The 138,496-nt window shown below is 50.7% G+C and overlaps 8 protein-coding genes and 1 long non-coding RNA gene across 14 annotated transcripts; 3 read left to right on the top strand and 6 right to left on the bottom strand.

Moving 5' to 3' along the window:
* Positions 1–242: 242 nt before the first annotated feature.
* Positions 243–8,296, bottom strand: RPL11 (ribosomal protein L11). 2 transcript variants are annotated; one of them, XM_005302089.5, is made up of 6 exons: positions 8,151–8,296; positions 6,856–7,006; positions 5,870–5,976; positions 4,604–4,735; positions 3,224–3,334; positions 243–318 (listed from the first exon to the last, which is right to left on the bottom strand). In XM_005302089.5, the coding sequence occupies exons 1-6, from the start codon at positions 8,154–8,156 to the stop codon at positions 289–291; spliced, it is 537 nt and encodes a 178-aa protein (XP_005302146.1). In that variant the 5' UTR covers positions 8,157–8,296; the 3' UTR covers positions 243–288. The 2 variants fall into 2 exon arrangements, with proteins under 2 accessions (XP_005302146.1, XP_065433150.1); XM_065577078.1 differs by having other exon boundaries at positions 8,039–8,151.
* LOC135977254 (uncharacterized) lies at positions 7,472–10,078 on the top strand. Its single transcript, XR_010594649.1, has 3 exons — positions 7,472–7,539; positions 8,709–8,798; positions 9,945–10,078. It is a non-coding gene; the product is annotated as an uncharacterized LOC135977254 (long non-coding RNA).
* LOC122172622 (cyclic GMP-AMP synthase-like) lies at positions 9,657–15,315 on the bottom strand. The gene is made up of 6 exons (XM_065577074.1): positions 14,991–15,315; positions 13,577–13,854; positions 13,113–13,344; positions 12,201–12,455; positions 11,383–11,473; positions 9,657–10,241 (listed from the first exon to the last, which is right to left on the bottom strand). Exons 1-6 carry the CDS (start codon positions 15,304–15,306, stop codon positions 9,785–9,787), a joined length of 1,629 nt encoding a protein of 542 aa, XP_065433146.1. The 5' UTR covers positions 15,307–15,315; the 3' UTR covers positions 9,657–9,784.
* A 4,005-nt stretch (positions 15,316–19,320) lies between these two features.
* Positions 19,321–26,033, bottom strand: LOC101941949 (elongation factor 1-alpha 1-like). 3 transcript variants are annotated; one of them, XM_042844709.2, is made up of 8 exons: positions 25,893–26,033; positions 24,814–24,968; positions 24,108–24,287; positions 23,718–24,014; positions 23,220–23,370; positions 22,879–23,135; positions 20,475–20,709; positions 19,321–19,617 (listed from the first exon to the last, which is right to left on the bottom strand). In XM_042844709.2, the coding sequence occupies exons 2-8, from the start codon at positions 24,955–24,957 to the stop codon at positions 19,496–19,498; spliced, it is 1,386 nt and encodes a 461-aa protein (XP_042700643.1). In that variant the 5' UTR covers positions 24,958–24,968; positions 25,893–26,033; the 3' UTR covers positions 19,321–19,495. The 3 variants fall into 3 exon arrangements, with proteins under 3 accessions (XP_042700643.1, XP_065433152.1, XP_065433151.1); XM_065577080.1 differs by having other exon boundaries at positions 24,814–24,965; positions 25,893–26,031; XM_065577079.1 differs by lacking the exon at positions 25,893–26,033 and adding an exon at positions 25,407–25,473.
* Positions 26,034–33,047: 7,014 nt separating this feature from the next.
* Positions 33,048–37,162, top strand: LOC101942486 (elongation factor 1-alpha, somatic form-like). The gene is made up of 8 exons (XM_005302092.4): positions 33,048–33,181; positions 33,480–33,649; positions 34,077–34,256; positions 34,602–34,898; positions 35,369–35,519; positions 35,888–36,144; positions 36,253–36,487; positions 36,797–37,162. The coding sequence occupies exons 2-8, from the start codon at positions 33,506–33,508 to the stop codon at positions 36,916–36,918; spliced, it is 1,386 nt and encodes a 461-aa protein (XP_005302149.3). The 5' UTR covers positions 33,048–33,181; positions 33,480–33,505; the 3' UTR covers positions 36,919–37,162.
* Positions 37,163–41,277: 4,115 nt separating this feature from the next.
* LOC101942217 (sodium-dependent phosphate transport protein 3-like) lies at positions 41,278–52,351 on the bottom strand. 2 transcript variants are annotated; one of them, XM_024107686.3, is made up of 12 exons: positions 52,153–52,351; positions 50,666–50,823; positions 49,395–49,600; positions 48,810–49,043; positions 48,443–48,530; positions 47,640–47,726; positions 46,620–46,738; positions 45,062–45,223; positions 44,568–44,700; positions 44,335–44,482; positions 43,807–43,897; positions 41,278–43,262 (listed from the first exon to the last, which is right to left on the bottom strand). In XM_024107686.3, the coding sequence occupies exons 1-12, from the start codon at positions 52,272–52,274 to the stop codon at positions 43,131–43,133; spliced, it is 1,680 nt and encodes a 559-aa protein (XP_023963454.2). In that variant the 5' UTR covers positions 52,275–52,351; the 3' UTR covers positions 41,278–43,130. The 2 variants fall into 2 exon arrangements, with proteins under 2 accessions (XP_023963454.2, XP_008169233.2); XM_008171011.4 differs by having other exon boundaries at positions 50,666–50,904; positions 52,153–52,254.
* A 2,615-nt stretch (positions 52,352–54,966) lies between these two features.
* PPT1 (palmitoyl-protein thioesterase 1) lies at positions 54,967–65,433 on the top strand. The gene is made up of 9 exons (XM_005302093.5): positions 54,967–55,124; positions 57,285–57,394; positions 58,905–59,032; positions 59,502–59,572; positions 60,654–60,756; positions 60,861–60,951; positions 61,681–61,779; positions 62,717–62,788; positions 64,938–65,433. The coding sequence occupies exons 1-9, from the start codon at positions 55,013–55,015 to the stop codon at positions 65,058–65,060; spliced, it is 909 nt and encodes a 302-aa protein (XP_005302150.2). The 5' UTR covers positions 54,967–55,012; the 3' UTR covers positions 65,061–65,433.
* A 1,454-nt stretch (positions 65,434–66,887) lies between these two features.
* On the bottom strand, positions 66,888–83,092 carry CAP1 (cyclase associated actin cytoskeleton regulatory protein 1). 2 transcript variants are annotated; one of them, XM_065576940.1, is made up of 13 exons: positions 82,956–83,092; positions 76,260–76,385; positions 75,662–75,762; positions 74,881–74,958; positions 72,839–72,982; positions 72,665–72,750; positions 71,413–71,518; positions 71,114–71,291; positions 70,231–70,421; positions 69,870–69,993; positions 69,681–69,763; positions 69,012–69,155; positions 66,888–68,272 (listed from the first exon to the last, which is right to left on the bottom strand). In XM_065576940.1, exons 2-13 carry the CDS (start codon positions 76,360–76,362, stop codon positions 68,189–68,191), a joined length of 1,422 nt encoding a protein of 473 aa, XP_065433012.1. In that variant the 5' UTR covers positions 76,363–76,385; positions 82,956–83,092; the 3' UTR covers positions 66,888–68,188. The 2 variants fall into 2 exon arrangements, with proteins under 2 accessions (XP_065433012.1, XP_065433011.1); XM_065576939.1 differs by having other exon boundaries at positions 76,260–76,372; positions 82,956–83,089.
* A 10,238-nt stretch (positions 83,093–93,330) lies between these two features.
* Positions 93,331–115,736, bottom strand: MFSD2A (MFSD2 lysolipid transporter A, lysophospholipid). Its single transcript, XM_065577129.1, is given in 15 exon segments — positions 93,331–94,085; positions 95,158–95,334; positions 96,157–96,300; positions 96,715–96,827; positions 97,350–97,433; positions 98,729–98,812; positions 99,608–99,699; positions 99,702–99,728; positions 101,311–101,401; positions 102,015–102,187; positions 102,994–103,072; positions 103,864–103,987; positions 111,224–111,348; positions 113,089–113,214; positions 115,686–115,736. Coding segments are annotated over 15 exon segments (1,536 nt in total). The 5' UTR covers positions 115,728–115,736; the 3' UTR covers positions 93,331–94,030.
* Between the last annotated feature and the right edge of the window lie 22,760 nt (positions 115,737–138,496).

Consider the following 138,496-nt stretch of genomic DNA (forward strand, 5'->3'; position numbering starts at 1 on the left):
TTCCCCTCTTGGCCAGCACAGAAATGGAGGGGAGTTCTCTTCATTCACACCGTGGTTCTACCATCTGCTCCTTATGGACAGGAACTCCCATTCCACGAGCACAGCACTGACTGGCCATCTCTGCTGCACACTGCATCCGCACCCGTGGGGGGGTCTGCTCTCCTCTCCAGTTTGATCGGCTTCAAGTTCCAGCAGCTGATGGTGAGGAGGGGCGAGGAGCCAGCCACAAAATGCACAACAAGTTAAATGTTAGAAAATTTTATTAGCATTTTTGGTAACTGGAACTGCTCATTTGCCAGGAAGGATGATGCCATCGTACTGCAAGAGAGATAAAAGGGAGTGTCAGAAATCAGGGCCAGTCAGAGCTGTGGTTGTGCCAAGGAGGAGACTGGAGTCACCACTTATTTCAGGTCACAGGTGTGACTTAGAGTAAGACTCCAATCATCCAAATTTACAGTCTGCAAAGTGAAAATGGAAACTGACTTTCCATCCTATTTTCTGGTTTTTAGTGTTCCTTTAATAGTGATCTGTCAGATCAGTTTGACCCAAAAGACTTAAGTTGTTAAAATGAAGCTTTTTACAAAAGCTAAGTGCACAAAAAGCTATTCCCAGGAATGCATTTCCAATGAAAGGCTTTAAAAAAACTGGACTGCCTAGAATTCTGTTTGCAAGCCAGACTTGGCAGCAGAGCAAACCAGGAAGTAAAACAATCTCTGAACAAGTGAAAACTAGTCTCTCTGAAGGACTTACTCTTTGCACCTTCACTTTAGCAGCAGGAACGTTGTAGGAGGCTGATCCTGCAAATGCTTACTCCCACAAAATTACTATAAATTTCAATGGAAGGCGGTTTTGCCCAAGCGAAGAGCTCAGGATCTGGTAAGAAGGGGGATTCAATTTCAATAATATGAAGTGTTAATTAGGTGAGGAAGTCCCCTCTCCTCGCTGAGAAAAAGATTTAATCTGACTGGGTTCATAACAGGTCACTGGGCTTTGGGGCACATGTGAGCATCCCAGTGTGCATGTTACAGCTCTTGTAACTGGAAGCTGTAGTCACAGGAGACATGCTCAGAAATGGGCAAGCATGTGGCCTTACAGGTAGCCAGAGAAGGCCACATGCCTCTTAACAGGGGCAGTACACAGAAGATCTTCCAGGGGTCAGGGAAACTCAGGAATGGGTCTCTCCAGAGCAGCTAGAAAAGGGCTAATGAGACCTACATGATGGTGAAAGGAGGTTTGTTCTTCCCCTTTCCAGCTGCAGAAAGGTCTCCATTACCAAATATGTCACATTATTGAACCTTTCTGCATCTTGTTCATTAATAAACCTGTCGTGAGAAAATGGACATGGAAGTGAATTCTAGTGTTGAGGTTTCATTTAGACAGTCCTGGCCTGTGAGTCTGCCCACGGCTTACAGGCAGTCTTTAAAGTACAACTCTGCTGAATAGCTGAACTTGCTTCTACCATGGTCTAGATGCTTCGGGTCAAAGACATTCAAAACATGCCCAATAGTTTGTAAACAAGGTAGGCGGTCTTGTTTGCCCACAGCTCAGTGAGACTGAATCCATTAGAGGACAGCATGTTGTAGGACAGCAGTTCTCAAACTGTGGGTCATGACCTCAAAGTGGGTCATGACCTCATTTTAATGGGGTCCCCAGGGCTGGCTTAGAGTTGCTGTGGCCCAAGGGCTTCAGTCCTGGGTGGCGGGGCTCAGGTTACAGGCACTCTGCCTGGGGCTGAAGATCTTGGGCTTCAGTTTTGGTCCCCTTGCACAGGGCAGTGGGGCTTGGACTTTGCCCCCTCCCTCCCGGGCAGGCTCAGGCTTCAGTCCCCGCTCCTGGGATTGTGTAGTCATTTTGGTTGTCAGAATGGGGTCACACTGCAGTGAAGTTTGAAGTTAAAGGTGACCTGCACAACGACAGAACTGGATTTGGAAGCCTTTCTGCCTCTTTATGGTGGATAAAGACAGCACAAGAGGTTTCTCTTGAGAGGCCTATAGGCTGCTTTACAAGTATCCCGTCTAGATTTCCTGGGTTTGCTAGAGTTCACGCCTCAATGGAACGTTGAAACTCCTATGAAGCTTTGCTCACAAGCGTTTGCCAGGAGTTACTAACAAAGCCCACAATATTTAGACAGCGACTAGAAATCCTGCCTGCTCAATTGGAGACATCAAGCGTAACAGTTCTACTCCCTCAGGAAGGACAGGGAAGACCCAACACTGCTCACGTAAAAAGGCAGCACACTTCTCAAGTAAAAAAAACCAAGCAGTTTTCCCCTTTGCAGGTCACATCTATTACATGAATCCTTGGGCCTAGTCCCTGGAACTAGGGGTCAGGGGTCAATAACTTTCGGCCTAGGCCACCCAACATGTGGAACAGAGTCTACATGCCAGGGGGCCTATCCCAACCACAGAAATGCAAGCGAGAAATTGAACTTCGAACCCCATTTTGCAGAATTTGTTTTAAACAATTAAAAAAGAAGTGAACGGCATTACTCTACTATACACAGACCAGCCAGCAGGACAGATCCTATTCACTGCACAACGCACCTCCTCACCAGCCTTGTATACATATGTCTTTCGCAGCAGCAGTCACAGAAGTTGCTCCTCTGATACGGTAAGAGCCTGGGAAGTGGGACCAGCAGTCCACGGGAATCGGGGTATTGGGACTGACCCAACCGCAGCCCATCTAATTTGCTGTTTCCTTTGACTGTGTCTACTGCTGCAGATTTTCAATCCCCAGGGTCAGATTTGTAGTTGTCTACCTGGGGATCTTGGTGCTCTGCTGCTGCCGTCCCCCTTCTCCCCCCACCACACACCCAGATTGTGGAGATAGCAAAACATCTTAGGGAACAGGGACTAGAAGAACAGTATTCTACTTCTGGAATTCACCAGACTGCTGGTGAAACCAGCACCAAGGACTAGCCTTCAACAATCCCCTGCTTAAATGCTTTATAAGCAGATTTGTTTAGGAGGAGCTTTCTTGCAGTCCAGGCGCAGTTCTTAATGCTTCAGGTTTCCACCACAAAAGGAGGAAAGCTAAGGAGTGAAAACCCTTCACTTCAGAGACGCTTCTGCTCTCTTCCAAATCCCATGCTAATGAGATGCTCACATCACAGCTCAGCGAGCGTGTCACAGATTGGATCAGCAAGAGTCAGCAGGCTGTATTTGAGGTCTCTCACTAGGCCGCTGAATAGCCTGACGGACATGAAAATGGGGTTGGAGCTTACCTTCTGCTGGAACCAACGCATGGCCTCCTCCTTCCCAATTCTGTGCTTGGCTCCAATGGAGCCAGTTTTGCGTTTCTTGTCAGCAATGCTGAAGCCCGGCCTGCCCAGAACCTGGAGTAGACAGACAGCACTTTTTATTATCTGAAGATGCAGTTCAAGAATCTTTTTCAAGCCTCATCATATGGAGAAAAAGAGACTCTCCATCAAAGTGACATTTGTTTTGTTGTCTGCACTAAAAAACATGCAAGACCTTCTAATGGCAACTGTACCTGTAGGCCACTGGTCCCAAAGGGGATCAACAGTTACCACTGTGATGGTATTTGGTAACCTCTGAAGTGACTTGAGATCAGTTCTTAGTGGACAGCAAGTCCCATACGCCATTATGCTGGCACAGTCTCAGCAGAGGAACCAAAGAATTAGCCCTGGAGACTTAGTTACCTTCTCACTCTAAGGACTCATCTTAACTAGGAAAAATGGTGTTTTTAAATATGCCAATATGCTTTAGTTCACTCCCCTACCCCAGTAAACACCTGGCTAAAGTGGTGCTCCCTCTAGGTCCAAGCTGAAGCATATTTGGAGAGTGGTGTAAAAGGAACATGCTGGCACTGCTGCCGCCCTTGTGGTGCCTGTTCTGTAGAAAAGGGGGAACGTCACACTTAAGGTGATGAGGTTTGTGATGGCCTTGTTCTCTGCACTGTGCATCAGCCACGGAGGGACCAGAGCAACTTCCTACTGAGGGAAGAACTGGTCTTTATATATTAGCACATAGGCAATACAATGAAGCCAAGGGGTGAACTCAAGTTTTAGAATACAAAATACACAGCCTAGTGGATACTAGAAGCCAGCCTGCCTAAATTCTCACGGATCCCCAGGCCTGTGGAGCTGCACCTTCAGATGTGCCAGACACTCTTTATTACATTGTTTGAAGAGCAAAGTGGCCATGAAGATCAAGCAAAATTCAGCTCAGCTGTTCCTCTCCAACGTCACCATCTCTAGCACACCAGCAACTTTGTGAGTTTTACTCATCTTCAGACAGGATTAGGCAAACATGTTTCATGTTAAATGCCAGTGGCTCTTCCTACTCTACACCCACCTAAGCAGAGCACCTAGTCTCAATGGAACCCAGAGTAAAACATTCTCTGCTATTGGCCACTAAGTTACGTCCTGGCTGATTTGTCTGAGCCCGAAGAGCGTAGTGTCCTTTTTGTAAGCCGAGAGCTGGACCTAGTTAAAAACCTCACTTATCCACCTCCCTCCCCAGCATATGGGCATTTAAGACAGTTCTGACTCTCCCAGTGGCCCACACCTTTCTGCTCTTCTGGGGCACCTCTCTAGCATTGGGACAAAGCTGGCAGAGATAAGGAAGTAGAGCATACATACCACATAGAAGTCCAGGCCATAGATGCCAATGCTGGGATCGTATTTAATTCCCAGATCAATGTGCTCCTGGATTCCAAAGCCAAAGTTCCCAGTGTCTGAAAAGTTGTTTTTCCTCAACTCATATTCTCGCACCTGAAACCCATTTAGAGCAAGTTACATTCTATGTCTTTCCAAACAAAGTCCTGCTTTTTCCACTGAGTTGCGACAGGATCCACTTGGGAACCAAACAGCTCCTAGTGATGGGTGCTTATACAGAAGATTCGGGCATCTTGACCCATCTGGCAGTCATAGCAACAAAGGTGGTGTCACAGAGGGCTGCCCAGATTGCACACACAGAGCTAAGAATCTTAGCTGCCAGCAAGTGCCTAACGAAGTCTAGAGTCCTAGTAAGCTCCCTGATCACTTTTAAAGCCAGGACACTTCATGCAAACTGCAATGATTAATTACAAAAACTTACAGAAAACAGCAGAAATCCTACATCATAAGAAACTACTAAATGTCTATGTCTGTATTGTTACTCTGTAAATGCACAGTTTAGATCTTTTAACATCTAATAGTGCAGGTGATATGGACAGATACGAACGACATTGTCTACAAAGACTTCACAAACCCATCTGAGACCTTGCACCTTGAGCACTGTCTGAGCTCTCCAAGGATGAAGAGGTACCTGCACCAACTCTGTCCTAACCAATTCAGGGTATGTCTACACTGCAATCAGAGATGCGACTGCAGCACTCGTAGATATACCCAAGCTAGCTAGCTTGAACAACAATAGTAGTCCAGGTGACAAGCCCACTTGGAACCCTGAGCACCAGTACGTACTCTAGCAGGTGCGTTTGTACAGCCCACGCTACTGCATGTTCACTGCTGTTTGAGATACCAGAGCTAGCTTTGTTCTAGCTATGTCTATAGATACTGCAGTCACACCTCTGACTGCAATGCCGACATACCCTTAGAGGAACACACAACTAAATTATTCTTTTAAGGCTAGTTTTTCAAATTCCAGTTTGATACAGCATCACTTAAACAATACGTCCTGAAGTTTAAAAAAAAAATTCTTCTGCAAATCAATAAGTGACTTTCTGCTTCCATGTGCGTTTAAGGGTTTTTTGACAAGGGAGAAACTAATGACCATACATGGGAACAGTGTAAATCAACAACTTTAAAGTGCTGTTAAATGCAGATTATTTTGTTTACACTAATTTCAAGTTCATGCAAGCTTTTAACAAGCCACATATGAACAGCTAGAGCAGTCAAAATTCTCACCTTCAACCCTTTCTCCAGAATCTCCTCTGCTTTGGCCCCACGAACCGTGCAGTGAACAGCAATCTTTTCATTTCTCCTGATTCCAAAGGATCTGACAGTGTATCGAGCTGCGGGAGACAAACCCACACAATCAGTTGCTCTCACGGGGCTATTCCAATGGCTTTCAGTCAGACTGGAACATGTTTCTTGCTTTAGTAAGGCTGAAGCAAAAAAGCTCCAACTTGGTTTTTGACACCACATTTAGGGAGAGGAAAGGGCAATACTAAAAGTTACAATTTAAGGCCTTGGCTACACTTACCGGCAAGTTCGACGGCTGGAAATCGAACTTCTGGGTTCGACTTATCGCGTCTAGTCTGGACGCGATAAGTCGAACCCGGAAGTGCTCGCCGTCGACTGCGGTACTCCAGCTCGCCGAGAGGAGTACCGCGGAGTCGACGGGGGAGCCTGCCTGCCGAGTGTGGACCAAGGTAAGTTTCAACTAATTCGAAATAAGGTACTTCGAACTTCAGCTACGTTATTCACGTAGCTGAAGTTGCGTACCTTAGTTCGAATTAGGGGGGGTAGTGTAGACCAAGCCTAATAGAGAATTGTATGCAGTGGTAGAGAATTGCATGCAGTGGTAGAAGGGGGAAGATTGCCAGTTTTGGAGATTTTAGGCCTTTATTCACATAACAGGCACAGATAACGCAGGCTTCTCTATCCCATCCTCCCCACATACCTCTCCCCTGACCTGGAGGGATAAACCCTAGGGATGGCACACTTCAGCCAGTGGTACTACTCAAGCTTTAAGAAGGTGAAGCAGTAATTATGTCTGAAGGCATTGCCTTCAGAAACCAGAAGATGAAACTGCTTTTTTTCCATTTGGTGGCACCAAAAATGGTTTCCCCAACCTCTAATAAAGTGTCACTAACTGTTACAAGATGGGATCTCGCTTGCTGCACTTTGCACTGAATGATTCTGTTTCCCCCACTGAAACAACGACTTACCCTTTGAGAAGACAGGAGTCTGGCCTGTGAGCTGCTCCAGCACTTTGGCTGCCCGGGTGAGTCTGTCACCACTTTCCCCAACACAAATATTGAGACAGAGTTTGCGGATGCGCAGTTCACGCATGGGGTTCTCCTTCTCACCCTGATCTTGCTGTCGAGAGAAAATATATACAGCTGATAGAGACACGCCTCACCCAACCCAGCATACACAAGGTGCCAGTCAGCGGGCATTGCTATAGCACTCTGGGAGGGGGATAGGACTAGTCGTTTTTAATAAAGTGGTCTAGACATTTAGAAAGGCAACATACCACAGAGCACAGCTGCAAGTCCTATGCAAGGGGAGCTGTCACTTTCCTGACAACCTTCCATCCTATATGTGCTCCCCCACACTCTGATCCAGGGGGCGAGGGAAGCGTACCCAGTATTCTGTACTAGGCAGTGCCCATTACTTCCTATTCATTTGTGCATATGCGACCCCCCACAGAGCTTGGTGCTGGCCTTGGAACTGCAGGGCCAGTGTTCAAAGCAGGCATGAGAGCTGCAGGGCGAGAAGGGGGTATGGGGCAGCCCTGAGCCCCCCCACAGGGCTGCGAAGGGGAGGGCAGGGATTCAGACCATAGCGCCGTGGATGGGGAGCAGAGCACAGCCCATGGGAAGGGGAACGTGAGGGTTTAACCAGAGCAGGTGAGGGTTTAACCAGAGCAGGTGAGGGTTTAACCAGAGCAGGTGAGGGTTTAACCAGAGCAGGTGAGGGTTTAACCAGAGCAGGTGAGGGTTTAACCAGAGCAGGTGAGGGACCAAGCCCAGCAAGGAGGGAAGATGGGGGGCGGAGGGGGTTCAGGCCCAAGCGCTGAGGCAGGGCGCCCCACCATTGGGGTCCCCACTGCATGGCAGGGGGCTGTCAGTCCCGGGCTCCCTAGCAAGGAGGGTCCGGGACTCCGAAGGAGGGGGACAGGTTTCGGGGGACCTGGCCGGGCGGAAGAGTAGAAGGGGCTTCACCCCGACGGGGCGAGGCACCGGGGAAGAGACCCCCTCAGCCCCCGGGGGAAGGGGCCCGCGCAGCTCCACGAGCCTCCTGCCTGCCAGGGGAGGGGGGACCAGATCCGACCAGGGAACCCAGCGGCCTCCCAAGCGGGGGAGACTCCGGAACCGCCCCACGCTGGCCCCGCGGGAACCCACAGACCTTCTCCCACCCGCCTGGGCAGGCGCCCGGCCCGGCCAGCCCCGGCCGGCGGAGGATGGCGGCGGATTGACAAGCCTCCCCCGGCCCGTTCCTGCGGACCGCAGCTACTCACCGCCATGATGGAGGCGTGGAAGAGATCGCGAGAGCGCCGGAACGGGATCTTATTCGGCAGCCCCGGCCGGCTGCCCCATAGAGGCGGCAGGCGGGAGAGACGCCCAGGCCGAGGGGCAGCTGCTGCCCCCTGCGGCCGGAGGGCGGCCCTGCACCCGGCTCTGAGCAACTCCCCTCTCCGCCCCTAAGCCCAGATCTGGTTGATCCCAGGCCCTTCTGTGATGGGCACTAACTTAAACACAACACACTCTCCAAACTCATAGGCCGTTCCCCCTACAGCCCGGGCAGGAAGAGAGAGAATGTTGTTGTTACTTTTAAATCCTTGACAGGTAGTGGGTGGCAATTGGCGTGATACAAGCACAGGTCGTGTGTAGCTGTAGCCCACGGAAGCTTATGCTCTAATAAATTTGTTAGTCTCTAAGGTGCCACAAGTACTCCTGTTCTTTAAGCACAGGTAGATTACTGGAGAGAACAGTATCATTGTTGTCTTGACATCATCCAGGCAACTCAGGGTGGAACATGTCAAACGTTTGTTTCCATTTTTATTTTTCATTTTCAGGAAATTACAAGGAAAACCTTCAGGACAGATCGAGAGAAGTGACACAGGTGCTGGGCTGGGAGCATGACAGCACAGCCCGGCCAAGAAAGGGTCAGAGGCCAAACATCAGCCTGACAACGAGCCCTTTACATTACATCACATCACACACCCGTTCTGGAGTCATTCTCAGTATTTCTGTTACTGAAGTGGAAAAAATAGGGTGGCTAAATTACTTTTCAGCTTTTGTGACTAAAGAGAGTGTCGGCTAGTGCACAAAATGCCAGCTTTGTGTTTCAAATCCTGTCGAGGTTGGGTTATGAGATTTGGTGATTCCACAGTACCGGCAGCTGGACAGGGAGTGGCAGAGACTTGGAGAAATGCAGCTGGTGAATTTTGCGTGTAGACTAGTAAGCCCTGCTCTACACTACAAAGCCACACCCCTGAGCGACGCAGTTATTCCAACTGGAATCCAGATGTAGACAGTGCTACGGGAGAGCTTCTCCCATGGACATAGCTACCGCTTCTTGGGGAGGGGGAGTACCTACGCTGATGGGAGAAGCTTTCCCGTTGGCGTAAGTAGTGTCTTCACCCAGCAGTGCAGCTGCACCGGTGCTGCAGCACTGTAAGTGTAGACAAGACCTACCTCGGGGAGGACAGAACACACAAAGCAACATCTGCTTATTGTGTTTTAAAATAATATACTGTATTGGATTCATTGGCAAGCAGATTTATTTAGAGCGTAGCTAAGCTATCCAAAGCGCCCACATTGCAGGACTGCGTTACAGCACAGTTAAAACCTGGTTTAGTCTTGTAGCATAGACAGGATGGAATTGTGTTATTACCATACTCCTGAACCCGGCTAGATCCCTGCAAAGTTCAGGTGCGTGATTCAGGCGCACAGTTTAAACACGCTTTGATCCTAGCTACGTTACAGAGTGTGTTTTTATCATGTCTGAGGAACAGCGGTGTTATAACTGGGTCCTGCAATGTGGTCGATTGTGCAGCTCCTAGGCCCCCTCCTGCCACCCTCACTAACAATTAACGTCCCAGCAGACTCCTTCAGTCCTTACAAATGGAAAGGTAGACGCTCAGAATCTTTATGACCCAAAGTGGGAGAGTCCAATCGACACCAGAACCATCAGACCCACAGTGATCATTAGAGGCCAGCTCACAGCAGCAGCCAGCAGTGGCGGGGCTGCGACCTTCTTCTTTCGGGACACAGCGGTTGACGGCTTCTTTTTTTGCTTCTCTCTTAAGCACTCCAGCAGAAACGTCAAGTTATTGGGCGGAAAGAATTTGGTGCCAAACAGGTTGCATTTGGGAATGAAAAAATGAGGCAGATGAGCGGTTGCCACCTGCTGAATGAAATTGGCCCGGACCCTTTCGAAACAGTGAGCAACGCTGGAGGGGTTCCCATCCTGGGCCTGCTTCCATTGCAGCAGCGTGTGAAAGAAAGACGTCTCAGCATGGTAGGAACTCAAAGGAGCCAGTTCCAAGGGGTGCTCTGTCTTCAGGGCTCCCAAAAGACTTTCCAGCATCTGCAGACATTCTGGCCTAGAGAGGAGAAAGCCACATTCTTGGCATTAGCAATTTCTGTTGCTATTGGGTCAAATCCCAAGCTCCTTACCGTTTTAATTCAGGCTGTGACCTCGGTGGGAATTTTGCCTAAGTAAGGGCCTGGGGGCCACAGTGTGGTAGGCATTTGACCTACGAGAATGTAAAAAAAGGGGACAAATGCTGCTCCTACAGAGTAAGTCAACGAAGTTAAATATAGCAACATTGGATTTATGCAGGTGTAACTGAGAGCAGACTCTATCCCAAGGTCCCTGCCCTAGAGAGCTGACAATCAATGGGCCCAATCTTGCAAATGCTGACTGCCAGGCATACCGTGAGCAGTCTCATTGACAGATGGGATTACTCAGAAAAGTAAGCATTACGCTCAGTAATAGTGTTTGGAGGATTGGGCTCTAATTAATGAGGTCTGCCTGGAGAAGGGGGAGGGGGGGTAATGCAGCTGAAGCAAGTGACAGAGTATTGATTTCAGTCTAGGTCTTATTAGCTCCCTAGTTGTTGTTTGTTGTTGTTTTTAAATCACTATTAAAGTCTCAGCTATTTTACTTTCGCTAGAAGTTGAGCATGGATCACGCCTGGCTAGCGCTAAAGGGAAATGAATATACTCAAATGCATCATCATGTTCATTAATAATACTCTATACTTCGTTTGCACCTTCCGGCTGAGGATCCCAAAGCACTTCCCACAAATCAGGATCATTGCCCCCATTTTATGGGTGTGTGTGTGTGGGGGGGGAAACTGAGGCACAGACTGGTGCTGTGACTTGCCCAAGGCCCCACAGTGAGCCAGTGGCAGAGTGAGGAATAGAATCCAGGAGTCTAGATTCCCAACCCTGTGCTCTAGACACTCAGACTCCCAGCTGATAGCAATCAATGCTTTACATTTCCATAGCACCTTCTCTGCAAGGATCTCAAAGTGCTTAACAAAAGAGGGTCCAGGTTCAAGTCAGGGTTTCCAGGGCAAAGAAAGTAAACTATGTCCAACAAAACATGAAGTTACAGCACTGATGCTAGTCTGGCCTGTCTCGACCCGGGCTGGGGGATACAAAGACCTCTGGCCCAGCCCTGGCTTTCCAGACTTGCAGACATACTTGGTGTGGCAGTGGTTTGCCACATGCACGTACCTGCGGCACGTGGTCGTCTGACACTTCCGGGTGCTGGTGTGGCTTTTCAAAATCTCCTTTTCCACATGAGAGAAAGACATTTTCCAGGTCTCTGAAATAACAGCAACCCCAGTGTCAGCCTACACCTCCCTCAGCTGGGCACAGAAGCCAGGCAGCAGAGGACACTGTACAGGTGATGTGGAAATCATTTGTAATGTATTTTTGATTCCAGTATTGCCTGAGAAGTCACCCCTAACTGTGAAGCTCATAAAACAGCCCCAGGCCACTGGCTCACCCTCATCCCTCTCTCGTTCCCAGGGCTTCTTCACTCTTCCCTGTGCTATCCCTCCCCAGTTCGGAGTCCCCCCTCTCCTCCCATGCCTGCCACTCTCCTGGGAACACCTCCTGCTTCCTTGTGGGGTAGCTCTAGGTCGAGGACTTGAACTGAAGGGAAAAGGGGGAGACATCATTCCCCTCAATACATGTTATGTATGGGCTCCACCGAGGTCTCCAGAACACACAAGCCCTGTCTCAGCATGGCATACCCCACCAGAGGCTAGAGATACTCTCTGCTGACTCTCTGCAGCTTTTCTTCTGGGAGACTAGCTTAAGGCCAGTGCATTTACCACAGTGGGATACAGAGAATGTGGGGGCGGCTTTGGCAGTGCTATGAAAAGAGAGGAGGGGGCATTGGCCCTGTGGGCTGTGTGGGTTCCTTCCCCTGAGGGGGTGTTCATTGTCCCAGCTCTGCACACTACTACACCCTTCTCCAAGCCTCAGCCTGACAACTCAATCCCTAAGCACTTTCCCAGGAGAACATGCTGTGGTGAGGGAGTTACCTTTGTTATCTTGACCAGGGGCCTGTTTAGCAATGAAATAGAGGGTCTTCCTCAGATATGGCTCCTTCTCCCCCAACAACTGCTTGACATCCATCCCTTCGTCATTTGAACTGGGCCATTGGCCAGAGATCTCCAGAGCAAGGACCAGGTCAATAGACATGAATGTGTCACCTCGGTTGTCCACCATCACTAGGGGCACCGCTGGGCTGTTCTGCTTTTTCCTCTCCAGCCTCATCTGCCATCCAGGAAAAGGCACTGAGACACCAGACAGACAGTGGACAGACCAATGGGAGAGCTTAGAAAGAGGCAGTAATTCATCAAGGGGCTTGTTTGTGTTTAGATCAATGTCAGCCAAAGAAACCAAACCAAACAGAAACTCAACCAAATCCCTTAGGGAAGGACTCCTAGTGGGGAACCCACAGCTTTCCCCAGAAGAGGGATGTGGGGGGAGGGATAGCTCAGTGGTTTGAGCATTGGCCTACTAAACCCAGCATTGTGAGCTCAGTCCCTGAGGGGGCCACTTAGGGATCTGGGGCAAAATCAGTACTTGGTCCTGCTAGTGAAGGCAGAGGGCTGGACTCAATGACCTTTCAAGGTCCCTTCCAGTTCTAGGAGATGGGATATCTCCATAAATGTATTTATTTAGATGGAGTCCAGCTCACTCAGCTCTGTGTAGTGTGAAGGATCCCAACTTCAAGGGCCTAATACCTCAGCCTTTCACCTCTGGTGACCTGGGTTCAAATCCTACTTGAGATCACGTGAAAATGAGCTTGTGGGTCTCAGCCTAGCCCCTACCTGAGCTACGCTGCAGCTGCTGCTATTTTAAGAATGACTTAGGCCTGGACGAGCAGGAGATGTCACAGGTCAGGATGGAAGGGGTGATCTGGGTAGCTCCAGCACGGGGACACTCACCTGAGTAGAACACTTTGATGAACTGATCCAAGTGCTGCCGGAACTCCGCCATGATGCTCCCTGGGGACACAGTCTGCCCGTCCTCCAGCAGGAAGGCGGCTGGAAAGCTGCGGGACTTTCTCAGCAGAGTCAGGGTGTAGAAGAGCCCATCGTACCCCTCCACCTCAGCGTACTGAATATAATCTGGAATCGGCAGGCTCAGCAGCACGTCAAAGTTATTCGGGTGCAAGGGCTGTAGACAGAGTCTCCTACTGGAGATGCTGCTGAATTCTTTTCAGGCGAATCCCCACTTCTCCTTTCCTCCACTCATCCCCTTGATCCCATCCCTTCTCACCCCTCCTTCCTGCTTTCATTCCCTCCCTGATCCAAACTCTCTAATGACCGCCTACCTCCCCTTTTCGCTGCTGCTGTCGCCCTAGAAGGCTCTGACTGCTCCCACCACCTACCCTCCCTCTCCTTGTTACCTGGTAGCTGCTCCCCGACGTCAGTTCTCTCACATCCCTGAAGTAGGGTCTCTCGGGACACTCATTCAGGTAGCTAAAGAACTGTCGGAAGAAGGCATGGAGAAGATCGACTGCGTTGGCCCCATCCAGCTGTTTCAGGCGGAGGGACTTTGCCCTCTCTTTAATCCGGGTGAGGTTGTCTTTCTTCCAGTCTTGAAAGGTTCGCATTGCAGCTGAGGTCCCTGGTTTCTCACTCAGATCAGCGGAGGCATCTTGGGAATAGACCTGCCCCAGGTCTCCTAAAGGGAAACATTAGAGATGAGAGATCCCTGGCACTTCAGCCAGCTTCCTCCATATCAAACCATGCTGCTACTGCTTCTCCAATGCAAGTTTAGGTCCCGATCCTTCTTCCCTTGCTAAACTCCAATAGGGGGAGGAGCTGGGCCTCGTTTTGTGCAGCATCAGTCTTACAAACTGTCGTAAACGATTTTGGCGGAAAGAGAAATTAAGGAGTGAAAGAGAAAGGAGACTTGAAATGTGATGGAGGAGTTGGAGACGTGGGGAAGCAGTTCCAGACAGCGGGTAATGCAGAGGAGAACGCTCCCATGCAGTCAGTGGGAAGATTGCGAAAAGGAACAGCGGGAGTTGGCTGAGCAGAGGGAGCGGGAAAGAGGAGTAAAACGAGATCAGATCTGTGAGGTCAGCTGGAGTAAACAGTGTCAGAGATGCCTTTATCTCAGTCTAAGGGAAGGCTGATGTGTGTGTTTTGTACTGCGAGATGCTGCACCTCTGTTAATTCAGACCAATCATAAAAGAAGCCATGCTGGCATGGCTGATATCCACCTTCATTGCGGCTGCAGTGCCTAGCGTACTTACAGGACACTGCTAATGACAAGGAGAAGGTCCATGGTTTTGAGGTAATAGGATACTCTCCTCCCATAGTGCTGGATTCATCAGGAATTTAGGGATTACCGTATTATGGGGGTGGGGGACATCTAACCCAGTACCCTGTCTCTGACAGTAGATACTTCCAAAAAAGCATCACTCCATTCCCACCTACCGTAGACTCAGCTATTGTGCAGTATTTTACCACAGAAGGTAATTTCCTCCTGACCTCAGCCAGTGAGCAGTTTATACCCTGAAGCCTGAGGATCATTGGCCTGGAAAACTTTTAGCTGAATTAGTGTAAGTGCAGGTGCTATTCTTAATCAGCCAAATGCTTGCACTTTTAAAAGTCCAATTTGGGGTCCCACAGCCGACTCACCCACCCAACTCCCTCGAATCCCAAAGAGTGGGGAGAGGGGAGGACAATAACCCGTGTCATCTAGCTACCCCACCACATGCTGTGAGATCATCAAACTGAAAAACAGTGAAGCCTGGAGCATTTCTGAATGGCCATTTACAACCAGTGAAGGTCCAATAGAGATTCCCTGACCTGCAGCTTCCCTGTGGAGCTTGTCCAACTCCACCTTCCACCGGCTCTGGGTGCCAAGGCTCCGGAGCTGCTGGGAGGTCTCCGGAGGATGGGAGCCTAAACTGTCTAGGTTCCACTGCTTCCTTGCCCTGAGGTTTGAAGATTCGGCTGCTTCCAATGGGGACAGGGCTCGCTGGCTGGCTGTTCCCTCTGTGTCTCCTGGCTCTTTGCTTCTGCCGGCTCTGCCCTTCCTCTGAAGACCCTTCCATACCCTACGGTTCTTGGCCGGCGTAACATTGAGGGGCGGAGAGCTTGCACTTAGAGTCGGACCTGCCATCTTGCATTTGGACCCTATGAGATTCAAAGAGAATCCAGGTGTTTATTGTGATTCCAGGTTTCTTTTCTGATCTCCGCCTCAGCCACCTCTGTGTCAGGAGAGAGGGATGCTGCCCTTAGTCATAAAAAAAATAATAATGCAGGGCCAAGGCCGGCTCTACCATTTTTGCCGATCCAAGCAAAAAAAAAAAAAAAAAGCCGCCCGAACTGCCGCCCCAGGCACGTGCTTCCTCCGCTGGTGCCTGGAGCCGGCCCTGTGCAGGGCCATGAAGCAATGTGTTCATTTCATTTTCCTCTTAGGAAATGGGCAAAGGGAACCCAAAGCAGCCGGCAGGAGAATTGCCTCACTGCATCCTACTCATGGCAACAATTAGCATTTCCACCATGCTTATCTTTAAAGAGCTGTACAGACATTAACCGGGGGATCCTCCCAGCAGCCTGTGACACAGATACATTATTAGCCCCGCTTTGGACCCTGGGAACCAGCCAGCCAAAGAGGTGAAGAGACTTGCCCAAGGCCACCCAGCAAGGCAGTGGTAGAACAGGACCTAGCCCTCAAGGAGCTCCTGGGTTCCAAATGTGTTGCCTCAGTCTCTACGCTGTTAGGGATATGGCTTTCTGTCCTGGCTAGGGGAAGCAAAGATACAAAACAGCCTTCAAACCCAGGCAGCTCTCACATGCTGCCCCCGATAGCAAAGTCACAGGAAATGATCACGTGACCTGGCCAAGAGAACAGGTTAGGGGACAGGCCAAGTCCATGATACGGGGCACCTTGGGGTCATTGTTAAATATTTCAGTGTGGGCTGTACAGGTGGGCACGTGCACGTAGCAAAACCATAGGATGGTCAGAAAGGGGACAAGACCTTTGAGGCGCAAGCCGGGCAGATAAATGCCTCCCACATCCAATGACCGGACTGAACGTTGTGGCTTGCAGAAAATCAGCATCACGCTGTGGTCTCCTAGTGGCCTGCTGAATGGCATAATTTGACAACCAAACAATGTGGGGCTTGGATGCTGATCCATAAGAGGACCCCTGGCTGACAAGGGGATCTGCTGTAATTGTTGGATGACCACTGGCATCCTCCCTTCTTCCCAGCTCTGACACACCTGCTTGCCCGTGGGATTCATGAAGAGTGCCTGCTCTTCCATTCTTTAATACCAGTTCACTCCTCCTTGCTCCCATGTCATATACCGTCTAGGCAGGGTAGTGGAGCTATAACCTTTTCACCTTCTCCAGCTGAGATCCAGCCAGCCACAAAGACCTCATCCAGCACCTTTCCGGCCAGAGGGCACATCTCAGCCCTCATGTGCCCAGCGGTCTCATCTGTCTCTTAAGAAGAGCATTCAGTTGTGCATTGGACTCATCTACAAGACATTCCAGGGGGCCCCTACATTGCTTTCAACAGGCAGCTGCTTCTTGTCAGGGCTAGATTTCTAGCAGGATCAGCAGACAGCTGGAGTTTCTGACTTCAGGACACATCCTAGGGCATTGCTGTCCTGTTTCATCCATGGGACAGTCTTTTGTAAGAGAACCATAGAGTTCAGCCTAGCCTACACTAGAAAGGGTTTTCTAGTACAGACATGCTTATAGCAGAAACTTCCCTGAACAGAATAAGCTACATTGGCAAAAGAACTTTTCTTTTTTTGCCGGTATAACTGCATATAGACTGGGGGCTTTTTGCCAGCATTAATATGTCAAAGCATCACCCCACTTAACTGACACTATTACACTGGCAAAAGTTTCTAGTGTAGACCTGGTCTTCCAGCCTGAGGACGCAGATGGGTTTGTGTCAGCGCTAGATTGCTCATTAGCAGTCAGTTGAAGCAATTGGATTAATAATTTCATAGCCATCTGTCCAGACAGGGCCCAGCCACAGCCGTGGTGGAACGCCATTGACTGAGTTCCAGCAGGGCTGCCTTTGGCCCACCCTCGTGTAGGATTGCTCTTTTCAGAGATCAGCTGCAACCAGCGTCACTTTTGAAAAAAAAATTCTCAGCTACCACCTTTGTCTCTGGAGTCATTAATAAATTCTCAGTCACAGCCGGCTAATTTATTGTCCTGATTTTCTTCCTGCCTCAGGAAGAAAAGCAGCCAGTAGGGCCATTTAGTTGTTAGAGGGACAGTCAAAATTGGACAGACTAAGCTGGAGCCTTTCCATGCATTTGGTTCCCTGTACAAACCTATGCAAGTGTCCTCATGCCAGAGAGGAGTAACCCTCAAGAGAACACAGGCTGTCCTCATTTTCACGTAGCATCCCGAGAGTTGGGAGCAGAAGGACTTTCAGATTAGAAGACATGAGGCAAGTTCTGCCTTGAGGTATGTGCAGCTCTCTCTACCCGTTACAGAAGCTGTCCCATGCACACAGGGACATTGGGTCTACCCCTCAGAAGTCCACAGGTGGGGGAGGTTTCTGCTGGGAGGGGTCCTAGGCTACAGATACCTGGCTCCCCAAAATCCAGAATTGCTAGCTCTAGAGTGGCCCTCTGTGTCACTGCTCTATGAGAGGGACTACCCCCCCCCCCCACTTCACTTGAGGTTATGCACTGAGCCTGGACTGGACCCTCAGACCTAGAGAGCTCCTTAGCAAGGGCCAGCATCACCCATGGGAGTGTGAATGTGTGGCATTTAATAAAGGCATGTTGCTACCATTTCTGTTCCTGCTGGAGTGACCCAAGATAGGAGGCAACGAACGAGGGAAGTATCTCAAGGGGAAAGAGGCCATAAAGAACCTTAAAACATGGCTTAGAAGGAGCCATGGCACCATTTTAGCTAGCAGTACTAGATCTAGACACCACAAACCCATTTTATGCTATGAGCAGATTCATCGATTTCAAGGCCAGAAGGGACCATTGTGATCTAGTCTGACCACCTGTGTAACATGGGCCAGAGACTTGTCCCAAAATAATTCCAAAAGCAGATCTTGATTGAAAAGTGGTCAGTGATGGATAATCCACTGTGACCCTGGGTAAGTTGTTCCAATGGTGAGTTGCCCTCACTACTAGAGATGTATGCTTTTCAGGCTGAATTTGTTTAGATTCAGCTTCCAGCCCTTGGATTGTGGTCTTTCTCTGCAAGATAGAGAGCTCATGACAGGGAAAAATGAATATGTAGTAGCTACTTAGCAGAAGGTGAAGGGGTGATATGATCAGTCTAAGGTGAGTGGATAGAGCCATCTCCTGCCAGAGGAGAGTGACCTGTACCTAGAAGGTAACTCAGATCTCTTAGAATCAAATGGCCAGTTTTTGGCCATCTTCTGCTAACCCTTCCCTGTTGGAAAATCCCACACTCTAGCATCAGTTCCTCTCATCACAGGTGTGTCAGTTGAAGCCCAGTGATCTATGCCAGCCAAGATATTGCTTTTGTTTTAACAGCCTCTTTCATTACCCTCCCATCAGAAGCACCAGCTAGGGGCTCCAGGTTAAGCATCCAGCTTGGAGGGAGTAGTGACTGGCATGGAGGGTGCCTCACCCTAACTTGAACCCTCCCCCTCCATTTTCCAGCCCACATGTCCTCACAGGCACATGGTCTCCTCTGAAGGATTTTCTCCACCAAGAACTCCAAGCAATTCAAACCCACAATACCAGGAGATGCTCAGGGTCTTTTGATGGTGTTTCTCCAGCTTTGTGCTTACCCTCCCCTCCTGCTCTACTTCTCATCAGTCCTGCTTGTGAGCGTCTGATGCTGTTCTTCCTCCACTAGAGCCCTGCTACTGCTTGCGCCAGCGCCCACCAACTGCCCCCTTCAAACTGCCACTTGGAACCACACGGTCCACGTATTCCTGGGTGAGGAGGCTGAAGCCAAGACATTCTACTTGCTGGCTGAATGGTAGTGCGGGAGCAGCATATTTCTACCCCTTCTTCCATGGGAGAGTTGATAGGATCTATTGCCCCTCCAGCACTGGTTTGTCGTTAGGGGGCCTCTCCACCCAATCCTGGCTCCTGACATAGCCAAGAGGGCTGACAGATCACCCCAGCACACCCTCCAGAGGACGGGGTTACAGACACAGAGCCATGGTCATTTTTTAAATGGGCAGTTTATTCAGTGAGGACAGTTAGAAAAGTTAAAGTGCAAGGGGTCAGGCAGACCCATCCCACCCATGGCTTGGCCAGTGCCACTTGCTGAGGCTCAGTGCTGTACAAGTCAGTCCAGATGGTGATTTTGCTTGTTGGGTTTTGGTGCTGCCCAGTCTTCATTTCTTACTGGCCTTCACAGCCGATTTGGTGACTTTGGCAGCTGCACTGGCTTTCTTCTCTACCCCCTTGATCACACCCACGGCCACCGTCTGTCTCATGTCACGAACAGCAAAGCGACCTGCCCGAGGAGAGGAGCATTAGGTGGTGGTTCTCTTTTGCCCATTGAGCCTATGGGGCTTTTTCCGACACAGGTTGCCACTGAGCTAGAGTAAAGAATTGTCGGCACTCAGCTCTGGGACAGGAATAGAGAGAGTTTTCCGCTACAGCAGGGCCTAGTCTAGCCTCTGATGATTTAGCCCCAGGTTCGGGGGGGGGGGGGGGGACGGACATATGCTAAGAACAGCCATACTGGGTCAGACCAAGGGTCCATCTAGATCAGTATCCTGTCTTCTGACAACACCCAATGCCAGGTGCCTCGGAGGGAATGAACAGAACAGGCAATCAAATGATCCATCCCCTATCGCCCATTCCCAGCTTCTGGCAAACAGAGGCTAGGGACACCATCCCTGCCCACCCTGGCTAATATCATAGAGGATCAGTCCATCAATGGTTATCGAGTTCTTTTTTGAACTCTGTTATAGTCTTGGCCTTCACAACACCCTCTGGCAAAAGAGTTCTACAGGTTGACTGTGTGCTGGGGGGGGGGGGGGGTGAGAAAAGAAATAAACCCACAAACCCCACACATGCTTTTTTGTTTTAACCTGCTGTCTATCAATTTCATTTGGTGACCCCCCAGTTCTTGTGTTATGCTGGTTTTCCCAACAGATTCCCACGAAGTCAGAGGCCAGCACTTTTACTGGCTGCTATTGTTTCCTGCAGAGCCAGGACCCAGGTCAGTTCAAGTAGATTAGACACTAGCAATAGTCAGTGGCCTGTGATCTAGATTGGTCATAGCAAGTTAGTTACCTGGTTCTAAGGCAGATGTACCAGTGCTAGAGGGCAGTACCTACTTTACCCCATCCATTATAGTCTTACCAAGAGGTGGGTACTCCGAGAAGCTCTCCACACACATGGGTTTGCCAGGAATCATCTGCACAATGGCAGCATCCCCGGACTTCAGTGCCTTGGGATGGTCCTCCAGCTTCTTGCCAGACCTGCGGTCGATCTTCTCCTTCAGCTCCGCAAACTTGCAGGCGATGTGAGCAGTGTGGCAATCCAGCACTGGGGAGTAGCCAGCGGCGATCTTGCCCGGGTGGTTCAGGATGATGACCTGCATGGGAGGAGATGGTTAGGAAGCCTGAATGAGCAGCAGAACATTCTCCTGCTTATTTGTTCTTGGGGAAGCCCTTAGATCCCTGCATAGCCCTCCCATCAGGATTAAGCTTTTTAGAAGCCATCTTAGAATCTGGTGTAGTTAAGTGACAGGACCAATTCACCTTGATTTTTGCAGGCCTAGTTCTGTTGGCACAGGCACCATCTAGCCTCCCAGGGCTGAGAAGAATATCCACCTTGCCTAGTGGTAGCAAACTTGAACTGTGAGAAGCTTGGCCCTGTCCAGAAAAGGTTACAGTCCACCTGGTACAATTGGAGAGGAATAGATAAAAAGCTAATGCGGTCTTGGGATGCATTAGGTGAGGTATTTCCAGTAGAGATAAGGAAGTGTTAGTACTGTTCTACAAGGTACTGGTGAGACCTCATCTGGAATACCGTGTGCAGTTCTGGTCTCCCATGTTTAAGAAGGATGAATTCAAACTGGAACAAGTACAGAGAAGGGCTACTAGGATGATCTGAGGAACGGAAAACCTGTCTTATGAAAGGAAACTCAAGGAGCTTGGCTTGTTTAGCCTAAGCTAAAGAAGGCAGATTTTATATAGATATAGATCTCATATCAGAGGGATAAATACCAGGGAGGGAGAGGAATTATTTAAGCTCAGTACAAATGTGGATACAACAAATGGGTATAAACTGGCCATCAGGAAGTTTTGACTTGAAATTAGATGAAGGTTTCACTCCTCTGGTGGTTCGAAGTTCTGAACAGCCTTCCAAGGGAAGCCGTGGGGGCAAAAGACATATCTTGCTTCAAGTCTAAGTTTATGGAGGGGATGGTATGATGGAATAGCCTAATTTTGGCAATTAATTGATTGAACTTTGTCTATTAGCTGTAAATATGACCAGTGGCCTGGGATGGGATCCCAGTTACTACAGAGAATTCTTTCCTGGGTGCCTGGCTGGCGAGTCTTGCCCATGTGCTCAGGGTTTAGCTGATCACCATATTTGGTGTCAGGAAGGAATTTTCTTCTAGGGCAGATTGGCAGAGGCCCTGAGGGGTTTTTGCCTTCCTCTGCAGCGTAGGGCACGGGTCACTTGCTGGAGGATTCTCTGCACCTTGAAGTCTTTAAACCATGTTTTGAGGACTTCAGTAGCTCAGACATAGGTTAGGCGTTTGTTGCAGGCAGGGCCGGCTCCAGGCACCAGCCTGGCAAGCAGGTGCTTGGGGCAACTGCTCCGGACAGGGGCAGCACGTCCAGGTATGCGGCGGCAATTTGGCGGACGGTCCCTCACTCCCGCTTGGAGTGAAGGACCTCCCACAAAATTGCCGCTGCAGATCGCGACTTTTTTTGGCTGCTTGGGGCAGCCAAAACCCTGGAGCCGGCCCTGGTTGCAGGAGTGGGTGGGTGAGATTGTGTCCTGCGTTGTGCAGGAGATCAGACTAGACGATCATATTGGTCCCTTCGGACCTTAAAGTCTATGGGTCCTACAGTAACCGTTCTTAACATGACCAGCTGTCACAGCAGGCCTTCTCCGGGTGTCTCTCTCAAAGCAATCTGTTTGTTAGGGGTAGCCACCATGCAGAGAACAGTAGAGGGAGAGCAGTTTCCAGTAATAGCTCTAGCCAACTTCAGATGGTTCTTGGACTATTTTTTAGCAGCTACAGGTAGAAAGCCATTGTTCAGAAGCCTCCTGCCATGAAGGTGTGCTGGCACTACAAGACTAATGGCACCAATGATATAGTGGCAAAATGGATATGGGGTGGGAAGGAGAAGAGCTAGTGGTTATGTGGTTACTGGTGCAAGGTCCTGCAGGGCAGGGTGGAAGAGAATAAACTTAGGGGCAAGAGATACACAAAACCAAACCAAACCACCCACCTTCCCTTTTCAGTTCACAGGAAAAGGGGGCAGGGGGATTAGCCCCAGACTTGCTAATTTGACCCAAGGGTATGGCACCAATTACTCTTGTGCAGGCTGGGAGAGCAGTTTGTCCTCCATGCAGACACCTCCATGCGAATAGAGTGGCTGAAGCAATTGTACAGGCATATGGTAGCCTTGGAAAGCTCAGTGCTTCTTTGCAGACTGGCCCAGCATGAGATACAGCCTCCTATGGCCTTCCACCCAGGACTGACTCCAAATCACTCAAGTCCTGTTGTTTTCACATCCCTGACCTGAGAGGTGAAGCTGCCGGCCTCCATGGGAGGGTCGTTCTTGCTGTCTCCAGCCACGTTCCCACGCCGGATGTCTTTCACAGACACGTTCTTCACGTTGAAGCCAATGTTGTCACCCGGCAGCGCCTCTGCCAGAGCCTCATGGTGCATTTCCACCGACTTCACCTCCGTGGTAATGTTGGTGGGGGCAAAAGTCACAACCATGCCGGCCTTCATGAAGCCAGTCTCCACACGGCCTACTGGGACCGTTCCGATTCCTGGGGAACAGAGACAGTGGCATCAGTTGGGTGGCCTAGACAAGGAGCTACCATGCCCGGTGAGCACCTCCCTCCCACACTCACCACCGATCTTGTAGACATCCTGCAAGGGCAGACGGAGTGGCTTGTTAATTGGGCGGGAAGGAGGGATAATGGAATCGAGAGCTTCCATGAGAGTGGTGCCTGCAGCATTCCCATCCTTCCTAGTGATCTTCCAGCCTTTGAACCAAGGCATCTACAACAGACAGGAGGCAGGACTGAAGCTAGGCAGGGCCTGAGAGTGCCAGGTGTCTCCTAGGAGGTATTTGTGCCCACCCCGCTCTAAACTGCCTCTCCCAGTGGGGGGAGAGGGGGAGGAGAAGAGAAAGTCTGGAAGTTAATATTGAATGTACCCTGAAGAAATAAAGCTATGTGAGCCCCCAGATCCCCACCATGCTCTACTTAGATCCCTGGCTGAAAGTGGGGTTCCCCCATCCATTCTCCCATGCCCATAGGTTCTGGGCAGCTTCCCCAGCCCATCATTCCATCCCGGCACTCAGATCTGGCCTCCATGAGGCATACAGAAACAGGTAGGCTACTCACATTGGCGCTGGCCTCCAGCATGTTGTCCCCATGCCAACCAGAGATGGGCACGAAAGCCACAGACGCTGGGTTGTAGCCGATCTTCTTGATGTAGGTGCTCACTTCCTTGGTGATCTCCTGGTAGCGCTTGCCACTGTAAGGGGGCTCCGTGGAGTCTATTTTGTTCACCCCAACAATGAGCTGCTTCACCCCCAGCGTGTAGGCCAGCAGGGCATGCTCCCGGGTCTGCCCGTTCTTAGAGATGCCAGCTTCAAACTCTCCCACCCCGGCCGCCACAATCAGCACCGCACAGTCAGCCTGGGGTAGGGAGGGGACACAGTATAAGACATGCCACAGATCTAGCTGCTTAGGCACCCCATCACCTTCAGCCTGATCAGGGCTAGTCCGTACCTGCGAGGTGCCGGTGATCATGTTCTTGATGAAGTCTCTGTGGCCAGGGGCATCGATGATGGTGATGTAGTACTTGGTGGTCTCGAACTTCCACAGGGAGATGTCAATGGTGATTCCACGCTCCCGCTCGGCCTTCAGCTTATCCAGCACCCAGGCGTATTTGAAGGATCCCTTGCCCATCTGTGAGGGAGGTGGCACCAGTTACACTAGGTGTTTAGGGGTGGGCACAAGTAGTCACTAGGGAACAGCTCCCATCTTCCCCTCAACATAAGATTGCTTTAACTGGGGTGCTGTTTACAAGTGGGATTCCAGTGGGTTTTAGAATGGCCATTAACAATTGTCATCAGACCCCTCCCCAGTCTACAGTCAACGATTCCATTGATAGTTATACAATTTGGTGGCAGGGGCCTTGCAAAAGGGAATGTTAGAGACACAGTCACCCTAAGTGTGTCTCTATCAGAATAGTTACACTGATGCAAGCTTCCTTAGTGTAGCCAGCGCCTTGGAGTGGCAGATGTGCTAGTGCACCCCAAAAACATGGCACCCCTCCTCCTCCATCCCCAAACTCAGAGGTTTAGATTTCATGGCTTTAAGAGTCACAACGTATGCAGTGACCGAGCCACACATCTGACAGCAACTCCACACAACCCCATAGTGTGAGTTAAAGGCACTCCTGAGCCAGTCTGCTTGGCACCATTGTCCCAACCTCAGCCGCCTCCTTTTCGAACTTCTCGATGGTTCTCTTGTCGATGCCCCCGCACTTATAGATGAGGTGCCCGGTGGTGGTGGATTTCCCGGAGTCCACATGGCCAATCACCACAATGTTGATGTGGATTTTCTCTTTCCCCATGGTGCTGGCTTCTATGACAGAGAGGGCTTTAGACAGGCTCCCTGCCCCCACACAGCCCCTCTCCCCCCAGGACCATGCTCAGCTCTGTCCCACCCAGAGCCACCTCAAGCTAGTAAGGATGTAGGTTTATTGCCAAGTACAGGTTTAATTGGGGACCAGGTTTCTAACTGAACAAGGAAGGTAGAGTGAGCAGAGTTGCTGGGAGGTCACTGGTCCCCACAAACATAGGTACCAGAGGCAATTAGGCTAGGAGAGTTTTTGGTCACTGACCAGGCCACCTGAGCATTGTTGGCTACAAGACAGCTCCTGGAGGAAGTTGTATCACACACACACCTCTGAATGGTCACCCTACTACTGTGTGTGTGTGTGTGGGTATTAGAAGCCTATATAAGAAAGAGACCCCAAAATCAGGACTGTCCCTATAAAATAGGAACATCTGGTCACCCTACCCAGCAGCAACCAGGCCCTCTGAACTGCCAAGTAGCCAGCACAGAATGCCATCTAGCAAGCAATCCTGCAAGAACAGTAGCCTCCTGTGACTGCCCTTCAGCCCAATTCACAGCACCTGCATCATTGTGGGAGGGCCCCTGTCTGAGCTCCGGGCAGTGCCAGTACAGGAGAGCTAAGAGGGGAGGGGTGAAGGGAACAGCTGTAGTCCCTCACTCAGGAAGTCAATGAGCAGGTGTCAGGCCACAATTAGCCTGTTCCTAGCCCAGACGGGCTACTAGGTCTGGGAAGAAAGCACCCTCCTGCCAGAGGTATCCTAGCAGGTACTTCCCTCTCCCCACCCACGGGAGAGTGGAAATCGCCCATCTCTAGCCCGTGGAGGAGGGAAAAGCCCAGGATCCCAGGGGAGCTCAGAACTGGACATGGACAAGCCCAGCTATGAGCCCCAAGCACAGCAGAGACACAACCCCTACAGGGCCGGTACTTACCTGAGTCACAGCCCAGGGAGAACAGCAGCTACGCTACTCAAGCGGCCCCTCCCAGTCCATTTAAACCTGGCCCGGGAGCGGGTACCAACCTGACCACGCCCCCTTCCGAATGCCCAGCACCAATCATTGACTCCGGGCTGGTTAGCTACGCCCCCTTGGAGCCACATGGAGAGAAACACGTGGAAGGGATAAACAAGGCAGATTAACAACACGTGGAAGGGATAAACAAGGCAGATCCCTCCCCTTCACCTACTGTCAGGGTGCTAGGGAGCCAGCAGGGGGCCCCGGGTTTGGGGAGGGGCTGAGAGGTGAATAAACGATCAGCAGAGGGTTGAATACCAATTAACGGAGATAAAGGCTAATGGGAGTACAGTCAGGGCTGAAATCAACAGAGCCTGAACTCGTCTGTAAAGCCAGAGAAAGATACATAATGGGGTCTAATCAATATAGGGTAATAAAGAGAGAGGATGAGAAAATGAGGAAGAATAGTAAATAGCTAGGGTTATATAAATAAATACAAATAAATTATAATAATAAAGAATATTCCAGAATAATAACAGGCCAGTAAGGACTCAGATAGGTGAAGAAATCAACAGAGATAAATCAATAGAGAAAGAAGGAGAAAGAATGGGGTGTAATAAATAGCTTCAGACCCTGATCCTGCAAAAAGCAACAGAGGGTCCTATGGCACCTTTAAGACTAACAGAAGTATTGGGAGCATCTGTTAGTCTTAAAGGTGCCACAGGACCCTCTGTTGCTTTTTACAGATTCAGACTAACACAGCTCCCCCTCTGATACTTGATCCTGCAAACTCATCCATGTATCCCAGAGGGCACCATTGACTTTATTGGGTCTTCACAGGGGCCTGCCTATGCAGAGGGCCCCCCTATTTCCGTTTTTACTGATTTGAGAAGCCCCGTGAACCTGCTTCTGAAAGCTGTTCCCTAGGGGTGCTGGAGTGTCTGCTTGCATGGAGCAGCTTGCAGGGTCAAGGCCAGTGGGCTTCTTGTGAATAAGGGCTGCCGGACTGGGCCCTTTGACTTCAGGCCAGGGATTCTTTGTAGTGGCTTGGCATGTCTTTCCCATTCTACATATGCAAAGATCTATAAGTAGTTAGCCATGATCATAAATAAACTCAGACTAATAAAGGCTATAGAATAACAATAAACACATACATACCTAGGCTCAGGTTCACAAAGGTATTTAGGTGCCTCACTCCTAATAGCCATGAACCATCTAAATACCTTTGAGGATCTGGGCCCTAACTCGCTGAGCTTTGTACTGTTCCTCCAAGCATGAGATCACTGCTAACACAGCCAGCTGCTGTTCCATGGGGCCTTCAGTTCTCCAGGGCCCTCAGCGGAGGTAGTGTAGTTTTCATGATCTTGGCAGGAAGTATGAAGGCCTCTGCTTCATGTAGGACCCAGTGTGATCTGAGGCTAGCTGTGAAAGAGACAGATACAGGGAAATTAAGTTTAGTCCCTTAGCACTAATTGTGTTAGGCAGAGTATCAGATGGGTAGCCGTGTTAGTCTGAATCTGTAAAAAGCAACAGAGGGTCCTGTGGCACCTTTAAGACTAACAGAAGTACTGGAGCATAAGCTTTCGTGGGTGAATGCCCCCTTCATCAGACACTTTTTCATAGTCATTGGCAGACACATAACACTGAAATCAGTTGCCAAGCAGTGTTAGGAAACATACCATAGTGTTACTCCAGAGAACAGGCTTGCTTTATTACTGACCACTTATAACTGGCTCCAGAGGTGCTATTAGTTTGCAGCTATTTCCCCTTTGGCTAGACTTGTCACAGATTTTATACCAGCTCAGCAGAGAGGTGTGTGCTCTGTATATGGATAGGAAACCTTCTGTGAACACAGAGGTGCCGGTGTTCCAGTAGGGGGTGCTCTTCCCTTTAAGAAAGTACTAAAACAATCGCTAAATTGCCATCGTTAAACAAGTGGGGGCAAATGCTAGATATATTGCCACTTACAGTGCCTCATTTTGGACTGGGTGGTTGTGAGTTTGGGAGAAGTGATCCCATATGGAAAGAAAGAGAATGAGGGGCCTGGTTGGGCAAGTCACCGCTTCTCTGTGCCTCGGTTTCCCCATCTGTAACACTGGAATAAAGATATTGACCACCTTTTTAAAGTGCTTTGAGATCTATGGATGAAAACTTTCCCCCATTTTTAACCCTGGTGTCCTGGCCAACTTCCAGTGTGGGTAAATATACTCTCAACTCTCCTGCCAGTTTCAGATAGAAACTTACTTTCCTAGCACATGGCACTTTCTGTAGACTATACAGCAGCACTTAGCCAATACATGGAGAAATACCAATATCTCATTAGAAGATTGCTGGGAATGGGCAACAGGGGATAGATCACTTGCTGATTCCCTGTTCTGTTCATTCCCTCTGGCGCACCTGGTATTGGCCAATGTCGGAAGACAGGATACTGGGCTAGATGGACCTTTAGTCTGACCCAGTCTGGCCTTTCTTATGTTCTTATGATTTTGCTAAGATGCTTGACATAAAAATGCCTTTGCCCACCCCTGTCCTGGCCTCACAACACCAGCTTGGCCACCCACAGGTCAAAACTGGAGCCACTGTGAGCAATACCAGGCAATACCAGGGGGTTGATTGCGGCCCAGGGCTCTTTCCCTGTAGGTTGGTGGTGTGACTCCAGCATTCCAGGAGTTCCTGAATTTTGTTACCATGGCCATTCAGTGGCCAGGGCCGGCTCCAGGGTTTTGGCCGCCCCAAGCAGCCAAAAAAAAAAAAAAAAAGCTGCGATCGCGATCTGCGGCGGCAATTCGGTGGAAGGCCCTTCGCTCCGAGCGAGAGTGAGGGACCATCCGCCGAATTGCCACCGAATAGCTGGACCTGCTGCCTCTGTCCAGAGTGGCCGCCCCAAGCACCAGCTTGCCAAGCTGGTGCCTGGAGCCGGCCCTGTCAGTGGCTCATGTCAGACAAGTGGCTCGCTCCAGCCCCAGTGATCAGGTGTTGTTCAAGATGGGACCAAATCCCAATGTTTTATCTCTGTGAAGGGCAGAACCAGTGCTTGGACCCAAATATTCATAAATCTGGGCCTGTAGCCAAGTGCCATGAGGTTCAGATTTGGCCCATTATACAGAGATATTCTAGCAGCAATCTGAGCCTAGATCCAAGTCGGTACCAGGAGGCCGCTCCCAGGCCTAACTCAACAGAGTGACCCCCGAACACGGTCCTCTTTAGCAGCGCTTCAGGGGGTATCCCAAAGCCTGGAGTTGCTGGGGGAAGATTAATCTCCTCTCTCTCTCTCTCTCTCTCTCTCTCTCTCTCTCTCACACACACACACACACACACACACACACGCACGCACGCACGCACGCTCTGGCAATTGCTATACAGATTAGAGAGAGACATTGCAGGGGGGCTCCAGTGGTCTGCTTGAGAGAGACAGGGGAGAGTGGTTGCTAGTGGCAGTGGGGAAGCAAGAGAAGGGCTGATAAACTCTCTAATCACATCAAAGGGGGAGATCAGCTTCAAATAGAGCCCATTCCTTGCTTTTCACAACCCTGCATGCACCTCTCCCCACCACTCATGAACAAAGCCTTGTTAAAATGAACCAGCCCCTGCCCACTGTCACTTTGCAGGCACTCCCTGGCCAAGGAAGTGCTGTGGCTTTTAACCCCTTGGGTCATAAACCTGAAGCCGTTTAAATGAGATCTCCAAGCGTCACTGAGCAACATCCATGTGACGTGAATTCACTCCAATGTCTAGTCCAGCACCATCAACCACAGTGCACAGCCCCCCTGCCATTCTCCTCTCGGAGGCGGATTGGTGGGTGTGAGGAGTCATCTCTTCAGATCCCCCAACCCCACTCTTTGATTTGAAAGTGAAGGCAGAGCTGGGGCCAGAAGTGCAGCCCTCTGGAACCAGTGGCAAGACAGCTGAACTGTGCTGTTGCACAGGGCCCTCTGCATCCAAGGAGACACACGGCCAGCCCACATTGCCACTGACAGCGGGGGAAGTGAGGGGCCAGGTCAGAGATGGGGAGGAGACTGGCGAGGGCCCTGCATGTATCCTTTACCATATACCCCTGTAAAAATTAGGAGCAGAGATTGAAGTCCTGTTTATCTCCAGCACGGGCAGAACAATGGTCAGGCAAGCTTCCCCACACTTCAGGCTTGGCCTCTAGCCATCTATATTAGGCACTTGTATGGCTCCCATTTTTGTAGTATCTGAGAACTGCTGTCATGCCGTTGTACAGGCGGGGAACTGAGGCAGCGAGAAACGATGTGACTTGCCCAAGGTCACACCGGAGTTCTGTGGCAGAGCAGGGTCTGGCGAATCCCAGGCACCCGATCATCTTTTCCTCTCCATGGCCCATTCAGTCATTGGCCCCTCTGAAGAGGGAGGAGGTGAACTGCGATACGGGTCCCTGTCTGCTGAGAAATGTACCGAGACCCCCGGACAGCACATTTCCCAGAACCCATTCCAAAGGCACTGTACAGCCACAAAGCTTATGTCTGCCACTGCCCTGAGCCAGACTCAAACCACTGACCCAAAGGTTAGGTCCCACCCAGCTGGGATCTGAGATACTGTGAGGCAAAAAGAGGGTGTGTGTGCAGACGGGGGACTCGCAGCAGGGGGACGATGGGGGAGAGTGGGGGAGACTGGCTAGGTAGCCTAATAGCGTAAACAATGGCGCAACAGTGGTTTAATATTGGCTAGAGAACCCCCCCCCCCGCACAAAACTAGGGCTTTGCTGTCCCCTGGGGAGGGACAAGGGGCAGTGCCGGGCTGAAATCCCCAAAATCAAATCGCTCATGGAACAGCCAGGCACTTACAGCTTTGCACCTTGCAGCCTGTCCACAGAAAAATGCATTAGGCAGGAATGTACTCACCCTGGAGCTGCACATTAGCGAGGTGACCAGCAGGGAAGGAGTTAACTCTGCTGCCACTTCTGGATGATGCTAGTTAGGTGAGAAAGTTCATACCCAGTGGAGGTGAATGGGGCATTTCACACTTCTCTGAGTGTCTTCCAAGACCTCTGGCTCAATCACAGGCTGAAGGGACCTTTGTTTAATTTGAAACTTGGATTCTCCAGAAAACATTGCGGGGGAGAAGACCTCAAAACTCCACGTGGAGATCCTGAAGCCTTAGGTTGTGGGGCGATCCTAGACACACATATTCCAGCATCTGCTCATTTCCAGCCCCTGAGCCAGCCTTTTCTCTCACGCCTCACTGCAGCGCTGGGAATAAAACAAATCTAAAAAGGAAACTAGGCTGAAGAAATGAAATAAAATTTCTTGCCGTTAATTCTTCCAGAGGCACAATGTGCTGGGTGGGAGGGGAAAGGAATCGCTTCTGAAAAGTGTCAGTGTTCGGAGATTTTACTCTTGGTTTAGTCTGGTTGATTTTTTTGACCCGCTCGCCCAGTGTTCTGGGCTCATTCGCATGTAGGGCAATATGTTTAAGCCTGAATTCCTCAAGGACAGAGTCACTGAGTACCAATAGCCCCCCAGTACACAATGGAGACAGGGTTGCCTAGTGGATACTGACTGTTACACTAGCCTGTTGGGTGACCTTAGACAAGTCATTACCTTGCGTTGGGCCTCAGTTTCCCCGTCTGTAATGGGGGCGGGGGGTAATGGTACTGATCTCCTTTGCAAAGTGCTTTGAGATCTATGGATGAAACGTGCTATAAGAACTAGATATTAATTATTTATGAGAGCTTTGAGTGCCCAGATCTCTGAAAATCAGGCCAATATAATCAGGTGCCTAAATACAGACTATGTTGCCTAAGAGGAGGAACCGCGGTTTGTAAATGTTGCCTCCTTGTAAAGTAGCAATTAGGTAGTGGGATCAATGTCCAAGGTGATCCCATGAGAGCAACAGGAATTTTGCCATTGACTTTTCTCAGCCTGATGGCCTTGATTGTATCCAGTATAGTGAGAAAACCAACCAAGCCTGAACTAACCAGATATTCCAGCCCACCTAACGTTCAGAAAGGGACTGATGTACAAACTTCACATCTAGGCCCAATTCTGAACTTCCTCAAGCTTAAGGGCTACTGGCTTCTGGACTTTAGGTTCCAGCTTGTTGCAGAGATTGCAATACATTTGTATTTGAATATCCCTAAAATACAGGGGAATTAGCTGTGGGATTGCAGCTCGGGCCTATCTCTTTGTGTCATATTCTTTCCATGATTTCCTATCACTCAAGTAAATGTTTCCCATCGACAGAGAGGTATTTTTTCTTGGGTTTGTTTCTACTAATGTGACTGTGTTTTAATATCCCTGGTCCAGATCTTTAAAGGAATTTAAATTCCTATCTCCCATTGAACTCAATGGAGACCCTGGGCCTCTGTCTTTCCATGGGAGCAGGGAGTGCAGGTACAGAGACCTGTATCCCTCTGGAGGATGGAGTTCAAATATGAATTTGATCATAAGTTACTTATGGTGTGAACACAGCTCCATGGCCAGGAGAGGGAAAGAAGCCAACCCCAAACCGCACAATAGAGCCAGGACTGGCTGTTGTGTTCAGCATTTGAATCCAGGCTTAGCACAGAAGGGGTCCTGGGGGTGAGGAGGGGCACAGCGGTGCATGGGGAAGCCCAAGGCTACAAAAAGCAGGGTCCAGGGCAGGTCTGATCTGTGAAACATTAGCAAAGCCCAGGAGTGAACAGCAAGGGCAGGGGTCCTGCAAGTGGAGAGGAGTGTGCACCGGCAGAGCAGACCCATGGGGAGAGGGAACTGGGTCAGCACTGGACTTGCAGCTGCTGCTGGGGGTCATGAGTGGGGGAGCATTGGCAGAGCTGTGAGGGGGGGGGGATGTCCCCAAGAGCTGGACTAGCCAGAGATGGGTTGGGGCAGCAGAGAAGAGCAGGGCTGATTTCGGCAGGGCTGGAGGGTCATTGCCAGGGCCAGGTGGATGGGGGAGGGTTTACACACCTGCCAAACCCTCCCCGTGTTTGGCTCTGCAAACAGGGGCCCAAGCCCTGCAGCTCCGAGAGCCCGATTCCCCCAGAGCCTGGGGACGGGTGGTTGCTGGGAAGGGGTCCGGTTCTGGCCCAGAATTGGGGGGGGGGATCCCTGTCTGTAGTGCCCCCCGCCGCAGGGGCCCGGCTAGGTACTGGAGTCTAATTGAATCAATCCCTCTCAATGGGTGGGGCGAGGCCGCCTCAATACGGCCGCTTTCTGCGGCTCCGGGCCGGGCGCTCGGCTCCTCCCCCGCGGGCTCTTTAAAAGCCCCGGGCGGCCGGCCTGGGGGCTGCTGTTTGGAGACGGATCAGGGGAACGTGACTGGAGGTGAGCGGGGTTTTGGGGGGCTCTCGGGGGCGCAGAGTCCGCACTGCTCTAAGGCAGCTCGCTAGGGCGTGGGCTGGGAGCGATCGCTCGATCCGAATTGGCTGGTGTGAATGAAGCGGGAGGGCTGGGCTCCGGTTCTGGCCCGGGGGATCGGAGCCCCTAACAATGTGTCTGGCTGCAGGGCGTGCTCTGCTGTGTTTGCCACCGTGTGACGCTGGCTTGTTACTCCGGAGTCACACCGGAGCGGCTCAGCGTGAATCGCTCTGCGGTAACTCTGCCCCGGGGGTCTGTCCTGCAGGTCCCGCTCGCGCTCCCACCGGCACCATGGGCAAGGAGAAAACCCACATCAACATCGTGGTGATCGGCCACGTGGACTCGGGGAAATCCACCACCACCGGGCACCTCATCTACAAGTGCGGGGGCATCGACAAGCGAACCATCGAGAAGTTCGAGAAGGAGGCGGCTGAGGTGGGGGGCATCTCTGACTCACCTGCACCCCCCTCCCATGACCCCAGCGGCCTCTAGGACCCCCTTGACCTCCCCAAAGGTGTTGGGCCCTGTGGGGGTTGGGGAATCGGCCCCTTTCCCAGGCTGCAGTGTAACTCTTTAATGCTAGGAGCTTGGGGTGGGGTGGGGGGGTAAACACTGCCCCATGCCTGCCCCCCACCTACCCTAGAGCAGGGACCATTCGCCGACCTCTGGGTTCCCTGTACTGTGAATAGTCACCGCTGGGGCAGGCATCTCCTTCCAGGCAGGGGGAATCTGCTTCAAATATTCACACCCCCACTCCTGCATTTCACGCCCAGCTGGGAGGGATTGTCCCTGGCTTGTGCCTGTTTCCCCAATGGCAGTGGGCCTGCACTGCTCTAACTGGTGTCCGTCTCCTTCCACGCAGATGGGGAAGGGCTCCTTCAAATACGCCTGGGTGCTGGATAAACTGAAGGCTGAGCGGGAGCGTGGGATCACCATCGACATCTCCCTGTGGAAGTTTGAGACCACCAAGTACTACATCACCATCATCGATGCCCCTGGCCACCGAGACTTCATCAAGAACATGATCACCGGCACCTCGCAGGTACGGGCTGGGGCAGGCAAACCCCTGTGAAGAGTTTGATTATACTGGGTTTGCAGCTATGCTTTGTGGCATCCCAATAAAGCCATAATTTAACTGCAAACTAGTCTTGTGACCTTAGCATTGCAAGGAATAACATTGCCACTGGATGCATTGGGCTGTAGGTGTGGGGTGGTGGTGCAGCTTTTAGGCCTATATCGGGAAGGGCTGCCAGTCCCTCCTGAGGGAAAGTGGGTTTTTGGGGGGAGAGGATCTCCTTTATCTGTAGGGTACCTAGGTCTGTCACATCCCTACTGGTCCCCTCGTTCCCAGTATGAAATTGTTCTCATGGCTCATTTCCCTCTCCAGGCTGACTGTGCGGTGCTGATTGTGGCGGCCGGGGTGGGAGAGTTTGAAGCTGGCATCTCTAAGAACGGGCAGACCCGGGAGCATGCCCTGCTGGCCTACACGCTGGGGGTGAAGCAGCTCATTGTTGGGGTGAACAAGATGGACTCCACAGAGCCCCCTTACAGCGGCAAGCGCTACCAGGAGATCACCAAGGAAGTGAGCACCTACATCAAGAAGATCGGCTACAACCCAGCCTCTGTGGCATTCGTGCCCATCTCTGGCTGGCATGGGGACAACATGCTGGAGGCCAGCGCCAATGTGAGTAGCCTACCTGTTTCTACATGGCCCCTCTAGTAGATAGGTGTGGAGACTTCTGGGGGGATGGTGCGGGCATTGGCTTAGCCGTCTTGAGAGTGGGTGGTTTGTAAACTGAAATGAGTTCAGCTTAAAGTTACTACTGCTGGACTCCGGGTTGCAGTAAGACAGCGGCCCTCTGAGCTTCTCTAAATTGGACTGTCATTATCTCCCTGCCTTGAGCTAGGATTTCACTTAAAAGTGCAGGCCCCCTACATGGCTTGATGGAGGCTAAGTTTAGATCTTTCTTGTTCATTCCCACACATCTCCAGGAATACACCTCTGCTTAGTTTAAACTTTTTTGGCGGGAGGAAAGAGAATCTGTAGGAACTGGAGTACTTGGGACCTGTTGCCAAGTTCACCCAAGCTCTGCAGGTGAATCGTCAGCTGTCAATTACAATAATCTCCTCTCTTCCCCCATACATACCTTGCAGATGCCTTGGTTCAAAGGCTGGAGCATTACGAGGAAGGAAGGCAACGGTTCTGGTACAACACTGCTGGAAGCCCTGGATTCCATTATCCCTCCTTCCCGCCCCATCAACAAACCCCTCCGCCTGCCCCTGCAGGATGTCTACAAGATTGGCGGTGAGTGGGGGAGCATTCCCCAGCAGGGCTGGGACAATAGAACTCTTCCCAAAAAGGAACGTGTAAAATGGTGCCGGCCATTTCAGGTGATGTAATTCCACCTAAACTGCAGCTCACTTGGACCGGGGACACCTCCCTACCGAATGTCTGGGATGGAGACTCAGTCAAACCGTCTCTTGGCAATGCTGGGCTGACAAGATTGCTGTATTTCCCCTTAATGGCCAAAAGGCTGAATAGGGCCTCTGGACAGAGGATGCTGAAGCAAAGAGCTGGTGATCTCTGCTTGTTGCATCTCCGCTTCCTTCCTCTTCCCCAGTAACCTTGTTTTAGCTCATTAGCACCAAACTGACCAGTACGTGTCTCCCCAGGTATTGGAACGGTCCCAGTGGGCCGTGTGGAGACTGGCTTCATGAAGGCTGGCATGGTTGTGACTTTTGCCCCCGCCAACGTCACCACGGAGGTGAAGTCAGTAGAAATGCACCACGAGGCTCTGGCAGAGGCACTGCCGGGTGACAACGTTGGGTTCAACGTGAAGAACGTGTCTGTGAAAGACATCCGGCGTGGGAACGTGGCCGGAGACAGCAAGAACGACCCTCCCATGGAGGCCGGCAGCTTCACCTCTCAGGTTAATGATTAGGGATCTGTAAAGTCCCTATTGCTGCCCACCAGTCTCCTTGAAATGTGAATAGTCACTTGATTTTTAATTCCCCTCCCCCCCCTTCTTTCTCTGCAGGTCATCATCCTGAACCACCCTGGCCAGATAGCCACTGGCTACTCCCCAGTGCTGGATTGCCACACTGCTCACATCGCCTGCAAGTTTGCGGAGCTGAAGGAGAAGATCGACCGCAGGTCTGGCAAGAAGCTGGAGGACCATCCCAAGGCACTGAAGTCTGGGGATGCTGCCATTGTGCAGATGATTCCCGGCAAACCCATGTGTGTGGAGAGCTTCTCGGAGTACCCACCTCTTGGTAAGATTTCATATTCCTTGTATTGGTCCAAGTCTGGCTCTTGATGAATGTCTGTCGGAACATGTCCTAACACTGCAACTCTGTTTGAAGAAGACTAATGCTAGGATGCAGCTTTTAGATAGCTGCTCTCCATAGCAACAGGAGGTAAACTTATATCTACCCCTTCACTGGCTTGAGTAATAAAATGCTTCTGCGAGGCATTAGTCCACAAACCAAACTCCTGTCACTAGCCTAGAAACTCCTCCCAATATCCGGGAAGTCTCCTACTCTGTCCTTGTCTTGGTCTAACGGGTGTTCCTTCTCCGGCAGGTCGCTTTGCTGTTCGTGACATGAGGCAGACTGTGGCTGTGGGGGTGATCAAGGCTGTTGAGAAGAAGGCTGGTGGAACTGCCAAGGTCACCAAGTCAGCAGTGAAGGCCAGTAAGAAGTGAATTCTCCTCCAACGTCGCCGTGTGCTCAGAGGCACCAACAGTGGGTGCCCAGCCCCCCCAATCACAGATCAGTGTCTGGACTCGCTTATCCAGGACTGGCTCCTGGGCAGAAAAACACACTGGAAGAGCTTCCGAAGGAAAGGAAGCTGAGAGGACTCTCTCTCTTGTTTATTGGGCTGCACATGTGGGGTGGTTTTCTTGACTTGCTCACTGGTGGTGTGAATAAACGAGGATTTCTGCTTCAGTGGTTTGGTCTAATTCAGCTGAGTCCCTCTCTGCATGCAGAGTGTAATGTAAGGAGTAAGCACTACGCTTGTCTTCAGAGTAGCCTATCAATCTAGTTCTTGTGTCAACCAGATGGCTGACCACCAACGGCCAGGGCTGCTTTGCCATCTAATTTGTTCTAGTCCATTTTAAAGATTCAACACAACTCAGTCTCTTAAGCAGGGAGACTGGAACTTGGGCTGCCAATGCCCTGGGACTGTCTACTCTGTTTGATCATTAACTGGCCCAGGAGGGCCCCATTCTTGATTAGCCCTTAGCCACTCTTCTCTTAACCAGTAAAGATATAAGGCTAAACTGACAGAGTGGGTGGCAGATGTCAAAACTCTTCAGCGAGATGCTAAGTGTGCCTGTTCGTTCTCTTAGAACTAAGCTGTTTCTCCAACTTATAGCTATTCCATAGCTTCTCAAGCATTATAAAAGTGCCTCTAACTTCCACAGAGAAATGCATCACAGGTAAGGCGTGGTATCAGTCTACAGCAGTGACCAAGACTGAGCCTCCCTGAAAAGAGTTTACTCTTTCCTTTGAGGTTGTAACCACAAAGTTTTAGTGACTTACTCAGGAAACCTAAGCTGCCACACTCTCTGGGAGTAAGTTACACTAACAGGTATATAGTTAAACAGCAATATTTAAAAAAAAAAAAAAATCAAGCTTCACCTCTGATTCCTAGTGGGGTCAGGCCTAACACAGTGAGTGGCGAATGCAGTGCTGTCTGCTACCTAAGTTTCTAGACCAGCTGTTCCAGGAAGGGAGTTGGTAGAGGGCTGGGATACATACGCTCTTAACACCAGTCAGTTTAGTGGCAGGGCAAGGCATTGGCAGCTCCTCCAATAATGCTGTGGGTCAGTGGGCTGTGCTCTTTGAACATAAACTTTTGGGCTAAGATCATCAAAAGTGACTGTGGGGGCCTCTGTCTTCTGCGTGCTTAAGTTGGCTCAAGTCAAAGGGGACGGACTTCACGAAGTGCTGAAAATCTGGCTTTCCTGTGTCTCGAGTAGGACACGCAGCCTCTGGAGTCACTTGAAAATCTCGGCCCTGGGCTTTACTCTGTTCCCAGCTAAAAGTCCACATGTGCCAGGACACCAATGAGAGCGGATATTCCTCACTGGAGGGGCTAACTGGCTAGCTGACCGTTTCTGTGGCAGTAGAGGGGCTAGACAAGCAGTGGGGCTCAGGGGACAGTTAATTTTAAGCACTGGGCTTCAAAGAGTGCAGCGCTGCAGGTATTTGTGATTTTCACCCCATTAAGCTGTACAGGGCCCTCTCAGGCACTTGGCTCTGGCTAAGTGCCATCCCTCCTCTTTCTTAAAACTACATTTCTCACAGCAGGGGAGGAGCAATTGAGTTAAGAATCCCCCCTGCCCCCACCCAGAGGCCATTTGCCTTCTTCCAGCACCCATGACTCTGGTAGGACCATTACCAGTCTCACAGTGGTTACAGGGTCTAATCGTCACACCTTTCCCTTAGGGGCCTGAGTTCTCAACCTGGGGGTGATGAGCAGCTTTCAGGGGGTCACAACCAGCCTCCTCTAGTGAGAGGGGAGGGGGATAATCCTGTAGCTTTGCTCAGTTGGAGCATAGCATCAAGGTCAAGAAAAGACCTGCCCCTGATGGCTCTGCATGGTTTCCAGCCCAGGGGTAAGTCTCTGCAGGGCTGAGGCACAAGGCAGTGTCACTCAGGCTGGCATTTAATTCTCTGCCTCTTTAAAATGTGAAAGTTATTTTTGAAGCAATCCCTTCCTGCAGCAGCATGGTTTAGGGGGTATATTGTCCCTTGACACAGTGCCTGATCTAGGAGTTGTAGATACCTAGACTCCCAGGCCAGAAGAGATGATTGCGATCATCTAGTCTGACCTCCTGTGTACACAGGCCACAGAATTCCACCCAATGATTTTTTGCCTTGAGCCCATCATTTCTGTACAGGATTAGCAGGGATTGTCTCACACCACAATCAACACCCACAGGTGTCTCCTATAGCAATAGGACCTCCATTGGCTTTTACAAATGCCTCCTGAAAACACGGGGGTTGCATAAAGCACAAGGAGGTTGGTCCTGGTGGCCCTGGCTCCAGCTGCTTGTAGAGGTCTGACTTGCTGGCTCTCCTGTCAAAGCCATGTACGCAGAACTAGGATTGGAACAGCAGTAGGCACTAGAGGGTGGGATTGGGGGTGCAGTGACAGAAGATGGGAGGGGGTCAGACTGCAATAGTAAGAGATGGTACAGATCAGGATAACGGGGGTATTGGAAGAGCTGGGTGCTGTGGGCCAGAAATGAATTGCATAGCTGGACGTGGGGCAGGAGTCTTTAGGTCAGGACTGGAGGGACAGTGGCAGAACCAAGTGAAAGGGGGGCTGGGGAGAAATTTGCACACCTACTAGTTTCCATTGTGCATCGAGATGGGCCAAGCCTTGGAGTTTAGAGACAGTTCTGATCTCCTGCAGAGGGTGGAGCTGGGGTGGGAACTGGCCAGACAACCAGCTAATAATAATATTACAACAGGGACAAATATTTGGATACTGGCTGGGAATCAGGACACTTATTCTATCAGGAATGGTTCAGTTCCATGTGACAGCCAGTCCCCCAAAAATCACACATCTCACACCAGGCAAGGATTATAGATTTAACCCTTGCAGCCCTGTACATGGAACAAGCCCCTGCACTGGAGAAACATTAGCTGGCTGCTTCAGCCACGCCAAGGTGATCAGCAGCGGGAAAGAGTTAACTGTTGAAATGGGGCTCTTTGCAGTCATGCCCCATTGAGTTGAATGGGGCTGTTCACTTCACTGGGGGCGTGAACTCAAACATCAACAGCATCATTTAAAAGGTGCTATTGTTTTGTTTTCCGCTCCCAGCAAACTCAGTTACAGGCTGAGGGGACCTTCACAGCCCCAAGGGGGGAGAAAATCCTTCTTTCCTGAATTAAACTTCAGTTCTGCAAGCGACAGGGGGACTCCAGAGCCCCACAGGGAGACCCCGAATCCTTAGACATTTCTATGGGAATGGGATTGACATTGTGCAATCGCCCAGACAGCTATTTCTCTCATGATCCTAGGTCTGTTATTGGTTTTATGGTGGCACCTGGATGCCCTATCCAAGATCCTGATTTTTACTACTTGTTTACTTTGATTTATTGAAGTAAACACTGTGGGCCCATGTACCCAGTACATCCTACAACAACAACAACAACTAGATCCAGTGTCCAGGCACCATCCCAATCCCATAAAGCCAATGGACTATGAATAAAGAGCTGGATCAGGCTCAGATCCTCTCAATGCAGGAGAGCAGGGAGGGCTGGATGCAGCCACATCCCCATTTGGAGGATGGCACTGAACTATGAATTTAACCACAACTCACTCGTGATGTGACTATAACTCCAAGTCTGGAGATGCCGCCTTCGTTCCGACGGTCCCTGGCAAACCCATGTGTGTGGAGAGTTTCTCAGAGTACCCACCTCTTGGTAAAATCTCTTGATTACTTTCCCTTTTTAAAAACTTTAATACTAGTATTTGGTTGTAGGAATGCAAAGATTTCCTGTGTATAGTGCAGGGGGAAGGTAACCAGTAAGGGATCATTTCTCCATCTACTTCTGCAAATAAGTTTTCAGACAGCCCCCCTCAAGCCTCAAAGTTTCCATAGCATGGGTAGCAAAACACTTACTTCAAGCTGTTATTCCAACACTGCAGTCCGTGCATGACCTAGAACGCCTGTCCAGTCTAATGGCGTTCCTATTCTGGCAGGTCGCTTTGCTGTTTGTGACGTGAGGCAGACAAGGCTGTCAAGAAGGTTGGTGATCCTGCTGAGGTCACAAAGTCGGCAGTGAAGGCTACTAAGAAGTGAATTCTCCTGCTACTTCTCCACTTGCCAGCTTGCTCAGAGGTACCAACAACAGCGAGTGCCCAAAGCTGTCTGATCACAGCTCTGTCTGGACTCGCTTATCCAGGACTGGGTCATGAGCAGTAAAAAACACACTGGAAGAGCATCCACAGGGAATGGGACTTTCACTCTGGTTTTTGGGCTGGACGTGTGGGGTTTCCTGACCTTTTTGGTGTGAATAAAACATTTCCATGACAGTCTGTCTAACCATTTCTGGTGTAAATAAAATCTGAACTTTATTTCCAGGGCTCACATTCTAACGACAGAAACTGGAAGTCAGAATTCCAAGCCAGAGGGCTAACCATAAATTTGGCTGGAACTCCAGCAAAGGGATTGTAAAACTAGAAGAAACCTCAAAGCTCACTCATGCCCTGAGCAGTTTAGCAACCTACTCAAATGCCTCTATGGAGGGGGACAAGTGAAGACTTTGCATTCTCTTCTGATTTTTATTTTTTTTAAATTGACATTCCCAACTAGGTTTCAAAAAACAAAACCAGCTCTTTCGAAAAGGGAAATTCGGTCACTTACCCCAGTTTCAATCTAATTATAACTTCCCGATGAATCTTAAACTGCAGCTTTTGCTACAAGCCATCACTCAACTGTGCTGGATTAAGTACATCTAGAAAAAGCAGAGATTAAGCTTCAAACCAGGTTTAAAGGCAATGTATGAGGCAGTGTTCTCAGAGTAAGGCACGGGTAAATGAGATACTCATTTTCTGCAGCGATTATCAGCTAAATGAGCTAGGCCTTACCTCTTGACACAGACGGTCACATATTCTCCCTTCTAGGGGCAGGGTTATCAACATTTCTGCCTCCCCCGCCCCTTATCCACTGCAAATTGCAGGCAGCTAATCCAGGAGTGCTTCATTTAGCAGAAGACAGGCTCATGTAAGAGTCCCCTGGACAAGACTCACCATTGCAGAACTCCCCTCCTGAGGTAGTGGGGCATCACAGCCACTTTGCCTTGATTTCCCCACAAGGTCTTTGGCCTTCTCCTGTTGTAGATGTGACCTGGCCTTCCTACCAGGCCCCTTTGGCCTCATCCAAAAACAACATCAAAAGAATCTTTGGCTCTTTATAGGTGGGGTCCCAGCAGCAACAGCCAGTCTAACCCCAGCTCCTGGTCCACCTTCCAGCCAAGGGCCTCTGGCAGGCGTCAGTCAGTTCCAGACCTCAGCTGCTAGGCTTCGTCCTTCTAAGTCCCTCCCACACCTGGCACAGGTGTAGCAGGGCTAACTGAAGAGGGCTGACTTGCCCCCCATCTCCGAGCCGTTAAAGGGGCATTCCTCCTGCTACAACCACTTGTAGCTATTACAGATCAGCTGGTATAATCATTGAACAAGGACCTAGCAGCTGTTATTCCAGTAGTGCTTAATCTCCTTAGGCAGGGCCTGCTAGATTGCAGAGGACCATCCAATTTAATACATGAATGCTCCTCGACTTCACCTCTTCCGCTGGATGGCCCATTATGGCTAGTCACACTCTAAAATACCTCACTTCTGTACATTCCCTATTAACCTGGCCAGAGCCTGAAGTCAAAGCCTTCACCCTCCCCCAGACTGGAACTCAGGCACCCATATATACCTAATGCCTAATGATACCCGGCACTTTTCATCAACTGATCTCAAAGCACTCTACAGAGGAGGGTCGTGTCATTAGCCCCATTTTACAGATGGGGGAAACTGAGGCACAGAGAGGGACAGTAACTTCCCCAAGGTCACTCAGCAGGCCAGAGGCAGAGCTGGGAACAGAACCCAGGTCTGAGCTGCAAGCTGATTTATCCACTAGGACACACTACCTCCCAAATCTATTGCGCACACACATGCATTCCAATGGTGCTTTGGGTCAAGCGAAGGCTGAGGAAGGATGTGAGAAAAGGGCACAGATTCAAGAGTTGGGTGTGCGGGTTGGGAAAACAAATGGCTCATGTTATTTGGGTATCCAAATAACTGGCTGGAACGAGAAGTGGGATTTCTTGACTAATCTATGTTCACTTGGGTGTTTTCCACCTCCTGCCTTGGTTACATATTCTTCTCCTGGCAGCATGCCTTGGCATTTCATTGGAGAGCAGTATCCTCTCTAGCCCAGTCCTGGATAGTTCCACTGCCAAAGGTTACATAGAACAGCAGGCCAAAGAGATTTAGGGCCGCTGACACGAAGAAGACATTCCTCCAGCCAGTCAGGAGGTCCTGGGGGGGTACCAAACAAGGGGTAATTAGTATCTCCATTCCCTCTTATCGCCACAGGAGAGCATCTGGGACTTGAACCCCAGCTTTCATTCAGCTAAAGACTTGCTGTACCAGTTCCCTGTCTAGCTGTAGATTTAACTCCTCAGATTCGGATTGGGAATTCCTTGCTTGCTACGCTGAACTCAAGCGGCTCTGTCATCACTGGGACCAAGCTTTCCCTATTGTCCAATTCTCCAGCAGTCTCCCCGCCCCCCGCCAGCTGTAAGTAGATCCAGGTTGGAAGCCCATGTCGGGAGGAGTCCCTACTTCTTGGATCATAAGAGCTTCTTCTCCATGACTTAGGTACTTGTTGGACACATTTGGCAATGTGGATGCTGCCTAGCACACGTGGGTTTCAAGAGCTTAGGCAGGGCTATGTTTTGATTCAGTGCAAAGAAACCATTCTTGGGCCAATCTGCTGTATTCAACTCCACTTTCTTTTCTGCCTATTCTTGTGTTAGGAGAAAGAGCTCCAATTCGGCCATCCAGAGAAGCCCTGAATTACCTGGCTGGTGAGGAACCCAACTGCAGTGGGAGCAATTATTCCTGAGACCGTTCCGAAGGTGTTTGTGACTCCCAGCAGAAACCCAGCGTATCTGGGGAGAAGGGAAGGGAAAATTTCCTGAGCAAGGCAAAGAGGGACTTGCAAGAAGAGAGAAAATTAGGTTTCAATTCCCTCTCCCCCAACCTCCTGGAGAGCTTCAAAGAGAGCAAGTGCCACCGGAATAAACTTGTTGTACACATAACAGAGTCCACCAGCTAGCAGTGGCTCCGCAGCTTGGTCCCTGCCTGCCCTCTCGACAGACAGTAAGAGCCTTTACCCACTGCTATCATTGGCTCTGAGCCTGCGCTGCTGTGCCTTGGTTTTGCCTGTCTGGCTTCAGATGCCACCAGCTGCAGAAGATCCGGGAGAGAAGAAGCAAAAGGCAGCTGAAGTAGTTGAGGGCTGGGGTGATGGACATGATATGGGCCAACATATTGGGCCCTGGAGCCAATCGGAGCAGGAGATAGAAGGAAGGCCTGGTGGTCTCACCTGGGAGCAATGTCGATCTGGTTAATGTTGAAGCCAGCCCCACACATGCTGATTACTGTCATGGACAATGTCAGAAAGACCACAGCTGCTGTGTAATCGCAGCCGACGTAGGACACGGCCACCAGGGAGATGGCTGGGAGCAACATCCCTAAGGAGAGAAGGGGACGTGGGTTGTGGCTGACCGGGCGAAGGTTTGTTGAAAGAACCTGGAGGCAGGAGGCACCTGTCCTTACCCAGCACCGAGAAGAGCTTCCGAACCGTTGCTGTGCTGAACATGTGCTTGGACAGGAGGAAGTCTGCCAACAGCCCCGACACGATGGTACCCAGCCAGTTCCCAACGTAAGGAAGTGCAGAGAGAAGCCCATTCTGTAGAGAGAAGGTAAGAGACTCGCCATTCTGCACAGAGCAGCGAGAGGGACCCCACCACCACCAGATCTGGCTGGATGTGCTCAGAGGGACCGTAGGGACTGCCAGACTGGATTGGACCTGAGGTTCATCTAGCCCCGTATCCTGTCTCTGACAGTGGCTAGCATCAACCGGCTGCTTTGGCGGAAGGTGAAAGAAACCTCCCCACCCCTAGTAGTCGGAAACTGGCCTAAGCCCTGAAGCCTGAGGTTTAACAGTCCTTCCGGAATTGGTTAGCATCAATTTTTATCCCTCTGGATGGCCCCATTCAGGAGACAGAGCGGCCCGGCGGTGAGTGATGGGGCACCACAGCAGAGCTCACCTCTCTGATGTCAAAGTGGAGCACGTCACTCATGTACGTTGGCATTGACGTCAGCAGCGTGTAGAACAGCCAGTCATTGCAGAAATAGGCGACTGCGATGGCCCAAAGAGGCAGTGATTTCATCATGGCCAGAAGTGGAAGGGAGAGTCCGTGAGAGCTGCCCTTGAAGGAAAGGCACCAGTTAGTACCCCTTTTGCGGGCTCCTTCTCCTCCTGGCTCTATCAATGTCCCATAGGCAGGTGGTCTAGCCTCTCCCTGGCCTCACCACCTCCTCCCAGAGTTTTAGCTGCCTGCTCTGTGTTGACTCCTGGATCCCGCTGTAACCCCTCAACTCTCCCAGTTGTGTAGTCTCACATCTGACATTTCCCAGACCTGCCACAGACACCTCAAATCCAACAGGCCGAGCTCACGTCAGAGCGCTAGGCTCCAGGTGCAGTCGGTAGAGTTGTACAGGCTAATGTCAGGGCTGAATTTTGCTCAATATATCAAAACTTCTCGTCCTTCCTCTTAGGTCCATTCCCCTCCTGTGACGGTTCGTGATCCAATTAATCCTGTGGCTCCCTTGACCCTCTCTGCCCTCTTCTCCCCTCACATCCAGCCCTGATAAATCCTTGTGCCTTTTCCTCAAGGATGCAATCTTCCCTCTTCATCCTTGCAGCTGATGCTCTATCCATGCCTTGGGCATCTCTCAGCTCACCTGTGCACACTCCGGCACTCAGTCCAAAACACCACAGCTTAGGGAACCTTCTTCTCCTACAGTTCTTACCATCACCCTCCTCCTCAGACCCCTCTGCCTCAAATTCAAGCTCCTTGCCCTCACCTCAGACTTCCCGCACAACCCAGCCCTGGCCTACATCTCCCATTGCCTCTGACTCCTCCCACTGCTCCCTCTGTTTCTCCCAAGCTTCATCTCCTCCCATATGGCTTCCAGTCTCCCATCACATGGAGCTGCCTCCCCCAGTTCATATGCCAAGAGACCTCCTTTGGCTACGACAAATTCCTCCTTAAAATACACGTTTCATGAACCACAGGCAGGCTGGTCTCCTCCCTGGCCCTGACTTTAGCCCCTTCCCATTGATCTCTTCTCTGATGTATCCTCTATATCTATGTCTGAACTAATCTGTAAGCTCCTTGGGACAGGGCCTTCTTCTGCCACAGACGTTTGCACTGCTCTGTAAATAACACACCCAACGGAACCCTGAAGATGGGCTCACTTGGAGAAGGTCTCATTGTCCTAAGCTCTGTTCAAAGGTGTGACAAACTGTGAGTCCTAAGAAAGCAGAACTAACAAGTTTACCCGAGGCTAGACATACATATTCAATTTTCTTACTAACTTTTACAGATCTCCGGCTGATGTTTCACCATTAGCTTAAGTGGACTCATTGTTTATGCCTTAATGTTCCTTTTCCTGACACCTGTATTCACCATTCCTTATTTCTGCTTAAAGGTACATACAGCATTTCTTTAATCCATTCTATTTTTACAATATAATTCATTCTACTTTCACAGGTGGGAATACAGGGAAAACTAGGTCAGAGTTAAAAGGCTTTCAAAGAACCTGATTAGCCAGTGATGACACAATGTACTCCTTCTCGCCAGCACTAATACGAGGGTGACATGAAGGATCTTCATAAACGAGAAGGAACCAGAACACACACCAAACGCAGCCAATGCCACCTATGGAGAAGGGGAACAGTTCAATGGCTCCTGTCTCGGATCTTACGGCAGCACAGGTGCGTAGATACCAACAGAGATGGGCAGGCAAGACACTGCAGCTCTGTGACCAACTGTCAGGTGTGAGGGTCTTGAAGGGAGGGGCAGGTTTGTTCTGCTGACTCATGCTGGCAGACAGACCAGGTGGGGCCCTTTAGTGCCAATCCACAGTATAAAAGGGTTTGTCCCCCCCCCCCCCTTGGGGGAAGGAGGAATTAGGTAGTTGAGGCAGGAATTTTTGCCTTAACACCAAACAGCTCAGGCTGTGGTTCATGTCTGGCTTTCCTTAGTGTGAGAAGGAAGGAAGTGCTGGACGGGGGAGAATTTGGGGCACTGCCCCTTTATATGTGTGTGCTGTGTGGAGGGGGGAGTGGGAAATCTGCCCAGTCACAGACCCCTCAATATGATGGTGCATTGCAAATGCCATAGACAGAGACCACTGACGTGGTGGAACACTCCTTCCTGTTCAAGGCAGCTGGAGGGGCTCTGCCGACTAACACATTCTGTACCTTATTGATGCCTATACTCTTATACTTTAAAATGAAAGGTGCCAGCCCGACAGCCCTGAGAGCTCTCATCCACAGAGTAGACACAACTCGGGCAGCAGCAACACAAGCCTCCTCCACACCGCCCAGCCAACGGACCTCCATCATGAGCTGAAGGAGAAAGAGGGAAGTCCAGCCCTTCTGGCTGGAGATGCTGATTGCGATGGTGGTCTCTCTGAAGGGAGACATTTCTATATTAGCAACTGGATTGAGAGCCCTGACTCCTCACATTGAGACAACGAGAAAACCTTCATACGCTTCGCTCTTGTGTGGCTTAACTTGCCAGTGAATCTGCTACAGTGGAAACCACGGCTACTCACCGAAGATGAAGAAGATGTAAGGCCACCCCAGGTACTGGCAGATGATCCCAGCTGCAGGGAAGGTGATGAAGGTCCCAAAAGTGCATCCTAAGGAGCGGATGAAGAGGAGTTCACAGCGAGGGGGTGATACAGTGGTGGCCACAGAAGATGACCTGGGCTTCCCAGTGCTTACCCCACACCATCCTATAGTAACTCTTCCTGCCCTATCAAGCCTAGGCTTGTGAAGGCTAGGGCTATAACAGGGTTTAAAAGAGACCTGGATAAATTCATGGAGGTTAAGTCCATCAATGGCTATTAGCCAGGATGGGTAAGGAATGGTGTCCCTAGCCTCTGTTTGTCAGAGGGTGGAGATGGATGGCAGCAGAGAGATCATTTGATCATTACCTGTTAGGTTCACTCCCTCTGGGGCACCTGGCACTGGCCACTGTCGGTAGACAGGATACTGGGCTAGATGGACCTTTGGTCTGACCCAGTACGGCCGTTCTTATGTAATCCAGAACTGAGAAGACAGGGTGGAGGAGAAGGTAGAGGGGATAAAGGAGGAGGTGATAAAGGATGAGGAGAGTGGAATATTGTGTAGGAAAGGGAGAAATAGCAGTAGAGAGGGATGTGCAGCCAACATTTCTTCATGAAGGACCTTTGGTCTAGAATCTGAAGGTTTCTGCAACTTGTAAGTGGAGCTGCTTGTCTGGAGTGTGGCGGAAGAAAAGGCAGCATCAAGAGAGCTCGTCTTTACACAGGAGGGCGGGGGGCTGGGACTACAGGGAAAGTTGGTTTGGCAGCAAAGAGTCACTTTCTCTTACCAGCTTCAGCGAGGTTCATGAGCCTGCTGCGTTCCAAGGGGGGAGCCCATTTTGCCCAAAGCGTGTATTGGGCTGGAAATATCACTCCCTGCCAAGGAAAACACAGCAGTGCGTGAGCACAGAGGGGAGCGGGAGCTCTGGGAGCGATACCTGGGGAAAGCATTGGCAGACCTCATGATCTTTCACTGCTATGACCCTTGCTCCACCCTTCCCCCCACTTCGGTTTGTCATCATCCCTTGCTTGTACGCTCTTTGGGGCAGAATCCTGACTTGTTAACGTCTTCTGCAATGCCACGCATACAGAGGTGGCTGCACACGTAAACCCAAAAGCCGCTGAGAGTCAAGAGCTCGAAAGGGAAGGCCCTACCTCTGCCATGCCCAGCAGTGCCTGCAGCCCAATGAGGTACGCTGCTCCCAGGCTAGCTGCCAGCGGCACGAGAAGGGTGAGAGCCGAGGTAGAGAGCAGCCCGTAGCCCAACACTAGCTTCCCTCCGAACATTCCCGACCAGTATCCGCCGAGGAGCTGGGTGAAGAGGTAGCCGTAGAAGAAGGCACTGAGGATGACGCCCTGGGTCTTAGCGCTCCAGTCGTACACGGGGGCCTGGAGGAGACAGAACTTGCTTGCATCAAACCGGGGAGACAAAACCAAGGACTGTCCCTTGAGGGGACACTGCAGCAACTTTAAAACCCAGCCCAAGAGAGAACCATTCTCACAGGCCTGGACTCCTCCAAGAAGGGGCAAGTGGCTTGTATGCACAGACCTGTCACCAGTCAGGTGACCAGCGCTCTCCTAATTACACTGACTCCTTCGTTTAAACACGCGTGCAGTGGATACAGCCCCAAAGCTCCTCTCTGAACAGCGCCTCATTGCTGCCGAGTTGGTCCACAGTGCAAAGCCAAGGGGTAGAGCCAAGTTGCTGGTGAAAGGATCTGGCCCTGCCTTTACACTTACTTCTTGGGCGAATTCTCGGTGGGAGTCATTGGGCTGAGCGTGGGAGCGATTGGGACACACGTCCGCGGAGATATTGGGCAGGCTGCCCGGGTTGGTGCCGTTCGTCATGGCTACGATGGCGATACTGAGATTGACCCGGAGTGAATACACCATGAAGAGGGAGAAGTGCAGGATGAGAGCCAGGCTGTAGCGAGCTGAGCAGAGGCCTGGGGTGGAGAACAACCAGAACAAGCCAGAGACGGTCAGGTAGGCTGCAGACTAGCCCTGGAGGTGCCCCCTCACCCCTGGCTGGGAGGGATCTCCAGGCAGTGGCGCTGGAACAGTTTTTGGAGAGGGGGTACTGAGCTTCACCCCTCTTACGCCTGTCCGCGCCCTCACCGCCCCCTAGAGCTGGGGCCGGGAGCTGGGCTGTGGCTCTGGGAGGCGGGGACACGGACAAGGGTAAGGCGGCGAAGGCTGGGGTCACAGCTAAGGGTGGGTGCGGGACCAGCATCCGGGACCCTGGGGCTGGTGGCCAAGCAGGACCCCGGGCCAGCAGCAGAGCAAAATCTGGGCACCCCTACTTCCTGCACCTATGTCTCCAGGTAGCCCCAACAGTCTTCTTATTTCAACCACAAACCATTCTCCTCAGAGTCTTACAGCTTGGACAGGGCCATCCAGACCCCACTGCCCACACAGCTTTACCCCAGGGCATCTCTGGCCAGACCAAACCTCCTGAAACCTCACTCTGCAGTCACCCAGCATCATTACACACACATCCCCCACCCAGTGAGGTGGGAGAGAATTTCCCCTTTGCTGTCTCCAGAGCAGGCCAGCCAGGTCAGGGCCAGGACTCTTGTTGAAGTAGAGAATTACTTCAGGGTCAGTGCTGAGAACTGGTCCAAGTCCCAGACATCCTCTTTTCTGTTTGGCACTGATCTGGCATCCCTACTTTATCTACCCAGCTCCTGAAGAAACCCAAGAGCAGTTCAGGAGGGGGCACACACATTCCTGAGCACAGAGGGAACCGTGTCCTTTCAGGAGAGGGTTCCCTCCCACACTAATAATCCACTTTACCAGCACTGATTAATCCTCAGAAGCCCCTTGGGAGGGTGCTGAGCTTTACCATCCCCATTATACGGGGGGGGGGGGGGGGGGGGGAACTGAGGCACAGAGAGGGGACATGACTTGCCCAAGAGTCAGAGCCAGAATTAGAACTCGGAAGTTCCTGGGTCCCAGTCCCATGTTCAGAGCACTACATCACACCTCTCGTTACCCTCGAGTAGATTTACCTTTCCCAAGTGATAACTGTTGGTTGAGCAGAGGGGAAGCATCTTCCTGATCTGACTCTGGGCAGGCCTCTGCCTCGGCGTTCTCAGCGCTTTGCTGCATTCTCTCCTGTAAGCAAAGCTGACACCTAGTCCTCCTCCCGGGAGCGTCTCCACAACTTCTGAAACATGAAGAGTCTTAGACATGAGTGAACCAAAGGCACGGGGACCATCTCCTCGCTACCGACCTCCTGCAGTTCTTCCTACAATGCAATAAGCCCCATCGTGGGACCGCTGCAGGATTGTGGAATATGAATATACTACCCATCTAGTGCAGACGGGACACATTTTAAGAACAATGTGATTTACAACGATATAAATCAACTTCTAGGCCTGGTCTTGTGTGGTCCTTCCTATTTTTGCCTTTGATCGTCACAGCCTCCCAGTGGGATAGAGAGCCCTATTTTCAACATGGCTGGATGCTGTTCCTTACTGCAGATATTCCTCACTGCTCAGAGAATAGCCTCCCCCTGCACCCACAATCTACCCTCACTCCGTAAACTGTAAACTAACGCTTGTTCCAGAGGGCAGCTGCCAAGCCGAAACATTCTTTGACACATAGAGATAGAATCATAGAATGTCAGGGTTGGAAGGGACCTCAGGAGGTATCTAGTCCAACCCCCTGCTCAAAACAGGACCAATTCCCAGACAGATTTTTGCTCCAGATCCCTAAATGGCCCCCTCAAGGATTGAACTCACAAGCCTGAGCTATCCCTCCCCCCAATAAGCAGGGATCCTAGAAATCCATTTGCTGCAGAAAAAGACACGGAATGTGTGTTTTAACAGAGAATCTTTAGCTTTTACATTTTGTGAAAAAATAAAAACATATAGAGTGGGAACCCCGATTATCTGATCTGATTAGGGTGTCCAGACAGCAAGTGTGAAAAATCAGGACGGGGTTGGGGGGTAATAGGAGCCTATATAAGAAAAAAACTCAAATATCGGGACTGTCCCTATAAAATCGGGACAACTGGTCACTCTAGATCTAATTGAGCCTGGGGCCAAATCGGGTAATCAAAAAGTTGGATAATCAGGAGAGTGGGCAGGACTCCGGCTGTCAGCCCTGGGCAGCAAGGCTCAATTTGTCAGCTAAAATATTGTAAATAATCAATAAAACATTGCGTTCAACTGATACCTATATATATATATTGTGGTTAGGGAAGCTAAAGTTCAGTATTTCATTTTAATAGCGGGAAAACATGGATTTTTATGGTTTTTGATCAGAGAATTTTGGTTTTTTTAATCAGGGAAAACTAGGATCCCTGTAGATAAGTAAGATGTGTTAGGAGCGGAGAATTGCCGTGACAAAGAGAGAACCCTCCCAGACTAAAATTCCACCTACAACTACATAACTGGGCAGCTTCCCCCCACCCCAAAGTGAAGCAGATTGGCCCTGATTTTCTGAATTAACTGCAACTTCTCTAGCAATCAAATCCAAACAATCAACTCACAGATGAAGCAGAAGCAGAAACCTCCTCTTGTTTTTCAATACAGGGTGTGGGAACTCATTCCTGCAGGGATGCCACGAATTCAGATTGGGAACAAAGTGTGAGTCACGTGAGAGGCAAGCCATGTGACAAAATAAGTTTGGCAAACACCAGCTGTGCTATTTAACTCCTTAGTAGGCCACTGACACCTGGTTTTTAAAATCATTTTAGATTTAAACTGTTAGTAAATTGGAGATGGATGACTAAAAACAATGATGATGAAACAATGTTTCGCCACCATTAGTTAAGACAAGGAACAGCCCTATGGGGTACCTATTTGTGACGGGTTGGATCACAGAAACCCCCTTGGGAGCTGCCAACAGATGTGCAAAGACTACCCCTGCTTCTGTTTTCCCTGCCAGCTCAGGACTCCAGCACCCTGTCTTGCTGAGCCAGACACTCCTGTTTGGCTCCAGACACAGACCCAGGGTCCGAATCACTTGTCCCAAAGCTGCAAGTTTACCTGAAAACAGCTCGCAGTAGCGTGCTTGTCTTTAGCACTCAGATGCCCAACTCCCAATGGGGTCTAAACCCAGATAAATCCGTTTTACCCTACATAAAGCTTATGCAGGGCAAACTCATAAATTGTTCGCCCTCTATAACACTGATAGAGAGATATGCACAGTTGTTTGCTCCCCCAGGTATTAATACATACTCTGAGTGAATTACTAAATAGAAAGTGATTTTATTAAATACAGACAGTAGGATTTAAGTGGTTCAAAGTAGTAACAGACAGAACAAAGTAAGTCACAAGCAAAATAAAACAAAATGCGCAGACCTATGCCTAAACAAACTGAATACAGATACTTTCCTCACCAGTTCCAGAATGCTCCCTTCTACAGGCTAATCTCCTTTTAGCCTGGGTCCAGCAATCACTCACACCCCCTGTAGTTACTGTCCTTTGTTTCAGTCTCCTTCAAGTATCCTGGGGGGGGGGGGTGGAGAGGCTCCTTCTTTAGCCAGCTGAAGACAAAATGGAGGGGTCTCCCACAGGTTTAAGTAGACTCTCTCTTGTGGGTGGAGACCTCCCTCCTCTGCAAAGCCCAGCTCCAAGATGGAGTTTTGGAGTCACCTGGGCAAGTCACATGCCCCTGCATGACTCAGTCTTTGCATTGTCCACATGGCATCTTGCATGTCTCCAGGAAGACTTCTCATGTGGATTGGAGCATTCCAAGATGCATTGTTCCCTAAGTGTCTCCTGATCAGGTACTTAACCTGGCAAATTCCTTCCTAAAGAAGCTGACCAAATGCCTCACAAAGCTTACTTAGAAATCAGGCAAGCATACAGCCCATATTCTTAAGCTTGAGTAGAAAATGATATATACGTACAAATAGGATGAATAGATATAGTAGATCACAACCCTTACGGAGATATGTTACATGGCACAGGCAGCATAAAACATATTCCAGTTATGTCATACATACATTTATAAGCACCCCCTCCCCATACAATGATGATGAAACAATGTTTCGCCACCATTAGTTAAGACAAGGAACAGCCCTATGGGGTACCTATTATCCCAGATTTAGTGGAGGAGAAATTAAGTGATATGCCCAAGGCCACAGAAGGAGGCTGTCTCTGCCTACCATTGTGGTACTTTAGAGCTAAATTTGTTGGCCAGTCTTGGGTTCTCCTAGAACTCTTCCTGTCTACACACACATATAAGTAGCCTTTAAGTGTGAAAACAGACTATGTGAAAATGGGACCTTCTTCATTAGAACTGCATGTATTCAGTCATAGCTACTTACTGTGATGACTAGCAGGGACTCTGCTGGCCACATGTTGCTCTCAGTGACACTTGAGCAACCCCAGGGCTGCTAGTATATTTGTACAGGTGTAGCTGATTGGAACCCCGTCACTCACCCAACTTATGATATACAAGAAGCTCCCTCTCGCTGATGACTGTCTGCTAGCGTGTTTCTAATGGGTTTGCAGGGCACTGGCAGCCATGGAGAGGCAGTTTTAATAAACATAAGTCTAACTCAATAGGGGATTCAGGCTCTTACAGAAGTGGAGATAGCGTTGGGGTTGGGCAGGGACATGCAATGGGATGAGGGGCCTGGTCTGCATTAGGGCTGGAATCCCAGCAATCCCTCAGCCGCCTTTTTACTCATCTGTATGTGCCCTCCCTTGGGCAGGGGCTGAACAGTCTCGGGGGTGTGGGTATGTGTCTATTCACCCTGGTACTGGCCTGCCTCTCTTCTCCTGGTGATACATCACTCTGAAATCAAAAGGCACTTTCCCTTATCTTGCTGTCAAATCACACTGAGGACAGCCTCTGCCCCCATGGCCACTGCAGCCCCCTCTTCCCATGGCTCCATCATCTCCCCTCATCATCCCCGGTTACTTCTGCAGCCCCCTCTCCCCACGGCTCTATCACTCCATGGCTCTATCACCCTCTGACCCCCATTGCCCCTCCATCCCTGCAGCCCCTCCCCAATGGCTCCATCATCTCCCCTTTCCTCCCATGACCTCTGCAGCCCCCTCTCCCCATGGCGCTATCACCCTCTGACTCCCACTGCTGCCCCACCACCCCTGCAGCTCCGTCCCCTCATGGCTCTATCTCCCCTCATCATCCCCGGTGACTTCTGCAGCCCCCTCTCCCCATGGATCTATCACCCTCTGACCCACATTGCCCCTCCATCCCTGCAGCTCCCTTCCCACATGGCTCCATCAGCTCCTCTTTCCTCCCATGATCCCCTGTGACCCCTGCAGCCCCCCAGTCCAGGGCGCCCCTCCACAACCAGCCTCCTCCCAGCTGCCCCGCCCACTCTCGGCCCCAGAGCCCCGCCCACCCGCTGCCGGGTCATGTGATAATCCAAGATGGCGACGCTCAGGCTTGTGCCGGTGGTGCTGTTCACCTGCCTGCTGGTCGGCGGGCGCTGCTCGGGGCAGCGCGCGGGCCCGGTGCCCCTGGTCATGTGGCACGGGATGGGTGAGTGCTGGGGAGAGGCCGCCGCGAGGCTGGTGCTACCCCCCCAGGTGCAGTGGGGGGCGGGTTGGGAAGAGGGCGCTGCAGGGCTGAGGGCGGGTTATAGGTCTGTTGCTGCCCCGCCAAGGGATGCAGGGGTGGGGGGTCAGGCTGATGCTCTCAGCCCCAGGACTGCAAAGGGAGGGCCTGGGGGCTCTTGTCTGACCAGTCTCCCCGCTCTTATTCCCCCTCCCCGCCCCCAGAGAGGAAGCTGGGGGCGGAAGCGGTGTTTCCGTGCACTACGAGCCTCCTGTGCAGTGCAGCCTTTGCAGTTCTCCGCGGTGCTTTTTACTACTTCCCCGCTGGATCTCTCACTTCCCTAATCCCAGCTGCTGGTTTAGAGACGGTGCCTGTGTGCAGAGCGTGCTTGCCTTGAGAGATCTTGGGATCTTACATGGGGAGGGTGGAAAGCAGGTTATTAGCCAGTGTGCGCACAGGTCCAAACAAGTAGCTGTGCTCTCTGCCCTAGTGACTTCACTTTTGGCCACATTTCAGATTGTCTGGAATAAAAAAAACAACCCACATTTATCACATGACTCTCATTTAACTGCCAGGAGGGTGATACCACAGTGCAGGCAACACCCTTTCCTTGTGAAATGGGGGATGGAAGAAAGCGAAGTAGTGATAGATGTGTGGGAAGTTGGACTGCGAATGAAGGATCAAGGTGACTTCTAAAGAGTTGAACTACTCTGATGCCCAGCACCCTTTGGGAGAGTTCCCTACTCAGTTATCTTCGATTTTAGGCCCTGTCTACATTATGTATCACATTTAAACATGGTTGTGATCCGGTCATGTGCTTTCTTTTTGCCTGCAGTTTCACAAACCAGTTTTAACGTGGTTATGTTTTGTAGCACTGGCAGGATTTTAAATAAACACCTTGATAACTTGTTTACAAATATCATTATCCGCACTTTTCAGATGGCAAAACTGAGGCAGGTCTCTGGTAGAGCTGGGGAATCCAGACTCCCAGTCCAGTGCCCTCTCCATTTGATCATGTTGCCTGCATTTTTTCTTATTACCTGAGATGATAAGCGTTGTAAAGGATAGTTCAACCTAATAATAGTAATAATGCTTATTGCTTTTATAAACAGTAAGTAATCCTCACAACATCCTTGTCTAGATATTAGCCCTGTTAACAGGGAGACTTGGGCACAGAGAGCCTTGCTCAAGGCCTTAAAGAAAGGCAGTGTAAGAGCCTGGACAGAAATTAGGTTTGGAAGGATTAGATTTGTATTGGTAAGTGTTGGTAGACACCCATTTCACTGTATGCACAAAAACTGACGAAAAAATATTTCCATAAATGAGAACTAAAATTTACAGATAGACAAAGTAAGAAAAATGCTGCTTTGGAACTTGTTAGAGATTGAAGGGTATTTATCTGGTATATTTTGACATGTTGACACTTGGTTTTAATGGTTATAAAGCTTTAACTTCGGAATCTCAATGTCTGTCATTAACTGATTGACCGTCTCCAGTTGTCTTTCCCCCCCCCCCATAATTTTGCACAGCTGTGAACATTTAAATGACTAAAGATCTAAAAAAAGCTTAAAAATAAACAACGACATTGGTCAAAATTATATATACAAAAATTGAATTCTGCCACACTCAATTCATATGTAGGAGTTCCTAGCTCCTCAGCTTGCACCACTAGACTATGCCTCTGGAAGTGTCTGGGCCAAAGATACCACAAATAAGATATTCCTGTGGGAGCAGGGTACTGAACCGCTGTAGCATCGTGTATAGACTGTTTTGTATTCAAATGGTAGTTCAGTCAAAATGGAAAGCATCCATAAGGATGGGAATAAGGGAAAGGCCTGGAAGGCTGGGTGAGAATTCAGCGTCCATGCTGGCTTTAATATTTTGATAGTCTAAATCAATGTCATGAACTTATTAGCAAGAAAGTGAAAGGAGGCCACCATGGGCTGGAACCAGGAAGTGCATTCAAATGGTTCATTTACAGAGGAGGCTTTGTGCAATGAGCGTGAAAATTTGCTGCTTTGACACTTGACAAAATGCATGCTGCTTTCCCTGGTGAGGTTGGAAGTTTGGTATTCAGCACCTCAGCCATCAAGTGTGCGATGGTTTTATGATGTTTGATGAAAATTTCCCTTATCCTTTTTGCAGGAGACAGCTGCTGTAACCCTGGAAGCTTAGGATACATTAAAAAAATAGTGGAAAACAAAATACCAGGAATTTACGTTCTGTCGCTACAGATTGGACACAACGCGGTAGAGGTAAAGTCACAGTTATCCTATGTAAAGCTTCTGCTTTCATTGAGTATTTCTGGTTAGTGATCACTGTGCACTCTTAAAGGTGCTGTAAATAATGTCCAGTCTCTGCTTTTGACGTAGATCCATAAAGACACAGACAGAGCTTTCACTATTACCTTTTTACTGTATCAAACATCTTTGTCTTGGAGAAACTGACTAAGTCTAGTTAATCACATGTTGAAGAAAACTAGGGATGTGACAAATCCCTGATTCAAATTGGATTCATACCCAAACCCACTGATTAGTGTTTTGAAACCTCTACAGCAGGGGTGGGCAAACTGCGGGCCGCATCCAGACGTTTTAATCCGGCCCTTGAGCTCCCGCTGGGGAGTGGGGTCTGGGGCTTGTCCCGCTCCAGCTGGGGAGCAGGGTTGGGGCCACTCTGCGTGGCTCCTAGAAGCAGCGGCATGTGCTCCCTCCAACTCCTATGCATGGGGCAGCCAGGGGACTCCGCGCCCCATGCTGCCCCTGCAGCTCCCATTGGCCGGGAACCGTGGCCAATGGGAGCTGCAGAGGCAGCACCTGCGGACAGGGCAATGCGCAGCAGAGCCGCCTGGCCATGCCTCTGTGTAAGAGCCGGACGGGGGACATACTGTTGCTTCCGGGAGCAGCCTGCACCCCCGAGCCACCCCTCCATGGCCCAACCCTGATCCCCCTCCTGCCCTCCAAACCCCTCGGTCCCAGCCTGGAGCACTCTCCTGCACCCCAAACCCCACCAGCCCCAGCCCAGAGCCTACACTCCCAGCCAGAGCCCTCGCCCCCTACACCCCCTGCCCCAAGCCACCTCCCACACCTTGAACTCCTCATTTCTGGCCCCAGCCCAGAGTCCACACCCCCTGCCAGAGCCCTCACCCCCTCCTGCACCCTAGCCCCAATTTTGTGAGACCCGCCATACAATTTCTATACCCAGATGTGGCCCTTGGGCCAAAAAGTTTGCCCACCCCTGCTCTACAGCTATTAGCTATGTGATGAGGTCCCATGCTTTTTAAGGGAGATATTTGTCCCTTCCTATTTATTAAGCTAAGCGCATGTTTTTATTTAAACTCTCATTTTTATATTGTGTTTTACTAGTGTAACAAAGCTATAGCCTGGCTCCTGCACCTGTATTGTTGACTGTGCTATATATGGCCAAGAGGCTTATATTACAAGCTATGTATTAGAGTGTAGTTCTAGTAATAGCTATCACAATAATGGGTGACATGTCTTGTTACCTGGATTCATAGAGGGTGCAGGTAAACCTTGGCTTTGTGGAAGTCCAGGGAGGATCCAAACTTTAATAAAGGCAGGGGAAATATGACAGCTTACGGTTGGGCTGGGAGTTCACAAAGGGAGTCTCGTAAAATTGGGGCCTACCTATAACTCATGGAATTTAAGGAGAAATCTTAGTCCCTATGAAGAACAAGAAGATTAAAATTAACCTATTAGCCCATTGCAAAGATAATTTGCCCATCTGTTTCTCTGGCTTATTCCTCAGGATATGGAGAACAGCTACTTCATGAATGTGAACAAACAAGTGATGCTGGTTTGTGACAAACTCGCGAAGGACCCTCGCTTGCAAGGAGGCTACAATTCTATGGGATTCTCCCAGGGAGGCCAGTTCCTGTAAGTTTACAGTTGGATTTAATTTAATTAATTTATTTTTGGGCAAATGTTTTAGGTTACAGAAGTTCAGGTGGGAATCTCCCTCTCTCCCCAACACCTTCCCACAGGGCTCAAAATAAAATGTAAATAAGTGTTCTCTGGGCACGAGGATACATTTATTTTAAAATGCTTTATTCGTATGAGTCTTTCTAAGAACTGTACAATTATGAACTAACCATCACAACACCTTTGTAACACAGATAAGATTTCTTCAGATGGGGAAACCGAGGCACAGGGCCGTTAAGGGTAATATTTTCAAAAGCATGTAAGTCCCCTTGATGGGACTTTGGATAACATTTCAAAAGTCCCTAAGTAACTCATTTAAAGCTGGTCGCAGGCAGAGCTTGAATGTGGTTATTTAAAGTGCTATATACAAACAGCCCAGCATCTGTATAGGAGGGGGAAGCTAAACCCTCTCTCTTTTCCCCAGGAGGGCAGTGGCACAGAGATGTCCTTCTCCTCCAATGTTCAATTTGATTTCCATTGGGGGACAGCACCAAGGTAACTCCCTCTTTGGTTTCTAGAGTCCTCTGTGTCATCCCTGCTTCCTAAACCTGCATGTAGTGAATGGAGGGGGAGCTGCTGATAGGATAAAACAACCCCTCTTCCCCTGCCCCCAAAAGCCCCCCACAGAAAGCCTCTTTTTGACCTACTTTCATTTGAAATAAAATAACTGGATACTTTTGCCTTGTCTCCTGAATGGATTTGATCACTAGGCGAGTGCTTGTTGTGTTCTGGGCTGATCTTGAGTTAGGATTAACATCTGTCAGCAAACCTATTAAAGTGGTTCCAAGCTAAAATAGGGACAGACAAATGTCATTCTTCAGGATGCAAACTGGCCACTTCAGGGGTCAGGAAGGAATCTTCCCAATGTATGTGACTATCCAATTAGCCAGGTAGCTCCCTTCTACCTACGTCAGAAGCATTGTCGATTGGCTAGTGTTGGAGCAGATACTGGACTGCAGAGAGCAATAGCCTGATCTGGTGTAGGAGCTCCCACAAAACTAAATTTATTGAGATTGGCCAAATAGTGATTGGGTGACAGGGACCTGAAGCTATCAGCATTTGAAGTATTAAACTCCACAGAGGGAGAATTATTATTCAGGGTGGTTCAGGGAGGTAAAATGAATGATAAGGGGATGAAATTCAAGACAGGAAAATGGCTAAATACCAAGGAAAACTTCTGCCACTGAGAGCTCCAAGACAGGAATAATCTCCCAAGGGAACTGGTGGCAGCCCCATGGCGTGAGTTTCTGCTTAGTGCACTCTGCCCAATATGCTGCCAGGAACAATAGTGTGGCTTCAGATCACTAAAGAGCTAGGAGGCCTTTCCATTTATCTGTATGACCATCTTCTCCATAATGATACCCTCTGCTGGTCAGCTAAAGAACATTGAGTTCTCTCCATGTAATAGTGCCTTGGGGGCAGGCTGTCTGTAATGGGATTATAGGATTAGAGACATCTGGATTCCTTGGAGTAATTCCAGTTGCTGTGTCAGGAGGAGGTGGTTCTTCTTTGTGGTTGCAATTCAGTGGCTTTCAGTGCTGACCATTGACTAGAGATGCACAACTTGCTGCCCCAGGTGTGTTTGGCTTTCCACGCTGTCCCGGGGAAAAGTCCCGCATCTGTGACTGGCTCCGAAAGATGCTGGACCTTGGCGTCTACACGAAGGTGATTCAGGAGCGGTGAGTATGTTCGGCGGGGGACCACGCCGACTGCAAAGGCTGAGGTGAGATGCTCCTTTGGCCTGTGTGTTTCCAGTGTGAGCTTTATTCTCTCTCTCATCCAGCCTAGTGCAGGCAGAATACTGGCATGACCCCGTGAAGGAAGATGAGTACCGGAAAAACAGCATCTTCCTGGCTGACATCAATCAGGAGAAGGTAAGGGCAGATGCCATGCTTAGAGTTCTGAGCCTGGCTTGTTATTTGGGATGGCTGAGATTTTCTTCCCTTCGTTGTTTTCATGGCTGGGGTCTTTGAGGTTTAACTCTTTAGTGGTTCTTTCCCTTGTGGTGTAGGGATGGCCAAAAGGTAGCACCCTTCGTCCCGGTGTGTCTGGTACAGTTCCCAGTGCTCTTGCAGATGTTTTTGCTTGTGGCTGTCTGCACAATAGCTGCTCCACAGCACGGCAGCAGAGTGGTGACTGCCTTCTTCTGTGTAATCAGAATCAAGATTTGTATAGCTCTCCATTTTCAAAGCAGATTGAAGTAACCAGTTAATCCCCACAAACTCCCTGTGAGGTGGGGGTGGGTGGGTTCCCCATCTGTGAAATGGGATAAGTGACATCATCATAGGAAGTTGGTGTCAGTGCTGGGATTAGAATGTGGGGATTCCAGATTCCCAGTCACGCATTCCTAGCGTTGTCTTGTGCATCTGCCCTGACTAGCCCTAGCCGAGATCATGGGCTGTCCTTTCCCTGACGGGGAGGAAGGCAGGCACTGCCGTGGCTGGGTCAGGAGCCTGGCATGCTGAGAGCAACAGCCCAGCTTCAATGTGTGACAAGTATGTCATCTGTTTGACAAAGTTTGTGGCTGCCCCCATCTCAGTGAGACTCCAGACTGCCTTATTTCTGACAAGATTCCATCATTTTTGTTCTGACATCTTTCCCAGGGCATCAACGAGACCTACAAGAAAAACTTGATGGCTTTGAAAAAGTTTGTGATGGTGAAATTTCTCAATGACTCTATGGTAGACCCTCCAGCCTCAGAGGTGAGCAACTCCTCCAGGTGCTTGGGATAAGGCAGTGAGACAGGAGCTTTCACTTGCTAAATGCCTTTGTCATTGTCTAGTTTTATGAATGGTGCCCAACTTTGAATACAAATCAAGGATGCAGTAACCAAAACTGGATCCACTAATGTAGGTCCAGCCAGTTTCACAAATAAATTGGGCAAAAGAAAATCAGAAAAGGGACGGGAAAATGGTCTCGGTGTGGTCAAGATGCTCCAAACCTTGTAGGTGGCGATAGAAGGTCTCTGGCAGACATCCTCAGGGAGAGAAATTCTTCAGACAGGATCCTTGCACCAAAAAGTCCCTGTGATGATCCAGATCTGTTAGAACCACTGTGTGGAGATCAGACAACCTGACTGGCGATAACAGCCTTGGATAGCTATGGTGGGAGGAGAGTTGCTCAAATACATCATGGTCTAGATTAAGGCTGCCTTGTATCAGATTAAGCACAGATGAGGGTTGCAGTGAACCTTGTTCTAGTACCTTTAACTTCACCCTACCATGACTCTGAAAGAATAGTGTTCGTTTAGGGGTCAGACACAAGGTGGTGGTGTTGGAATGTACAATACCTGATCATTTATGTTGGCAGTGTAAGCCTAAGGATGAGCATTTCATGCTCTGAAGAGTTGCCATTATCTATGAGATGCTAGGTAAGGACCGTATTGGCCCTCAAACTTTAATTGGTTTTGTAAATCAAGGGTTCTTCAGATGTTAAAGTTTCTGTGCTGCCCTTTGATAGCAGGGCTCTCTGGGGTTTATTCAATCTGAAGAAGTCATTGGTGGATTCAAGTAGGGGCAAGGAGCTCCATCTCTTCCTCAGTCAGAGGAACATTCTGTCCAGCAATAGGCCTCAGTGGTGAGATGTAGAATAAGCTCGTTTCTACAACAGCTCTGTTGTCTCCTTGTTTTAATTCTATAGTGGTTTGGATATTATAGAAGTGGGCAAGCCAAGGAGACCATCCCCCTGCAGGAGACCTCGCTGTACACAAAGGTAAAAAGCTGGATCTTCTATGGAAGAATCTCCCGTCTCCATAGGGTTGCCAATTTTGGTTGGACATATTTCTGGAGGTTTCATCACAACATCTCGTCTTTAATTAAAAATTAATCTTTAATTCCTGGAGACTCCAGGACAATCATGGAGGGTTGGCAACCCTATGTCTCCACTGTAAGTAGTTTAAGCTCTCCCCAGGAATCTTGGCAGGGTTCCACTATCTAGCCTCTCTCTCTCTCATCAAAGAGATCGCATTTTGTATCTGAACTTAGTTCCCATGAAAGGAAAAGGCTGGATCTGCTGATTAAGCACAAGAAAGATGCGCTTATCCTCCCAAGTACTGTTTCCCCCATTGAACAGATAGGGAACTGAGGAACCTCAGTACCTCAGGGTCCCACAGAAATGTGTCAGAGCAGGGAATTGAACTCCGGTCTTCTGAATTATAGGCCAGCACCCTGACCTAGCCTTTCTCCTCCAGTCTCTGCTGGAGATAACTTAGCTGAAAAGTACTTCTACGGAGCAAAGTTAGGCCTTTGGAACAAGCCAGGTAGCACCGGATGAGGGTTTATTTATTTATTTTAGAGAGTCCCTGGTATTCATATTTCACTTGGTATGGCTTGCACAATTTCTTCAGCCTACACCAGCTTAAAACGGCTAGGCTACCACTATGTGCTTCATGCTGATCTTGTTTACACTGCTCTAAATCAGGAGTCACTCCATTGAAGTTAAAAACCGATCTAAAAGTGGCGCACACTCTACCAGCTGATTACAGCCTCATGCACACGTTGGCCAGCTGGGTTGCCTCTCCCTTTGGGTGTGAGATCCTTTAAGTGTGGGAAATGAATGAATGCTTCACTGCAGCAACCCATGAACTTGGCCCATGGCCTTCCCACCAGGATGCAGGGAACGTTGTGAGAGCCCTTGATAAAATAGCACTGCATCCTCAGCCTAGCAGGTAGTTTTGAGGCAGGGAAGACCTGGTTCCTGGGGCCCGTTCTAGTCCGGCTTTCATTGCACTTATACAGTTCCCTTCTTTTTAAATAAGCTGTTGAAAGCTCATGCTTCTCACAGCAGCCCATGCCCCATTTTCCTAGCAGGGCAGTTGCATTATGCCGTGTAATTCCCCCACGCAAAGGAAAGGGCTATTTCCATACAGCCTGAACTCCAAGAGCTGTTGTAACTGACCCACACCTATTCTCAACAAAACATTGGTCTGTTCTATTGCAGACTCTAGTAAAGGGCTCCCCTGCTTGGCAAGGATGATGGGGGCCAGGGACAGCACTTGAATTCCAGAAAGAGACAAGGGGAACTCTTGTAAATAATCAACGCCCGGAAGTGAAAAAATAGTAAAGAGTAGATGCTAATGGAAGATACGGTGGGATCCACACTAGTTGTAGATAATTTTGGTGGTGGTAGAATTAAAGGGTCCAGGACAGGAGGGCATGGGTCTGTTATCTGCTGTTACTCTTGTACAGGGGTGGCCAAACCATGGTTTGCGAGTTGCATGTGACTCTTTTACAGTTAGTGTGGCTCACAGAGCCCCCCATTCTCCACCTACCGGACTGGGGCAGGGGGAGCTCGGGACTTCTGCCTTGCAGCAGGGTGGTGGGAGAGGGGCTTCTGCCCAGCAAGGCAGGGGGGAGTGGGGCTGAAGCCCTGAGTCCGGCAGGTGCGCCCCCAGCTCTCAAACTTCCAAAGATGGTCGTATGCGGCTCAGAGGATCAGTAAGTTTGGCCATCCCTGCTCTTGTATTTCTGTATCACAGTCTTTTCCTCCAAAAGTTAAATGGGAGGCACTCTAGCTACACTGAACCAATCTGAACTTAAGTCCCCATTAGAGAGACGAGAGAGATGTGGTAATATCTTTTATTGGACCAACTTCTGCTGGTGAAAGAAAAGTTTTTGAGCTACTCAGAGCTCTTCTTCAGCTTTGTGTAGCTCAAAAGCTTGTCCCTTTCACCAGCAGAAGCTGCTCCAATAAAAGAGATTACCTCATCCACCTACGCTCTCTGCTATCCTGGGATCAACATGGCTACAACACTGCAAACCATCACCTAAGTCCCCATGAAAGTCAATGGGACCAAGGTGCTTTGGAAAGTTATTTAAGCCTCTCTGGTAGCCTACTACATGCTGGTCTTCTTCTCTTGTAGGATCAGCTGGGGCTGCAGCAGATGGACAAGGCAGGAAAGCTGGTATTCCTGTCTGTGGCAGCAGATCACCTTCGCTTTTCTGAAGAGTGGTTTTATACAAACATCATCCCCTTCCTACACTGAAGTCGATGTGCGGCAGCAGCCTGACAAGAGAAGGTGACTTCCTTCAGACCAAGCTCCTGATACAAGGCGGAGGAAGTCACCCTGTTAAGAGTTCTAGCTTGGATCCAATTGCTGTAGCTAACAAACTAAGCTGCCACTTACTGCGTAACAGCACGTCCCCCATACAAACCTGCCGCATGGTAGGAGGGCTAACCAAGTACTTAAGGGCATACTAAGTCTGCTGGTTGTTGTCAGAGTGCATTAGAAGTGGCATGGTTTAAATTTAATATGCTGTAGCATATGGTCCCAACCCAGACTAGGTTTCTGTGTTAGCAAGTTTTGTATGGTTTTCAAAGAAGCTAATGTAACTGCACCAGTCACTTGCTGGAATATAGTTCAGTGGTTTTCAAATTTCTTTTCTGGCGACCCAGTTGAAGAAAACTGTCGATGCCCGTGACCCAACAGAGCTGGGGATGAAGGGTTTGGGATGTGGGAGGGGGCTCTGGGCTGGGGAAGAGGGTTGGGGTCCGGGGGTGAGGGCTGTGGGTTGGAGATGGGAATGAGGGGTTCAGGGTATGGGAGGGGGCTCTGGGCTGGGGCAGGGAGTGCAGGAGGGGGTCAGGGCTCTGTGTGCAGTCTCTGGGGTGGGGATGAGGGGTTTGGGGGGCTCAGGGCTGGGGCAGGAGATTGAGGTGTGGGTTTATCTCCGGCAGCTCCTGGTCAATGGCGCAGCTGGGGTACAGAGGCAGGTTTCCCATCTGTCCTGGCACCACAGACCGTGCTGCGCCCCAAAAGCAGCCAGCAGCAGGTCCGGCTCCTAGGTGGAGGCATGCAAGCAGCTCCCCAAGGCTCTTGCCCACAGGCACTGCCCCCCCCCCCCAACTCCCATTGGTCAGTTTCCAGCCATTGGGAGTCCGGAGCTGGTGCTCAGGGTAGGGGCAGCGCACAGAGCCCTGTGGCCCCTCTGCCTAAGAGCCGGACCTGCTGCTGGCTGCTTCTGGGGCACAGCGTGGTGTCAGACTCAGAACAGGTAGGGACTGCTAATTTTTGCTGGCTGGCTGCCAGGGTCCCTGGGTCATGATCCGAAGTTTTAAAACCACTGGTATAGTTTAACAGCTGAGCCATTTGAGACTGGGTAGTCTCAGTTTTAACAGAGCTATGTTCTAGCCACATTCCTGTCCCTCTGTCAGGATACTTAAGTTAATACTAACAAGCATAACTAGTTTAGATAAGGCCCATAGAGTGAGGACCACCACTTAGATTTAAAGACGCATGTTTGTAGAAACAGGGGAGAAGACCGCATTACAGCTGCGGGAAGGGGTGCTGGCTCATGGGAGGGAGTGGGTTATGGATTAAGTTTTCAATGGTTATTAAAAGCTTTTTGAGGGGTTTGGTGTGTGGGAGGGGGCTCAAGGCTGGGGAAGAGGGTTGGGGTGCAGGGGTGAGGGCTGTGGGCTGGCTAGCTACTGTTTTGCACTGGTTCAATGTTGATTCTCTTTAATAAAGAATGTTTTACAGCTGCCTAATGAACTAAGGGATAACCTCTCTTACTGCCCTACCAGTGACAGATTCCCTTCCTCAGCAAGGCTGCTAGCAGCGTGAGTTTGAAAAAAGGAAAGTAGTACTAGGAGTGTCAGTGCTCTCCACTTAGTGGCTGGTCCTGCAATAAGCTTTGCACCCACACACAATTCTGATCTATCCACTAACAGAGCCCATTGAGCAGCAGGGGGTGGCAGTGGGGGTGTCAATCCGCATTCTCAACAACCTGAGGTATGTTTTTAGCAACAAGAAGTTTCCTAGCTGCACTCCAGTATATCCCTTCTGAACAGCAAACAAGGGCTAGTGTAATGAGCAGGTTGGCATGAACTTTATTCTATCTTCTGTATAATTTTAAGTACATAAGAAAAGTTTTTTCCACAAGCCTCAGGAGAAGATGAGTACAAGTTACAGGACAGTCTCAAAATAAAAAAAAATTGCATATTTTGTGAGTTTCATCCTAGAGAAAAAACCATTGACAACGTACAGAGGAAATGCAGTCAGATATGCGGATGTCACCAGAGACAGGGAAACACGAAGGGCAAGCATGTGCAGCTCCCTTTAGGGTCAATGCAGGCCCTGGAAAAGAGGCTGCAAGCCTCCAGCAGAGTAAAGAGCCAAGCAACAGGGGAAGGGGAGAGGCTGAGAACAATTTCACATTCTATAGTAACTAAGCATGAGTGAGGATGACCAATGGAACTGACTTAGTCGAACTCTTGTTTACAAAACAAATACTGAATGGGGAATGAAGAAGCATCCCTCGCTAGGAAGGAGAGACAGGTTCAGAAGAACTGTCTTGGAAGACTGAACTTGAGTTCAGCTGCTTAGAAGGAACCCCTTGGGTGAAGATCCCTTTTGGAGAAGGGCTCATAGGGAAGTGGACACTTCAGCTTCTAACCCTGGACAGACAGCAGAGTAGATCATTTACTCCAGTGCAGTCTTCCGTGGCACCTGTTGACTGCAAAGCTCCCCATCATGGCACAAAGAGAATTACACAGAGCAAATAGGAGCGTTGAAAGGGAAACTTACGGTGGAATGCTACACGCCCAGTCCTCAGCCTTTGGTCCAGCAAAGCCATTCCCCACATCTTGTAATGCCACTGACTGATTAGTACACACAGCTGGAGTTAGTAGCAGCTCCCAATACCTTCCTGAAACACACTTGCCAGCTCAACTTACCAAGCTGGGAACGATGGACCCTGATAGGGACACCATTATGTCAATTCAAAGACAGACAACATTCCTTTCCCACACGAACAATTTGTCTGAAGATACCACAATACCAAACCCATGGAACAATCTGAAAGCCAACCACCCATCCTGGCTCTGAAGTTCGCCAGAAGTCAGATGTGATTGATTGGTGAGGTTAGATCTGACAAGGAGGGGGGTGATGCACCTTCCTGCTGATAGATGCAGATGATCAACTGACCCGCCACCCTACACCAAAGCCCAGCCCGAGGTATTTCAGCGAAGGCAGGTAGCTGTGTCTCTCGGGTAGAAGACAGAGAAGCAGTTTGAGAGCAGAAAGGTACAGGAAATCTAAGAGAATCGTCTGAAAGCAGATTTGTCCCACAGCCAGGGCAAGGGGAGGCACAAGTCCCAATGCCATTCTGCTTAGCCAGCAATTTCCGTCACGCTGGTAACCAGCTTCTGCCCGTTCCACAGGGACTTGAACTGTTCAGGGATAGGGAACTCGTTCTGGAGGGTGAAAGAAATCTGTAGTGAAAAGTCTGGTTTATATGAAAGACGAGACTATTCCTGTCCCGCCTAGCCTGACAAACTTAGTGGCAGACAAAGAATCATTTGCACTGCACTAGGAAGCTACTACCCCCCTTTCTGTATTGCTCTGTAGTGTTTTGAGCACTGCAGATATGTCATTTGGGACATGGGCAGAAAGGATGGACAAAATTTGATTTAAATTCCAAATAAAGACCAAGAACTGGTTTGGTGAGTAGATGCTACATTTAACAAGTCACAGCTTTTTCTAGAAGATTAAACTGAAGAAGTCTAAAGTTAATATCACACTTTGTTACCATAGCCACATTTCATTCCCCACTGGACCTAGGAGGGTCAAGCGTTACTTCCAACAACAGTGTCTTCATAGTGAGTGCCATCTGGTTAGGAGCTAGTGAATTTGGCTTCAGAGAAGACAGATCAAGGGAAGACACCTACATCTTAAGTTGGATGGGTTTCAAGAATCCATCATATAAAGGGTGGAATCTGGGGCAGTATCTAGCTACCAGAGAAGGGCTCTATTGGCAGGTCCTTCAATGAACAGCCTTCCCTTGGGGGGGGGTTAGTTTTTGTCTCAGTAAGACAATGGAACAAGATGTGACCTGAAGCGATGCTATGCTTCTTAATCGCTCTGATTCCTGTCATTGAACAAGCCCCGCCCCTCACAGCTCTCCCACTCATTTCGGGAAGAGGAAACACTTACAAAGTCACCACTCTCTGTGGGGATGAGGACGTTCATCTCTGAAGACTTGGCACTGACAATCTCACATTCTAGGGAGCTCTTGCTCAGATACACGTGGCATCCATCTGTCTTGTTGATGGAAATTGTTGGCACTTTACCCATTACCTAGTGAGGAAAACACAGCAGGGAGGTGGTTACAGTAGCATCCGCTTATCCCAGGGAACTGCTATAGTTCGTTGTTTTACATTATCCTCCAGGGATTAAGTCTTCTACACTGAACTCTACCATATCTCTGGAGGGAAGCAAATATTAGCTTTGTTCCACAGAAGGTCAGACGAAAGGCTAATGGAGGTTGAGCAACTTGCCCATCCCCACAAATCGAATGGTGAGATAGAAATTAGAACAGACTCCTACTCTCAGCCCCTTGCTTTAGCTACAAGATTACACTGCCTTCCTTAGGGTGGATAATCCATCCAGAATCTATGCTCAGTATGAGGAGTTTGTTTTCCATTCTGCAACCCAGTTTAGACAGCTTGCTCCAGTGCAGTTTGAAAACCCCTGCATGGAAGGAGTTCGATGTGTTTAATAGAGAGGCTTCATTAGATTGTGTCCTGCAAAGTGAACCTGTAAAGGCACCACCGCATAACGCAGGGCAGAGTTCTATACACAAGGAGGGTTGTGGGTAGTTACCTGAACTTTAATGTCCCTGCAGTTTATGATCTCCACGATGCCCACCACATCATCAAACACCAGACCTAGCTTCTTACAGTTATCTGCAGGGGAGAAAGAAAAGAGCTCAGAGCTACAACCCCCACTCCAGATCAGCCATTTGATGTGCCAGCATACAGAAGGCCAGCCCATTTGGACCACAGCACTTACCCACTGTGATGGAATTGATTTTGCCCTTGATTTGGAGTGTACTGTTCGTGCAGTTGTAAATATATGCTACCTGCTTCAGCTCTGTGTCACTGATCACCAGGTTGGAGGCCATCTCCTGGTTTTCCTGAAAAGGGGTGACAAATACCAGTTACTCTTGTTTCCCTAAAGAGCTACCGAGTGAAGTGTGGAGGTGTCATGTCACCTTCTCTCCTCTGAAGAATTCACAAGGCTGCAGAGAGGGCTTGTTCCTTCAAGCTGACACCTTCTAGTTATTTCAAAGGAAAGATGTTTGTGGGCCATCTTCTGCTATTGAATTCCCATCACTCTAGCAGCCAGTCTGGGCTGTCACATGGACACTCACCACTCTCCACTTCTTGCCCTCCAGCTCTAGCATCGCCGGTTCCTTCTTTGGGGATGATTTTTTGGGTGGGTTAGCTGCACAGGCGGGTTTGGGAGCGGTGAATGGTTTGGGTCCTGTTCGGACAGGGCCACCTTGATTCTTCAGCCCTGGGTTCTTGTGAGTCTTCATATCATCTGAAACATGTTTCAGGGCTACAAGAGAAATCGCTGTTACTTCAGACATCATTTGGTTGGATAATGCTAAGTTACTAGGTGCGCAAGATCCAAGTTTAACAAGTACCAGAAGTCAGCAGCTATTACAACAGCAGTCTGCTGAAATCTTTGAGGACCCATAAAACAAGTTCTCTGCTTCAAGAGTTTATAAACTACACTGAACATGAACGATTGCTATGAAGAAAGGGACCTGGAAGAAAGTTAAGTGCTTTTAGCACTTAATGATATGAGATTGAGAGCTAGATTTAAAGTGTTATGTTTAGAACTAGAGCAAGTATTTCACAGCTGTTCCACTCCCTGTAGGGAAGAGGTAAATCTAGGACCAAGTTTTCATGAGCTTTGTTTCACCCCGTCATTGAACATGCAAATGGTAATTTGTGTGCAGGTTTGCACATGCAAAAGTCTCCTCCCCCACCTCCCTGCTAGTTTTTAAACTACAATATCCTAACCATGCTCTTTTGAATATCTGATGTTCTGAGCAGTCCAAGTCCATTCATCCTGGGAACGCTATTAAGTAAGAGAACTCTTCCTGCATCCCAGAGGTAGCTTTTTAGGGTTTGCAGATAAGTGACCCAGAACCCCATGCAGACTTAACCTAGAATGTTTTCTTTCGTTGACCTACTAGCCAAATGGCTGCCCACCACCAGCCTTCAGTTGCCCAGTTTGCTTACCGGAGGTAATGCCTTCTCCCTGATTGATCTGGTCAAACAGTGCTGAGCGGGACACAGAGTCATCTGAACCGGAGTTTGTGGGGCCTGGAGCAGGAGGTGGGGGAGGACCAGGCGGTGGAGGAGCACCACCAGTTGGGGGTGCTGCAGGTGCATTGCCCACCTCTTTTGCTATAGGACCCTGTAAGAGATGCCCGAGAGGGAGTTAAACTTGTGTGATCATTACTTGCTGCAACAGTCCCCGTAACATTAGATTCCCTAGGTTATGAAGTATTGATTGCCAACATACAGTCAGCACTCACCGTTTTGCTCCAGGTCAGCCCAGTGGTGTGATACTCTTTGATGTATGTCTGCAGCTCTGCCCAGATATTCAGATAAGCTTTCACCCAGTCCACATGTTTCCTATCTCTAAGGGGACAAAGATCAAGACAAGCTAAGTAGTGCAAGTGATTCTCTAAGAAAGATCTAAAGCCATGTGGCTGTAACTGGATCCTTAAGTTTCCCTGTCCCCTAGCTTGCAAAGATTATTTGGAGCTGAGTAGCAACACCAATGCAAGGAGAGAGCAAACGGCTACAATCCCCAGCCCTGAGGGCTACTGTGCGCAATTAGACAGTGGAGCGTTCGGGTCAGTAAGCCAGTTACTGTTGAATGCTAGCCCTCCGCACCTAGTCAGAGGTCCACAGACTGCAGAACAAAACACCTGCAACAAACTAAACCCTACTGGGTGATGCTCAATTGGCAGAACATATTGGAAAGATGTCTTACTGCGTAGGGGAAAAAAGCCAAGAGGGTTACTGGATGGAGTGGACACACGAGGGACACCAATGCACTTGCTACCATCGATTTGCCCAATATCATAAATCTAAGAAAACCTGTCAAAGTCAATATATTTATGGGAATGTAGCTGTTTCTGAAGCTGAGGTGTATTAAACACACCCTGCCACTGCTAAAGGAAAGGAGTGGTATTAAGTTTACTAGGCAAGGCTTCAGAGATGTCATCGTTCTTGCTGGTTCAGCTTGCATTAGGGCTTTGTTCACAGCTGTCTGATTTCCACATTCTGGAGACCAATGAAGGGGATAGGGCACTAGCTAGGACTTGGGAAACTCAGCTTCAATTCTCTGCTCTGCTACAGACAGCATGTGTGACCTCCGGCAAGTCACTTAGTCTCTGTGCCTCAGTTCCCCATCTGTACAATAGGGATAACAGCACTGCCTCCCAGGGGCGTTGGGAGGATAACTACATTCAAGACTGTGAAACACTTTGTGGTCTACTGATGAAAGGCTTGTACGTAAGAACTAGGTATTGTTTAACTTTAAGTGACTTGGCTGAAGCAGGCAGGGTTCTCTCAGGTTAAACGGTGTATTAGTAAGGTGCAATACCAGACCAGCACAGCAGATGCTGTTCTCTGGAACCAAGGTATTTTATTATCTTAATCCTTCAGGACTGCATGCTAGGGGGGCCACATGCCCCTCCACAGTTAGATCAAGGAACTGAAATTTCCGTATTCAGCTGTCTGCATCCCTCCCGCTTTGCAGAGCGAAGCTGAACCTACACATCCTTGTATTCCTTGAGGACCCGGTTGGTGTAAAACATGGCCGCATCCATCATTTCCTTCACGTAGGGACCAGGCTTTGGGGCCTAGAGAAGACACAACATATTAGAACCAGGGCCTGTTGCAGCAGCAATCCCAGCCTCCCCCACACCCAGGACCCACTTTAGTCCTTACCATAGCCATCCAGCCCAGTGCTGGGATGCTCTCACTGACAGCGGATAGGTGATTGAACAGTTTGCTGCCACGATTTTTCTCCCGGAAGTTCTGCACCACCTGGATTTGCTCTGAAATGGGTTTCAGTAGCGTTGAGAAGTTATTCTGCGACACAGAAGGGGATGGGTGGCAAACAGAGAGAGCCATTCTTAGATGGAATCCAACTGGCACAAGCCTAAGCTACAGCTCTTGTACAAGCTTTGTATTGCCAGTGTTCCAGTTACAGCCCCCACCCACGCTCTCCTGTAGTTTAGTGTTGGACTAGTGCTATGGAAGTAGGCCAGAAATTGTGACTAATGCAGAAGCCAAGAGGCACTTTGAGACAAATCTCATCAATAATGAAGACAGGAATAGCCTTTTAGAGATTCTGTAGTATTCAGATGCTTTTCAAATTGCTTTGCTGTCTTGGTTTTCGGGCACACATTACAGGTTCATTACAAACCAAGTCGCTCCAGTATCTAAACTTGACAGGGTGAGTTAAAGAGAAAGAGTTGGACTTTAAATCAAGTTACTTCTGTGAATTCAATTCAATTTTTTTTTTATGCTTAAATATTCACAAAGTGTCTTGCTCTGCGGTGTCTATTCAGAGATTTGGACATAGGAGATCAGTTGCTCAGAAGTAGCTTTCCCAGGTCATTTGGTTGGTCTGCTCTACTATAGGACAAACGTTAAGAGCATGAACCATATCAGAGATGGTCTCATGGACAACCTCCTTTCCATTTGTGATCATACCTCTCACTGTGTCAGCAGCGATATATACGGAGTAGACTATAGGCAGATTTTTTTTAAAGCTCTAAGTGCAAAGAGTGTTGTGTCTTTAAGAAGAGTCTGTTTGCGCTCTTCATTTTGTTGTTCTTTCCTATCTGCTCAGTTGCAGATGGAAAGGAGGACAGCTAACTCTCTCGGACCACCAGCAAGTACTCCTGGCTACTGTTTGGGAAGCTCTGATCGAGAGCCATGATCGGATAAGGGTATGCTTGAGTAAACAAGCTTTAGAGAATTCAAGTATTTGGCATCTGAAACAAGGGCGTGCCTGCTCCAGAATTGACTAGACGTCCTTTACAAAAAGCTATCTAGGAATTAAAGGCTACGAGTAAGCCACTCTAAACAAGGCTTACTTGTCTCAGATCTGTTGAATTGGTAAATGGGTTCCTGGGCTGAAGGCCTTCTATGCAGACTTCTGTGTCCTAGGCAGTCTGGTTTAAGAGGGAAACAGAACCCTGAAGCTGAACTGTGATACTCTACTTTGCAATGAAAGGGCAAGCAGCACAGAAATTCTGACATCCTGAAGTAGCATTAGCAGAGGTGGTAGTTCTCCCACTGGGACATTGCAAGGACGGGCAAAGGTGCATAACATATCACTAGAGAAGTCAAAGTAGAAGAAAACCAATGCATGCAGGATCAGACTCCCCTCCCAGGCAGAGAAGCTGCAGCATGGGGGGGAACTGTTGATCTGCTTACTAAGGAAAACTGACCTTAAGACTCTAGCCATTATTCGGGTATCACAGCATCGAGCCAGACACCTATGCTACCAAGGGAAGAATCTTCCTGTAGTGCTTTGAGGACTTACAAACACCGTATAATGCTAAGTATTGTCTGCTCAATTCCCAGTGCCGCTGCCATCTCACAGGTTCTGTTCTGTAATTCGTGGCTTAACAAATAGGAACTGCATCTAGTATTGATGCCAAGTGAAATATGAGCCAAGTACCGGCTGTCAGGTATGAGAAGGAGCCACCTGTGCTCCTTACGGCAATTCCATAAAATACTCAGCATTTTCTACTAGTTTCAGTGAGTCTTGAGTCAGTTTCTGGAACTAGACTCTGCGCACGCTATTCTGATCAGAAGAGTGCGAACTCATGGACGAAGGAGTCACCTCCACTCCAGAGAGGTTTCTTGAGGAGCAATTTTAAGGGCCTAGAGTCCTCAGCTTTCGCAGTTTTCCTCCCAATTAGCCAAGACCTATGCAGCTCTGAATGACCTATGTTAGGATTCTCCAGACTTACCGCTGATGGCTGCTGACATTGTGATGCTGTCACCAGGAGAACCCTCTCGGTCGTCAGGCCTGTATGGACCATTTCAGCCTTATAAGGAAGGGGGAAAAAAAACAGTTACACATTGTTTACACAGACAGTGTGGTCAGTGTGCTAGCCTGGGATTCAGGAGATCAGAGTTCAATTCCCTGCTCCATCACAGATGTCCTGAGTGACCCCGGGCAAGTCACTTGGCCTCTCATGGTTTTAGTTCCCCATTTGTAAAATGTGGATAATAGCGCTCCCTACCTAATGGGGCACTGAAAAGATAAATATATAATAGATTGTGAGGTGGTCAAATACTATGGTAATGGGGGCCACAGAACATAGCTAGACAGAACAACATAACTACATGTAGATATCAGGTGTATTTACAGGGACCAGTCCATCTTTTTGGCCTCCCTTGCATGGTTTGGTTGTGAAGACAGCTGATTCTGGGCCATCTGGTCTGGTTTTAATCTCTCCCTGTTCTTGGAGAGATGTTCAATAGAAATTGATGAGTCAGGATAGACAAAAATTTACCAAACACTATAACGGGGCAGTCCTGTTCCCACTTAGAGGGATACACAATAGAGAGGTAGATGGAGATCTCCTGTGGGTTATCCTGTGTTGAATCCTCCAAGATTAGTGCTTTGCTCTAGGGAGTGGGGAAAGGGAGGCAAAGCTCAACAACTTCTCTTACTCAGCCCTTAAAAGTCTAGAGTAGTGGTCAGCCATATATTTACAACACGAGAAAAGGAAGCTAAATCCTTACATGTTTCTGAACGTCGCCACCAATGTCTTTGCTGATCTTCATATATTCTGCTACTGGACCAGCCAGGAGAGTGTCGAAAGCTTGCACATACGCAGCCATTCCTGCGGAAACAGAACAGGGCGCAGCGTTAAGGGGAGCAGATGGACTCAGACTGGAAGCATTCGGGAGTATTTTCAGCAAATGCTGCCACCCTCCTTACACTGAAGTTTTGCAGAGCACTTTGTGAGTAGGATTGTGCAAGTCAGAGCGTATATATGGCAGCGGCTGCTGATCCTCAAGCATGCAGGTGGATGCTGGTCTAAATGTACCTTTGCGTAAGAAAGTAGCTTGGCTGTAAGGAGACAAGGGAAGTACTGCACCCGCAGGAAGTTCTTGTTTTAACAGTACAGTAACCACAGGCCCCCCCTGCATTTGTGTGTATGTCGGCATGTTATCTGTGTGAAACTCACTTCCCCTCCTGGTACAGCTATTCAGGCTTACACAACATCAGCTTGCAGGCTCTGCACAGCATCTGCCTCCCAGAATCGGTACTTTCAGCGTCCAGTACAATGCAATGTGTCCAGTATTGATACAGGGATTTGCAGCAGAGGGTCCCTACCTTTGGAAGAGCCATCTCCATACATGCCAGGGCTTTGGGACACAGCTTCCAAGCGACCCACAGCCTTCTCCAACCGCTCAACCAAGCTTTGCATCTCAGTCATTGCTCACCACCTGCAGAGAGAGACTACTCACCATTAGCTCCTCGCACACATCATCAACGGAATGCTCAATAGTCTGATGGGCTTACTTAGCATTCTGAATGTTAGCCATTCCCCAATCCGACGGGGAATCTTATTCTAGCCTCACATCATCCACTTTAGGCATTTTAGACTCCGTCGCACGCTTACCCATTGTTCAGATAACTCTTCTGATTACCCAGCTGCCAGAGGGCTCCATGGGCCAATCCATAATTACCAAATAGTGTCTACTGCATAGCAATTCATAGCACATCCATGCTAGACTGACAAGGAGAACTTCCAGATATTTTGTTGTAAGTGCTCAGATACCATGGCGGTAGGTGAGGCGTAAGACCCTGCCTAGAATTTTATAGACGACAGGAAAACTGACCACAGCTCTGATTATGACCATAACTGACTTCTTGTAGGATTGCTATCAAAGGGTCGGTTCTTTTTCTACACGTATAACGGCTTCGCTAGGAAGAGTTAATTGCAGATAAGATTCGGTGGTTTTGATTCCGCAAATACATTTGAGGTGGCCACACCCACCCCTGAATTCCAAGACTCCAGCAATGTCTCAACCCACGGAATTAGCATGCTAAACCCAGACATGCTCTGGCACATGCCAAGACAAGCAGCTGCATAAGAGAAGAATGCGAAGCTGCTTCTGAAACAATGTGTCCCCTGTTAATACTTTCTATCTAGATGCTGCTGTATCTATACTGAGGGAACTAGTCTCCCAGCGATGGACCAGGGCGATGTAGGCACACAAGTCATTTAAGCTTCTCATTTGGAGAAGTATAATAAAACTTTCCTGCTCTGCTCAGCACCAGAGAGCTTCAGAATTCACCCTCTGAACACTAACGCAAAGGGAATGCAGGGAGGGGTCAGCAACCAGCCAGCCACCCGCTTCCATCTTATCACCATACATTAAGACATTTTGAAGCATGAATCACGATGGCAGCCTGAACACACAACTTCCTTTTACTGCAGACGGCCTCCAGAGCTCAGAACCTTAACAGGAAGAATTTCACCTTCAGTCACTGGCGCTAACATACTCAAAAGGGAAACTAGATTTGTTCGGCTATATTTAAAAGCTGAGAATAGATCTGCCTCATAAATCAGACTTGGATTTTAACCAATTTTGCTTTTTGTTTGCAAGCCTCCCAAGTTGTGCTATAAAATGTTTATTTTCCCCTGTCCCATGGATGATGCAGGCCAGATCCAGCATTAGTCACAAGGAACAGTGATGTCACTAGGAAAAACAAGGTCACTCATCCCTCCATTTGTATGAAGAATCAGCAGAAGAGCCACTGAAACACTGGAGAAAGGAGGACGGGATGGGGGTGGAGTACGGGGGGGGGGGGGGGGGTGTCTGATGCAATGTTCCACCCTAGCGTGTTTACTCAACTTCAGAGAGGAAGAGAGCAATTTCCTCCTTGGAACAGCATCTCCTCTAGTTCACTACAGAAAGGTGATCAGCAGCTACTAGACAAGTTACAGCAAGAAAGAGTTAGAGAAGTTTGAGGCGCGTGTGTGATGTTGATCATGCTGCCTACATTCATGATTAACTCTCTTCTATTTCCTAGGCTGCAGGATACCAAGCCCAGGAGCGCAGTGCTCCACCTCAGCAGGAGACCCCAGGTACACATGAATCCCACTCTGTACAAAGAAGCTGCAGCTCTTGACCCCTCCCCTCCCACCCTGTATTCCAGAAGGAACAAAAATAAACCCCCCATATCTGCCATCAGGTGTGGATGCTGCACTCCAGAAACTCAGGGAAGCGAGTTCCATACATGGTTTAATGAAGCCTGTTTCCAAAAGGATCTCAGGCAAGCAGACAAAGCTGCCATTCTGCACCACTGATCCCTACTCCAGTCCATATGGGGCTCTAATCTGATCAGACCCGTTACCCTGAGTCTCCGTCTGCATTTCAGATAGGGATTATGAATAACATGAAAGAGCCCAGATGGAGGGCAGTTCCCAACCCTGAGGGATTCAACATGTTGCAGGCCTGTACACAGCAGAATGCACAACATCCCTCCCAGGCGAGCTGCTGAAACCAGAGCGATGTTATTAAAGTTCCCCCAGAACTTCAGATGGACTCCCTCATTCCCACCACTGATCTGTCAGAATCTTCTTGGGCAGCTTGTAGCCCATGTCAGGAAAACCGTACATGCATGGCATTTGAGGTCACTTCTGTGAACCTAGCACCGCATAACAGATGGCGAATTAATTTCATCTTCTAGTTGCGATAGACATGGGTACCCTCTGCATTAGGACACAGCTTATAAAGTAATCACTTTGATTCTCCTGCCACTGCACCAAGTGACAATTGCTGGCGATGTGAACTCCGGAAGGAACCTGCTACACTTCAGCCAGCCATCACCAGAACTACCTAGCATAGCTTACTCTTCTTGCTGCACACTCTTCTACCCTCCAGATGTAAATTGCATCAAGGGTGCTATTTAAATAAAGAGACATCTCATTATACAGACAAGAATCATACTGATGTTGATAAGAATAGACTCTGCAAACCAGACACTAGAACTCTGAGGGAAAAAAGACCGTACTATTGCACTGGTTGAGCAGTCATCTAATATAACATGAAATGCTGAAACAAAATGTAATTATAGAATCCACGATGTATAGATTAACTTGGTTCTCTAAAGTTCTTTAATGCAATGAGATACAAACAAATAACAGATTCCACTATCTTGGACATTAGAGATAATTTTTGTCCACTGCAATCTGTGTGTCCTGGATAACTTCAAAGTCTTTCTGAACTGAAATCTTAAGTCAAACATCAGGGCTAGCCCTTCGGATAACCAAGAGTTTGATGTTCAGAGGAGACTCCAACATTGGAGCTATATTCCAGGATTTAGGTTTACGTCTTGTTTACATGGGAAGTTTTTCAGATGTTGTTTTTCTGTTAATAGTTACAAGTCAAGTCTTCAAGAACCAACTATTACTAGTTTTAGCTCTATTAGCAGGCCAGTTAAGAACTCTTGTTGAACCCCCACGCATTTCACTCTGGCCGAGAGATCAATTCACCTCCAGAATATCTGAAAATCTTTTTGGTTTTAAGCTACTCGCCAACATTAATTAAGATAATTTTCTCAGGGCCTGAAGGTCAACACACCCTGGCACTGACACAGGCCTTCCAACTATACCTAGCAACCTGCCTTGTACAGGACTCAAAACAATAAGAGAAATAACTGCTAATTAATCCAAGAAAAACAATACTGCACTGGAGGGAGTTTTCTATTTTGGGAAGTATCAGTCAGGGATTGACAGTCTCTCTGATAACCAGACCAAGACCAGTGCTTAGTAAAGTTAACAGGTCCGGATATAATCTGTATTGGTTTGGGGAAGTACTTCTAGCTTGGCTGGTCAAGATATGAGACTTTAATGTTGTTGTCATCTAGTTTAATAATTTTTTCAGTATAACTGAATGTTAGTTTTATAACCTCTCAATAGTCCCCCACAGCTTAGAGTTAGATGTGCACCTCTGGTCAGATTCACTTTTTGAAAAGCATGAGACATTGTGAGCCTCATGCTGCCAACAGCATTATGAGTACTTCCTGTTTCCACAGTCCCGAGGAGCTAAAATGGGACAATTAAGTTGAGAAAACACAAGACTTTAAATTGACATGCTCAGCTGACCTCCTGAGAGGTTTCATACTATTTCCGAGATTTGTATCTTCTAAAACCTTAAGAATCTGTTTCTATCTAGCTGTTCAGTACACCATTTGAGTCAGGCTTTACTTGAAGGAGAGCAGAACAGTAATCAGAGTGACTGATTTAGGATCTGACGCATCTTGGGAGTTGCCAGGGCTAGCAGTGAATACACTGCTACTGCTAGTCCCTGATGGCTGCCAAGACACAAGGTTCTCTAGTCTAAATACCTTTTGACATTGGTTCTGAAATGAAGATATTTAGGGCCAATATCTCAGAATGACAACTTTTTATTTCTGATTTAGAAAGTTATCCCATAATGATATTCTGTTAGATACAACAGATAAAGTCAACCACCTATTTGGACCCTATTCAGCACTCCTGAGTAACAACGTCCACTGAAGTCACTAGAAGTTTTACCTGGGTAAAAAGTGCCAAATAAACTTAGTAGAAAGAAGTTGGGTTAATAGAGTGAAGTGACTCTGAAGTAATCTCTGTTCACTAGAATTACCTGGCATTTGTTTGCACTTGTCAAATACCTTGCTATGTTTCCTGTCAGGGTGAATAGTCTAGCACAGATTCCCTCTTTTTAAAATCGGAGTATGTAACCTACACCTAATCCTACAAATAATTTGGAACCTCAACATTTAAGCTAGTTTGAGATTGTACTCTGCGGTGTGTCATGGATCCAGGAGTGAAGGAGTTCTGAATAGGCTTCCTTGGGTAGAGTTGCTTTGTCTAAAGCTGATAAACCATAACACAAAGGGCTCCTTAGAAGCTGAGAAGTATTCTAGAGTCCCCAAGATCACACAAAGATCCATTTTAACTTTTCTCCCATTTGATTTTCTGAGAGAAGAATGTTAACTTTTGTTACAACAGGACTGAGTGCCTTTCCAAGGTTAATTTCCTACAATCCAATCCTTCACTCTCATGTGTCTCTAATGTTGGCAACTTCAGATGTTGGCAACTTCTAGCGTGGTACCAGAAGCTGGCATGACAAATCCTGTGTTTTAGCACAGAAGAACCACTGCTCCAATTTAATGTGACAGTGGAGCAGCATAGTGAAGACATGATCAGTTGCTTTTTGATCAGGAAAGTTAAAACTAAGATAACATCAATTTCATAGTGAAATGGAAGGGTGAGAGGAGAAAACAGCAGTCCAGAGAACAAGAGAAAGGGAACATCAGAGTGACATGTAGAGAGGTACCAGTGGTTTGATGTAGCTGGCCTGTCCTTTAATAAAGGAAAAATCTTTTGGCACTGCAGGACTAAAAGACATATGCAGTACTGTAGTTGGAAATTGGACACAGTGCTAAAGTTCACCTCTCGTGTCTGAATGAGTCATTCAGGAGATGCCAATCTCTTTAGTCTACACCTCTGGTTTGCTTTCTAATACATCTATCACACTACACATCTGCAGAAAGCTGGGTATTTCACATGGCTATTCATCTTTTAGTTTAATGACTATAGGTCAACAGTGAAGAACTGGCATTCAGAAGAACTAGAGCAAAATCAAGCATGGGGGGAGGGGGGGCAGAGTGGGATCACCACTTTATAGATTTTGAGCCAGATTTCACACAAGATTTTCACCATAGGATTTTTTCACCATGACTTACTTTTTCTCCTACTTCAATTCATAGAACAGTGCTAAATGGAGGAAATCAGACCTACATTAGAGCTCTACAGCACTTTACACTGGTACAGTAAGCCTTCCATCGGAGGACTGAAAAATGCTTTATGAATACACACGAATTTAGCAACTCCCCTGCGAAGTATTTGGATCTACTTATTTCAGTAACAATCAAAAGGATGCACTCTTCCTGTTAAGCTCAGACAGTTTATTTTATTGCCAACAGAAGTGTTGCTTACTACCAACCGTTAGGGCAGGAAGTTGTCAGAAAAGCTCAAACCTCTTTTCCTGACTTAATGGATGACATCTGTAAGTAAGAGTCTTTATTAAACTGACCACAGCAAGAGAAGTGCACATATGAATATTTATTGTTTACTGAATAGTTAAGTGACCCTGTTTAACTTTGTTTTGTTTCTAGAGTAGCAGATTTCACACACACAACTGCTCTCCCACTTCCATGCAAACCCCTGTATTCAGAGAAAGCAGCTCATGTGACGACTAAACAGAAGTATTTCCCCTAAAATGATATTCTCAATGAAACTTCATCAATTCTTAACGTGTGGCTAAAAGAATCTGCTCAGAGAAGCACCTCAGACACAGTTATTTGGTTTGGGACAGAAAGTCCTGATCTCCTTGTTTCCCCCCCACATGGAGCTGGGGGGGGGCCTGCTCCCACACCCCTTCAGTCACCTTCCCCTGACATGGACCTGGGAGCAGCCCTACTACCACACACCCACTTCCCACCCCCCCATGGACCTGGCAGGCAGCCCCGCTTCCCTTCCCCACCATAGACCATGGGGCAGCCCTGTTCCCACATCCACCCTCAGGTATCTCTCCTCCCCCCGCCACCATAGACCCGGGGGAGGGGGCTTCTCCCACACCCCCCTTCCCTTCCCCACCATACACCTAGGGGCAGCCCTACTCCCACATCCACCCTCTGGCATCACCTCCCCCCGCCTTGGACCTGGGGGGGGCTGCTCCCACACCCACTCTCAGACACCCCCCTGGAGCTCCCCCCCCCGGGCACCCCTGCCGCCCGCAGCCCGGCTGCTCACGCTGCCCCAGCTCCAGGGCAGGGCGCCAGGAGAGCCCGAGGCCGGCCCCTGCCGGAGCCAGGGCAGCCGAGTGCCCCAGGCTGGGGGGGGCTTTGACCCCCGCGAGGCCTCCCCCCATCGGGCCGGGCAGCGGGGGCTCCCGCCTGCCCCTGGCTTCCAGCGGCCGCGCGCCCCACCCGGGCGGGTCCCCCCCGCCCTGCCGCTCCCTCACTCACCTCTGCTCCGCTCGCTGCTCCCTCCGCTTCCGCCTGGAGACACCGCCCAGCAGCCCCCGCGCGGCCCCGCCCTCCACTTCCGGCCTCCAGCCTCACCGGAACTACGCACGGGGGCGGGCCGGAGGAGTGCCACGCCCCTCGCTGGGACGGCGGCTCAGGATTGGCCAATGAGGTGGGGCGTGGTCGGCGGGGTTACCGCGCCCATTCAAGGAGGAGGGGGTGGGGGTTAGAGACTAAGCCCCCAGGGCGTGGAGCTGGGGAGGGGCTACAGGCTGGGGCTCCCCAGAGGGTGGGGTCTGAGCTGGGGGGGGGCTACAGGCTGGGGACCCCCAGGGAGCAGGATCTGAGCTGGGGGGGGCTATAGCATGGGACCCCCAGGTGGTGGGGTCTGAGCTGGGGGGCTACAGGCTGGGGCCCCCAGATGGTGGGGTCTGAGCTGGGGGGGGCACAGGCTGGGGCCCCCCAGGGGGTGGGATCTGAGCTGGGGCGGGCTATAGTGTGGGACCTTCCGGGGGATGGGGTCTGAGCTGCAAATTGGCCCACCTGCCCCCAGCCATGGAGTCTGAGCAGGGAGAGGGGGTCTTAGGCTGGGGACCTTTAGGCAGTGATGTTTGGAAGGAGGGGAGGGGATGCCCCTGCCTGGGGAGGCTCCTAGGGAAAACACCACCAGTTCAGACTCAGAGTGAGAAGCTGAAGGATGGACCCTGGAAGGCTGTGGACGGAACAGCATAGGTGTCCCCCCTCCATCATACTTATTGTGGTAGTGCCTAGGTGCAAACTGAGATTGGGGCCGCATTGCACTGTGAGTTGTACAAACATAGTATAAGAGACAGTTGCTGGAGAGTTTGCTATCAAATTAGCTGCACCCTTGCCTGGGGCATCTCTTCAGGGTGCAGGGACAGGCCCAGCTGTGCTAGGAAATGCCTAGAAAGACACTTGATGATAATGACAAAAGGTGTCCCCCTAACCACCTGTGCCTGGGGAGGGAAGTCATCTCCTAACCTATCTCAGGCCAAAAGCAGCTATTACAAGTCCTATTACAGGTGGAACTCAGGGACCTAGGCAAGTGAAAGTCACCCGGTGAGCTGAGCTTAGTCTGAAGCAAATTCAGGGACAGTGATGGGAAACCCGGAGAAGCTCTTTATTATTACCATATGTGTTACCTTAATGAGCCTCTGCTCCCCCATATTGATGGTGGAGGGGAGAGCATGGGGGTTTGCTTGTCCCTGGGGTTCATTCCCCTTCTCTGGGTGCAGCTAAATCTTCCCTGCCAGAGATGCCTTTTATTGCTTGCTCGTAATTATACGTCTGACGAGCAAATACTTTTGGCCTTTGGAATGCATTGCATTACACCAAATGTCTGATAATTGTGAAATATTTTCCCATGGGAGGCAGCCCCTGTGCTCCCTACAAGTCTCCTTTATTCTTGTAGCTGTAAAGTGCTATGCATGCTAGTGGCACTATTGTAATTAATCACACATGGAACTTCTAGAACACCTTTCAGCTGAGGATCTCCAAGGGAGGATAAATAGTTATCCCTGCTTTATAGATGGGGAAACTGAGGCAGAGAGGTCAAGTGAAATCACATAATGAGTCAGGAATAGAACAGGGGAGTTTACCCTACTCATCCCCTGCAAACTGCTCTGAGCATTGCCCTTCTGCAATACATTCCCAGCTGCTGCTTCAAGTCAAGGCTTTAGAGGAGGAGATGGAACTGTTTTTTAAGCCTCATTCTTGTGCATGAGGGGAAAAATATCCAGCATCACGCCACTGGGACACATTGACGGGAGGGGAAGGAGGAGAAAACCCAGTGAGATCTGCTGACTTTACCACCGCTTCCTGTCCTCTGCTCTTTGTTACCATAGATGGTAACGTCTGGTGCAGTAGCCTCCCAGCAGAGTGGAAACTGTAAAGGAGCAGCCATAATGCTCGCTCAGAGCTCCTAAATTGGACTGGACATCAGTGCTCGGCCTCCAGGACGCTTGAGTGGGGGTGGGGGAAGCAGGGGGGTTAGATTTGTTTTATTCCTAGGAATTAAGGGATTGACAGTATGTGTGTCCTGTCAATGTGATTATACTGACATCTAGTGATATATTTCAGACCTGACTTCCTGAAGTGACAACCCTGGAGAGTGATAATGAGGATCGGAGCCTTTCTCTACGTTGCCAGTTTAAATCCAGCCCAGCTCGGTAGAGACCAAAACCTGTTTCTGTTTGGCGGCCATGTGAAATGAGTTGGGGGAGGGACTCAGTCCTGATCCTAGTGGCAGGGCCGGCTCCAGGCACCAGCTTAACAAGCAGGTACTTGAGGCGGCCAAGGGAGAGGGCGGCACCTGCGGCAATTCGGGGGCGGCAGGTCCCTCACTCCCTCTAGGTGCGAAGGACCTGCCGCTGAACTGCTGCCGCCGATCGCGGCTTTTTTTTTTTCTTGGGGCAGCAGAAATGCTGGAGCCGGCCCTGCCTAGTGGGACAGTGGTTCAGATTCCACTTGGCCCCATCACATCTGGCATGTCTGGGGTCCCTTGTTGGCAGTCTCAGCAGAAAGTCTGAAGACTGATCGGGACATGGAATTTGAACTCCCCTCTCATCCCTAGAGGTCTTTCTTTGCAGTCAGAGTTGAGGTCCATGGGGGTGGTGGTGGGGGAAGTTTTCACTGCAGCTGCCCACGCTGTACCTGTCTGATGAATAAGAGGTGTTCATTCTCCAAAGCTGTCGTGCGAGCCACCTTGCACAGCTCACTTCACACACTATTTTTTTAAAAAGCCTTTTACACGGGGATGACCCTGCTGCTGTCTGATGCATTTTCTCTACTTCTCTTTCCCCACCTTTAACGTCTGAAGATGTTTGCACTAAAACCTTATCTTTGTTTATCTGCTCCCTGCTGCTTATCCCGCCTCTGTTTGCAGAGTGGTAAGGCATTTCCATAGGGGACCAATTAGCCTGACACAAATAGGAATTGAAAGATGAGAGCCTCCAATAATAATAATAATTAATAATAACTTACATTTCCATAGGGGTTCTCTTTTCAAAGCATTTTACAAATCATAGAGCTGGGAATCCTTCCCTCCTAGCACTGAAGTGCCGCCACTTCTAGAGTTGAGCAGGGTGGTTAGTCACAGCAGCAAAGGACAGAAGAAAATTTTAGCTAAGGGGCAGCCATGCTTCTGATGTGAAGACAGAGGAAATTGTCCTGACAGCACAGACCCCCTACCATCCAAGCAAGCAGCTCCTATAGAAAGAAAGGAACTGGAAAAGAGGAGCAAGGAGAGAGGGTACGGGAAGCTGGCTTTCAGGTACTTTGGAGTGACTGGACACTGGATGATTACTGCCGATTGGTGTTAATGGCTTGCAGTATCTTTTGCTTATGACTGGTGGGTCCGGTGACTCTGGTTCACTCTGTGCAGCCACCCAAGAATTGCTACCACCAATGAATGATAAGGGAGGAACAAAGGCTAGTTTCTACCTGGTAAATCTTAGCCCTTTTAATAGCTCCCTGGCTGGTCCCTAAAAACAAGCATTGCCACCTATTCACCACCCATATTTGTCTGTCTGTCTAACTGGTCTGATCTAAACCAATTCATCCCTCACCAGAGTATCTCAGTGCCAACAGACCAGACCAATAGTCCAGGTCGTGCAATATCCTATCTCCAGCATTGGCTAACGCCCAAAGTTTTAGAGACAGTGAATCCCCTTCCCCGTAATGCAGCTGGCTAGTTGTTGCTTTATCCCTATTCTATCCCATTTTGGGGAGGGGGAGATTTCTTCCTGACCTTAGCTGGTTATCATCACATGTCCTGAAGCATCAGGATAGATGGTCATTTCTATCCTAGCCATCGTGCTTGTAGATACTGCTCTTATCCATACCCTTTTCTCAGTCCTGCTAAAGTCAATAATATCCTGCGGCAGCAAGATTGACCCACAGATTAATGAGATTGTATTTTAAAAATGAGTTTCCTTTTATTCCCTTTTAATTGTTTGCATTTTAATGTCACTGAGCGCCCCTCTTTTGCTGCTACAATAGGGCAGGAGGAGTAGGAGCACTTGTCACCATTCTCTATTGTGTTCACCTTTCTTACCTTTCACCTCGCTTGTCTCTGCTCTGAACCAAAGCCTCCTTGGGTTTGTTAGTTCTCCACATCTGGTAGCCCCTCCCTCATGCCTCTAATCATTGTAATTGCTCTTCACCTCACCTCTTCTATTTCTGCTATATCCTTTCTGCCTTGACGGGTATCTTGGCTAACTATCAGTTGCTCCTTTGTCTTGGAAAAACCTAGTTATTAGGTAACGTCAAGTCGAAAGCTCTGCCCGTACTGGGAGCAGAACTGGGCCTGACAGATCATTTCCCAATATAATTGTAACTAGCTTGAGTTTATTGCGGATAGGGCCTTGCTAAAGCAATAGCCCTTATCACACCTTCAAAGCACTTTATTGCCTTGTATTAAGTGCGGTATTCCATTACATCTTCACCCCCAGAGCACTTCACAAACTAGCTAATCCTCTCAACAGGCACTGAAGTAGGCACCACATTTGCAGATAGGGAAAATGACCCTGGGTGATTGACTTACCCAGAATGCCCCATTGGGTAAGAGCTGGACCTAGAACTGAGGAATGCATTACTCCAAGTCACGTGCGGAGTTCATTTGACCATGGTTTGGTCATACGAGCCTCCCAGCCCAGGTAGAGAGAAGTGGTAGCTCTGTTCCAGCTAATGCACTCAAAATAGCAGCATGGATGTAGGCTCCCAGCTGCAATGTAGATCTACTCTAAGAAACCTTTTCAAACATATGTATGACCAAATCATGGTCAAATGGCCCAAGCACGTGTCTGTCTACCCAGGTCCCACGCTGGGAGGTGCGCTCCCAGCTGCAGTGTAGCCAGACCCTTATTGACGTGGTCTGATGTGCTAACAGGCCTGACTTTTACTCCAACCAGCCAAAGATTAACAAGGATTTTATTCTGAGCTGCATCCAGAACAGACTGTCTTCTACCTCCAGTCCCCACCCCAGACGATCATCTCAGAGCAGGGGTGGGCAAACTACGGCCCGTCAGACGTTTTTATCCGGCTCTCGAGCTCCCGCTGGTGAGCGGGGTTGGGGCGGCTTGCCTCGCTCCACCCGCCTGGCACTCCCCGACTCACAATTCCCTTGATGAGCACCATCTTCTGGCACACACAGCCACACTGCACAGGCGCGACTTCACTGCACTGTTTGCAGGATTGGAAACCCGCCCCTCCGTGGCAGCCCCCCCATGCGGCAGCGTGCCCAATCCCCTCCCGGTCTCCTATGGCCCCACCCTCGAGAGCCTCGAAACCACCCAGGGGCCACACCCATCTGAACTAGGGTGCCAGTGCCTGGTATGACAGCCTTGGTGTCACCCTAGGAGTCCCCAGTACCACCCTGTAGAGCCCCCCCCCCATCTTGGTAACATCCCTTCTAGAGCCCTCCTATGCTACACCCCATAGAGTCCCCCTCCCCCACCGGGCATTCATGGCCCACCATACAATTTCCATACCCTCAGGCCAGAAAGTTTGCCCCCCCCGTCTCAGAGGCACCTCCATTTACATTCCGGTGCTTCTTTTTCATTAGCAACGACTGGAGACTGCCAAGCCGTGGCATGTGGCTACATCTAACATCACGACCACTCTTGATTTCGGTATCATTTTAGATATCGGGACGGGCAGGATGTAAACCTTCCCCAGATGGATTTTTGCTCTTGAGATTTTTAACTCAGTTTAATGGTTCCAGATGGACAGCCCTGGGGTCTACAGCTAAACCTACGGGGCGTACGGTGCATGGACAGTGCCGCTGCAGGTTTCCTTGCCTTGCCAATGTGCCTCAACCATCAGGGACCGCTCCTGGAGCTGAAGGAAGAGCGCAGCCTCTACTGAGACTGCCAGCAAGAGTGCTAATTAGTACCAATTGGGATGGTAGTGTTTGTGACATCGACCCTGGACTTCTAACTGGACTGAGCCCTTGCCATTGACTCCTGTCACTACAGCCACTGACCACCCACTAGGCAGTAACTTCTCTTCTGTACCGGTCCATATACTGCCCTCATCACTAATATCTGAAGCTCACATCCTCTGACTCCCATTGACGGGCATTAGGCACCTAAATGCCATTGACAATCTGGGCCTAAGCCTAATAGTGTATTAAGCAACCTGGCTGACGTGTCACATGGAGGTTGGTTCTCTCTCATCCTATCCCCAGGGTCACCACTGAGCTAGACTAGAATCAACCAGTCTAGAAGCGAATGGCTTGCGCTCCTCTCCAAGGCCTCCGAAGCGACTCTCCTCCCCAGTCCATTGGCGTTCCGGGGGGCACCGTTGGGTTTCACTGCAGATCGCCCAAGGAGGCCTTCTCCCCATTTACTACATCACTGTCAATAAGGCAAGAAAAGCAGCGCGAGCAGGAAGTGTTTCTGAAATATCCTTGTCAGGCTGGCAAGGTGGGGGAGGTAATAGCTGTCACTGGCCTGCCTTCTGCTGGTGAAAGAGACGGGCTTTCGTGCTACATGGAGGCCCAAAGAAGAGCTCGAAAGCTTGTTTCTCTCACCAAAAGAAGTTGATCCAGTAAAAGCTACTACCTCCCCAACCTTGCCTCTCTAATAGCCTGGGACCAGTGTGGCTACAACACTGCAAACCACTCAGACCGTGACGTTCCACTGGGCAGCTTGGACAGAGAGTCCGGGACAGTAGACCTCAGTCCCAACCCACATTCTAGTTAATTTTACATGAGGCTTTGCAACACACATACACCTGCCACTGCCATTTCCCATTGCTCCAGCAGGTGGTACAATTCTTCAATAGTTGAACTGGTCGTTTTTTAACTGAGTAAGAGGCTTTCGCTCTCTGGGGCTTGTTTGGGTTTGTTTTGGGTTTTTTAAACTCACGGTTAATTGAATTGCTTCTCCACCTGCGAGATGCTGTTGGAAGTTTTGGTATCTGTTTAGACTCATCCAAAACCAGGCCAGCCCCGGCAACCGGGAGACCATTGCGAGTGTGGCTGAGACGGACAATTGCGCAGCGCAGTCAAAAGAGTGTCGAGCATTTTAATTTTCGGTAGACAGACAGCAGAGTGGTTAAACACTAATGGCCTGGCTATACGATAGTTCCCCCCACCTTGGCGACGGATGATGGCGCGACACTAGGGATGAGCTACAGCAGTGGAGTAAGCTAGCACTGATGTAGTCTGAGATCTGCCTGTCACCACCTCCAGATCGCTGTCAGAACTCACCCTTTTGCTGAGAAAACCCACCAATTACAATCAATTAGAAAAAAGCATGCTTATTCCAGAACAAGTGTCCACAGGGGGAGCTATTCTGGTTCGTTTCCCCAAGTAGGTAAGCCTTCCTTCAAGCTTCAACTTCCTCTTGTCTCAGACCCCTCTTTTGGGATGAGTAATTCCCCCTTGCAGTTTCAACAAGATAGAGCAGTCTTCACCTCCACTCTTAAAGTCTTAAACTGATATTTGGTGCTTTTCTTAAAGCCCCGACTCCTGGAGGTATGCAATTGTGAGAATCTCAGCTTTCATTTAAAAAAAGATTTCCATCCCTCGTAGTTGCAGATAAACAGCTTGAAAACATGGCCTGATTATGACCCTAAAGGCTGAGAAACCTGAAAGCAAAGAAAAAAAGCAAAACAGATTTTATAAAAAACAAACAACACCCCCCCCCTGATTTTCAAGCCAATTTTGTGATTTTTGAATGCTTGGGGGTTGGCAGTGCTGTTAAAGTGTTCCACCCCAGATATGGTTGCACTTTGGTGCTGGGTGAAGTAATCCCTAATTAACCTAGCACGAAGGGGTGCCGTGGGATTTGATTGTTTGAAAAGTTTTTGAGCTGCAACTGACCTTCTGCTGAGAGATAACCTATCAAGCCTGTCAGTGTTGCTTTGGATTTCCTCATTAGCACATTGCATATTACTATAGATAACGAGCATCATGCCAGGCTTCAGCCTGGAGACTAAGAAAGGGCTCTGTAGGGCCAGTCCCAAACTGCCACTATACTTGTTCCTCTCTCCCAACACCCTGTTCTCCTTCTCTGCCCTCCCCATCCTTTCTAGGGTGTGTGGGGGAGCCATATGGGCTTGGGCAGGGAACTGCCTGTTACTATGAACTCCTTCAGACTCTCTCTTTTAAGGAGGGAGAATTTCATATTAACTCCTTTACTGCCCCATGGGTGTTTGAGGCATGACCTGCATTACTTGCCATGTAGGGCCCCAGATGTGGTGCTCCAGGGGCTAAGCAGATGTGGCCACACTAAGCTCCTTTGCAACGGTAAACTGGGTGTAAACTCAGGCATCGTTAAATGCTTGTTCTTTTTCCCTGGGAGCCATTGGCAACCAGCAGCCCCTGGCCTGGCTGGCAGGTGGTGGGAGATCGCCTGTAAGGAAACTGGGGTGGGGTGGGCGGTTGCTAAGGAGGAAAGGGGTGTGGGGGGAAATCCAGCTTCTATTTGACATCTTAGTGCAGCGAATAACTCCTTGGCCCAAGAGAAGCATCAGAACCACAGAGCAGGGGGTGCGAAGGAATTTGTGCTTTACCCTGTGTTCAGAGCAGGGCGAGAGAGTGGCCAGTCATTAAAGAGACAGAAAGCCTGGGAGTGAATCCTACCTCAGCCAAGCTGGGCCAAGGGGGGGCAGATGAGATCAGAGGGTCCCTGCCATTGTGAAGACAGGTTCCCAAGGGAGCAGGATGGTAGCTCCCCCAGCTCCTCTAGGCCCCGAGGCCATTTCTGAGGCTGCCTTTGATAGCTGTTGCTCCTGGGCATTCGTCTGGGCCTAAAGTCATTTCTCCAGAGTCCCTCATGGCCCAGCCCTTTCTGAGCCCATTCCCTCCCCCCCCCCCGCTCCAGCTCTGCTGGTCTCCTGCAAGCAGCTCTCTTCTAATGAATGGTAAAGCCCCATTTTGCTTAGTAGCCCAGAGGTTTTCATCAGCCTCTGGCTGCAAAACAAGGCAACATTCCCCAGCGCTGCCACCCAGCCTCAGTTGCAGCCTAGGTCTGGACTTGCACACACAGCACCTCCTCCGCTGTCAGCTTATCAGCCCCCAAATCTCAATAGGTGTCATCTGAGCAGCCCCCCCCCCCCCCCCCCCCCCATGTCCTGATCTGCAGTCTGGGCGCTGCTCTTTGACTGACAAAAGCCCCTGCTCCGGCTGCTCTCGTCTGCTAGCTGTTCCGTTTTACTCACCCGCATTCCTGGCCTAAGCGGGGGCCTGTTGAGCATTCCCATTGGAGACATAATCCCCTTTTCTATTTATAAACCCAGTCCTCATTACAGCACTTCACTTTGTTCTATATTTGAGAGCAGGAGTCATTCACCCCTTCCTACCACTCCGATCCCTCTGGATTCAGTCTTTGCTCCTCCCCTCATTTCTTGCCAGCTGTACACTAGTCATACAGTGCCTGAAATGTGTACAATCCTTACCGAAAAGAGAAGACAGCCACTGCCCTAAAGAGCTCTTGCACCATGCCCTGGAATAGCAAAAGTTCAGCCTCCCTCTCTCAAGTCTCTTCATTCCCACTTGCTTTGCAGACACTAGCCCATGCTGAATTCTGTCTCCTGCCCCCACAGTCCTCTCTTCTCCTCAAAGGAGCTGAAACATTCCTTTGCCTTGACTGTATTTCACCTGGCTTGTCCCTCATTAAGAGCCTGCATCTTTATCAGGCCGGAGGCTTCCAGCTTTATTGCTGCTCATTCAGATCCTACCCCCTGGCCTTGGGAGAGGCCCGGACCCCTCCCTGGCTCTCCCTTTCCCACCTCTCTAAACCAAGGGTGTAGAAACCTCAGCTGCCTGGTGGAAGTTCTAGCAAGGCCTGGCCCACCTATCTGTTAAGTGTCACGGAAAAGTGGCGTTTGCTTTTTGTTGGCCCCCAGCCGCCTCTCCCCTTTCCAGCCCGGCCTTGAGAATCTCGGCCACTGGTTCCTTTATTTCATCTCCCACCTGCCCAATTGGTTTTTAGAGGAAAAGAACAGGAGCTTTGTTGGGTTCTTCCAGTGTGGGTGTTGAGCAGAGAGGAGGGAAAGGGTTAAGTGTATGTACAGCACATTCAAAGTGCCAGGGATTAAGGCATTCCAGTGCCTCCGGTCTGTGAGAGAAGTCAGTCCTACAGGGTGACTAGAGGAGAGGAACTCAGGTCTGTGGAATTGGGAATCTAAAGGACTCTAGTTCTGCCAGGAGGGAACTGGGAATTCATCCAGTTCACTGACATTTCTGCCCTGGAATCTGCCTTCCATCTAGACAGGAAGGGTGCCAACATGCCCCGCATGGTAAAGCAGAGCTGGCACTCTCTGACTCTCAGCTACCTTGTGTCCTTGTAAGGACAATAGCCACAGGGGGGGGAAGAGGGGAGAGAAAAAAAATCCATCACACCAATCCAGGTGACATTTCCCCACTTTTATGTAAATTAATATTAATAGTTCCAGTTTGGATTCCATACAGACATATACAAATAGGGAAAAATAATTTCTATTTACAAATCATTAAGTTATTTAATTAATTAGACTTTATAAAAAAAAACCCCAGCTCTTTCTACATTAGTGTCCTTATTTTACAGATAGTACAGGTGAGTTAATCTTCATCTCATTCACATTAACAGTGTAATGTACACTACCAGCACCACATGGGTCCACGAGTGATCCAGAGACAATACTGCAAGGATCTGTGCCATATTCAGTGCCTGCAGTAGCAGGCAAATCAGTGTGTGAGAGGCAGAGAGTACGCACAAGTCTCCTGTGTGTTACGAGCAATAGCTTCCTGGCTCAGGCTGCTGTGCTCTGCAGACAGCGCTGCGCGGGCCAGGCTGGTGTAGTGTTTGTTCGTTAAGAGGCACATTAGTGCAGTACTGAATAGATCCCGTGTAACGTACACTACCGGCACTCTATGGATCCCATGGATGGCCCGAGACCACTGCCTGCAGATCCCATGTAACATTCACCACAGATGCTCCACAAAGCCCCGCGTAGCACGTCACCAGCATCTCCAGGAGTTCTGGGTAACGTGGTTACTCGGCAGCGACCCCGTCCAGTCCCTAAAGACGCCCAGTGTGTAAACAGTAGATGGAGGTGAGCCGGGGTCACACGATGCTGGCGAGTTCCGTGGAGTCCGAGTCGCTGCTGTTTTCCTCCTCCCTGGGAAGGGAAGCATTGGTGGGCATCAGACAGGAATGGCCCCCTTCCCGCCAGCTGGTATCCCCATGCAGAGAGCGCTCTGGGCTCGAAAGCGAAGGCCAGCAAGCCAGAGGGGGTTAGCGAGGGATAGTTACAGGGAAGGGAACCCTCCTCTTAGCTGCAGGATGGGAACAATGGGGCCATTCGCTGCCAATGTCTCCGGGCTCTGGAGTCAACGCCGCCAGGGCAGAGAGGACTGTACGTTCCCCTCTCCAGCCCCGGTGACAGAAGAGCCATTTCTGCTAGGTGGACACCTTTCCCTCCACTAGGAACCGGATGGAGGCCTGACCCCCTTGTAACAGAGGCCACCGAATGGTTGTGAAATGCTCAACAGCTCTCTCAGCACTGTTCTGGAGCAGATTGAAATAGAGGCCTTCTAGGGAAAGGCTTCGTTTCCCAGGCCCAGCCGTAACGCCAACGTTTATTTCTTTTACTTCTCGCAGGCTCCACCAAGTCAGTAAACGCGGCCCTGAGCTGGGTCTGGGGGAAGCAGCAGAGACCGCCCGCTCCCGCAGCGGAAAGCCAGGCAGCAGCACTGCCGCAGCCACGGGAACAGGCAATGCACCGCGCTCCACGTGTATTTATATTCATGGCAGTACTTTACCATCCCACAGCAACGTACCAGAGGCAGCGCCGCGGCTGGGGGAGTCCTGCTCCACCTCTAGCAACACCCTTGGTATCTTACGACGGAGCAGCCTTAAGATGCTACCTGCTGGGTGATGCCACTGAGCAGCGCGGCAGGGTCTCTCAGCCACCCGTCAAAGGGCAGGCGGTGCATTAGGGCTGCAGGAGGCTAGCTGGAAGTGCAGATCCTCATGGGAGAGATTGTCAGCCTCCTACGGGCTGAAGGACTAGCCACCTTCCTCAGCCTCCCAGTGACCTGCAAAGCCAGGGCAGGTTCTCCCAGCACTAGAGCTGGTCAGGGCACTAGTGAGAACCGTTGCCCTTCCCCATCACTCTCTTCTGGAACTTGCCCAACCCAATGAGTGCAGTCCTTCCCCTGCAGCACAGAGAGGGCCGTGCCAGCCCTTACCTTAAATCCTGCAGGGCCTTCTTGTTTTCCCTCCGCCTGTCCTCGTCAATGGGGTACAGCTTGAATAGGAGCAGGCCCAGCAGGATCAACCCCACCGGGGCTGCCGATACCAGCATCTTCAGCGTGAATTTCACCTCCTCGGGCTGGGAGCATCCCCGGGTCTTATAGCCTGCAAAGCTAAGAGAACAGGAACTGTCAAGCAAGGGAAATGCATGAGGCTATTACCAACCTCCTCTCTCCACACCAGCTCAGTCCTAGCTCTCCAGAGGTACCTCTCAGGGGAAGAACGGCCATGAGACAGATCAGGATTCCCAGGGAATTACTGCTGAGCCAGCGTTCGCTGCTTTAGCATCACATCAACCCTCCTCCATCTAGCAAGGAGCATCTCCTCCTCCAGCCCCAAAGCCAACAGCCGCCACGATCTAGAAGCTCACAGCTATGCGGTCTGTTCCATCCCCCCTGATGGAGCAATGCAGGAAAGCCAGCCTAGTGAGGAGGGTGTCAGCCTGGAGCCTCCTTGCTCCACCACAGACATCCTGTGTGACTTTGAGCAAGTCACTTAGCCTGTCTGTGCTTCAGGTCCTCGTCGGTAAGAGAGGGACAGTAGCACTGCCCTGCTTCATGGGGGTGTTGGGAGAAGAAATCAGTCAAAGGCCGGAACGTGCTCTGGCCAAGGGGCTAGCACAGCAAGAGGTAGCACCTCAATTCACTACCACAGAGAAAGGCCAGTTCCTAAGATTTCTCCTTTTAGTGCTTATTCACTGCAAACTTGGAATGAGCCTCCCTCCTAGGACAAAAGCTGCAGGGGAGATGCAACTGGAACTGCCTTCAGTGCCAGCCCCTAGACATCTAATCCCAATTCCCTTCATGGTTTTGTAGCTAAAAATGGAGAAGCTCCAGACTGCAGGGTCTGAGAGAAGCCTTCCTTCTCTGTCCCAGCTACCAGCTCTCCTAACAAGCCCCCCCTGCCTCCAGGCTCGGTGTGCTGACAGGACTCACTCTAAGCTGAGTGTGGAGATCCCCAGAGACACCCCGGAGGCGAACTTGGTGAAGAAGACGTAAAAGGAGAAGAAAATAGCTTCATGGCCACGGGAGTCTGGGTGCTGGAGGTTGAAGTCGTCTATGACATCTGGCAGCATGGACCTGAGACAAGAGAGGAGAGTGTGTGAGCCTCAGACAGAGGCTAATGAAACCCTCAAGTCTTCAGTGGAGCCCACACTTCCCCTTCCAAAGCAGAGACATGGGAGGTCCCCACCCCCAAATTACAGACTTCCAATTTCTTCCCCTCCAATAACGGTACAGAGGGGCAGAGACTTGGGAAAGGGCCATAGATTGTGGGTTCACCTTCATACTGAAAAGGCCCACAATGCCCTTCATACTGACAGGAGAAGGCTCAAGACCTCAGGAATCGCCTCATCCTGGATCCGACCCCCAGCACTAGAGACATCAGCCCAGACGTCACCGCTGTGCATCAGCGGGTGTCTACCAGCCTAGCAGCGATAGAAAACGCAGGATCCTAGTTCTGTGGTTGCCTGAGCCCGGAGGCCTCACACTCACCATGGCAAGAGGAAGGCAGCAGCGACACTGATCCCAGCTGCAATGGCCACAACGTAGGTGACGATCAAGTTACTCTCCAGAACGACAACCATGATGAGGAAGGGGATGGCAGACTGCGGAGCCAGGAAAGAACAGAGGTGTCACCTCACCCGCCGGGCAGCAGATAATCAAGATGGACCTGATGAGCCAATTGGCCTCCCCCATCTTCCCTCTCATGTGAGTTTCAGCACTTGGAAGTGCTGGCTGATAGGGTAGGATCTACCCACAGTATAGGCAGCAGTAACGCAACCTCTCTAATGCTGTCCCACCAACACCCTGCCCTGGAGGGCCCATGTCCCAGGCTCAGAGGATAATTCAGTCTCCATGGCCCAGTCTGTCCTTGGCCTCTCTGCCGTGACTACCAAGAAGTGCCCTTTGTGACACCACTAAGAAGTAGAGAGAGGCCAGTGAATGAATGTCAGGTGATGGTGGTAACGTCTGATCACTCCTGACCTGATTTGGAACCGCTACCTAGAGGGGTGAGGTTTAGATCCCCTGCTTTGGTCTTTCCTCACCTCCACTTGCTAGGATTCCCTACGAGGCACACAGCAACAAGCCACTCTCTGCCCCTCTGTGACCCCAGGAGACTTACTTACCGAGATCCCAACATACACAGCAGTTTTCTTCCCAAAGCGCATGAGGAACCATTGCCAGAGGGGGATAGACAAGGTGGCAGAGAGCTGCAAGAGAGAGAGGGGAAAAGACACATGACTCAGGCCAACCAGTCTCCATAGATGCTTTGTCCACCGGACACGTGTTAACCTCTAATGCAGCAGGAATGGAGATGGTTGGGGTGTCAGCCTGAGCTCAGGCCTGGATGCAGGACAGATGAATTTGGACCCTCTTTTGCCTGTGGTTGGAGCCCCCTTGGGTGTTTCACTCATCCACACAAGGCCCTAGCCACAAGACCATCCTGGCTCTAAAGGACCTTCTCGAAGCCCACCTAGACTCGCACCAGCGCCTTTACAGAAGCCGTCTTGCAAAGCCCGTTGGCTCGTCCTCAGAGGGCAAGCGTTGGAAGAGAGTCTATTCTGGACCAGGTCTGATGAACGTTCGTGACGACTTTGCCAGGCTGCTCTGAAGCAAGACGGCCCCTCCCTTGCAGGGAGCCAGCCTAGAATAGAAGAGACCCAACGGGCTGCAGCCAGACACATGACCAACATCCTGGTCTTCGCGGGGCCAGGGAGGTGCATTCGGCTATGGGATTGGTCTCTTGCTTCCATTGCTTTCGAGCCCTTGCATTTCCTTAGAACCAGGGCTGGGTTTTCTTTCTTTCACTGCCTTTCTGGCAGGGCAAAATGTTTCACGCCACAATGCTTCCCCGGCCCCCTCCCCCATTCTTTCTCCATCTAGCAACGTGCAAAGGGTTCCCAGACAATCCGCTCTGTTCCCTCCATTCAGTGCTTCCCTGCAATCACCACTCAGGGATCCTTTTCCCCCCCTCATGGAAAGAAGAAAAAAAAATGGCAGGGTTTAGACAAAGGGCCCGCGCGGCTTTTATTCTCCCCTTTTTCATGGTCCGCTTCAAATGCGGACAAAGGACTCGCTGTTCTTGCCAACTGGCCATGTCTTTCCAGGAGCCATGTTAAGTAACTCGTTACCCCTCCCCCCACTCCGGAGGCAACCTCCAGTCACCTTCCCCCACATGCCAGGCTCTTCCAGCCCTGATCTCCCCTCACCTAGGGCTCCCCATCTCTGCTTTAGGCTCTTAGACCACTACAGTCAAGTCCCCACCCTCACCAACCAGTGGGCTCCTGAGTATAGAAAGGAGGAGACCGCCAGGTGAAGGGGACAGCGATTATTATTATTCATCTTGTTTATTACTGTATTGTCTAGGGACCCAGGGAGATCAGGGCCCCATTGTGCTCGGTGCTGTACAGACAGTCTCACTACCTCCAAGAGCTGACAGTCTGCCTAGCCCAGGCAGGCAGGGTCGGGGGAAGGGGTGCCACGTACTCGCACGCGCCAGACGTACCATGATGGCTAGGAGGATGTTCTGGAATTCGTTGCGGAATCCCAGGGTGTAGGTACAAAACAAGGCAAAGTTCCCTTCCAGCAGCTGGGGAAGGAAACAGACACGGGAGGTCAGCAGAGCAGAACGGAACAGGGAGATTCCCCCTTCCAGGGGGAAAATGCACTGAACAGCCTCCCACGGAGAACGGGATTCCCTGCAGCCCCCAGACCCACCCCACAGGGAAAACGCCAAAGTGGTCTAGCTGGACCCAGTGCACAGACATGCTCGGGGCTGTACGAACGCAGCCCGCTGCTGTAGGCAGGCCTTGAGTGTATTGTAGCGAGAGGGAAATCCCCCACCTCTTCCAAGGGGACTCAGCAAACAGGTCTAAGATTCCAACACCCTTTGCCCTCAACGCATCAGCTCAGGAATTCCCTCTCTGGGCAGGGATTGTCCAACACATCCCTAAACACGACCCAGAGTGGCAGGGTCGAAGAAGGGCTAACAGGCCTAGGTCACAGGAGGACAGGTACTGGCACTCGCATCGTGCTGGGAAGGAGACGGATAGCTATGGCAGAAGGGTGCTGGAGACAGGAGGAAGATGGACTACGTCAGCCCCCTGAGCAGAGGGAAAGAGTGAGCAGGCACAATCCACATTTACCAGCAGCATGAAGAGAAGCACATATTTCACCTCCGATCAGGGCGGACGGCCCACCTCGGCTGCTGCAGGGGATGCCACAGGCCTTGATGTTATCCGTCTCTGTCCAGATTTCTGGTATTTCCCCCACCCCTGCCGCCGCTCTCCTACAGGTCCATCGGACAGTCCTCAGCCAGTTATGCATTTCCTCCACCTCCGGGTGGGCTCTAAGCCACACTGTCCCTCCCCAGGCAATTCCTCACCATGAAGGCGAGCGAGGTGAAGAGGAAGCCAGCAATCAGCTTGATGTAGGCACCGTGTTTCATCACCAGCTTCAGCCCCCGGAAGAAAGAGATGGCTCATCCGACTGGAGCTCAGAGGCATCTAGGGAGCAGAGCAGGATCAGCAGGTGATTAGAGACCTTTCTAAAGGCACCCTGGCATAACAGGCCCCAGTGCTATAACAGACAGGGGGCCCATTACTGCAGTACACTGGTATGAAAAAGGCACCCCTGAGACTCAGTATTAGCCAGCCTCGGCACCTCCACTGACCCCCGTAACAGCCATCTTCCCAAGTACGGCAAGACATCCCATCCTCACCACTCCTGTGAGCAAGTTCCCATTTTAGAGATAGGGAAACTGAGGCACAGACCAGTTAAATGATTCACCCAAGGCTACACAGCAAGTCAGTGGCAGAGCTGGGACTAAAATTCTAAAGTCCCTGGCACCCAGATCTCTGCTCCCCTTTGTCCCATGATCAGCAGAGCACTGCTCCAGTGCAGGTGTCCTGTTAAGGGTGGGGAGAGCGGGACGAAACCAGCTGGGCTCAGAAATAAATCCCACTCCGCATTGTTATCGCAGCTATGGAATAGCCCGAGTCCAGCCAGCATATTGGAGGCTAGACATTGTCAGCCAAAGCCAGGCAGCAAAACACTGACCCGGGTAAATACTGGGCAGGAAGACAAGTTCTCCCAGATGGTTTCCTGCAGTAATAGGGTCTCCTTGAAATTCTCCAGTGAGCCGTGCCATCTTGCCACTGACACAGTCTTTCCATGGAGGTTTACACACAAGAACGGGTGTCTGAAGCGGTTTTTCCCACCCCCACTCCATACCCATCCTGGTTTACAAAAACCTGGACTCCCGCTCGCCCTAGTTTTGGCAGATAACCAGGTATCAACAGCACCAGCCAGGAAGAGAGGCGTGGAAGGGGGAAGTACTTCAACTCCCAGGGAGAGTTGGGCTCCAGGCATCGAACCCATCAAGCCCGGGAGAGGATCTTTTGCATTCGCACCGTACACCCCTCCCCAGCCTACGCCCTTGAATGGAACCCTACCCCCTCCAGGGCTTCAGCTGTGTAACAAGCGCCCTGGTCTCTGCTCCTCATACTGGCACATGTTGGTTTAGCGCAGGACGGCAGCGTTCCCGGTTCGTGCAGAGCTGAACTTCCAGATCCGAACTAACTGCTTAAGAGCAGGGTTGGGAGCCAGCGTGCGGTGTGTTCAGTTAGCATAGCAGGGAGAGTGCCTGCCAGGGGAGGGGCTGTTTGAAGAACGTGCCTTCTAAACACAGCTCAGGTTTGAATGGCCTGGATGACTTCAGCCCAGAGGCACTTGGCTCACAAAGGGGCCCATTTAAAGAGATCAGCATAAAACATTGTCCTGTGCTCCTGGCCGGCTGCTTAAAGCCAGAGTATGACCCTGGGTGCAGCTTCGTCTGAAGCAGGTGAGGACAGCTTTTAATAGGAATTCCCATCTCCTGCAATTTCCCCTTCCGTGTTTGTTCCCCGCTTTCTGCCCATACGATTAGGGGAAAGACGCGTGGCTAAGGAACCATTGTTCTAACCCCTCTGGAAGAGGCAAGATGACCCACGTACAGGGTCCAGCCTGGTCTGTTGCTTGGAAAGCCCTTCTGGACTCTGGACATTGCAAATGCCAACATAAGGGCCTTCCTCCCCCTCCCACACTCACCTCGCTTCTCCCGCACGCCCAGAAACAGGACGATGGCACAGAGTATGTAGATCCCACCAATGACTCCCGCTGCAATCATGTAGGCGTTTCTCTGTGCAAGACAGATGCAGATCCAGTTAGCGAGGCTGCTCCGCCAGGCCCCTTCTACCAGCCGCTCTTGGGGAGCTCTAGACAATGGCGCAGTCAGCGTCACGCGTGCGCCAGCAGAACCGGACGGAGCTCTCGCTACAGACTGGGGTGGGGCAGAGTCTATGCTGTGCTATGGGGCTGCATAAAAAGCTCCCTGCTCCACCCCCTGATAAGGCCAGGGGAACCTGAACAACGGACTTCCCTCTCTGCAGCCAGTTCTCACCATAAACGAAGGGACCATGCACCCCACAGGCACCTGGATTTGCGTCTGCAACTGAATCCAGTTCCGATGAGCCATGAGGCTCTACTGTATTTTAGCTCCATACCTGTTGCATGGAGATCGGTACCCCAAGTTCCTAAGGTACTCCTAAATTCCTTAGTTACACAGCAGCTAGTGGGGCCCAGTCTCAGCCTGTAGGGATTTCTCTGGAGGCAGGGCCAAGTGACTCAGCACATGATTGTCACACGCTTTCCTGCCTCCAGAGTCTGGCTGAGGCAGCGCCGGAGAGGCTGCAATGAAAGAGGAGAGTCCCTGAGCAGAGTGAGGATGAGCGGCCAGGGTGCCACAGACCTACCGTGTCCGTGAGGGAGCCGGCATCACGGGTAATGTTCACCTCCTCCATGGCCACCGAGGAGTTAGTGACGCCAAAGAGGCGGGAGTCCTGAATGCACGGCGTGTCCACCTGGCCCACGATCTGCCCCTGGATGGCCGTGCCCAGCACGGTGCCCAGCACCTCCACCGTCATACCTGAACAGAGGAGCCAGGCGGGTCATTACCGCGTCAACGCCCTGGCCCAATAGAGTGAGGAGAGTGGCTGCGAACGCCTGCTCCTCCGGAGGCAAACATCTGGATGTCTACACATTCCAAACGTTAAAGCCATCAAGTGACGCACCGCGCCCACCCAGCCAGAGACGAGAGCAGTCGCTTCTCCAGATCTCCAAGCCTATGGGAGGAAGGTATCCCCACTGAGGGAAAACAGGCACAGAGAGGTGACGGGATTTGCCCCAGGTCACACAGCAGCTCAGCGTCAAGGCTGGGAACAGAACCCAAGAGCTCCAGATTCCCAGTCTCCTGCTCTAACCACTGTGCTCTCCAGCGGACAAACTATCAGCGGGCAGAGTCCCGTCCAGACAGACTCCTGCCACAAGGCAGGTCAGACGTGGACATTAAACCGAGGGTCCCTTTAGTCGAAGAAGTGGGATCTGAGAGAGCTGCAATGCAGAGAGGTGCAGGGAGCTTTGGAAGACTTTCAGAACAGGATCCTCATTGCCAACGTGTACATGTGCAAACACGCTTGGACACATGGCTGTACACTTGCAGATGATCTTACACACATCCTGCAGGAGCAGCAAGGGACATCCCTCCCCTCCCCCCCCCCCCCCCCACACGCCTGCACATGTAGTGGACAGGGTATGGAACGGAGAAACCTGCTGCCTCCCAGCGACCAGCAGCCAAACCCCGGGAGCATATACACTGCTGCGGCTGCACCCAAGCCGTGGGAGGTGGAAAGCACTGACACTGCAATTGTAAAGGGAGATGGGAAGGGCTCTTACGATAGGCGGTAGCGGAATCCCGTTCGCTCTGCTCCCTGCTGATGAACATTGTGAGCGCTGAATAGGGAACATGGAAACACTGCAACGAGAAACAGGGCGGATGGGAAGAGAGAAAAAGTTAACCCTTTGTTCACAAACATTCATGGAGGTCAAGGGAATTCATGCTACAGACCCCAATGAGACCCTGACAGCAGGCCATAGGTTGAGTGGGTTGGAAGATTCTTTTGCGGGAAGGAAATTCCATCCAGGTACAGACTATATAGAAGAGTAAATGGGAATCCTCGCTTCCCTCCGTAATGCTCCACCCCAGCCAGGACTGGCCTTGGAGGGGTCCCCCAAACTGCTGGAGGGAGGAGGAGATGAGCTATGACTTGTCTTGCCTCTCCAGTCCCCACGGCAGATCAGCCAACAGGCTGGCCCCATGGCCAGAGGCACGTCTGTGAGTTGTAGATAGGGTGACCAGATAAGAGGAAGAAAAATATCAGGACACTGGGGAGCGTGTGTGCATTGGTGCGGGGGCGGGGGGGGGGGGGGGAGAGAGAACCCCGACAAGTGCTGCCGGTGGAGCAAAATATCGGGACAAATTGCGTTCTGACCGATCTCTGGTTGGAACAAACACCGAAAAATCAGGATGGGCCCGATTTTATCGGGACGTCTGGTCACCCTAGTTGTAGAATCGGTGGTGGGAAACCCAGATGACTCTGGCGGTCTAAGGACAGCCCTTACGGATGCTCTCACTCCTTTCAGGGTGGCTTGTGCCAACCCTGCCATTGTGGCACCACTCCTCGGCTCCATCGGGCAGGTGAGAAAAGGTTGCCTTCTTCCCCCCCCAAAAAGGAGCCCAGTTGTGCACATGGAGGGCGGACTCACCGTCACAAGCGTCTGGAACATGCAGTAGAAGAGAAGATACCACATCACTTGGCCACTCGAGAGGTCTGGCACAAACCATATCAGGAAGTAGGAGATCACAGCGAATGGAGTGGAGAAGATGATCCTTTGGGGGAACGAGAGAAAAAACCATCAGCATGAACAGTGACAAGCACCCACCCTCACAGCAGCTGGGCTGATACAAAGGCCTTGCTCCTCAAGCTGCAGGACATGAGCCAACCCAAGAAGCAGTTCCAGCCCTTGGGAAAAAACTGGGCGCATTACATCCGGGAGTTTGCTTTGACGTACCCTGCATGGACCACCATTGGAGACAAGATGGTCTAGTAGTTGGACCACTGGTCCATTTCCTGGGGGTAGGTACTTAGAAATGCAGAAGATAGGCCCATAAGAATTTCTGTCTCTAATCAAAGAGGAGCAGCTTTTCAGGCACAGTGGGACATGGGCACGTCTAACAGGGTCCTCCAGCCTGACTCATCATGTTCTCTGATGCTTTCCTCTTGTCTCCACTTCACTACCCCAAGTTAACCCGAAGCCAGAGACTGCTGAATGCCACATCACATGAGCCCTGTGGGAGGATGCCGGTCCCATGATGCCCTAATATTGTACTGTGGCTGAAGATCCAACCTCCCAGGCAGATTCCCCTTCCTGGCTAGCTCACGACTCGATGTGCAATTAGGCACCTGTCACGACTTTCAAAGGGATCTGGGCACCTAAACCCCTTAGCTTGGTCTTAAATCTTTCCCTTGGCTTGCTCTAAACTGTGTGCTGTACTCCTGATCTCAGCCCCCATGGTCCTCTCCGCAAAGGGGCTATTTAAAACACCACAAAGTACAGAACATTCGAGATGGGGAGAGAGAAGAGAGCCAAGAGATAAAGAGCTGACGGAGGTTTGCGGAGAAAGGCTTTGATCTCAGAGACCAAATCCCCTGCCTGGAGCAGGGTGGGGCTGCTGGGCGAACAAGCCGAGGGGATGTCAGGTCAATGGTTTGTCTATTTGGAGGAGGTGAAATGATGCAGGGGCTGGAACGGGGTGAGGGATGGGGCACAGCAAGGAGCCGAGAACCCATCTGCTCCCACAGAACACGTTTAAGTGATTTAAGTTGTCAGCTCTCTGGGACCATCACCTCCTTTTGTAGACCACAATGGGGCCCTGCTCTAGATGCTACCATTACAAAACAGCACATGCAGCTGGGAGACCGTTTCCCAGCAGAGGCAGATCAGCGTCCGAGAGCCCCTGAAACTCCTTGGGACCTAGATCCTGCCCTACCCATCCTGCCTGTACAAGATGAAGGGACAGGGCACCATCTCCATTCTTAGTTTCTCCTTCTGTCCCTGGCTCTCGTCCAAGTCGAGCAGTGCTCTGCACAGGACGAGATGCAAGAGCTTGTTCGGCAGCCTTCCCTCCCTTCTTGGCTAAGCAGCCCGCAGGAGCAAGGGTGAAAGAACCAGTTCGGGCGGCAAACCCTCCCTCCACATCCTAGCCACCCGGAGGCTGAGCGGCAAGCAGCCTGGCTTGTCTTAGCAGGGCAGAGCTGCAAGGATTCCGGAGTATTTTACACACGCCAATCAAGCCTGCAGCATGAGGGAGGGCGGGATAAGGCCCATTTCCCCAAGCAGAGACAGACATTGGTTAGCAAAGGAAGAGTTCATCTTCAGACCCCAGAGACTAGCTGGCGCTTTCCCTTGATCCCGTCCGGAGTGGGGAGAGAGGGAGGTGGAAGTGGACTGGAAAGCAGGAAGCCTGTGTCTGGCTCCGGGAGCGACTCCCTAACAGGACCCGCCAGCAGAGCTCCAGGGAGCTGGTTCGCTCACCACTAGCCAGAACAAGAGACGGGAGCTGGTTTTAGAGCCCAAATCCTCCCCTCTACCCTGCAGTCAGCTTAGCAGCCTGGCACTACCTAGGGATACTGCAGCAGGTCGGAGGCTGGGCGTGGCCCATCAGCCCCCAACACAAACCTGTATCCTTGTCGCTCGGCTGAGTCACACACATTGCTGTCGCTGGGACCAAGTGCTTGGGGAGCGTCCAGCCTTTACAAAGGGGCGAATGTTAACTGGCGACTAAGTAAATGGAGGTAAAAATCCCTCCAGCGTAAACCTACCCAGAGAGAGCAAAGGAGATTCCCCACATCTGGAGAAGGGCAAGGGTGGGAGGGTCCTCCCACTTCACAATCACGCAAAGGGAGTGATTTGTCCCCCACCCATACATCACCTCCACTGCAGGGACTGAGACAGCTCCCAGGGGCCCGCTGGAGTTCAGGCTCTAACAGGAATAAGGCCTTTCCAGTTTCCATTCAGTATCACCGTATCCCAGAGGGGAATGGGAAGGGGCGGGGGGAGGCTGGTTCAGAGGGACGACATCCCTGTGACAGCACCACCAGCAAGAACCCACAAGGCGAGAGACAAGCAGAATCCCCTGGGAATTTGGTACCTTGATGCATCCCATTTTTTCTGGGAAGGTCTGAATGGCCCCCCAATAATGGGGGGCGGGGGAGAGGGAAGAAAGAGAAGCAGTTTCTTCTTTGGAGTAAAGCGACCCCCGCCCCGAATACTGCAGCTAGGGCTAGATCAGTCCCATGGGAAAATGGAGCCGAACACTCAGGCTGCGGGAAGGCCTAGAAGCCCCCATCAGACTCACTGTCCCACTGGACTAGGTTTTGCAGTCCCTGCCTCGTGGCGTTTACAATCCCAGAGGCGTTGGAGAGAGGATCCGGATTTATTGTTTCCTGTGGTACGGAGAGGAGAACGGGTCTCCTTCCTTTCTGGATTGACATGGCAAGACAGGGAGTTCAATTTAAACTCCCAGGGTGCGAGACACTGTATTCTAAGCACACTGACAGCAGCCACATAGGGGGAGAGGGGGAAATACATGACCCGACATTCACATTTTTCCCTGCATCGGTCATTTCCACGGGGCGGGGAGCAGGCGAGAGTGACGACGAGGCCAGGAAGCAGTGGAAAGCACAGAGCCCGGCAGCCACTCCTCTCCCATCGCGTCTCGCGCACGTTGAGTCATTCAGAATCTCCATAAACTTTTACGCAGATCTGAAGCTCCAGGAGCGAGCACATTCCTAGGCCTGCTGCGGAGGGGGCACCCGAGCAGGACAGCAGGGGTGCGCTGCAAGGTTACAAACAAGGGTCCGTTTCGGATGCCTGCTGGGCAGACTCCCCCCACCCCACTACTTGGACATCTGGGATTAGAGCCATGTGCGTGGCCTGCGTAGCTAAGGAATCAGTAGATCAGCTCACCCTGCCTCCCACCCCGTAGCCACCACTCATGCTGCAGCTTCCAGCCAGGAGACTGACTCGTAGTAACCTCTGAGCAGGACTGTGGCAATTAGCTCCACCATGCTATGCCGCACACCCTCCCTCCCCATTGGCCAAGTCGGGATGGCATGTTCCTCTGAAAGCGGCACCCCCGCCCTTAATCTTTAACTGTTTCCTCTGCTGGAGCGGAATCCTTTCCCTAGCCGCAGTCTGCGGATAGGACACAGGCTCTTGAGTTATCTGCAACGGAGGTTTGCAACAGGGCCTCTTAAATAAAGGGGGTGCTGAGAGCCCCAAATTCCCCCAGAAGAAGCGAGAGCAGGGCACTTAGATCAGAGGGAGCACATTGCTGGCTGGCACAGCTGTTAGGGTGACTTCAGTGAACAGAGAAGGAAATCCACGTGGGATGAATTTGGGGGCACGGGGGAGCATATGGGGAATCCAAGTTTAAGAGACCAAAATTATAACAAGAGGGCACCAGAGAGGGACATTTTATTTTGGTAAGTGAACTATCAAGCCATTGTATAGCTTACAATTTTATCCTGGGTCCCGGGGACACACGCACCGCCCCGCGTCACCACACGCAGCAAAATTACAGCCAGATGTACCCACCAAGTGGACCTTATTCCACAGCTTAAAAGGGTACAGCTGGGGGTAATATTTAGAATAGTTACCAATAAATTCCTTGGTAGATCTGCCTTGTTTATGAAGCAGGTTATAAGAGGATGTTGACGGGTGATCAGGGCTCATTAAAAGCAAGTTATACAAACGAACCGGGCAGAGATCTCAGGGCGATACAGATGAAAAATTAAGTATCATTCCTATTTTACAGATAGGGAAACTGAGATCCACAGTGATAGAGGGCCCCACCCTTGCCCATGCACAGGGAGTCCCGTTTAAGTCAGTGGGACGGTCTATACCATAGTTCTAGCTATTTAGGGTCACCAAAGGTGGCACAGTCGGGCAGCCAGCTACTTGCCCAATGACACAGAGCAAACACGCGTCAAAGCCATGAATAGAAGCCACCATGCTCAACTAGTAGACACGCTGCTCTCCTACCTTAGCAATGAGGCAGGATTCCAAGGTCTAAGGCCCAGTATAATTTGAAAGGTGCAAGCATTGTTCAGTGGAATGTGAATATTAAGTCCCCTGTGACCCTTCTCCCCAACCCCAGCCTTAAAGGCACGAGACTGTAGCACACCAGAGGACTCCAAGTATTTCTAGATGTTCAAATATAGAGCAATTAAAGAACAGCGCTCTGCTAGCTCTGCCTTGGAACCCACCCAGACAGCTGCTGCTCCTTGCTCACAGCCATTCCTCCAATTCCTAAGACCTCACAACATGCGCAGTGGGGAGGGAAACTATTTTTGGTCTATGTGTGAAGCCTGGTTTAGATCAATAAAAACAGGACAGCACGTTTTTCATTAGAGCCCCAGGGAACAGAGGGATGCAACTGCCGCCTGTGGGGGAAAGGACCAGTCCCGCTAATTTCCACCTCCTCATCTCCTCCTCCCACCTCCTTCTCTACTTGACATTTCAGCAATGCTGCCAGGTGCTAGATCGACTGCCCTGGAGACGGATGTTAGCTCTTTAGCCACAGGGCAGATGCACACTGCATGGCTAATGTGCCTCCATGCTCACCCAGAGAGGCAGCAGGTGGGGATCAAGCCCCTGGACACTGTCCTAATTTCTCTGCCGACGCGTAGTGCTGTTTTCTGTGAGCAGATACCTGCCTGCATGAAATCAGGTTGGCACCGGCTCATTCAACAGAGACCAATGAGTCACGGTTTTCAGTTGCTAGCACCCTGCAGCTGACTAGAACCCGGGCTCCTAGAGGGGGAAGGTGCTGCATCCCCTCACCATGCTCTCAGTGCTCTGAACCATCTAGCTCCTGTCCACTCCACACCCTGCTTCTCTTGGACATGTCCTGTCCGTGCACGTGCCTAGAGTCCCGCTCGCCAAAGTGGGAGGGCAGAGAAGCGCAAAGCGAGAACATCTAGCAAGGAAAGAGCACACGTATTGCCACTGCCAACTCAGGCCCCGTCTCCAGTTACTTTCTCCCCTGCAGAATCAGCTGTAAATCACGTGGCTTTCCACAACCCACTGACCCTGGCTGCAGAAGTAACAGGTGCATCAGAAACAGCCTTGGCTGCACACCCCCCTCCCATACATACCACCCCCTCCTGAATGGCTGGGATGGACAATACTGCCGCTCCGGAGACAGACAGCTCTCACCTTCCAACTGCTTCATTCCTAACATAGGGCAGATTTGCCAGGAAACCAGTCTGGATAAAAAGCCAAGCTCGACACCCTGCAACACGCGTATTGGAGCAAAGCCCTGTGGCTCTGTCCCCCAGAGACAGTAGGGTCTAATGGGCAGCCCATCGTGACAAGTAGAGGACCTGTTTCTGTTCTCAGTGGCATTGGTTTTACATCACCAGTTTTCATTGCCTTCAATGGCGTGACTCCTGATTTACACAGGTGAGAGGAGAATCAGGCCCAGTGCATGCTGGGATAGGGATGAGGTTGGTTGAACCATCTTCGACTTCCTATTCAGACTCCTCCTCTCCCGCATCCTGCCAACTCAAACCAGCTCCGCAGAGAACATAAAGTTCCACAGAAGAAAAGAGGATTCAAACCAGGCTACAGCTCTTGGAAATCCCACACCACTATCAACACAGATTCAGTTCCTGCAATGGACGCAGCCCTGGCGTCCACCGATCTCTAGCAGGGTTTTCAGATACGCGCTAGCACAGCCGAACAGTCATGAGCAGCGGGAGGAACTTTGTACGTTTCCTTCCTGGGGACGCCTCCCCCCGTCCCGCCAGGGCAGGTGGAGATAAAAGCAGCGGCCAGGGGGTGGGGCCAGCTACACCAACTTACACGTCTCACCAGCTGCAGAGTGTGTGTATATCAATACACAAGCCAGAGGAACCTTCCCCTCCTCCCACCCCAACGACAACGTGTCCCAGCACTGCGACAAAGGAACACACTGTGCCTGCCGCCTGACGAGTCACATGTCAATCTAGAGAAACGTGGCCTCTCCCCCGCAGCCTACTTTACAAAGCTCTGTCTGCCCCGCAGCCCCTTGTCTCATTTCCCTCCCGTCCCCGGTGTTCATACAGCGCCTAGCGCAATGGAATCCCGGTCCACGACTGGCATCCCCTCCGGGCACCACCACAATCCACAAATAATCAAGGGTCTGACTTATCAAGAGCCAGTTGAGTGCTCAGATGACCCCTTCCCAGGAGAGCTGGGAGGAGTGGCCACCTCTGTAACAAGGGATCTGGGGGGGGCGAGAGGGGGGGAGGGAAAAAAGTCACCCTGAAGATCCATCAAAGAACCCCCCACAGGAGCATGCCCACCACCAGAAGCTCATTCTCTTATCGCTCAGGGCCACAGAGCTCGGCACGGCTGCCAGCCCTTGTCCCCGGCTCCACCCCAGGGAGCTCCATTCACTCAGCTGCACATGGGTCGATAACCACAGCAAGGCACCTCCAGCACAGGGGCTGAACCAGAGTCGTTTCTGGGAGAGCGAGGCCCACGTAACGATCGATTGCTGGGTTCATGGATTCCCACACTACCAGGTTTCCCTCTCACCTATCTGGAGGCTGCGAAAGGCGGAAGGCCCAGATAATAGAGTTTCCCTCCTTGTCCCTAGGGCCTCTTCTCATCAGTCAGGCATCTTTCACAACTTAAGCCATCTACGGATTACTCAGCCTTTAGCGGATTGCCAAGCGTCTGTTCCATTCCCTTTGACGCACAGACTTGAGATCTATTCCCAGCTCGGACTCCCTGTGCGATTTCGGGTAAGTTTCTTCCCTTTTCCGCGCCTCTGGTTCCCCACATGTGACACGGGAAGAACATTAACCCTTCTTTGAGGCCTCCAAGTGGAGCGCAAGAGGCAAATGCAGGGTAGCCAATGCGAGCCTCTACGCTCTAGAAGGCCCCCAGGATCCTAAAGCCGACCTGGAAGGGCCCTGCTGCCGTTGTGTCCGAGGGAACCCAAGCTAGTCCATGCTGAGCCCCAACCTCAGGCCATGACGCAAAATCCCCAGCTCCAACAAGCTTCCCTTACCAGGGCATCAGGCGTCCGAGGCGGCTCCAAGGGGTTTTACTGATGAAGAAACCCACCATGGGGTCGGTGATAGCATCCCATGCTCGACCCACAAAGAGGATGATGGAGGCATAGAAAGGGTCCAGCTGTTATAGAAAGAGAGGACAGAATTCACTTGGATAGCCTTGGAAAGGAGACAGAGACCCCACGACCCTGAGGCTGTCAAAGCCCCTTCCCCCGGCTGATTGCTTTCCCTGAAGACCTTAGCCTCGACCTTTAGCATTTGGGAATGGAGCAGGTGCACATGGGCCCCTCCTCCACACATTTCCAGGGTGGCTCAGAGGCAAGGGGACTATCTGACCCCTCTCCCCCTCTTTGAGATGGCCACCCTCGGGGCTGGTAGAGGCAGCCTGCAGCTGGAAGTAGGATTTCAGTCCATCCCATCCTACCCGTTCCACATTAAACTCTTGGCAATTTCATTGCAACAGACACCAACTAAACACCTCCAGCGTCCTGTGTCAGCTTAAGTCTGCCCCTGGGCCTGCCCACAATCCCATTTGGAGATAAGGAGGTAGGAGAAGCCATCACCTTTCCATCCTAGCTACATCCAGAACGTGTCACAAACATGGCCAGCAACAACTTCCTTCCCAACCCACACCCTCCATCACATCAGTATATATAGCTCTCTGCAGATACCATTCCCAGCACCAGACCCTCCATCAGCACCGGAAGCAGAAGAGCATCTAGGCCCAATACTCCTACTTTGCATGTGCATAACAGATGTCATTAGCTCTTAAAACTCAGAGAGGAGGGTCAGTATTATCCCATTTTACAGATGGGGAAAATGGAGGCACAGAGCGGTGCACAAGGTCACACAGGACATTGGTGGCAAAGCTGGGAGTAAAAACCCCAGGAGACATTGCCCCCCAGTGCTAGCAACTGTGCACCCAGCTCTAAGCCCTCTGAAGAAATCGCTCCAATCTGATCCATGCTTCCTTTTTTCTGGAGGGGAATTTGCTAGCATTTTAGAAACGCAGAGCAGAATTTTCTGGCTTGAAGTCTGGCACCTAAATCCATATGTAGGCACCTGAATTTCAGGTCACTTTTTCCCGCCCAAGGGGGCTCAACTCTGTTTGCATTCAGTGAGAGTTCTGTACTCTGCAACGAATTCCCCCAACCAAGCTACTTCGGTGTGAAAACGAGGGGTCATGTGGCTCACTTTAGGCACCCAAGTTTGAAAAGCGCCTTTATTTTTTTGACAGAAATCCCCCTGCTAAAAGCCCATCTGAAAGGGACACAGCACTGACTGGTGGGGGAGCGGGGCTCATCTAAGACTCCTTTATGCAACACTGAAAGTTACTGTGTGGGAAAGCCCTTGGGGGGTTCCCGCCATATGACTCACAGCTGCTGAACTCACCTATCACAAGAGCACCCTGGATTCAAATCCCCCCTCTCACCATCAGCTGCCTCCCAGCAGTCAGCTGATTAAGGCAATGGGAAGCCCCTATACCTGCAACCCTCAATGCTACACCTCCTAGGAAAGAAAGCGCCTCAGCTCGAAGCCAGACAGCCTGGGGGCATCTCTCTAATCAGGCACCTGCTCTGTTTTATACATAGAGGGAACGTCAGTCAGCTGGGCAAGTAGAAAGATCCATCAGGGAACCTCTCCCTACCCCCCATCTCTCTCCAGCCAATGCTTCTGCTGACAGGAGACTATAAGCGTGCTAAGCCCCACGTCCCGAGATCAAGTCAGAGTAAAAAATAGCCCCGTAAGACGACTGGATCACAATGGATGCATTTTGGATTAAGAGACTCTCATGATGGCATCCAGAGCCCCCAGGTATTACCCCGACGCTGGCTCCTCAGCGCCAGGCTGAAAGAGTTACCTGTGCGACATCCAGCAGGTAGATCTGCAAGAAAAATCCCAGGGCGCAGCCAGTGATCTGGTAGGGAGCGCCACCGACGGCATAGCACAGTTTGCTGCACACCGATAGCTTCTCTTTACTTTCCTTCTGCAAAAGGAATGAAAGACTGCAGCTGAGTCGGGCTGGCCCTAGACAGTCAGATCAACCACCACCAAGTGTAGGGAGCTTTTCCCTCCCTCAATCACTCCCCCACGTCCACCTGCAACCTAGGACCACAACAGAGCTTACAAACAGCCCTCCAGGCTCCGCTGCAGATGAGCTGCCCACAGGTCTCCGCTTCACGGGTTAAGAAGGGAACAGCCCCTCACATTTCAGTTTGACAGTCAAGGACACGGTGAAAGTGTGTCAACTTATCCAGGACAATATACAGCTCGTCCAAACTCTGCTGGTTTAACTTCCAGTCCACTGTTCTTACCACTAGACCTTACTGCCTTCCATGGTCAACGATCAGATTTCAACGGCCTGATTCAGTGGCTTTTAAGGCCCCGTTAGCACGGAATACAGACTGCTCAGATCCCCTGCTTAAATTCAGCCTGACAGGTCATCCACCCTACGGTGTGTGTGTGTGTCTGTCTGTCTGTCTGTCTCTCTCTCTCTCTCTCTCAGAAGAGGGCAATCCAGAATCCACTCCAACTAGCCAGATCCCTAACTTTAAAAAGAGGCCTTGGAATTCAAGGGAGAATCAAGCAGCATCCAAATAATTTCTCCCACTACTCATACTCCAGAAGGCTGTACTGTATTTAAGTGTCTGTTTAAGTGAACATACAGGCTCAGCGCCTCCAGATTTACAGCTAACAGGGGGCTGGGTTTGCCCATCACACAGAATAAGCCAGAGCGGTTTCCATTTGCGTCTCACGTCTGGCGGCATCTCTGAACCTACAATGATCCGCAAGCAAAAGGGACAGACGATGCGCGTGCAATTTGTCAGTCTCTCAATGAAAGCCTCAGAATCAGGAAAGTCACACCAGGGCACCTGCTCCCCACCCGGTTGGTTTGTGCAAAATGATGGGTCTTAACTAAGAGATGAGGGGTCCCCTGGGGAGGAGATGCAAACAAAGCAGAGAGCCACCAGGGCAGCTACGGACAGGTGTGCTGTCGAAAATTAATTCTGCAAACTGATACCATCACCAAATTAGAGCTACAGCTGCATCGAAACCTACAGAAAGGGCAGATAAAGCCCTGGGGAATTTGCATTAAATTCAAACAGGGAGCTTTGCTGGCACATGTAGAGTCCTCCCACGGGAAAGTGGCATTGCAAGGAGTGAAAGATGATGTATCAACAATTTTCCTGGGGATGAAGTTGCTAGTTCGCCACTTTACACAACACAAACACACCACACAGACTGTGGCAATACCCCTAGCAGTACAGTTGGGAGAGAATCATTATTATTAATTGTGTTACCAGACAGCTTATTATTGGACCAGGGCCTCATCGCGCCTGGTGCTGTACGAACACGGAACAAAACATCCTGGCTTCCAATCCAAGCATAAGAGGAGGGACAACAGATGGAGACAGACACAGGGAATACAAGTGAACAATCAGACAATCCTGGGCAGCATGGGGTTGCCAATTGGATGCATTCCTAGAGACTCAAGGACAATTCTGGAGGGTTGGCACCCCAGCTAGGCAGTCTATTGTCCGCAGGGATAAGCAGGCAAGGCTGGGATGGTGAATCACTATGTGGCCTTGGGCAAGTGCCTCGGTTTCCCCTTTTGTATCAAGGGGATGGTATTTACCTACTCCACAGGGGCGTTGCAAGGATTAATTAGATGATGTTTGCAGAGCTCTCGGCAGATAACAAGTGGTATATAAAGTGCTTAATGCTCGGCTTACCCGCTGTTAGGAGCGGGCCGGTATCACCAGCTCTGGCACACTTACCAGGCTGTGTAAGGGATCACCTCACACCTATTTATAAGGGGCCCATCAGACCATTCCCTGGTGCACCCAGAGGCTAAGTGATAACACCCCCACACACACACACACACACACAAACACTCCCCGCTCCGGGAGTTTGTCCAGAGACTGAAACTTAATGCAAACAAAGCCCCGAGCTCGGGCCAACAGCGACCAGAGCCTCGAGCCCCAGCGCAGCCCCGATCCCGTCCCCGTCCCCAAGCCCAAAGGGGCTCTGAAGCCGAGCCGGGCCAGGGGTGTGAGCGGAGCGGTGGGAGCGGGGGGGGGGAAGAGAGAGAAGATTCGTTTTCAAGCAGCTCTTTGAAGCCCCCCTCCCCACGAGGGGGTTTGGCTGGGCAAGTCTCAGATCGCCTTGTGCCTCCCCCAGGACCCCCGCCCGCCTCCAGCCAGGGGGGAACCGGCGGCGGAGGAAGGACGCGGCTCCTTTAAGAAAAGTTTGCCCTTGCTTCTGATGAATGAACTTGGGCTGGAGCCAGCGGCGCGCCCGATCCCCGCGCTCCAGCCAGCCGGGTGCGGCCAAGGGCGAGCGGGGCTTCCATGCACCCCGGACCCGCTGCGAGCGAGCGAGCAGCCGCCGGCTCCTCCCGCACGGTTCCGACCCGGCGCTCAGCTCCCAGCCCAGCCTGGGGGGGGGGGTACACACCAGTCCGTCTAGCCGCATCCTCCCGGCCCGCTTTCCCCCCATGGCCGGCTCGGTGTCTCCCCCACTCCGGCTCGCGCCTGCCCCGGGGCTTTTCCTCCCGGAGAGGCAGTTTATACCCCCGCCCCCAATCAGCGCCCCCCATCATCAGCCTCAATCCCCTTCCCCTGGAGCCGCACCGCCCCCAGGGAACCTCTCCCCGGACCACGCGTCCCAGCCCGGAGCGCTGCCCGCACCTTGGCATGCCGCAGCTCGTCCTGCTGCAGGAGGCTCGGCTGTAGCAGCCCGGTGGACGAAGCACTTTCCGCCCCTCTGCCTTTGGCCATGGTGCCGCGAAAGTTACTGCGGAGGGTGCGAGGGAGCCAGCGAGCTTCCCAGCGTGGAGCGTGCAGGCCTGGGCGGAGCGGGAGCCAGGCAGCGGCGGGGTGAATGAATGGGCCGTTTCTATGCTGGGTTGGTTGCATTTAATTTCTCTCTCTATCACCTCCCCTTTTCCAGAGACACACCCCCTGCCCGGCCTCCCTGGCCCAGCCAACCCACGTTCCCCTTGGCCAGACCCACCTAAAACAGACTCAATGCAACGCAACCCCCCTCAAAATCTTCAGCCCCCGGCCGGTAGTCAGCGTGGGAAATTCCAGCCCAGATTGTTTGGGAAATGAGCCGCTGAGGACAGGCTCGTCTTGGAAGTGCCATAACACCAGTACAACTCTGCTTGTAGGTTGTAATATACAGACAGGCCCAGAGACTGACTCTTCTTTCATTTGCACCCCTGTCACTTCAGCCGGGGTTCTCCCAGTTTGCCCCTAAGTGAGAGGAGAAGCAGGATTTACAGCCAGCTGACATAAGAAAGGCCAGACTGGGTCAGACTAATGGTCCACATAGCCCAGTGTCCTGTCCTCTGACAGTGACCAACACCAGGTGCTTCAGAGGGAATGAACAGAACAGGGAATCATCCAGGTAGGAGAACCTAGGATGGGGGGAGGCAGTTCTGAAAACTTCCAAACTTTCTTTTTTTGGGGGGGAGGGGGTGTTTCTTTCTGATACAGAAAGCAAATGAAAATTCCTTCAGTTCTTCTAACCACGGTTGCATCTTATGGAATTGAACGTTTGGATAAATTCAGAAACTCAGACTTAATCTTAAATGGATAATTAACATTTCTAGGGAAAGGTCTCTGGGCATCTAACAAACGATATCACAACTGCAGCATGTTCCACAAAGTCAGATACCTCAATGATGAGGCCACATAAGTACCTATTTATAAAGGATTGAGTATGGCACTGACTGCTAGGCAGTCCTGAGGTCTAATCCCTTCTCTACCACTGATACAGTGGGTAGCCTTGGGCATATCACTTAACTGTTCCCTTGTATCTGTACAATGGGGATATTAATACTTACCTGTCTCCAAGGGGGCTAGTTACTTTCTGAAGACAGGGCACTGCTATGAAGTGTCACATTTTAGTAAGACTCTTTGGCTTTGAATATTTTTTTTTATTTGTTTTCTCTCCAGAGCAGCTCTTTCCACATTGTGCATCTGCTGTAATGGTTTGGCTCAAATGGAATGGCCCAGGTGCAATTGTTTGGGTGGGTATTAGTGATCCCAGGTGGAACAGAAGCAATGATAGTGGATTGGTTTGGAGTGGTTTAATTTATTATCAGTGATAGTTGTCTCACCTGCAGTTGCTCTGGTCAGGGCTAGGTAGGGGTTTCATGCCTATACCAGGAAGTACTGGTGAGCCCACACCTGTAAGATGATATGACATAGGGAACAAAGATGGGTGGGAAATTTTAAGGAAAGCTTTCTCTTGGTGCTGTACTGTCTGATTCCAATGGACAAGTTGCATTAGTGCCGATTCTGAGGACGATCACTCTACATGAAACTGTAGATTTTAGAGAAACCTTAAAGTCCTCAAGGATACAGAGAAGAGGCCCCTAAATTAGGGTGACCAGATGTCCTGATTTTATAGGGACAGTCCTGATATTTTCTTCTATAGGCTCCTATTACCCCCCACTCCCTGTCCCGATGTTTCACACATGCTATCTGGCAGGCTACCCTAAATGCTCAGAGTTTGCAGGTTCTCCCTGCCTGTAGCTTTCTCTTGTCATGCAGAGTGACTTTCAAACACTGCGCATCCTGGCCAGATTGAAACCTGGGACCTAGTTAAGGATTTTCTTACCCTATTGCCAATCTGCCAGCTTTTTCCAGCCTCCAGGAGAAATGCTTTCTGGCTGTGGAAGGTAGAATAGCAGCAAATAGGGAATTCCTGGGACAAGGCAGCATCTGTTGGGGCCTATCTGCTCTGCTCCCGTTCTGCTTACCTGTTTTATCTGTCTTAGCAAGTTTACTGCGTCCATGGACAACCGAGCACTGCAATCACATCTTGCATTTGAGAGCTTTTTCACTTGTCAGATGAGCCAGTCCTTCTTTAAGGCCTGATGTGTGATCCACCCTTTTGCACAAGCCTCCCTTCCGTGACCATGGCAGAAGCACAAGGTCCGGAGAGGTTCCCAATAGACCAACAGAAGCAAAGTAAGTAACGGGCTAAAACAAGTTTCAGAGTAGCAGCCGTGTTAGTCTGTGTCAGCAAAAACAACGAGGAGTCCTTATGGCACCTTAGAGACTAACAAATTTATTTGGGCATAAGCTTTTGTGGACTAAAGCCCACTTCATCAGGCTAAAACAAGACATGCTAGACAGTGGGTGACCTTTGCATGGGGAATAATGCAATTCTCCTTTCTGACCTTGGTGCTTAGATGTCACACGGATGGTACCTGAAAAATACCTAGGGCGAGATCCTCTGATTGGTCCAAGTGTTCTGCAATCCTCAACCCTAATGGCTGCTCCCTCTTCCTCCCAGGTGAGCTTGGAATGGATTAATCCCATTTTGCGGGGGAGTCAAATGAGGCATTAAGTGACTTTCACATGGAATCCGTGTGGCAGAATCAGCAATAGAACCTAGCAGTTCCTGACTCCCAGTCTATCCCCTTCTCTAACCACCAGACCCCATGCCTCCTCCCACAAACTGGGAATAGAACCCTGGAGTCCTGGATTCTAGTCCCCTTCTCTAACCTCCAGCCAACACACTCACACTAGATCTCACAAAGGCATTGACTATGTCTACATGGCTTTCTTTTTTACTTGGAGGAATCCTAGTGTCATAAACTAGGGATTTTAAGCATTAACTCCTTTAGGAAATATTTCCCCTGAAATACCCATGACATCTGGTTTCCGCTTCTTTCCTACTCAGTGAGGCTGCAGCCCGATTGTACGTAGGAATTTGGAGAACCATTTCTGGGAAAGGGGGAGAACGTGACTTTGTAACATCCCCGGGCATTACTGCTCTGCCACCGCTGATCACATTCCGTGCTCTGAGCACCTGTCAGGGGTTAGCAGGTGGCTCCTGGGAGGTTCATCTTTCTGTCTTTTAGCTCTACAAAGCTAGAATTTCCACTTGACGTCAGCCAAGGATTGTGCCTTCCTCCCCGGCAGTTCTATTGAATTTTTGCTAATTGCAAGACCTGACCGGAATATTCTACCAGGAAACATGGACAGTTTCCTCAAAAAGCCTGTTAGTTTCACTTGCAGTTCTCCTTTTAACTGCAGTGAAGTCTAGATTTTTGTGCCAAATGCTTCTTTTATTGTGGGCGTCGTGCATAAGTGGGATTCTTTTGGGGGGAGGTGATGGGAGAAGGAGAGACAGGGCAGGAATGGGACAGGTTCTGAACATACTTGAGTTCAAATTCTTTATTCTCTGCTATGAAATGCTCCTGCTACTTCCTGGTTCAGAACACATCGCCCTGTGACAGCCATGAATGACAATGAGATTTCACAAAAAGAAGAACAGGAGTACTTGTGGCACCTTAGAGACTAACAAATTTATTAGAGCATAAGCTTTCGTGGGCTACAGCCCACTTCTTCGGATGCATATAGAATGGAACATATATTGAGGAGCAATAATAATGAGATTTCAGTTACCCGGGACGTCGCAGGATGGCGTGGGCTGGGTTCTATTTAGCAATCTAGAAATGCCAGCCCATTTCAGAGGGAAGTGAAAATGGCTGTAATAATAATACCTAGCTTTTTATAAAGCACTTTTCCTCAGTAGATCTTACAAAGGCGATATAATTATCTGTATTTTACATATGGGGAAACTGAGGCACAGAGCTGAAATGAGTTGCCTAAGGTCACCCAGCAGGCCAGTGGCAGAGCCAAGAATAAAATCTAGGTCTCCTGAATCCCAGTCCAGTGCTTTACCCAGTAGGCCACACTGCCTGAAACCTGTTTTTATGCCGATTTCCCTGCAGACCCTGGGCAGTGGGGGCATTTGGTACGTATAGCTGAGTTTAACCTCATTTCCGCTCATCTCGAAGGGCTGGTCTGCAGGCAGATGCTTTCACATGGCTTCGGCTGATGTCCCACAGTGTGGAAATGTCCTCCTGTGGGCTGGGTGGGTCATGACAGCCTAGGCCGCAGTGAGATCAAACCTCATGGAAATATTGCCTTCTTCATTTGTTGGTACTGTGTGCGTCCATCTGTCCTAATTCAGGAAACATAACCAGCCCAAACTTCTGCCCATACCCTGAACTGAAGCCAGGAAAACCTGAAATGTTTACAATGTTCAGATTAGTTTGAAGAAAGACTCTCTTCTCCCTGACTTTTCACGGGGCTCTGACCCTTCCCCCTAGACCTGTTCAGCAAGCTTCTGGCTTTCCCTGGACCCTCTCATGCCCTTCCCAGCATAAGACACCTCCTCCTCATCCCCCCAGTGAGCCTCATGTTCCTTCAAGCCTACTTTCAGGTGAAGATCCCACCTCTAGTGGCCTCTGAAGGGTGCAGTGCACATAGGGGTTCACAAAGCTTCAGTTCTGGGCTAGCTGGGAGTCTGCCAGAACTACCATGCCCTGCAGAGATCTAATTAAAGGTAGGAGTGGCCTGTGTGGAAGGGAAGGAAAGATCTATGGGCCTTGATAGGTTGTGCATTGGGAAGAGCTGGGCCTTATTTGCGGGATGGGAAGGAAACTGAAGGCATAGTGGAGGATCACACCTGAGGAGGGGTCAGGGGGGTCTGGTAGAGAAGGAAAGGAAAGGGGCCCAGGTGCTTAATGAGGAATAAGGGTCGAACTTTAGAGCCACAGCCAAACTTTTGTCCACTAAGCTTACTGGAGCCAACACAAGTCTGGTGAGCATCACCCTTTGTCACTAGTTCACACAGCAGGTCATGAGGCTTAGAGTCACCAATCATATCTAGGAGCCATCAGCTTCATTCCTGTTGCTGAGGCGCCAAAGTAAATATGCTAGAACGGAAATCACTGTGACAGGCGCCCAGTGATAAGAGCAAAGAAAACCTGTTCACTCCCTCGGGCTGAGATCTGGTCACGTTGGATTGGCATCTTCCTCAGATCCTACAGCAAGCAGCTCCCGCACTCACTCAGCTGTCCTGCTGCAGCAGGGGCCCTCAAAGCTTCAACTGGAGACTCTGGTGTGTTTAGAAAATAGCCCTTTTATAGTCCACAAGAAGGTCCAAGGTTTGCCTCAGTGACAGAAGAAGAAGATGGTGACCCTCATCATGCAGTCTGTAACAAAGAGACGTGCTCCCTCTAGCTTCCAGTTCTTCCTCCTTCTCAGTACCCTTCCTCTAGACTCGCATCCCCTGTCCCTACAGGCAATCAACGGCCAAAGAGACTCATCAGCACACCTGATGGGAACACCTGCCCACCCAGCCATTGCTGGCGTTTGGCCATTGACATCCGTAGCACCAGGATCAAACTTCCTTTCAGCAAAATGTAAAGCTGGGGGGGGGAGGGGAGTTTTTACACCCATCCCCTGCTCCTTTCCAGGGTCTTAACAACTTGCTGCTCTCTGTGCTGTCGTCACGTATTGTTGCGGCCGTGCCATGGAACAACTGGGCCTTTTTTAGCACAGCGGCTGTAGCTCTGCCCCGGCATTCCAGCGCGGATACAGTTTCTGAGTTGTGAGAACTCAGCTGATAGAAAGCATGCAGCTGGGAAGAAAACTCCACTCCCCCCCCACGCCCCGGGCACACATGGTGCTTTTGTTTCAATGAGGCTCAAGGATTTATTTTTCAAGTCAACTGGGGATTACGTCCCCTCTTTTATCATGGTGATTTCCCAGGGTTTAAACCCAGCTGGGCTCGGTTTCCATGCTGATCTCATTTCCAATGGACTGACTGACCAGCGAGGGTGCCCGTGTGTCCAGGGGGCCCTCTGAAGTAGGCCGGGGGGAAATCCCCAGCTTGTTGGATGTTCCAGGAGGGTGATGGTAGAATTCCTGTGCTTGTGAAAGGCACCAGTGGCAGTCCTGCCTTAGAACTTGTGTCTGCGCTGTGATGGCTGCCAGCAGACCCTGGTCCATGGGGGATCCAAGTGGGCCCATCACATTGCAGGATCAGGGCCTTAGACTGTAATCTCAGCAGGGCAGGCGCTGCATCTTCCCTTGTGTGTGTACAGAGTCTCGTATAATGGGTCCCTGTTCTGGTCTAGGGCTCTGGGTGCTACTGTAGTAGAAATGACGTAATATTAATACTGACTGTGCCAGATTGGTTGACGTCTCCATTTCATCCCTAGAGCGGGGATGGCACAGGCAGTGACACTGCAGACGCCTTCACACTGCCCCTCTTGTGCATCATCCCTGCTCTGCAGCGACCCCTCTAGGGCTGAGAGGGAGTTCTGTCTCCATGGCACATTGACCCTCTCTGCTGAGTTATGCAACAAGGGGAGCCATGAATGCTAACCGGGGTGGTGCAATCTGGGAGGTGGGCTGGGCCTCTCAGAACCGGGCTGAGACCCACCAAACTCATGTCACACCGGCCCCCACTGCCATCAGAGGGTAAGGGCTTGAGGTAAAAAGGCTCTTCGGAGCCTTCTGTCTGGAAGGATCAGGTGTGTGTGTGTGTGTGTGTGTGTGCGTGCAAATACGTGTGACCGGGTGGGTGCACGTGTGGGTCTGGAGCTCATGTGTGTTTGTGCGTACGGACCATGTGAATGTAGAAAAAGGACCCCAAGATAGACTGGGGTGGTACGGGGCACAGGTTGGGATGGGCTGGTGCCGGGCATGGCAGTCGCCGTCTGAGGTGACCCAGATGTCCCAATATTAGGGGCTTTGTCTTCTATATGCAACTATATCCCACCCACCCCCAAAAAAGTGTCCTGATTTTTCACACTTGCTATCTGGTCACCCTATAGCTGGGAGAGGATTCCAAGCGCCTTCCTTTTCACTGCTGCGTTTTGTACCTGGGAATGTTGTCTCTCCACCCGGCCATGTCCTCCTTTCTCCTCCTGATAGGACCCCCCAGCCTGCAGGCGCGGAGCATGGAAGCCCTTTTTCCAGCACCTGTCTCACTGTCAGCCTTGCAGGATCTCTTGCCTAGGCTGACGGGTCTGGGATGCTTGTTGCTGGACTAGTCAAGCATGGTTATTATTTGTATGCGGTAGCACCTGCAGGCCTGGCCTGAGATTGGGCCCCATTCATAGGAAGCATTTCTAGTGCCCCCTTCCTGTGGTACCCGGGCTGCATTTGGAAGCCCCCTGGCCTGATGTCCAGAGGCATAAAGCTCCTTCCGCCCCCTGAGCCGTTCCCGAGTGGTGCTGGCTCTGGGAGCGAGAAGATGCAATGCTGACCCCTGTCACTGGAGAATTTGCTTAGGTTTAGCTGGTTCTGAATGGCTGATGGTTCGGACAAAGGAGGCTGGGGAGGGGCAGCAGAGAGTTGCTGGGAACCCACTTCAGAGCCCACCTTATCACACTGACCTCCCGCTGCTTGGGGACGCTGCCCTTTGTCCTTCCACCTGTCCCAGATGCCCATGTGTGCAGTGAACCGCACTGTTTATCTCCGCTGAGATTGGGCTGCGGTTTGTTTATCAACCCGCCAGTATTTGTGTGGCCGCTCCTGCTGCGTCCTAACCCTGTGTCAGGAGGTAGAAGCTTTGCCACGCCGAGCCATGATAATCAAACTCTGCTCAGCTCAGGCCACCGGGGTCCAAAGATCCCAGCTTCTGATTTGCTGAAGATTTGTTAGTGTAGCGCTGGAGGGGGCGTGGGGACAAAGACCAGTCTGGGCTTTGTGTGTCAAAGATGCACAGTAGGTCAAAGCCAAGCTCCTGAAGGCTCAGATCATAGAATATCAGGGTTGGAAGGGACCTCAGGACCTCCCTGTGGGATCTAAAATACCCTCTAGTAATGTGCTGGAGCCCTGGAGAGGCCCCGAGGGTCGAGTGGAGGGGAAGGCAATGCTCTGGGGCTGGTTGGGTGATGAGTAGGAATGGAAGCGTGCTGAGATGTGGCTGGCTTGCAGAGTGCTATGAAGACTCTCCCCCCAGCAGTAGGATGGGTGGGTGAGGGTGGGATTCCCTGTGGCCTAAGCCGGAGGTCATAGGGGTAGTTTGACTTCTAGATTTGGGGGGGGCAGCTCCAGCCAGGCCCATGGGGTTGTGTGTGTGAGGAAAATTCCGCACCTGCCCAAGGCTTGCACTTTGTGGGGGAGCAACAACCCCTCCCATACCCCTCCCAAACTACAGCCATGCCGTAGGTGTATGCCTTGTGTGCTCGTCCTCACCCTTAACCATGGGCGTAGGCCAAAAGCTCTCCCTGGCATTAGTCATGGGCATAGGCAACATCTCGCCCTTGCCCTAACTCAAGAGTATGCCAGGCGAGACTAAGTCTTGCTCCTCCCCATGGGTGGATGCCCAGGGGGCTTCATACACCACGGCCAACCTTTTCAGAAGCAGCCACTGATTTTGCGTGCCCGACTCAAGGCGCTTTGTACTGCAGTAGCATTTACAAGCTCCAGCCAACAGCAGGGCCCCGTTGTGCTGGGTGCTATCGAGACACACAGAGACAGTCCCTGCCCCAAAGAGCATCCAGTCTTGGCTCCAGAGTCAGGAGCACTAGACCAATCCTTGGTACAGAGCACTTTGCAAACACCGAGCAATTAACCCTCGCGGCACCGTCCTGCATGGTTAGGTAGATAGCATCCCTACTATACAGATGGGGAAACCGAGGCACGGGGTGCAAAAGGAATCAGGACGAGAAGTCAGGCATTCTAGGGTCCCATCCTAATGTCCAGGGACTAGAACGTGCTGTTAAAAGTAAATTGCTTTATTCTTCTGAACTTTCTTTTCCCTCTGCTGACGCCACCTCCTCCGCTCTTGTGGTTCCATGCGCTGTGTTAATAGAGGAAGCATGCATTAGCCGTTAAAGCACAAGTCAGCAGCTTTCCACTCCAGTCTCGGCCCAGCTACAGACTTCCTGTGTGACCTTCAGCAAGTGGTTTATCTGCCTAGCACTTCTGTGGCACTGGCCGCGAAAAGAGGATGATCCAATACATGGGGGGTTATGAAACTTAACTCCTCAACGTTGCTCTGAGATCTGCTGATGGATGGTGCAATAGGCCGGAGAGGTATCAACGAGGTTGTACCGTTCCTGCAAGAGGTCAAGGTTAGAATTCTGCATCCCTCTCATTGCCCGGGAAGCAGACTTAGCTCACGGCCTCCTAGCTCCCAGTGCTTGAATAGGGAAAGCACCTTTGAGGAGCTGGCTGGATGACTAGAGAGGCCCAAGCCGCACAATGGATGAAATTAACACCCAGTTGGAAACCTCATTTTGTATGTTTAATAATTAGACCGTAAACAAGTGTAAGAAGTTGAACTGCCTCTTGTGACCTTCACCGGGCTTGGATTGCACCATTGATTAGTGACACCCAAGCGGCTGGAACATTTGACAGCAACCACAAAACCCCAGATCTCTGCATCTACAAACTTACACATGTGACCAGCAGCAGCTGCTCCCAGTTCTATCACTTTCATCCCAAGGGATCCCAAAGCACTAAGGTCTTTAATGATCAGTGTAGACAGCACCTCCACTAATAGGAAGTGTTGTACCTTTCTCTCAGGACTAAGTTGTTACCTTGTTTCAATATGATGTTGTTGTGTCTGATGGGGGGAGAGGGTTAATAAGGAGTTTTAGTCCTGCCTATGAGTGCTGGGGTTGATACTGGCAGTGTCCCATTAATCCCTTGATGTCTATGAGCAAGTATTACAGATTTCTTCACTCGCTGCTTCCTGGGTGAAGCAAAGCAGTTGTCTAACAGCACACTCAGCAGCTGTTTAGAACAAGAAGTGGAGAGGGGTATCTTATCCAATTGAAACAAAAGAGTGAATTTGAAGTATGTAATAGAGCTGGGTGGGAAATAGTTTTCCTGTTCCACAATATTTGTTGAGATCTCAAAATATTTTCCAGGCGCGATTTGGGATGAAAAGTTGAAATCTCAAAAATTTTCATGAACGGGTGATCAGAAAAAAAATGGTTTGGGTCAAGCAAAAAGTTTTGCTTCAATCATTTTGAAACATTTCATTTTGATTTCAGCCATTGTTTGTTTGTTTATTTTGACCATAATTAATTTACACTTTGAAACAAAAAGTCATTGTGAGCCAGAAAACTGGGATTTTTCATTGTAAAAATGTCCCGTTTTGACACATTCAAAAATTCCTCAAAAATTAAGAGTGAAAAAATTGTCAAAACTGACCCTTTCCCACCAAGTTTCAGTTGTGACAAATCAGAATGTTCCCAATGAAAGACATTTCATTCACCAGCTCAAGCATGCAGGGCACATGCAGCAGCATTCGGCCAGTGCACCTGATCTCACACACCCCTCTTCTAGTGCCACATGGTCTTTAATGACCATGTGTTCAGAACCTTGGCTTTCCCAGCTTCCGAACCATGAACATCCCTCTTAGCCACACCTGAGTGTTCCTTGAGAGCTCCCAAAGAGGTCATGAGCCTGCCCAACCCTGCTGAGTGGGTGAGATCTCAAAGGATCACAGACAAAGGTGCAATTGCTGCACCTGGAGTCTATGCACCCACAGACCCACACATGATCAGATCGATACACCTGCTGTACGAGCACCTATATGTCTGCACCCCTGTACATACCCATGGTCCTGTGTCCTCCCAAAATCACATTACTGAATATATTGACATGATCTGTTACTGCTAAACAGACTTCAATCAGCAACCTTTGCTTAAAGCTCTTTTAATTTCCACATAAGTAGAAATCTGTTTTTGTAAGGAATGTGTTTAGATTGCAAAGTCTTCAGGGCAAGGACCTGGTCTTCATTCCTGTCTATTAAGTGCCTAGGGCACTGTTGGCACTATATAAATATGGGAAATGGGACTGAAAAGGTGTGTGATTAGAACTAGTGAGTGGGGGCAGGACTCCTGGGTTCTTTTCCTGGCTCTGGTACTCACCTTAACCTCTGCAGCTCATCTCTTTCTCTCCTTAGTTCCAATCCTGGCTCTAGCACAGATCTTGATTTGTGTCCTTGGACAAGTCCCGTAACCAATTTGTGCCTCAGTTTCCCCCACCTATAAAGCAGTGATAATGAGACTGGAGAGCAGTGAGGGACTAACCGGTTAGTGTTTGCACAGCACTTTGTGAGCACTGGATGGAAGGTGCTGCAGAAAGACCAAATTTCCGTTGTGTTAGGGTACTCATTTTATTTGCACTCCTTGTTACCCCTGAGATTCCCGTGTCACATAGACTCGGCAGCTCCTGATAGCTCTTAGCTTCGTTTATTAATACTGAGCACCAACCGTGCAAAGAAGCAGCCCCTTAGGTTAATGTGTTTGCAACTACATCAGATCTAATGTATAAAGGGATAGAAACGTCCCTGCTTCCGGAAATAAAACAACCACTAAATGCCTGGAATTAGAAAATAACTTCTCTCTTGGCCTGCTATTGCATAAATGCCTGTTGAAGGGGTTTCACACCTGAATCTGAAGCAGTTCCTTCAGAGACTGAACTTAATAGTTCCCTGGTCTGGTCTGGTCCTTCCCATGTTTCCAGGAGAACAAACAGAGCAGGAATAGGCCCAACGATAGGCCCATGTTCAGATCTGGAGCCAAAATTTCCCCTGTAGTTCAGAGGAGCTGGGGGTCCTGAGCCATTATGAAGCCAGGTGACAGTCACTTAGTTTGGATTCAGACCCTGATCTGATTATCCCCATAAGTCAAAGGCTCAGTTTTGCCGATCCCAAGAAATCAAAAATCATGAGACAAAAATCATGACTCACAAATAATATATGGTGGGTTCCTTTTACTTTCTGAACAGTGAGGGTCACACTCGGGTCCCATTTTCAAGCTTTTCTTTGCAACTACGAAGCCTAGAAACTTTTTGGTTTGAACTGAAAACTGAGAGTCCCATCCAATCACATGCCTCCAGGAGCTGGGGCTTGAAAACAAACCCCAAATACCGTGAGAGTTGGCAACACTGGGGGAGGGGTGCTCTTTCGGCCCAGGCCCAAGGCAGCCAGGACACACGGGGATTGGTATGAGCTGGTGAAGGAACTCACAGAGGAGGAAGCTGCAGTACTGCAAGGGAGGATTTGGAGAAAGAGGAGGAGGTGGTTTGGTGCATGAGATTTGTTCACAGCACAGTGTGGCTGTGGAAGGGTTAAGATCCCTTCTAGTTTTTTTACAGCCCTGTTGTTAGATGCTTCCCCACCCTCCTGACTCCACCCAGGGAGACGGGGCGGACTGGGATTGGCTCCCCTGAGGGGATCCGCTCCATACCAAACACAGACAGGGCAGGGGCTCAGAGGCCAGGGAAAGCGCTGCTGGGCTGGGTTTGGGCTGCGGCTCTTTGCCCAGGTGATGGGGAAATGCCAAATGCAATTCCACTGACTGGCTCCCTCCTCCCCAGCTCCGCACACTGCGGACATTGATTCTGCTTTCTGCAGTGGAAGTGGGGGCATGTTTACTTGCCCTGGGAGCCCTTTTCTTGGTGGGCCCCATTATCCACGGCAGAGCCGAGCCCAGGGGCAGGCTGCACTTGATGCAGGGAGCAGAGAGGGTGCAAAGGTAGCTCCTCTAGGCCAATCCTAGCACCTTGGGGTGCCAGGCTGCTCCCTGGCACAAAGCAGAGCTGCCTCAGGACTCCTCTGTTCAACACTCGGTTGCCTTTGCCCGCAAGGGGCCGTTCTAGGAGCTGGGGATCATCAGAGGCAGGGACACCTGTCTTTCCTCCAGCCGCACGCCCTACACCCCTGGAAGGTTCCTGTATGGTGGGAGAATCCTCCCCTGGCCTTCTAAGGCTGTTTCGCACCTTCAGTGCAAAGCAACCCTAATGGACCAGCTGACGGAGCCCTTGTGAAATCTGTACACAACCAATCCCTCCTCTGCCCTAGGGTGACCAGATGTCCCGTTTTTAAAGGGACAGTAAAGTTTTTGGGGACTTTTTCTTATATAGGCGCTTATGACCCCCCCCATCCCCTGTCCCATTTTTTCACAGTTGCTATCTGGTCACCCTACCCTGCCCACCCCCTTGTCCCAAGGCCGAGCTGCCATTGCACCCAGCTCGGTTCGAGGGTACCTTATTGGCTTGCCAAGCATGGATTGGGCAGGAACCGCAGGTACCTGTCAGAGGCAGATGGGGTATATGCCCCCGTCTCCATTTGTTAACACAGGTGAGATCCTCTGGGGCATCTTTCTCGCGTCCCCTAGGGTTAGGCACAGCCTGGTCTCCTAAGTCTTTAGCACGGAAAGTCGTGTAGCACTTCAGGCAGGATGAATGACTGGCACTGTATCTTAGATCGGGGAAAGCACTTACGCACATGCTGACCTCTAAGCGCAGTCCTGAATCAGGACCACAGGGTAGCTTTCACCCGCGAAGCTCCGAACCCTGCTGTTATTAACTCCAGCTCACAGCTGGGGAACCTGCTGCTGCTTCGCGTATGTGCAACGTGCCTCAGGTGGCCCGTGACCAGGATTCATCACTGAATTTGATCCGTGGATTGGATCATTAGCTTCCCCCACTGGGTACTGACAGGGAGTGCGACGGGACTGCTGAGCCGTGCCGCCCGGGAAACTGCTGCACAGAGGCAAAGCAGCTTGCCCAACGTCACACGAGCAGAGAACCCAGGTTTGCTGGATCACTGCCCTATGCGCTAACCACCGGACCAAACTGCATCTGTGACTGGCGTTTAGCTTGCTGGTAGTCTGAGACAGATGAGAGTACCAGCACTTAGGGGCTCTGCTAGTGGCCAGACCCCATTTGGGCACATCCGGAATTGCAGGGCGGAGGGTCTATGCAGCATTTGCTGTCTGAAGACCCTGCGCCTCCCACATGTATTTGTGTCTATTTCATTCATCCCCTTGCCTCTGGCACCTTTCCTCTGCTTCCAGATTATGCCAAGGAGGCTGGTTTCAGGAAGTCTCAGTCCAGCGCACAAGCAGAAGTGAGGCAGCTGTGGCTGTACGTGAAACCAGACGGATCTGTTGGCAGCCCTGGAGGGCTGGGTGGTGCCCAGGCCAGGGGAAGTGAATAATGAGTAGAGCCGGGCAGGAAACGGTTTTTCTATCCTGTGAGAACGTGCAAGATTTTGAAACATTTTCCTGTCCCCAATAGGGATGAAACGTCAAAAATCTCGACGTTTTCACAAACCGATGAAAAATTGCATCCGACTGAGCAAAACTTGTTTGTTTCCATGTCAACCTTTTTTTAAAAAAATCCTTTTTTTAGTATAAATTAACGAAAATTTCAAAACAAAGTTGTTTTGAACTGAAAAAAAAAATGAAACTTTTCACTTAGAAAACACCAATTTTGAAACTTCTTTTTTTTTTTTTTTTTTGGAATCGGGAGATTCGTCAGAACCGACCCCTTCCTGCAAACCGTTCTGGCGTCGACGAATCGGCGTTTTCTGATTGGAAAAAAAACCTTTCATCGGAAAATTCCCAGCCAGCCCCTTTAATGAGCAAAGGGTTCTGGGGTGAAATAAAACGGGCGGCCGCTAGGCCAGGCAGCGGTTTGGCTTGGGAAAGCAGCGCTTTTGGCTGTTCCCTAGCAATCGATGGTGTGATCCAGTGTGATACGCCTGCATCCTGCCTGCTGAACGGGTTGGGCAACAGAGTCTGACTCTGATACTTGAAAGCAAAAGTTAAAGAAGTGCCTTGGGGCTCTTGGTAACGGAATCATTGTTATTAGTAATAACATTAATTCTAAGTGTTACGTTTATGGCACCTTGGCAGGGTGCTAGGTGCTGTAAACACAGGTCCCTTCTAGTCTAAACAGACCCAAAACTGTCCAAAAGAGGCGGGGGGACGAGATTCAACACACGGAAGTAGAAAGTGCCTTGGGGGGAAGCAGTGTTGATGCCGATTGCTGTCCCTGACCCTCCCGGGTAAGGCTGGGAGCAGCCAGCAGAATGACGTTGGGTGGGCTGTACAGAGCTTCCATCGTGTCTACCCAAGGTAGGGTGACCAGAGAGCAAGTGTGAAAAATTAGAACTGGGGGCATGGGAGGGATAACAACGGGACGTTTGGTCATCCTGACCCAAGGGTTAAAGTCCGGATGCCTCTGGAGTTCCTGGTGCTTGTCGTGGGCAGTGTTTGTTTTGGTGGCTAAGGACCCCTCTCTGGGACATCATGTCAGAATGGGCAGTGTGACAGACCCAGACCAGTGGGGTACAGGAGTCTGGTAGAGGGCAAATATACTGGTCACTGGATGAGTAGTTTTCTGTTCCCTGAGTGACCAGAGCAGGGGCTGCACTAGAGTAATCAGGAACCTGCTAGAACCAGTTAAGGCAGGCCAGCTAATTAGGACACCTGGAGCCAATTAAGAAGCTGCTAGAATCAATTAAGGCAGGCTAATCAAGGCACTTGGGTTTTAAAAAGGAGCTCACTTCAGTTTGTGGTGTGAGTGTGAGGAGCTGGGAGCAAGAGGTGCAAGGAGCTGAGAGTGTGTGCTGCTGGAGGACTGAGGAGCACAAGCGTTATCAGACACCAGGAGGAAGGTCCTGTGGTGAGACTAAGGAAGGTGTTTGGAGGAGGCCATGGGGAAGTAGCCCAGGGAGTTGTAGCTGTCATGCAGCTGTTACAGGAGGCTCTATAGACAGCTGCAGTCCACAGGGCCCTGGGCTGGAACCCGGAGTAGAGGGCGGGCCCGGGTTCCCCCCAAACCTCCCAATTGACCTGGACTGTGGGTTCTCTCAGAGGGGAAGGTCTCTGGGCTGTTCCCCAACCCACATGGTGAATCTCTGAGGCAAAAAAATCTGCCAATAAGCGCAGGACCCACCAAGATAGAGGAGGAACTTTGTCACAGCAGTTACAGTCAGAGTAAATAATTCAGTCTGTGGAGCAATTTTTTCTGGCAAAGCATCATCTTCTGCCCGCCAGGGCCTGGGCATGTGGGTCACGGACCCCTTCTCCCTCCCCGCTAACATCCAATTGAAAGAGTTTCTCTCCTCCTGGCTTGTTGAACCAGCTATTTCCAAGCAGTCTGAGGAGGTCTTCCCAGAACATGCTGCCTGGGTCACTGTGCCTGGGGAACTGTGTGCCAAGGTGTCCGGCAGAGGAGGCTGTATGTGGGGAATGCAGGCCACCCTCTTCCGCTCTCTGCAATAGGACTGGAACGGCCTACCTGTCTGGGCGGGTGGCTAGTCTTGTTAAGGCACCAGACTGGGGATCAGGAGATCTGAGCACAGTTCCTGGCTCTGCCACTGACTCCCTTGTGTGACCTTGGGCAAGTCAGTTAAACTTCTCCGGGGCTGGGTTTCCTCCCTGTAGAATGGGGATCCAGACAGTGCCTCACCTCCCGGGGCCATGTGACAGATTTCTCAAAGTTTGTGAGTCACTCAGGCACTGTGGCAATGGGGGGCCCCTACCAGCAATGTAGATAGATTCCACACTGTCCCCCAAATACCTGCCACAGTCACGACCGAGCTGGGCTGGCTTTAAATCAGCACCGGGGCTAGAGGCAGCTGCCCCCAACTCCAGCTCCATGTATTTTACCCGATCTACCTAAAAATAGCCCTTAGCTGCCATGTTCCAATACAGATCCCAGCTTTCCCCATATTTGGGGGTGCTGGGAGTTGTGCCCTCTCTCCTCCCCCCCCCCCCCCCCCCAATAAAGCTGGATCAGTATCTGAACCTTCCCAGGCCAGCTCTGGAGTCCTGCTTTGAGCCTATCTTTAAGCACACCAGGGCTGGGGTCTGTGAGGTAGCCGTGAAACCGGTTTATGGCCTGAGCTCGTGCTGCTCTGTGGGGTGGATCTGACAGACAGGAGCTAAAAGAAACTCTTTCATAGCCTGTGAAATTGGCTTCACCTGTCACCGTCCTTAACAAAGTGGTGAGACACCAGAACTGGTCTTGCGATCGGGGTGGGAAGAACAATGCATGGACCCGGAGCGGCCCCTACTCCCATCCCAGCTGTGATGTGGGACAGGATCCGAAAGGGACAGTGGCCAGAGAGCCCCTCCGCCAGGCTTGGCAGGTGAATGAGACAAAGGGAGAAAACGGGGCCTGGCTGAGTGGATGAGTGAGAGGCACAGGGAGAAGCAGCACGTCAGGGAAGGGATGGAGGCAGCAGTGGGAGAATTGTACAGTGCCAAGCAGGGGCTCCAAAGTCCCTCCAGGCTCTCAGCCGCCTTCCAAAGGGCACCGGGAAACGTTCAGTGCTCAGGGAAGACGTATGGTGTAACAGTTCAAGCTCTCGGGAAGCCTGGCTGGGCACTGGGCTAACGAAGCCACCTCTTGCCTCCTGTGCAAACCCTGGCATAAAAACCCCCAAATGAAATGGATTTAATGGGCTCGTCCTATCCTAGCGTCCTCAAGGCTAACGCCGTCCAGCGTCCCTGCCCTTCCCCAGCACAGGAGTGTCAGCAGAGCTGGCTGGGCGCACCCTGGCCTGGAAGAGTGGAGGGGCTGCAGCTCCAGGGGCCCCCGCAGAGCTGTGTAAGGGGCTCAGACTGGACTAGCCAGCAGGGTTGCAGGGCAGGGCTCAGTGGCAGAGCTGGGCATGGGGAGGCCCAGTCGGGCCCAGCAGGGGACGCGGCAAGTTAGGACTGAGCTGTGTTGGGGGAGCTTGTGCTGAGCCTCCTGGAGGCCGGTGCTACTAACCCTTCCTTCCTCCTCCCTGCACTTTTCCTTGCCCGTACCGGGGGCTCTTTCTCCTGGCTGACCTGGGTCACATGGCTCGACCTCACCCCCGTGTTAGCTGCGCTCTTAGTGCTATTGAAGGCAGGGCCGGCTCTAGGATTTTTGCCGCCCAAAGCAAAAACAATTTTGCCCCCCCCCCCGTTCTTTAATTACCCCGGCCCCGCCTCAACTCCGCCCCTTCCTCAAATCCCCAGCCCTGCCTCCTCCCCCCAGGCTCTCAAGCCTAGGAGGGAGGGAGGGGGAGAAGTGGTGCCCGCGCCGCGGCCACTCGGAGTCTCCCCACCTCCCAGGTTTGAGAGCCTGGGAGGGAGGGCGAGTAGCGGCGCGCGAATCAGCTGTTTCGCGCGCCGTGGCAGCAGCAGCGGAGGTGAGCTAGGGTGGCCGGGGCACATTTTTAAGGGTGGCATTCTGGCGCCGGCCATGCCGCCCCTAAAAATGTGCCGCCCCAAGCACCAGCTTGTTTTGCTGGTGCCTAGAGCCGGCCCTGATTGAAGGGGGAAGAGACCTGTCCCAAGAACTGGCCCTGAGCTACCCTGGCCTGCGAGCTTGAGAGGAAGCGCAGATCGAGCTGCTCCCAAATCCTGCCAGGACGATCAATCAGCAGAGGCGGAAGCCGGGCATCGAGGACCCTCGGAATCTCCATGCCAATCGTCTCTAGGCCGGTGTCCTGCCGGACAGCCGCCAGCCCCAGACTGGCACTCCTGGGAGTGAAGACTTCTGGGTTCCATGCCCGGCTTGCTGTGCGACCTGGGGCGAATCACACCTGGAGGATCAACTAGCCAATGTTTGCAAAGCCTGCTGAGTGCTCTGCAAACAGGCAAATGATCCTCACTGCCCTGGCTGAGAGGCTCTCTGGGCTGAGGTTTGGCAGAGCTCTGAGAGGCTGGGGTGGGAGGGGCCACGCTGTTCCAAGCGGGTTCCTTTGAAGTGGCAGCTGATGCTTCAGCACCTTCGAAGCAGTCCACTGCCTGGCCCAAGTGTGCGGAGCGCCGCCTGCTCCTCCTGCCCAGCTCTGGGCTGGGGGACACGCCCCGAGGAAGGCATCCCAGAGGACTGTTCCACCCAGTCCCCAAGGGGTTTGATGTGCTGGGGATGAAGGAAGCCGAACTGATAGCAACAATAACGCTAATAATTAATTGCACTTGTAAAGCCTCTGCCCAGAGCCCGTGGGGTGCAAGACAGGCATTGACAAGACAAACCCAGGAGTAAGTAGATAGCACGTACTCCAAACTCCTGTCCCGGTGCAGTGCATGCCATGCTGGCAGAATCTCTGCGCTGAGAGGCAGCAGCCTCCTCTAGGGACGGGTGGAGGGAATATTTCTGTCTCTGTCGCCCATTCGCTCCTTGACCCGCCTGCTCTGGGGGGCACTGGGGAGATGAGCACACCTGCCAATTGACACCACACCTGGGCTGATACCCTCTCATGGCTGCTCGGTTGAGCAGTTTTCATTCACTGCTAGTACTGCTCTGGGCTGGATTAGAACCCCCTGCAAGGGGAAGGTTCTGGAGTGCACGTTGCTGAGAGAGAGGGAGGTTGTATGGTGCAGGCCAGGCCTGGGCATCAGGAAACTGCATTCAATTCCTGCCTCTGCCACTCTGTGACCTTGGGCAAATCCCTTAATCTCTCTGGGCTTCTATTCCCCATCGGCCAAATAGGGATGTTCCTTCGCTTCTCCCACTCTCGGGCTAGTTGGGTTGTCGGCTTTTCAGGGCAGGGCTCGTCTCTTGTGATGATTTCTGATGGATCTGTGCAGCACCTAGCACAGTTGGGTCACGCTCTGAGTCCAGGGCAATGCAAGTAATGAAGACTCTAAAATCAATCCCATTTTCTGGCTACGTGGGGCGGTCAGTCCCTCTGAGCCAGTGTTTAATACCTAAGCAAAGTCTTTTAGCTGTCAGGGGCTGGTTACGTCATTGCCGGGGCAGGATGGACGCTAAACCTGGGCTTGAGTTCGGCTGGAGTGTCAGGGAAAGGTTCAGCGGTGAGGTTTTCTTCTGGTGTTATTTGAGCCCATCTCTAGTCTGGCTCCTCATCAGAATCCGCTCCAGGTGAGGCAGATCACAGGACTGTATGTAACCAGTGGCTGGTGCAGTTTAGGCCTGGGATAATTCTGCTGGACAGATCCCTAAAATAGCATCTGGTTGCCAATTAGCAGCTCATTGCCTTCAGTCAGCGGTACCCTAAGCGGGCTCGCTCTGTTTTCCTCTGATCACGTGGCCCCGTGGTGTGTTGTTGTGTCATTGCCCCTTATCTCCCCAGACACATCATCACACAACTTTCCAAAGGTTATGCTGCTCTCCGCCCACCAACCTGTTTCCTTTTTCAAAGACAGGGGACGGGACTCCTGGGATGAGCCTGGAGAGTTTGTTTACCCCGGGCCCCTGTCCCAGCAAGGGAAGCATGCAGCACAGAGCCTGACCCAGGGAATGCACACACAGCGTCACGCTCCTGCTCAGTGTCGTGTCCTTTCAGGGCTGCGCAGGGAGCAGGTCAAACAGGGCTGTGGAAAGCTTCATGACCACTTCTTGGGTTTGCTTTCAGCCAGAGCCTCTCTGCTACTGGCGATGGTCACAAGGTTCGTTTAAAGGGGACCTGGGAAGGAAAGGAAGACAAGGCTTATGTTCTTCTTCAAGGCTTCTTTGTAGTGGATAAAGAAGGGCCTGAAGATTTCTTTCTCTCTCTGCCTCTCTCTGAGGCAGGGATGCATTTTGTCGGTTTTTGCTGAAGTTCTCCTCAGAGGACCTAGAGAAGTGGACCGTGAGATCTCACAGGCCTTAAATGCTGGGCAGGACTTTGAATCTTTAACAAAGAGCTTCCCTGCCAAGTATTTGTTAGGCATTTGAGTTAAATACAGTAGAACCCCGTTTATCCAGCCCTCCATTATCGGGCTCTCCGTATTAACCGAACAACCAGTGCACACAGGATCGTTACAAAGCATTAAAACATCCCCGCTTCTTTACTGACCACACACACGAGCCATTGCTTCTGGTAAAGAGTACAGCGCCCGTTCTTAAAAATACAGAAATGATAAACTCGAGCAACTCAAAACTAGCTCCGTATTGCGGTTGTTGCCACTTAAAACGATCATTTCTGCATGTTGAAAAGCTGGTGCTCGTTACTAGTGTGTGTCTGGGGGGGGTGATATGGAGTCTTTTACCTGCACGAATCTGGCAAGGAGGTTTGGGCCAAGATTTTCAAGAGTGGCCACTGATCATTAGTGCCTCCATTTTTGAAAGCCCATCTTGAGACTACTCCATTTAAGAGTAGATTAGATAAATGTCTATCAGGGATGGTCTAGACAGTATTTGGTCCTGCCATGCAGGCAGGGGACTGGACTCAATGACCTCTCGAGGTCCCTTCCAGTCCTAGAATCTATGAGACCCCTTAAGGGACCTAGTTCTCAGAAGCACGGAGCACCCACCACTCCCATCGACGCCGGCTGGAGTTGCGGGTGCTCAAAGCACGTCTGCAAATCAGGCCTCCCTAAGGTGTCACAAGCTGAGCCCCCCAAAATCTGAGGCCAGTTCTACACTTGGAAGGCTTTGCTGGCAGAGTCACACGGGTGTATTATAGTGGCCAAGTACACCAGTGTGGACGCAGTTTCTACCAGCCAAACTGTGCTTCTGCCAGTATTTGCCAGTATTCCAGCCCCTCCCAGTGGAATAAGATCTATACTGGCAAAATTGTAGTTTTGCTGGTCTAACTGTGTCTACACTAGGGATTTCTACTGGCCCAGCTGTGTCAGTCAGGGACCCCACCTCTTCATACCCCAACCGACACAGCTGTGCCAGCAGAAGTTTGCTGTGTAGGCCTGAACTGAGGCACCCAAAGGTGGTAGAAACTTGATAATTTTAGCCTACGGCCCAGATCCTCAAAGGTGTTTTGGCACCTAACTCTAATTGATTTCAAAGGGAGTTAGGCACCTACGTCTCTTTGAGAATCTGGGCCCGAATAACTTGTTAGAGGCTTCAGAAGGAGCAGCAGGGTTGCAGCCCGGATTAGAATTAAGGATCTCCTGGCTCCCACGCTTATGGTCAGCCCACTAGGCTACCCTTAACCGCAGCCAGGGGATTTCGTTGTACACAGCTAAACTGAGGTGGTGAAAGCACCAAGAGGGGGGTATTCAAACCCAGGCCATTCGAAATATAGCCCTGACCGTAACAGGAGAGAGAGCACCTCAATCAGGGACGTCATTTCAGATTTTGGTAGGGGGAGGGGGGCAACTTTAACCATGATTCCAGGGGCTACTTAGGCACCTGAAAACTCTAGGATGTGTTTTTTCTCCAGATAACTAGCCCTGAGAGATAACTAGCCCCCGTGGACTTTCTGTCTGACCTCAGCCTTAAGGACGGAGTTTCAAAACCTGGTAGGCACCCAAAGCTGCATCTGGGCATCTAGTGGGATTTACAAAGCACTGAACCTTCTAAGCGCTTTTGAAAATCCCACGAGGTGCCTAAATACCACTGAAAATCTGGCCCCTTAGGTTCTGTAGGCCTCAGTGCCCCACCAGAACAATGGGGAGAACAGCCCTGCTCTACCTTATCGAGGGGCTGTGGGGAGAAATAGGTGAGACGTTGAGATGCTCAGATATGACGTGGTGATGGGACCACATAAGTACCACAGGTAGAGTGGGAACATCTCTATACCAGGCCCCTTCTTTTCACCTATGCCCCCAAATCTCCCCCTTTTCTGAATGCAACTTGGCTCAGAGGGTTTGGCTGTATTTTTTTCTGAGTCCCCTGCCTTCTTTCTAAAACAACCCCCCTCCCCTCAGGGATTCCTGTTTTACAGGCTAGACTTCCAGATCCTTAATTTAATCACCCTGCCTCTGTTTGTAAACAAAATCCTGCCTCTCTGCCCCAGGGGCA

This window comes from Chrysemys picta, chromosome 23, assembly GCF_011386835.1.
Source record: "Chrysemys picta bellii isolate R12L10 chromosome 23, ASM1138683v2, whole genome shotgun sequence".
Taxonomy (NCBI): domain Eukaryota; kingdom Metazoa; phylum Chordata; order Testudines; family Emydidae; genus Chrysemys; species Chrysemys picta.

Coding starts and splice junctions, on each gene's coding strand:
- LOC101942486 (XM_005302092.4), top strand. CDS start 33,506: ATGGGCAAGGAGAAAACCCACATCAACATCGTGGTGATCGGCCACGTG. Junction 35,520..35,887: donor GGATGTCTACAAGATTGGCG/GTGAGTGGGGGA, acceptor GTGTCTCCCCAG/GTATTGGAACGGTCCCAGTG. Junction 36,488..36,796: donor CTCGGAGTACCCACCTCTTG/GTAAGATTTCAT, acceptor CTTCTCCGGCAG/GTCGCTTTGCTGTTCGTGAC.
- LOC122172622 (XM_065577074.1), bottom strand. CDS start 15,306: ATGGCAGGTCCGACTCTAAGTGCAAGCTCTCCGCCCCTCAATGTTACG. Junction 13,345..13,576: donor CGTCGGGGAGCAGCTACCAG/GTAACAAGGAGA, acceptor CTCTGTCTACAG/CCCTTGCACCCGAATAACTT. Junction 12,456..13,112: donor CATCAAAGTGTTCTACTCAG/GTGAGTGTCCCC, acceptor CTGGTGTCTCAG/TGCCTTTTCCTGGATGGCAG.
- LOC101942217 (XM_024107686.3), bottom strand. CDS start 52,274: ATGGCTTGCCTCTCACGTGACTCACACTTTGTTCCCAATCTGAATTCG. Junction 49,044..49,394: donor ACCGAGAATTCGCCCAAGAA/GTAAGTGTAAAG, acceptor TGTCTCCTCCAG/GCCCCCGTGTACGACTGGAG. Junction 46,739..47,639: donor TTACATCTTCTTCATCTTCG/GTGAGTAGCCGT, acceptor CCTTCTCCATAG/GTGGCATTGGCTGCGTTTGG.
- RPL11 (XM_005302089.5), bottom strand. Junction 5,977..6,855: donor GACTCCTGTCTTCTCAAAGG/GTAAGTCGTTGT, acceptor TGTCTCCCGCAG/CTCGATACACTGTCAGATCC. Junction 4,736..5,869: donor TTCTGGAGAAAGGGTTGAAG/GTGAGAATTTTG, acceptor AATGGGTTTCAG/GTGCGAGAATATGAGTTGAG.
- CAP1 (XM_065576940.1), bottom strand. CDS start 76,362: ATGACTGAGATGCAAAGCTTGGTTGAGCGGTTGGAGAAGGCTGTGGGT. Junction 74,959..75,661: donor GTGGCGACGTTCAGAAACAT/GTAAGGATTTAG, acceptor CTTCCTTATAAG/GCTGAAATGGTCCATACAGG. Junction 72,751..72,838: donor CACTGGGCTGGATGGCTATG/GTAAGGACTAAA, acceptor TGTCTTCTCTAG/GCCCCAAAGCCTGGTCCCTA.
- PPT1 (XM_005302093.5), top strand. CDS start 55,013: ATGGCGACGCTCAGGCTTGTGCCGGTGGTGCTGTTCACCTGCCTGCTG. Junction 59,033..59,501: donor TCCCAGGGAGGCCAGTTCCT/GTAAGTTTACAG, acceptor TCTTTTCCCCAG/GAGGGCAGTGGCACAGAGAT. Junction 62,789..64,937: donor AGACCTCGCTGTACACAAAG/GTAAAAAGCTGG, acceptor CTTCTCTTGTAG/GATCAGCTGGGGCTGCAGCA.
- LOC101941949 (XM_065577079.1), bottom strand. CDS start 25,458: ATGGCATTCTGTGCTGGCTACTTGGCAGTTCAGAGGGCCTGGTTGCTG. Junction 24,969..25,406: donor GAGGGCCTGGTTGCTGCTGG/GTAGGGTGACCA, acceptor TCTCTGTCATAG/AAGCCAGCACCATGGGGAAA. Junction 24,015..24,107: donor TGATCACCGGCACCTCGCAG/GTACGGACTAGC, acceptor TCCCTACCCCAG/GCTGACTGTGCGGTGCTGAT.